The following is a 120,410-nucleotide window of genomic DNA, read 5'->3' on the forward strand; positions in this document are numbered from 1 at the left end:
TGTAGATTTCTGGATGCATACAAAAAAGGTTTTTATGGTATATTGAATATAATGTAAACCTGTAATGTTTGAAGAAATATTGAATTACTTTAGAATGTAGATGTTTTAGTATTATGTTGAATGCTTGTAGACCTTCTTGATGTGTAAAATCAAAGTGTAACTTGGTGATTCAAAGTAAAAAAATATATAAAAATGTAAACCCTGGCCTAGTCTATTTCATAAATTTTTTGTAAAAACGATTAACATGAGAGCAGCAGGTTAGTAGTTCATTATAAAATAATAACATCTTAAAACTAATTTTGAATGAAAAAGAAAGCTTTTTTGAGGGCTTGCTGGGAAAAGGGAAAACAGTACAATAACCTAGCACCTTAAACTGTGAAAGTGCATGTTTGCTGGATTTGTCCTCTTGCTGGCCTCCTGCTGGATCGGGTGTAATGTAGCAGCAGCTCCCGTTGGCTGATGGGCGGGTACGTCAGCACTTCGCTCCGCTTATGCCTGCTCTCCTGGATAGTGGCGGTCAGAAGAAATAAGTGATGTATCACAGGTTAAGCACGAGACCGATAGAACTTCTGAATCATTGTAACAACTTCCTCTCTGCACTGCGTTAAAAGGCGGGAAAAGCGGCTACTTTACAAACAGCATCACTGGAAAACGTCACTCCGAAGCTGTCATACCTTGTTTTACCTAGCGCGTTTTTTAGCTACACGGCATTCAATCGTTTGGAAGCTTTTCTTTCTTTGCAACATGACGGTTAAATATGTCTTTTTGACGCACCTGTTACTGCTTTGGGTCGGTTCCGATACTGTCGCGTCTGAAGCTGTTTGGAGAAGTGCGCGCGACAGCACGACAGGCGCGCTCGTGGCCACAGATGCGCTCTCACAGCATATGTTTAAACTGTATGAGAAGTACAACACTGAACCTAACCGACTCAAAGAGGGAAATACTGTAAGAAGTTTTAAAGCAAAACCTGGTAAGTAACATCCAAAATAAATACATGATGCATAAAAATGTACAGATACATAGGCTACTGCATTTATATTGCGTTGTAAATGTTTGATACAAATTCTACAATGATTACAATAGTAGGCTATTTATTTTTAGCATAATTTGTCTTCTGAATTACTTGGTTTTGGTTTACCTGAAAATGGCAAGTCTTTTTAAAAGATTTTGTCAGAAGCAGGCAATTTAATGAATTTTTTATTTTATTTTTATTAATTTTTATTTTTTGGACAAATTTCTGTCGGTAATTTTCAGCTCTGTTGAAGTTTGTCTTGAGCAACGCAAATGTGTTACTCCTAGGTTTTTATGGTATGTGTTTGTACTGCGTAAATATATATATAATGAATAATGTCACTATAGGCTATGTTTTGTAGATATACCGTGCAAGACTGAACGAAACTGTTGCTATGGTTACCACCGCCTGCAATTTGTGAACTTTTGTTGATGAAACTTTTAAAAACAGTTACGTATATATAAGCTAGAAATATTCTGTAAAGACATAACTATGCATATGCATGATATGCGCATTTTCAAGAGCAGGCTTATCACAATTGTTGTGGCTCTTGAGTTATTTCACAATATTATTCTCAGAGCTGTTTAAACCAGAACATTAAAAAGAACATTTGTTACACTCTCTTTTTTTACTGCAGTCTGCTAAAGCATTTAATCAGTGCCGATTAAAAGACTGACATTGTTGCAGGTTCTAACTCTTAAGGGCACCTAAATAAACATTTCCATATGTCTGCTCTAGGAGCAACATGTCTCCTCACTTCCTTGTGCTTTCTCCAAGCCCATAGACAGAACAAAAAGCCTGTTGTTTGAGGCCATATTCATAATTAATTTGTAACTCAGCAGTTTCTCTCGTATCTTTGCAGAGAATGTGGAGGAGAGGGTCTTGTATTGGTTGAATCTTACCACTCTTCAGGGGTCTGAGGTGATTCTCACGTCTACGTTTCACTTCTTTTTTGACAAACGGCCACGCCAGAGGTCCTGGTTCTGCAAGCGCTTCAAGAACCCCTCTTGTCGCATCCCGAACCTACATCTGCTACCCTCTGTCCATCTTATTTTCCGGTCTCCCTCCTTCAGCTCAGCCCTGGGATCTCTACTCGGAAACATCACCGTAGTTCCTCACAGACGTGGGACCTGGCAGAGCAAGGATGTGTCTGTCATTATAAAGGAGGCCCGAGATAAGAATCACCTTTTGATCACCGTGGAGTTTGACTACGGAGAGCAGTATCAAAGGTATCAGGACCAGCTCCCATCCTCCAGCCTTCCATACTTGCTGGTGTACGCTAATGACCTGGCAATTTCAGAGCCCAACAGCGTGGCCGTGAGCCTACAGAGATATGACCCTTTCATTGCAGACCAGCAGCCAACTCAGTCTCCAGACTCCTCACCTGACATACGTGTGAAGCGGGAACTGGATTTGGACTTCGCTGATCCCATTGAGAACAATGAGCTCCCGGAGGTGGAGTACAACAGCTTCAAACAGCACGATATGTGGGAAAGCGCTTACTTTGCGCTCAAGCCAAAGCCCTTTAAAAAAGAACGTCGGAGGAAAGGCCAGGAGCATGCTAATGGATTCGGCAAGTCTCAGGTTCTCCGGTTTGATGAGAAAACCATGAAGAAGGCTCGGAGGAGACAATGGAAAGAACCTCGCAGCTGTTCCAGGAGGTACCTGAAGGTGGACTTTGCAGATATCGGGTGGAACGAATGGATCTTGTCTCCCAAGTCTTTCGATGCCTTCTACTGTGCAGGAACGTGTGAATTCCCCATTCCAAAGGTCAGAGAACCTCATGGCGAGGATCAGCGTATGTGAATGTGAAACGTTTAGACATGTTGAAATATTTAAAAATGACTATGGTTAATACAGCTTTTCTAGCCAGAGGTTTTAAACAAAGAATCCCTTCAGAAAATGTTTCAGTTCCAGCACAACTAAAGCACACCGACTTTATGTGCAATTACAGTCAAATAATTGTACGCTTAATAGGGGTTTTAAGCACATTTTGGACACATTTTCTTTTGAAATTAGCCAGTTTTACAGTTCCTCTGTTCTGAATAATAGAAGGGTGTTGTAAGACATAATTTCCTCTGCTTCATTGAAGAAAGCAAAACAAAAGTTACATATCTAAACGCTACCCTCTCTTTTCTGCCCTTTTCAGGTGGTCCGCCCCTCCAACCATGCAACCATCCAAAGCATAGTCAAGGCCGTTGGGATAATTCCAGGTATCCCAGAGCCCTGCTGTGTCCCAGAGAAGATGAAACCCCTCAGTATACTATTTCTGGATGAGAGCAAAAACATTGTGTTGAAGATCTACCCCAACATGTCTGTGGAGACGTGCGCTTGTAGATAAGATTTGCTGGTCAGAGGAAAGAAAGACAAATGGACATTGTTGTGGTTTTGACACCCAAATTTACCTTGAAGAGGCATATTGTCTTTAGTTTGCACTTGCTAGAAAGTGCACACATTTTTAAGGACTGCATTTTATTTTTTATAAATGCTTACAAGTGAAATTTTAATTTCCTCTGTTTATCCACAACGGATCTGTCGTAGATCCGTTGTACATTTTTCATTGTACTAGTTGAGTAACATAAGCACTTACTCTTAAAAAATATCCCTTATAAATTGTCGGCTTTGCTGTGATGGTATGACGTAAATGGTTGTTGGACTCATGTTTGTAGATTACTGGATGTACGATGAGGTTTTATAGCATATTGAATATAACAAACCTTTTTTGGCAGAACTGTTTAATTACATTGGAAAGTGAATTAGAATAAAGAATTATTTTATTATTCAGATGTTGTAGTTACCGGTTAAGATAATGTCTTGGTGTTCATTAGAAATCTAAGCGTAACTTGATATTTGGGACATTTAAAAGTATAAATGATGAAGTACATGTGAAAAGTGTGAACCCTTTAATCTACATCAAACTATTAGTATGACTGCAAAGCAGTCTTGTAGTAACTAATCTGAATTTAGTTTTGAAACAGAACTTAAAAGATCCCAAAAAGTGGAGTGTTGTTAATCGCTGAAGTTACTGATGGCTAGTGCTGACTCGTTTTTCCTGTGCATTTGTTTTATTTTGAAGAGATGTTACACAAGGTTCCTTTTTTGTATTCAGATGCATTTGATGATCTCAATTTGGTGCCATAGGCAAGGAGTATTTGCGCCAAATGTGTCAGTGTGTATAAACAATTGTTCATTTGGAATCATATATTATATTTTAGAGAATGTATTTTTGTAAATGTGTATTTTAAATTATGAAAACTAGCCTTATAATAAGTAGAATAAAATAAATGTTAAACCACCAGCTTGTATTTTCTGCTGCATATTTCTGCATTGTATGTGTTTGTATTCTTCACTTAACGAAGAGAACAAATAAAGGAATAAGAATGTCTGGACAACTAGCATTGACATCAGAAACCAGCCTGGTACATTACTTCTTTACCTGGACATCAAAAACATCTCTAACCCCCAACTGCCACCTTCAACCCACTTCAAGAGCATCAGGTCTCAAAGTGCAGGAAGTTCCAACTCTTACTTCAACAGATGATGTCACCCAGCTCAAACTAATTTGATGTAAACCCTTTTAATCCCACTAGCCTGTGAATGAAAACGAGAGAAGCGTGTTCTCACAGAACAGAACCCAATTACTGTCTGCTGTGTCCTTCCTTTGTGCGAGTTTGAGTGTTGAATGGCTTCTCTGTGCAGTGTGTGAAAAGAGACACTTGAAGATGTCAACATGTTTGGTTATGTAGACTGAGGAGATGTGAATGTGTCTGCTGCTTTTATCACTACAAATGTGAATCCAAAAACTTATTTTATATTAAACCAGCCTAGTTTGTTGATTTTAACTTGTCATCCACAAACCCTCCATTAAAGCCACCTGACCAGTTTGGGAAAACCAGCAAACCTTGGATAGGTGAAACCATTTTTAAGTAGAGTTATCAACAACTGACTAATTTATTAGCATAGAAATTTGGCGCCAACCAAACCGATGAATTGATCAATGGTCTCCACAGTAATCAAAAACAGTTTTTCTCTCTCAGGCTAGTTTTGACAGTGTCAGCATGAATGAGGTTTGTTAAACTGTAGATCACTTGGTCTCCCACAGAGACCATAAAATAACAGAAGAATGTGAGAATGTAACGCCAACATCCACTAAAGCTGCCCAGAAACACTGAGGGAAACTCTCAGGTGAATCCCCTTTAGGTAATGTTTAATTTCCTGGGGAGCACTTTAATATTTAAATCAGTTGTATAGGACACCAGAGGCTTCGTCAAAATGTAAATACTCAACAGTTACTGAAAACCAAAGTCAATATTTAGTTTTCTAAATGAGGCCTGATCAATTAATGGCAGCGATGAAAGATGCTCTTTAGAGCGAACAGAGGATTTTCTGTGTGTATGAAATTACTCTCTCTTCAAGTGATTACCATCAGGAACAGACCGCTGGGCTTCTACTTGCACCAATATTATACATATCTTTTCATTCAATCTAATGTCTTCAGAAGTTCAGTATTTACTTTCTTGAATGAGCAGCATGTTTATAGCTAAATACAGATGGGCAGTAAGGTCAAAACTTTGACGTTTTGGTGAATATTCTCAGTGTTGAGTTTATTGCCTATGACTTTATGCCTATAATTAAACGGAGACTTGCATGGGGTTTCATTTTTTTTTTTTAAATCAATGTGAACAACATCATTCTCACATTACAGCTTTGTTTAGAGTCGTGAGGCTTCGAGGATTTATGAATTATTAGAGAGTGCACTCTACCGGTCACTCAGTGTATGTGAGTGTATGTGTCACGCCACTGTTTCAAAAACTTACATTTATTTAAATGATCAAAAATGGTCAACCTCATTATTTTTTAAAGAAAGTCAGTATTTTTAAATACAGAGTGACACTTTATATTCTAGACATACTTCTTAAAATTAATTTAAAATTACAATGACTAGACAAAACTACATTGAATTAGATTCATCTCAGTGTCACTGTTCTCTAAAAGAAAGTAGTATATATGTTTCATACTTCATGGCTAAAATCAGAGGCAAACACTTGGAGAATATGTTCAAAATCTTTAATGAAATACAATGACTGTACTTATCTCAAAAAAGAACAGAACAAAAAAATTTTTTTTAAATAAATACATCCTCCTCGTCTTTGTGCTGATAAAAAAAGTTAAAAAGAAGTAGACATCTGAAAAGAACATTGTAACAAAGATTTGGCATTCTGAAGGAATGGATATTTCAAATATAAAATCTCTTTAAAAAGCAATGCTATTAGTTCATAATAGTTTTACTCAGCTGTTAGCAAACCTAAATATGCTGGACCGTTTTTCAATAGCATTTACATGTACTCATCCTGACATTTATAAGGCACTGTTAAGTTGAAAATGACCAGGCAGTTCAGCAGTATTAGTCACAACTATTCAACTAACTCTAAATATACAGTTATTCACGTCTATAGCCACCTAGTGGCGATGTAGGCCTACCCTGAATTGCACTACCAAAGACCACCATTTAAAAGACCACATTGCTGAAATGACTATGACCTTTGGAGAAAAAGACAATGAATCTTTACCAAAGGTAAATGGTTGAAAGGTTCAAGTTTTTAGTCGGTCTGTAATGTATTGCTACAGTAAAATACTTCCCGTGTTTTCTAAATGTTTTAGCTGGACGTTCGTCTAACTACTTGTTTTAGAATGTTCAACCAAAAGTAACTTTCCCATAATGTTTGCAATATGATCAAATAGAACGTTCCCTTAAGGTTCGTGTAACTACTTTTTCCAAACATTTAAAAAAAAAAGTTAACATTTCGAATAGTCAGAGAACACTACGAAATAACGTTTTCATAATTCAATGGGAATGTTAGCAAAACGGTCTTAGAACAGATTTTTGACAGCTGCGTAGCTACAAGGGGCCATTACAGTGTAAATGCATAATTTATGGCATCTTAATTACTTTCATATACCTGATTAAAGTGCGTTGGAGTTTTCCTTCTTAATTATGTGATGTCATGTGACGTGAGAGGTGGTGACGCTCTCGAAAGTACTCGTGACAGATGGGACAGGTGAGTTTCTCCTCTCTTCTCCTCTTCACCAGAGCCTCTGCGGCGAACTCTTTCTTATGATGGGACCGCATGTGAAACACTAAGTCGGAGGTCATTCGGAATGAGAGGTTGCATTTGGCGCACCAGTTCTGCACTGAAACACCCAATGGTGTAAAAGTAGGGGGTAGAAGTGTCAAAGAGGATGTAGACTGCAGCTGGCCACCTATAGATTTGGTCCAATGCTCGGGCGCGTAATAAAAGGATCCTCCTGTTGCCAGAGGAGTGGACATCACTCCACCTGCATAAGCGCTTGGCAAGTCAGAGTGAAACAGGTGCGAAGCCAACACATTTCTGTATCCTTGTGAAGGTTTTGATTTGAAAGAGTCTGAGATATTATCCGAATCTGGTGGTGAAGAAATCTGAACTTCGGTGATGGTGCGTTTGTTGGGTTCACAAAACGCGCTCTTCCGTTCCGAGTGCGCGCTCTTGGGTACAACGAACGAGAAGGCGCTGCAGTTTGAGTGCAGGCCTACTTCAGACGCCATTACATCCCGTGATGACTGCTTGGGGTTTGACTGCTCTGATGGGTTTTGAACCGCGGTAAATGCGCTGCTTTTACTTATCTTTGACTCATTTGTTGATAATTTGTCTGATTCTGACAAATCCTGGAAAGGTGGACAGTCTTTGTTGACGTTGGCAGTGTTACTGTGATTAGTGATGTTGGTTTTCTCTAATAAAACATTTTTTTTGCTCCGGGGACTTAGGGAACCCTCTTGTTTTCTTATTATGCCCGAGTCTTCAGGAGAACCGTTCATTTTGTGCTCCAGATCTCTTGCAATGTTGTGAAAATCTATGATTTTGCGTTGTCGCTTGACTTCTGGTTTCTGTTCGTTGGTTGGTCGGATAATATCTACTTTTTCCTGCGCACATAAAAAACGGCAGTGGGCAAGGAAAGGGTTTTCGTTCTTGAAGGCCTGGCCGCATCTCCTACATGTGTAGCCTGTATATGAAGATACAAACGCTGTCAGACCATGTAACAACAATTGGAAACATTTAAGCAACAATACATTTACAAACAGTTCATTTATATATTACATTTGCATATTAAATACAAATTTGGTAATTTTTTAAATAATGAATAAGTTGCTGTCTTATGCATCTTATGGGCATTTTTTTGCCAAATATTCAGGGTCTAAAGGGGTCCTCTGTGTTCAGTGGTTTTCTTGTCACATGACAACAAAATGGCTTCCTGCATTTATTGGCTTTTGTATACGTTTTTTTTTACAAACCAAAAATGTACAAGAAAATTGCTTATCTGTTCATTAATAAGTACTTGTGCAAAAGTTTTGAAGAAGAGCTATTTAGACCTGTTTCATTTTTATAGATATGAAAAAAAAATTATATACACACACACACATAGCCTATATACACACACACACATATTCCATTGCATTGTTAACCAATTTGAAGGTACATTCAATTACAATTATTTAATTAACAAATTGTTTAAGCATTAAATAATGATTTTTATTCCAATAAAAAAAAACATTGAAAGCAGCCCATACTCACCATCTGTCAGGGCTTTTGTCTTTATGTCTTCGAACCCCAAAAGATGTGACAACTCCTCGTTGTACCAAACAAGTAGTTCTTCCCCTTGTTTCACATCTCGAATAGTCCGAAAGTGCAGCTGTCTTCCTTTTAAGTAGGCCTCAGTATTCTGGTCTTCTGCGCTCATTGCAGCCTGTACTAACCGTAGCCAAGGAACTACTAATGGAGAACCTTTCATCGCCTCAGGATCTACCTGTTGATAGTGGGAAATATTTGACATTAGAGGAAATTTGATAAACAGTAAAATAGTTAACAATTGATCTTTTGCCGTGTATAGTGTATTACAAATTATATGTCTGGATTACGCATGTTTCATTTACAGCACAAGACAATTTCTGTACATCTAGTCAAATTCTACAGTCTAAATCTAACATCTTACTCACCCGAAACACATATGATTTATTCCGTTTGTCAAAGGACTTCAATGCAATGAAGGCTATAGTGTCATAAAAGGTATTATGAAGAACACAAGGTCCAAATGATATTCCAGCTGGCATATCCTGTGTAACTTGTACACTGGTGAAGAAGTCCGTGACATGGTGGTGGAAAAATTTGCTGTCATTAGTCCACAAGGAGCGAGGAATAATACTACGCTCCATGTTTTATTCCTGGAAATATGAATTTAAATGCTGAAAAGTTAAAAAGAAGACAGTTTCCATGCTTAAATGGGGTTAATGGAGTAATCTGGATTTTTAATCGCCTAAATCTCTTTTCAGTATTCTTCTAAAACACCGGGACATAGGAAATATATTGCTATGCATGCAATTAGTTCGACTATTGAAAATAAATAAATCGGTCTATGTTTGCGAAATCGATTGGTAAATCAGAACTGTTCAGTTTCTTTTCTTTTACATTTGGTTTGATGTTCTTTGGACTGTAAATAGCGTTTAAATCCGTATAATCAGCAGTCATTTTATATAAAATAGAATATCTAAAAAAATCAGAATATATGCAGTAAAATTGCTACTCACGTATAACAGGTTTGGGTTGAGGATGATGCGGAGCAGGTGCACAGTCCAAGGAGACGCGATTTACAATTATCCACAGAGAGCGCACGATCTCGACCGTCTCCTGATCCTGACCGTCTCTTGACTGTCTATCGCGCTGCGCAGTCACGCACTTATCCATGCCGAGGACGCGGAGCTGATGCGCCTCATTTCTCCCCAAAGCCCCCCAGGTGGCAATTTGATTGGTGCTTCACCAGCTTTGCAGGCGTGTTAATTAGAAACGAGGGTAATCAATGACAGAAGTCAGAGACCGTTAGATTGTGATGAGTACCACAAAAGACTGTATGCTCATTCTGTATGCATATTTATAAAGTAGAAAATGTCGAATGTCGTTAGATTTTGTGACGATTCTCCAAATATGTAAACTTTTATGTAGCCTAACTTAGGTCGACTTTTAAGGGAAAAAAATTTTAATTTATAAGATTTATATTTGTTGTCTATTCAACCTGTTTCTAATTTTTAAGAGTGTTTTAGTGATTATTTTATTTCAGAAAAAAAATCTTCAAAAAATGATTCAATTTATTGTTTATTTATAATGCTTGAGTGATTTAAATAACATAATATCAAATAGAATTTAAGGAATTTCGTTGAAGCCAAAATTCTCCCTCTCCCGGAAAGAGGAAGTTTCAGTAGCTGTTGGCTGCCTGCTAGCTGTCCGGTCTGTGGTCGCTCCTCCAAACATTTCTCCCTGAGGAGGAGCTTTCAGTGTTTTGGTTGCGGACTCAGATGACTGCGGGATATAACACTGTGACCAGACATTCAGATATCTTTTTTGAGGAATAAATTTCATGGAAACGAGTTGCTTTCCTTTTCTGCAGGAATAATATGAAATGCAATTTTATCCCAGTGCTTTTGGAGAGAATAAACTGATGAAATGGCACGTTCACTGATTCACATGAGTCTTGTGGGCATTTTAGTGATTTTGATGCCCAGTCTTCATACTGGAGAAGCTGAGCCTTATTTTGAGGAAGAGAAGAGGTCTTGTCAAGGTGCTTTCGACTTGTATTTTGTCCTCGACAAGTAAGTGGCCTTCATATTTATGGCATCTTGTTCTCCTCTCACCGCGCACTGCTGCGCGACGCCTCTGACGCCCTCAGACGCGCGTGCACTGCTATTATAACAACAGTCTGATCCAAATGCTTTAACATGAAACAATTCATTAATATTTTTAAATGGATAGTCATTTCTATGTATTCTACCAGAAAACGTCTGCCGAGATATTGTGGGGAAAGTGCTTTTTATTCCCAAAGGAGACCAGACAAGGATGCATATGGCAGGATGAACTGACATGAAATTGGAGAAAAATTCCTTACCATAAACAATGAACCATTAACTGTCTCTACAGAATGAACACACAATGCTGCTTATGGTTTTTATGGCAAGCCGTTTTAGCATTTAATCTATAAATCGTACTAGTATCTATTTTCATGCTACTAGTAGCTACTTATTTTGTAGATACTAAAGTAAAGTAAGTAAAGTAAAGTCGTGACGTATTGTCAAGTATGGTGACCCATACTCGAAATTGGTGCTCTGCGTTTAACCCATCCAAGTGCACACACACAGCAGTGAGTAGTGAACAAAATGCACACACACGCACACACACACACACCGTGAACACACACCCGGAGCAGTGGGCAGCCATGCTGCGGCGCCCGGGGAGCAATTGGGGGTTCGGTGCCTTGCTCAAGGGCACCTCAGTCGTGGTATTGAGGGTGGAGAGAGCGCTGGACATTCCCTCCCCCCACCTACAATTCCTGCCAGCCGGGGGCTCGAACTCGCAACCTTTCGATTACGAGTCCGACTCTCTAACCATTAGGCCACGACTTCCCCACTAGTATCTTTTCCATTAAGTACTAGTACTTATTCATTAGGTACTAGTGTTTCTTCTTTAGCTACTAGTGCTTATTATTTAGGTATTGTTTATTCTTTGGGTACTAGTGTCTTTTTTAAAGTTACTAGTACTTATTCATTAGATACTAGTTCTTATTTATTAGACACTAGTACTTATTCCAATAGTGACTAGTATTTAATTATACTTTTCTTGTTAAGAAAAAATAGAACTAGTTCTTATTTTTTAGTTACTAGTAACTTTTTAGACCAGAGATATCCTGAACTTAATAGATACTAGTACTTTTTAAATTTGCATTTCTGCCCAGTATGCTAATAGTATGTTGAATATTAATGAACCAGCAATATATAGGAGAGAGATTAGACAAGAAACGGAAACAAGGAGATAGATGTACCATGTTTTTTGAGGAAACCACATAGAAAAGAAACAATCATTTGTACACAAGCACATAGAAAACCTATTTTGTCAGTTTTGTAAACACTGTAATTTCGTAAACATTGTAACATGTTTGTTGGTCATCGAGTGACCTCTAGTGGCAGGATGGCGATAAAACACCAATTTTATTATCTGTAATTTTCCTCCAGTAAAAACAATAAATATCATATCAGGGCTGTAAGTTAACTTTTTTGCATATAGCATTGGTGCTACAGACATTGAATGTTTTTACATTAATGTTCTGTACAGGGCACACAAAATCAGATCCTTATGGTTTTCAGACAAACATTTTCTTTATTTGGAAAAAAGGCCAAAAATTATTAATAAAAAAACAAAACGGGTATGTGTACTTGTAGGGCAGCAGGATTTGGTCAAAAATGTTGTTTATAGATATATCAATAGAACTAATAATTATTATGGCTATTATTTCTAAATAAGGAATATTACTTTTGTAATAACACTTTCTTTTCATTCATACTCTTCGCCAGAGAGCGCCTTCATGCAGAAACTCCACTAGCGAGACTCATTTCCAGGAAATCCCTTATATGGACAAAGATTTTGAGTTTTCCCTGTTTATGTAGCCTAGTAGCTGCATAACATGCAGATTGGCTTTTACTGATGAAACATGAAGAAAATAAACAATGACAATATAGGGTTTTATCTGTGTTCTTCAATCCATCTCGGGTATTTTTATAAGAATAAAGTATGTTTAAAATGCAATGCTAATCGACATAGGCTTTCTCACTATAGAATAATATAAAGTGGCATGATTTCTGCCTCATTCTGTTTAATGAAACCATGTCAGATCACAAAGGGAACTTATTTCAAACGCTCGACTGATGTAATGATCTGAATTTGGAGTAAAAATATGTCAACATACTTTTGTTAGACAACAGCTTTGTAGTCTTTTCTTTGTGTTTTTATGGTAACCAATTAGCAAGGTAGACTGACATACAAAGCCAGTTAGCCCTACTTAACAATCAAATTAATTAAGCAGCATATTAATGTATTGTATTGCCATGTGGACTCTGATTGGACGGTTGAGAGGTACTCATGTTTATGTAATGATTTGTTTTAATTAAGATATCTCTAAATACATTCTTACTAGATATCTCCAAATGAACAGTTAGTGGTAGTTGTTCTGTTTTTGATATCATCTTTTGATTTCTGACTAGTAATTATTGCAATAGTGACTAGTATCTGTTTAAATATTACTAGTAAGCATTCATTAGATACTAGTACTTATTTTTTAGATATTGGTGCTTATTCATTAGACACTAGTACCTATTTAATAGATATTAGTAGTTATTCATTAGGTACTAGTACTTATTTATTAGACATTAGTATCTTTTGTAATTACTACTAGTAACAATTCTTATCTTACTAGTCAGATCTGCTTTTTTACTCGTCTTATGTTATGACAATTCCAAATGGCTACAGTAAAGTTCAATTAAAAAATGTACTAGTAAAATAAAAATCTTACTAGTAACATTTCGAATAAGTACTAGTATCTAATGAATAAGTACTAGTACCTAATAAATAAGCATTAGTATCTTATGAATAGGTACTAGTATCTAATAAATAAGTACTAGTATCTAATAAATAAGTGCTATTGTCTATTTAATAGGTACTAGTATCTAATGAATGAGTACTAGTATCTAACAAATATGTACTAGTACCTAATGAATAACTACTAGTATGTAAATGTACCAGTCACTAGTGGAATACTTACTAGTCAAAACTGAATAGTTGATATCTCAATGACGGATCCCCATAGAAGTCAATGGCAAAAATTTAACATTTGTTACTAGTAACAATATAATAGTTACTAGTCACTATTGAAATAAGTACTAGTGCCTAATGAATAAGTACTAGTACCTAATAAATAAGCAATAGTATATAATGAAAACGTACTAGTATCTACTAATTAAGTACTAGTATCTAATGAATAAATACTAGTAACTTTACAAAAGACACTAGTGCCTAAAGAATAAGCACTAGTACCTAATGAAAAAGCACTAGTAGATAATGGATAAGTACTAGTACTTAGTGGAAAAGATACTAGTATTTAAAAAATAAGCACCAGTAACGTTAAATTAGATACTAGTGCGGCTTATAGATTAAATGTTAAAACAGCTTGCCATATGTTTTTTCTGACGGTGGATTCCTGAAGTTTGTGTCTAGTGTTAAATGGCTTTAGACGCAGCAGATAGGAGGACAGGACTCTTTGCCTCGGGCAATGCTTTAACAAGCATGATTTTCTCTCACCAGGTGCAGTCACATGCACATTTGTGCATCATTATCCCAGGGGCGTCTCAATCATAAAAGGCAAAGAGAGCTCATCACAAGAGCATGCACTATTAGTTAGTTATACAAATACTGTATACCTTGTTTTTTTCTTGCAACTTACAACTGCAGGTAGTTGTTTATATGTAATGTTAGTAGAATGCAAATAGTTGTTTATATTTAAGTGTGTAATGATATCTTAGTGAGCCTAAATGGCATCCTACTCATAATTCTTTAGCACCTTGGAGTTGTGAATACCCAAACAAGCTTAAACATGCTGGAGCATACTAGAGAACAGTTATAAATGAAGAGTTTTTGTTCAATCAGATTTTAGTCAAATATAAAATAAAGCTCAAGAGCAGCATACAGTAGCAATGCCTGTACAGTTTAGACAATAATTTTGCTCATTTAGTGAAATCTATGTTAAATCTGAGGTTAAAGATCTATTACAGAACAAAATTTGGGATTTTAGCCATAACCCTTTGTTACTGTGTTTGGAGTGCAAACGCATATTAGTTACACTTCACAGTTCACTCTTCTGTTTGAAAGTTTTCTGAATGCCTTTGGAGACCTAAGGGATTGCATGCATCATCAGGCTTTTGCCACACTTCCACACTTTTAATCAGATGAATGGTTCTTGCTGAATTTTCAAAGCCTTAAATGCCACTCAGTGACCCTACAATAATTGTAAATATCAGGCTATCGGTTCAGAGAGTTTTGGGAAGAAAAGCAGCTCCATTGCTTTTCAGAGAGAAAATACCTTTGATTATACGTGGAACGAGAACTAGTTTTATGCCACTATGTGTGACTCCTTTTAATTTACGGCTCCTTTTAGAACGTTTCTTAATATAACAATATTCTGAGTTAACGGTTTGAGAAGATTGATGTTAGTTTGTTGGATAAGAAATAAAGCCAGGATCATGCTGCATCAAAGGTAACCAGAACGGTCTTGTTATTCTAGACTGCTGCATACCAGTACAATGTATTCAAGTTAATGACTTATTTACTGTAAGTGGCCCCAAAAAGTATTTAAATACTAAACCACACTTAAAATATCTAAATGTCATTTCATTGTATAAAAAAATATCAAATGTACGTGTCAACTGCAAACACATTATGCTAGAGCTTGAATTAAGTACTTTTTGTTGCAATTTCACTTTTTAAACCAGTTGGTCTTAAGGTGATTTGGATGCATTAGGATATGAAGTCAGTTCCCCTTTTGTACAACCAAGTGCAGAGTGCAGAGTAACAAGCAGCTCTAGTTCATCCGATTAACTATGGATATTTTTCACGAACATTTGAAAGCCAGAAAGTTCCCAACTGTTTTTTTTCTTTCTTCATTTTAAACGGTATATTTATTGTTTTAAGCTGACTAACTGAAACTTTCTTTTGCAATTGGTTTCATATTCTGTAATCTAATGCAGTTACATACACCAATTTGGGGTATTTTTTATGTATTTTATTTTTATTTTATTTTTATTTTTTTGCAAATGTGGCCCAAATGTCCATTTTGGAACCACGGTATATCAATATATAAAGTTGCTAGATCAACACGTCCAGTTTTATGTTTCCTGACCCCCTGTCAGAGATAGAGCTGTGAGCCTTTTTGGATGCTGATGTAGATGCCAACTCTATTTTGGATCCCAACCTGTTACACTCACCCATTGCCATCTGTTCCCATTCAAATGGATGGCTCCAGGAGGAAGGGGTGTTTCTCTCTGCTAGCAGGAGGCAGATTCATCTGGCACAAAGGCAATTAGCCCTTGTTGGGAACGCTTTGGGGCCTGTAATTAATTAGTGGCATGTGTGCATTTTATAGAGTACTCAAGGACCTGCTACTCTCAGATAGTGTAAGAAAAGATGGTAATTGTTATGTAATTGTGTTTAAGGCAGCCATTATAATGCACAGAAGAGATTTTTTGAAGCATGCAGTTTTTCAACATGTTTGATTTTATTATAGATCAGGAAGCGTCAAAAACCACTGGATTGACATTTACTCCTTTGTGGAGCATCTTGCAGAGAAATTTATAAGGTAAAGTTCCTTTAGTTTTGATGTAATTTTGTACATACATACTGTAATACCTTTCAGAACTAATATTTGATTTTTTTTTTTTTACAGCCCAATGTTACGGATGTCCTTCATTGTCTTCTCAACTCGCGGAACAACGGTTATGAAACTCACAGAGAACAGGTATCACACACATCAGCATCCAAACAATATTAATGTTGCACAGACATACATTTATTATTTGTCTCCATTGTAATGACTTTCCTCCATCATTTGTAATTCAGAAATGAAATTACCAGTGGATTAAATATTTTGAAGAGAGAAATACCCGGCGGTGATACAAATATGAATCTTGGATTGAAACAGGTATCTTTTTCTTATTGAGTCAATTTAAATCAATCACTGAATCATCCTCTAGTTTTCTAATTCTGCTATGGTTAAAATTCCTGCGTTAATGCTATTTTAATTTGGTTTTACTCCTGTAAAATATCTGTGTATATTGAGTACTAATCACTCTAGTCTTTTGATTCTACTATGGTTAAAAGTCCTGCATTAATGCTGTGAACATCTGCTTTAACTGCAGGCAAATGAGCAGATATATCACGGAAATTATGGTAACTGTCACTCTGAATTACCATGCAATTCATTCACACTTCTGCTTTTATTCTGGGAAAATTAAGCCTCAGTGAGATGATGTTTATTTCACAGGGACAGCCAGTGTGATCATAGCACTGACGGATGGGGAGCTAAACGACTATCAGTTTGTCACAGCACAACAAGAGGCAAGTACACAAGCCAGTGATGTCGCAACGGATGTGGCATGTTCTCTGGCAGATGTGTAATTGACAGTGGCATTTGCTCGATAATAGAGCTGACTGTTTGTTGGCCATCTATGAGCAGGCGCAGAGAGCTCGGTCTTTGGGAGCTATCGTGTACTGTGTGGGTGTAAAAGACTTCAATCAGACACAGGTAACTCAGCACCACTGCACAATAAATTGCTTTAGTGCCATCTCAGATTTAACCATGATTTCTGTACTGGAGATATCTCTGTAAACCTGTATTGTATTACTTGTTTAGCTGGCCACAATTGCAGACACCATAGAGCATGTGTTCCCTGTAATTGGTGGATTCCAGGCCCTTGAAGGAATGATAGACTCTGTAAGTTCCTCTGTTTATATCTCTGTCCTTGGCTACGTATAAAGTTAAAGGTTTGTTAGCAACAGCTACATTTAAATGCAGGGCTGAGTCATTTAAATTATCCCTCCATGTGTACAAAAGACAGGAGTCACTCTCAAAATTGTGATTGTTGGCATCTTGCAGCTGTAAACAACAAACATGGATGCCATGCCAATCTTTTAACCGATTTGGAGTCTGATATATTTGTCAAAAGAAATGTAAGTGACCGGGATGGAATAGAAGAATAGAAAGTAAAAAAATAAATTGTGAAAAGTTTAAAATAAGAAATAAATTTGCTTTGCTCGGTTTATAGTCACACTAAGATATACAGTCATGTTGTGAGATAAAAAGTCACATTCAAGATATAAAGTCATATTTGAGAAATTAAGTCACATTGCGAGATATAAAGTGATATTGCAAGATAAAAAGTATTGTGAAATAAGTATTTTACTTATTGTGAGATATGTCACATTGTTATATGTAAACATATTGTAAGATAAAAAGTCAGATTGTGAGATAAAGTTTCACTGTGAGATATAAAGACACAATAGAGGATCAAATGTCGAATGTGAAATGTAAAGTCACATTGCAAGATACAGTCACACTGTGAGATATAAAGTCACATTATGAGATTTAAAGTCACATTGCAAGATGTTGCAATTGGGAGATATAGGAGATTGTGCCGGTTTTATGAAGAGATCTAAAAGCATAACAATTTAGATGAGCTGTCAGCATCCAAAAGAGAGTGACATTACTGCATTACCAGTTAAAAGTTCCGTCTGGGTGAATTTGGTTGCAGAATGTAATTGCTCCTGTAAAAAGTCTGTGTATACTGAGTACTAAGCACTCTGGCATTCCTTTTTTCCTTTGCAGATCATCAAGAAATCCTGCATTGAGATTTTAGCAGCCGAGCCGTCCAGTGTTTGCGCTGGTGGTAAGAGTCACCTCAACACAACAATGGTTATGTTTTTGTAATAATTTGAAAATTAATTTAATTAACACCATGATTTTTACATGAAGTCCGTCTGCTTTTAAAAGAATATGAAAGGTCAGTGCACACACCATAGTAAACAAAAAGCTTGTCTGTGCTAATTGTGTGAAAGCCCTGAGCGGTGTAATGGAAGCTCGTGAGTTGCGCTCTCTTGCACTCACCAGAAAATGAAAATTGATCATGTCTGGGCAGAGCTAATCCGCCTGTTCGCATCACCAAGGAGACGGCACTGTGAGTGCACTCTCGCGCAGTAAGTGCATGCTAATAAGGTCATGTCAAGCCACATCCATCCTCTCTGGCCTACACACCAGTGCTCAATGTGGCAGGCCTGTCTGCTGAGCAGCAGCCAATTAAACAAATGGGCATTTCACTGGTAAAGGCGGAGCGGAACTGCAGCACAGTTATTCTGCAGCACCTCTGCTAGACAACAGATCCGATGTGGCAAACTAGGCCAGGAAGAACCAGCCAGGCAAAAAACAGCTCTCTAATTTCACTTGAGCATTCCTAACAATAAGTTCTCTGTCAAGTTATGGGACATAAAACCCCGAAGCACATAGAGGGAGAGAGAGAGGGCACGCAGTGACCACTGCCAAACGATGGTGGTTAAAACAACAATACCCCTGCAGTTTTGACCACACACTTTTGTGTCTTGGCACCAAGTTATATTTTAGTTGAAGAGTTTCTTTAAATCAAAATGATTCACATCATTGTCATTATCTGTATTAAATTAGATTTAAAGTGATAGTTCACCCAGAAATGTAAATGATTTACTCATCCTCATATTGTTCTACACCCGTATGAGTCTCTTTTTCTGTGGAATATAAAAGAAGATATTTTGAAAATGTGTGTGTACAAAACAACAATAGACTGCACTGACTTCCATTGTCAGGACAAAAAGATACTATCTATATATATATATATATATATATATATATATATATATATATATATAATGTCTTCTTTTGTGTTCTGCAAAACAACATAAGGCTAGATCATTTACATTTTTGATAAACTATCCATTTAATCATCTTGCATTATTTCATTATTTTAAAATTACTAATCCAAAACAAAAGAGTTAATGACCCCAAACCATGATTAATGAACATGATCCTTAAAAGAAACATTGCATGACAATGAATGTCATAATTAATTAAACATAGTATTGTGTAATTAAATCAATTCTTCTAGTAATGCACTGTGAAAATTACCATCAGCCCTAAGTGTATAGTCCTCTAAATACAGTTTAGCTGAAGTTGCATTTGAAGCTTGGGGCTCATTTTTTGGTCTAATTTGAATGTGGTTAGTGGTTTGGTTTGGTGTTTCAGTTGAGTGGTTTGGTTTGGTTTAGTGTCCATTAACATAAACATCGGATGGCAATGAATGCCATAATTAATTAAATATATTGTTGTGTAATTAAATCAGTCCCTTAAGTAATACCCTCTGGAAATTAACCATACAGCAATAAGTGCATTATATTCCTCTAAATATTACAGTTTAGCCAAAGAATCGTTTAAATCTTGGGACTCATTTTTTGGTGTAATTTGATCATGGTTAGTGGTTTGGTTTGATGTTATGATTAAGTGGTTTGGTTTGGTTTAGTGTCCATTAACATGACCCTTATGAATGCCATAATTAATGACACATATTGTTACATAATTAAATCAATCCTTGAAGTAATACATTGTGGAAATTACTCACACAGCCATATGTGCATTATATTCCTCTAAATATTACAGTTTAACCAAAGATTCATTTGAAGCATGGGACAATTTGAGGTTATTTTTGGGCTAATCTGATTGTGGTTAGTGGTTTGGTGTGCTGTGACGGCAGTTCCAGTGGCTGACAGTCTCAGCGATCAAACTGATGAGAAGTGACCAGCCCGTGCAGCCTGCAAACAGGCCATCACTCTCTGTTTTGAGAGGGGGCCCAGCCATCAAACATGACAGCAATCGTTGCTTTGATTAACCCTTGTGATTCCTCTGCACCCCATCCCCCAGTTCGGGCAGTGATTGAAGTGTCCGTGCTCGGACATGGCACTTCTGCTCTAAACAGCCCAAGCCATCAAGCTCTCAGGTGTGGATGGGAAGCGTCAGCTCTCCCGTGCAGCACAACGGGCGCGAGCCGACAGCGTACCAGCCCCTGCCCACCATCTCGCTGCCAGCGCTGCCCGCTGCCTAGCCAGTATTGACCTTTTTACCCCTGCGCTGTCCTGTCAGAACCCGACACACCATGTCTGACAGTAACGAGGGAAGAAAAGGACATGGATGTTGATGCCCGGCCTCCAAAATTAAATGGAATTAGCCATTTCAGCTGTATGGACGTCACATTAAGCAGGCATGAGCAAGAGAGCTCGGCAAATTTAGACGCAGAGGTGGGGTGGAGAGGGGCTTCTGCATGGCAGACAGGATTAGTATAATTAGAGAGGAAATGACAGGTTAATTGGATCGGATGGGAGTGGAATTTGTTTTGGTAGATCCATGATGAAACGAGACATGCTGAGAGTTTATTTTGGCTCAAATTTTCCCATGATCAGCCTTTTCGTTATTCGCCAGGTCTTATGTACATATATTGGACAAAGGATCTTCAGAGTAAACATCAAAATTGATCCAGTTTACATTAATAATGCACACTTCTGGTCTTATTGTGATTGATTCATCATTGCATGTTACTATAAAGAATAAATTTGTTTTTGTAATCCTTCAAGTTTGCATGAAATGAAAATTCAAATCTTTAAAATTCAAATTTTATAAATGCGTATAAATCTTATTGCGACTGATTCATCCATGCATACATTGCTTTTTTTAAACCACATAATTTTTGACTAAAATAACTCAATCTTCCAGTGAAACAACAGACTTCTCTCGTGTAATGTATGCTGGGCCTCTCCAATCGTTTAGGTTGCTTAAAGTCTGTTAATTTCTTAACCTCTAGCTCGCATTTAGATCTGGTTTCATCCAATCGGCAACTAATGAACTGAACCAAGTCAACATTTCCCGCATATGACACAAGATGGGATACGGAATCTGTTGCTACTTCTATTACGTTGCAATTTTAGTAATAATGTAATAAATCTTCCTCTAAAATGGGTCACTTAGGCCATGAGAGTTACTGGATAATGTTAACCAGTATAAAAGAGGCATTATTTAGACATTATTTTAGCAACCTTGCCTTCAGAGTTGGCCTGGAATGCCCGCTTTTCACAATCAAACAATTCCTGATGCATAAAGTCTTGTCCCATATTTTTAGCATATTTGTTGAATATCCTTATTTCAAAAAAGTACAATTAGCTGTGAATGGAAAATTATATTGGCTTTTTTAGGTGTTTACTTATGAAAGGCAAAAGAAGAAATCTACTATATTCAGGATTTGAAGCTTCAAATGCTGGTGTGATACAGAAGAAGAGAACTGAGACTTACAGTATAGTGTTATTTCTAAGAGCAGTGATATTCTCCTGACCTTTCCATACAACTGTCTCTCCCTGATGGCACACTGCACAGGACATTTTTCATCCTGTGAACTTTACACACATAAATGTTAAAGGTTTACAACCAGAACATTTTCTGAAGGTGTAGCATTATTCAGAGATGAACGGCAGAATCAGTAGAAATCCACTCAAATCTCCCTCAAACGCACACTGGTGTGCGCAGTGCCATGAGTAAGGTCACATCCACTCTACATCCTTTGACGCCTGCTGAGACAGCTTCTAAGTGAGCGTGTTTGTCTCTCTAACATATGCTGCTTAGCAGCCGTCAGAGGGTCTACAGCATCGCCTGGGGGGTCTCAAAGGTCAGGCAGCCAGCGTTGTCGGCCACCAGCGCAGCACCTCCAGCGAGAGATTTGTGAACCTCTTCGCTTTTATTATTAGCACCACTGGAGCATATGCATTTGCCCAGTTGAGTTGAGCATTCCTGAAAGGTTAAGGGTGGAAAAAAGAAAAGCAAACATGCCCTCTGGCTAAGCACACTTTATAATTTCATAGTATGTTTTTTTTTTTTTTTTTTTTTTGGTATACATGAGACAAAGATCTAAAAAGCGGGCTTACCTTAAGTAGGTATTTTTTCTCATATTTTAAAAATATTTCAGTATAAATACTACATAAAAACAATATTTAATTACATTTTTAGTTGCATTTTTTCCTGGAAGAAAAAAACATGCTTTTCACAATGCAGTAAAAGGACTTGCTAAATGTTTGTTATTAAATATTTGGTTTGTGTTTCTTTAAGATTCTTTCCAAGTGGTTGTGAGGGGAAATGGATTTTTGCATGCCAGAAACATCAATCAGGTTCTGTGCAGCTTCAGAGTGAATGACACAGCTACACTGAGTAAGTAACATTATTTTATAAACAGTACTTTTAATATTGCATTCTTCTGAATAATGTATGCAACATTATTTTATTATGTAAATAACCATTTCTGCTATAGAAATAATGAAGTATTTACCCTAAGAGTAGGTCTAAATGATGATTATTTGTGAAAATGTATCTTTTTCATGCAATTCGTTTTCAGATGAAAGACCTGTCAGTGTTGAAGATACGCTCCTTCTTTGCCCCGCACCAGTCATAAATGAGGCTGGAAAGTAAGTGCACTTCATCCTGCCACTTTATAGCTTAATGCATTGGTACCCTTGAAAAATTAGGGTCAATGTCATTTGGAATTATTCTTATCAGTCAATCTCCACTCACCCTAACACGTCGAGACAACAGGCAAGTGGTATGAAAAACCCAAGAAGAGCGTATAATTAACCTCTCTGAGAGATTAGTCACCATGGGCTTGACCTGTGTGAAAAGTTCCTAGTGAGTGTACATGGTAGCCCAGGGTATAACCATTCTTGTGGTTTTCTGAGTTGAGAGAGAAAAGAACAGACAGTGAAATACAGAGCTGCTCGTCCACATCAGCCAGAGCACAGCCCCGGAGACTCACTACAGGTTACTTACTAGGCCTTCTATAACAAATGAGCTGCTGCTGGCGGCTCATTTGCCAGCAAGCCCTGCGTACCGCTGGCTGTAGACACCTTGAGGATTTAATCTGTCTTGTTCTTGTCAGGAAGATTCTTTTAGATGCCAATGAAGGAGCCTCTCATGGCACCTTAAGCAAAACAGGACTGTATTTCAACTTTTGGTCAGCCTACATCACTACACACTGTATTGCATTGCATTTGCTAATGTGACACAAAAACAGATGGTGTTGATATATCAATATTCAGCACTTTCCATTCATTCAAAACTTTTGATTGATTCATGTGCTCTTAGCATTATTTGTTATCGGATATAATCAACATGCACAGTTGTGGATTAATAATAATATTGCCCAAGAATATAGAATACTTCTCTTCGGAATACTCATTTCTGACTGGTCAATTGCGTCATCCAGCAGTCAGATGTTTCTTAATATTCTTTGTAAGATTTCTTAATATAATACTTTTTATCAATCAGCTCATCCAGTAACTGAAACCAGCACTATTTTCATTTCTCTCTTATCATGCCGCGGACAGTCTGATTTATTGATTAAAGTGAAAATGACCTCAAAGTACTTCAGTGTATATATATATTACTAAATATAATGAACTGTTCTTTTTATTAGTGAAAGCTTTGATAATATTCAGGTAAGATAAAAAAAAAAAAAAAAAAATAGATAAAATCAATATTTCTTGCTCATATGTATTTATTTATCTACAGTTGTGTAATAATCTGGAGTGAAACATGAAATGTGAATATGTAAATATGTGGAATATGTGGATTATGCAATGTAAATATTTGGATTATCCACTTTGGCTGGCGACCCCTAATAGGACCAGTGTTATTTTAGTATTATTTATATACTATTCTAGTATTTTTTTTTATGTTTTGAATTAGCTGTTTTTTATTTTCATTTTGATTTTGGTTGAAGTTTTAGTAATTATCTGCTTTGTCATTTTTTTAAAATATTTATTTTTATTTTTAATTTATGTTTATTAGTACATTTTAGTACAAATTAAACTTATTTTATTTCAGTTATTTAATAAGGCAATATTTCTAATATAATTTTAGGTTTTTCATCTAAAATTTATATTTTATTTTATTACAGCTTTATTTCAAAAACTGTTTTTTATATTTTTAGTTTTTAGTTATGAGTGAAAATATTTAATTATAACAGCAGAATGTGAGAAAGGGAGTCATGTAATGGGTAAGATGATGTCTATTTTGCAGTGACATGTCTGGATATGTCTTGTGGTATTAGAGTCTGATTTAGTGATTATTGAAATAGATTAGTGTCTAGGTCTCTCAAAAGTCATCCAGAATGGTATGCATTCATATAAGGGTAAAACGGAGATGAAACATTCCATCTTAATCCAGTTAGGGTGGAATGATTCCGGATAATTAGAGTCAATGGAGAGTTACTTCAAATTAAAAATGCTATCTTGTTATGCAGACTTTGATGTTGTGGTGTAGTAAGACCAACCATTAAATCAAATGATATCTGTATAATCTGATTGTAGAAGACCATGTGAGTGATTTTCATTCATTTTTGAGGGGTGAAAAAAGGCGATTTTGGGGCAAAGTCTGCCATCTCCTCCTCCTCTGTATCCACATTGTGAGACGAAGCTGTCAGTGCTGTCACCTAAACGCGTGGTGACTGATTGGCCTCCTGAAGATGTGCTCAAAAAGAGCCGGCCGCTTCCTGATTGATGGAAAATTAGATGGATCTGTCACTGGACTCCCCTCCACCCCAACCCCCTTTTATCTTGTTGTGCCCCCTTTCAGCCCATCCCCCATCCTGCCAACAGAGTGGCACTGGAAGGGGTGTGTAGGACAGACAGAGAGGAGACTGGGTAATACCCCTTCAGTAACTTATTTTCAGCTCCGTCTTCTCCCCCACCAAAGCAGAAGAAGAGGGGTCGCCTAAATCAAGAAAGCTGAGACTTTTCTGGCATACCAGTGCTCTGAATGCCCATGGTAGAGCCAAACATCATTACTGAAAATCCAATCACTATATATTTCTTAGAACTATTAACATCATCTTTTCTATATTTACACACTACCATTCAAAAGTTTGCATTAAATTGATCCAAAGTGACAGTAAATACATTTATAACATTAGAAATTATTTAGATTTCAAGTATATGCTGTTAGTTTAGAAAATTCTATTCATCAGAATCCACTGTCCAATCGCATCCAACACTGATAAATGTTTTTTTAAACACCAGATCAGCATATTAGCATAATTTTTGCAGGACACTGGAAGACTGGAGTAATGGCTACTGAATGTTCAGGCATCACAGGACTAATTTACTATATATTAAAATAGACAACAGTTATTTTAAATTGTATTACTATTACTGTTTTACTGTATTTTTGATCAAATAAATGCACCTTTGGTGAGCATGAAGATTGAATGCAGAATGTAATAAAGCAAATTCAATTCCAGTATGAAACATGTAGATCATACAAAAGATGCTCAGATCTCTTCTAACACTTTTTCAGGTCAAGGTCACAGCTCAGGATCCAACACATTTTATCGGATGAAAAACCCCAAAATAATGGGAATTAAGAAAAAGTCTGTTTTAAGCTGAATTAAGCAGAGTCTCTTTGTGACTGAAACATTTGAAATATTTAACATATTTCAGCTGAAGCCTAATCAGAAATCATTGTTTGAAAGGCTCATTGTTTACATATAAAACCAAATTTTATAAACGCATAGTAAGTATGCATAGTTCTAGCTTAGATAACACGTATCAGTCAAGTTCCTGTGCCTACATGCTTTAAGCATGCTGGTTTTTGAGGGTTGGTGTTGTTATCCATCAAAGAGGAACGCAATAGAAGTCATCAGGCTCCAGATTACAAATCATCTTAATGGCTTTAATAATAACCCATTACAAGCTCACACATGTCCATCTGAGGAATGCAATGAATATGCCTTTTCAGCAGGTGTGATTGAAGTGTGTGTGTGTGTGTGTGACAGGGTGATATTTCTGCAGGTTAGCATGAATGAGGGTTTGTCCTACATCACAAGCTCAGTGCACATCACCACTACTGAATGTGTAAGTACATCTTTGTTCCTTTGTCAAAACGTCTGCCTGTAAAAACATGAATGGTGGTTGGGCTATGATAGTGATTCTGTCTCTCTGAATGTCTATTCAACATTGTTGTTTGCTGTCTACTACTGTTTTGTTTTTTTCCCCTTTTCTCTTACTCTTTCTTTTATGAGGTTTCCTCTGCTTTCTTTCATCAGAGGAGTCTGGTTTTGTCACGTAAGTTCAAATTAGCAGTGAAAAGATTAGTTCCATTGCTTGGAGTAGCCATTTGCCCTCTCCTTCAATCTCCTTACCTGTTGATTTGTGTTATGCCAGCAAATACTCATGAAGATGTATTTGTGTGTGTGTGTGTGTCTCTGAGTGCAGTATGATGGGACCATCCTGCTCATCTCTTTACTGGCTGTTTTCCTGTTGCTGGGACTGGTGTTGATGTGGTGGTTCTGGCCTCTGTGCTGTACACTGGTATGTCCTAAACGTTGAAGTTGTACACAATTAACAAAACCTATTTAAGCAATTAAACATCACATTATTCAACCAAAAGCTTTGAAAAGTGTAATAATAATAATGATAATAATAATAAATTATCATTATTATTATTGTTGTTGCTGTTGTTGTTATAAATCATGTTTATTTGTGTCATTCACACACAATGATTTAAAAATTTCGGTAAAATAATAATAATAATAATAATAATTATTATTATTATCATATACACAAATCAACGAGGATTAAACAATGTCGGTACATAATTATTTATTAATCATGCATTTATTTGTCTAATTCAAACAATAATTTAACAATATCATAATAATAATCATGATATTTTTGTAGTTGTTATAAATTGTTTTTGTCATTCACACACTCAATGATTTAACAATGTCTGTATAATAATAATAATAATATCACCATACACAAATAAACAAGGATTATTAATGTCAATACATTATTATTATTTATAAATCATGCATTTATTATTGTTATTCACACACTTTAAAATAATTGAACAATTTTAATATAATAATAATAATAATAATAATAATAATAATGATGATGATGTTGTTATTGTAGTTGTTATAAATTGTCATTCACACACTCTCATTGATTTAACAATGTCAGTATATTATTATTATTATTATAATAAATCAAGCATTTGTGTTATTCACATACTCAAACAATAATTTAAACAATATCGGTATACAAATAATAACAATAAAAATAATTTTTGTAGTTGTTATAAATCATGTTTATTTGTGTCATTCACACACTCAATAATATAACAATGTCAGTATGATATAAAACATGTACTTATTTGTGTTGTTCTCACACTCAAACAATGATTTTTGCACCTTTTCCCAGTGCTATATGCCATTTAATGCTTTAATACTTTATACTGTACTGTTTGTAGTACTACTATATATACTATACTGCTCTTAGATTGCATTCTTTCACTGGGAATTATTTCTCTTTCAGGTCATCAAGGAAGTGCCTCCACCCCCTCCCCCTGAGCCTGTGAGTCGAACTCCCTCTAACCTCATTGTGTGCTTATGTTTGTGTATGTGTGTGTTTAGACACAACCATACACCCAAATGAACCATGGCAATTTAGAGCCGATATGAATCGGGGCACAAAGAAAACAGATTGCACACGATAAAATGAATAACTCTCAGAAGCTGAATCCAGCATGGCCCAGAGGTGGCATCATTCCTTGTAAACCACATTCCCTAATGCTGCCAATATCAGCTGCTAGCTATGATTGCAACTGCTTTGCAAAACTGTCCGTCACCATTTAAGGGCATTTTTTATGCCACGGCCGTGTAAATAAAGACAAGTGAGCAGTGAATAGCAAAATTCAAGCTAAAGGGCTCATAATGATCCTCTTGTGGTTGCTTTGTTCCCAGAGGTCAAAGGCAAGCAGTCACTGAGGCTGATGGGAAATAAAAGAGCTTTGTGGAAATGGCTTTAGAGTGTGCATCTGTGCTTCTTAACACTGAGAGCGCAAACAAGGCGCTCTGTCTCTAAAGCTTCCCTTTGATTTGGAGACACAATGTGGTTGCTACTTTTGAAGCTAACATTATTTGACCGTGTCTTTGTGTTTATTCTATCTGTGTAAACAAATGGGTATGCTACAGCAAATTGAAACAAAGTGTTGTTTTCAACATAACTTTAAAGTATAGTCATTTTATGCTAATTATTACTAGTGTGATATTAGGTTTATGTAAGTTGTGTGTGCTCAACAGGAGTCTGATGATGAAGATGGCATGCCTAAAAAGAAATGGCCTACAGTAGATGCATCCTACTATGGAGGAAGAGGAGTCGGTGGAATCAAAAGAATGGAGGTGATGCACAGTGTGTGTGTGTTTCGGCTTTAAATAGGTTGTGTTGATCATAGGTTAACACAGGCTACAGGGGGATGAAGACCACACATGACGAGTGATGTTATGAACCCTCAAGGCACTAGAACACATCACTGTGACCTTAAATGCTCCCTGTCTGCCTGGTGCCAAAACTAGATCATGTGACATCATAAAACATGCTGACGCCTGTAGATTTACTCCTGTCATTTGCAAAGGTAGCATTATTGGACATGTACTTTGTAAAATACACACCATTTTCATTCTGCCCATTACTTGTTAAGTGCGATGCGTAAAACACTAGTGTTAATACAAGCTTGTTAATGAAACGTCTTTTGCTCAAGACGCCATTGCTCAGGATCATTGAGACATGCAAGCACTAACACAGCAAACACAGCTTCTTAATGTTGTTTACATGTGGAAACAATAATTTTTCCATAGTCTGTGTGGGTTAATGGACTGTGTTCCTGTGGTCTTTAGGTCCGTTGGGGGAACAAGGGCTCCACAGAGGAAGGAGCTAAACTGGAGAAGCCAAAGAACGCTGTTGTGAAAATGCCTGAAGATGAATATGAGCCTTATGAACCCAAACTCAGAAATCCTTATGGGCGCAGACCTGCCCATCACAGAAAGTGGTACAGTCCTATTCAGGTATATGAATATATTTCCTTAGAATTAAGTATGAAATCATCTGTATTCACTAGATTAGCTCTGAAATATCATTTAGATGTAGAAAGAGACACTGTAGTCCAATATTTTTGATTTTGAAATCAAAAAAGGTTTTAATAAAACAGTTCTGTGCCTTAGGGGAAACTGGATGCTTTATGGGCCCTTTTCCGTCAAGGATACGACCAAGTGTCACTCATGAGACCTCAGCCCGGAGATCAGGTACAACCATGAGCACATTCAAGTAACAGATATTCCAAAACAGATGAATATTCCTCCTCAGAATAGAGACCTGATGCATATTTGTGCTTGAATATTATGGAGAGCATTTCCATTTTTTGTAGTGCCTTTGTTTATCTTATTAATTTTGTTTAACTTATTTATTTGAATAAGATGATTTTTTTGAAAGACTGAATCCAACACTAGTTTGTTATTCTGTAATAGGAAAAGTGTTGTGTAATATAAAGTACCTTAATATATTGTTGTATCAGTTTTTTTAAAGAAATAATACTTTTATTAATTAAGGATGCTTTAAAATAATCAAAAGTAGTTGTTAAGTTATTTACATTGTTCCAACGAATGTCTATTTCAAATTATTCTGATCTTTTGGACTTTCTATCCATTAATCCTAAAAGATTGATTTAAAATAATTAGCAGCACTGTTTTCAGCAATAATAAGAAATATTTCTTGAGCACAAAATCATCACATTGATTTCCAAATTATCATGTGAGACTGGAGTAATGGCTTCTGAAAATTCAGATTTGCCATCACAACAATAAAACACAAAAGTTGTTTTAAAATTATATTAATATTTAATATCACTGTTTTTACTGTATTTTTGATCAAATACAACAATGGTAAGCATAAGAGACTTCATTCAAAAATATCATTAAATGGTAATTAAAATGAATATTTAATCCAAAATTTGTGGGTTTTGTATAAATTTACGCTTACTGGGTCCTGCCATAGAAGGAAGCAAGGCAGCTCACTTGTTTTTGGAACACAGCTGTTGTGACATTCCCATCCTTTCTAAGCATGCTCAGTTGCGGGACAGGAAATAGCAGTCTAATTACGCTACTTTTAATTCCTCCTCTTATGGAGCAGTAGTGTGGCCGAGCACAGTCTCTCATTCTCTTGTTCCTTTTGTAAGAGACGTCCCTCAGTGTCTGAGCCCTGCTCTCTGCACTCTGCATTATTCCGTGAGCACAAGCTGTATCATGGCAACACATCTGTGTGTCTATGAAAGGCATCTTTCATGTGGGCCGCAGTGTCGTAGACTGTACAGTATGATCCCATTGACATGGGCAGGCTATAGCTCCGCTCCCACTGTAGATGGACCGATCTGATTTACTTTGGTTTTATTCTTCATGTTTCATAATGGGCCGCTTGTCTGAGGCACTGCCAGTGTCCAGCTGCTCAGTGTACTTTGCATGAGCTTTAGAAGGTGCTGGTAAAGGCAGCAGACTCTGTAAAGGACAGGGTTTAGGTGGAAACAGCTGTGCTATTCAGGGAGATTTGGGGTGTAGTTGTGTGTTTCATGCCCACCTGCAGCACAATGCCTAGACAGCAGACACAAACAACTCGATGTGCCCAAACAAGACCTCTGCTCAGCTATAGACAGTTTAATCTCTATATTAGTCCACATTTGTCTCTTTATAACTCGTCTTTCTTTGCATTTCCTAGCTTGCGTCTCCTCCATCTCTGTATCCTCTTTGTATTTTCCTCTGTTTCTATTCCTACCAAAGGGCCTCTTATGTATATGGTTCTGGTCTTGTAGAGTTCAAAGATGGACTGCAACTAAACAGACAACATTATATTGCTTGCCAAGCAGCACTGTATATTCCCCTGATTTATTTTAGACTAATAGGAGAGAGGATGTTCTGCACTCAAAGTGTAACCAACAGCAATAGTATCATCACATTATTTGCAACCTAGATTCCAATTTTTTCGGCTTTCTTACATCTATTTGCATATTCATTTGCATGTTTGTTTTTTATTTATTTATTTTATTGGTCTTGTCAAAAACGGACCTAGTTAACTCCACAGTTAAAATACCACAGTTACTACAGTTATTGTTACTACAGTAAAATTTTGTAAGGGTAATGACAACAGCAAAGCGCCTCAGATACATAATTTAACTTATGTACAACCTAACCCTGAAACCTATACTTAAAAGATCAAGAGCAATCTTTTGTCATCTACTAAACACTATTTTTCTCCAGGAGGTGCAAATCTGGTTATTATTTCAGACTTTTTTTCTATTGGCTTCAGCAGCTTCTGTCTCTCCGGACATTTTATTAGTTTAGAAATATTAGTGTTAGGGATGTACCGAAATAAAAATTCTTGGCCGAAGCCGAACAAAATGAAACACTGGGCCGAAGGCCGAATACTGAACACGGTTTTTCGCATTTCACATTAGAATATATTACAGATCCCAATCTGAACACTATGTGTGAATATAATAAATGTATTAATAGAGCTGTTGTAGGGTAATTATTATTCTCATTGTTATTGTCTTTATTTTATTCTACAGAACAACTGTAAAATTACAATACTGACATTTATCAATACAATACAAATTTTATTTCTATAGCACATTTAAAACAACTGCCGTTGACCAAAGTGCTTTCCAGCATCATTAAACACAGTCACAAAAAAAAAAGTCAACAAAAATTCAACATTAATTTAACATTACAATGTAAACCTGATCCCTCTAATCGACTCCAAAAGCTCTACTAAAAAGGTAGGATTTCAATCTAGACTTAAAAGCATCCACAAATGGGTAAGATTTAATATGCATTGGGAGAGGGTTCCATAAACGGGGAGCAGCCACTGAGAAGGCCCTATCACCCTTAGATTTTAATCTCGTTTTTGGAACATAAAGAACTTTTTTTTTGCTTTTTTTTGAGTTTAGGATGAAGTGAAGTACTGCCGAAAGAGATGAGTTTTCAGTTGTTGCTTGAAGATTGACAGGGATCCGGCATTCCGGATAGGGGTGGGAAGATCATTCCACCAGCCAGGAATGGTGAACGAGAATGTTCTGGACAGTGATTTTGAGCCTCTCTGTGATGGTACCACAAGGCGTCGCTCACTAGCAGATCTCAGACTTCTGGAGGGGATGCAGCTTGTGCATCCCCTCCAATATTGTAATGTGGATGAGTCCTGGGTCAAACTCTTTACCCATAGGCCTCAGTGCACACATTGTGATGCAGAGGTGACAGCCTTGCTTTATTGCTGACTTATAAGTGTTGTGTAAAGAAAGAAGCTCTTGTTGTTGAAAGTCTTTGTCTGGCTAGTTTACAAGCTTCACCTCCAATGCTCAGTATCTTCCCCCTCACGTCTGAGTGCCACCTACATTTCACACAAAGAAACTCTGTGGAATAGAGAGTGTTTATGTTTGACCAACAGAGATGTAAAAGTTGTGACTCTGGTTAACAGAAGGAAGTGGCTTTTTAACATAATTTACGAGTCAAGGTGAATGACATGCTCCTCTGATTGTTCTCAGGGATCTCCCTCTCTGCGCTTGAGTCTAACCCTCACGTCACCAACACTTGGTGGTCTGATTTAACATCTTATTAAACAGAGAGCCCCATAACGTGACATGGGCCCCACGGGGAGCTGAGTTTTATTGTGATGGGTTATTGTCAGGTTGGTGGGGGGTGGTGGTGATTGATTCACGTCTGTCTGGCTGTGGGGCAAAGCCATAATTTTGCCAGTCGTGTGCGGCGAAAAGGACAATTTGGAGATCAGCACAGCAACAGGCCTGCACAAGGGTGAGCATATGGGCCGAATGAGAATGGAGACTCATGAATACTGTGCAGATGTGGGTGGAGGGAGTGGGGAAGAGAAATCTGTCCATATGGTGTTTTAACTACTATGGATGGCCCCCAGAAGGCTACAACAGGCTTTACATCAGGGGTCTCAAACTCAAATTACCTGGGGGCCCTTAGCAAGGTGGTGCTTTCAATTAGGATCAATTGAACAGTTGCAACAAATACAGGTGTTTTAGCAACTATTAAAACTGTTTACAGACAACAATATTAGAAAACAGACACATTACATGTTGACCTGTCTTTACATCTGTTTCAAATTTATTGCAGATCACTCCTGCATACTCAGTGAATTGACTCCACCCTTATTACTACACAATAAAAAGTCATATCCTCTCCTACCTTCAGACCCTCGAGATAAAAGGAAGGAATCTCTCCTGTGACAATTTAGCTAGTGGCCTTTAAAATGTCCATCTGTTTGTCTGATAAGTGCGCAAACAGCATGACAGAGACTGACTCCCCCTTAACCGCTCTCCTTTCCACTCGAGTGAAAGTAATTTAAATGGAGCTCAGCAAGATCAGAGTAGGACACATATTAGTTCATGCTGTGCTTTTTTGTTGAAGGTGATAGTTACAATTGCTGTGGTGGTTCTCTAGAGACTGATTAGCCATGGCTGCCATGTTTAGCTAATATTTGACTGTTCATCATTTATTTTTTTATTATTGTTATCTATTTTTGTTAAATAAATTAGTATAATACTCCGTATTAAAATTATATACATTACCATTCAAAGGTTTGGGGGTGGTATTTTATTTTATTTTAAAGAAATTAATACTCCTATTCAGCAATGGCAGTAAAGACATTTAAAATATTGTAAAAGATTTATATTTAAAATAAATGCTGTTCCATTGAAATTTCCATTTATTGAAGAAACCTGAAAAAAATGTATCATGGTTTCCACAAAAAAATTAAGCAACACTACTATTTTCAACACTTATAATAATATAAAATGTTTCATCATATTAAAATGATTTCTGAAGGATCATGTGACACTTAAATAATGGCTGCTGAAAATTCAGCTTTGCCATCAAAGGAATAAAAAATAAAAAATAAAATAAAATAAAATAGAATTTTTATTTAAAATTTAAAATGTAGTTTTGATAAAGTAAATGCAGCCTTGGTGAGCAGGAGAATTCTTAAAAAAAAATTTTAAAACCTTACGACCCCAAACACTTGAACCCTTAATTTACCTACATTAACAGAAAATAACCAAGAGCAATATTAGTATATAAGAACAAGACTTTCTTTTGAACCTGAACGTTTGTTTTTTGAAATTATGCAATGAAATGCTGTTTAAAAGTTCAAGCAGTTTGTTTATCATTTCAATTTCTAAATGTTTTATTTTTTGTAGCCAAGTATACTGTGTTTCATGGAAAAAGATTGAGAGCTTTGCCTCCATTCAAGCACTTGCATATGAATACATTACTTTTATTAAGCCATGACAATAGTGGGTGTTGTAGTGGATTCTGAGTCATCCACAGTTTTAATTTTTTGCACTTAATGAAGCGTAAAGTGAGTTTTGAATGGCTTTGGTCAGTCCGTCCCAAAGTCTGAACCCTCTCTGACGATTCCTCCTGAACGATCAGCCTTGCTGACAACAATGAATCACGTCATCTTGAAGAATGTAAGTTTTTCTCAGAGACCAGCCCCTTGTTCCAACACTTTTCACAAATAGCTATTCTTCCTTAAGCACAGCGCTGCAACTCTTCAACCCCACCCCCATGATTTTAGGGACAGAATTGCAGTTGACAGCTGAGTTTCTGGATGTCTGAAGTGCTGTGGGTTCATCTCCTGGGCATTTCGAGCGAAAGCTAGCAAGAGAACGCAGCCTAGGATCAGCTGTATACTGAGCTTTTGTTTTTGAATCCCACGCATTTCGCAGTGAACTTGTCACCTCTGGGGTTAAAAATACAACCTGTCCATACAAAATATGTAAAGAGCATGGGTTATGTTTTATCCCCAGAAGTTATAGCTACTGATAGTTTCAGCTTTGAACTGACAGTGATCCCGCCATCTGTCCTGTTTCCACAGGGGCGATGCATCAACTTTACCCGGGTGAAAGTAGAGGAGCCAAGGTCACCGCCACGCAGCAACTGTCCACTTCCACCTCCACCGCCCCCTCCAGACCATCAGCCACTCATGCGACCTCCACCCAAAAGACCACCATACCAGGGACCCTCCATCAACCGCTCACCCCCAGGACCTCCACCAGCCCGGGCACCCCCAGGCCCTCGTGGACCCCCTCCTTCACGATCCCCACCCTGCCCTGGGAACAGGCATTGAGAACAATGGAGGGCCTTCACAGCTATACCCTAAAAACTCTGCCTTTAATTCAGATTTGTGATATTTGCCAAAGTTTCCCACAGTTTCAGATTGATGAGTTTGTTTATTTGGAGTGAATGAAATGTGATTTGTTCTTATTATAAACACAGGGACTGAAAGAGGGACTGCAGTAATGCATGAAATTATTACACATGCAAATGAATAGTTTTTAAGGCACTTTGAATGTTGACTTTGGGTATTTGTATATCTAATTTTGCATGACGTTTATGTGTCGGTAGGTTAGAGCTAAAGTAAGTATGGTATACATTATGCCCTGTTTTAATTTGTATCATAAAATTAATTGGTCACATCTTTAAAAGGAAAATCAGATGTGTTGTGACTGCAGGGCAGTACATACCACTAATTTATTAAGCCTTGGGTTCCTGGTAGGCACTTGAATATAAAATGACAGGGTGTCTACCACTGGTACAGGACACTCAGCATATTTTATGTAATATATGTTGTGTTTTGCTTTATGGATCATGGTAATTAATAGTAGTCCTATACAACAGGAAAATATTAATGTTAGAATATGTTAATGTGATGGACGGACAAAAATCTCATTGTCTAATTTGTTTTATATATTTTCTCTCTATTGATATGAGAATGAGAACAACATTATCTCCATTCTATGTAAATGTATAAAAGCAAGGAATAATAATAAAGTATTCAGTTCTAAAACTGTTTGAACTGGAGTTGACCAAGCTTTATTTCCATGTCAGTCACTGACAATGAAATGTGCACAAGCTTAGGGTTTCATCTTTATTCAACCCCATTTGCTCTGCTTTAAACATTTCAACCAGTTCCTTTAATAATATATTTCAACTTTTGAAAATCTTACGAATGCCACTAAGAAAGCAAAATGGATGCTCATGCATAAACACAAAGAATATTTTTCTTTGAAGCCGTTCTCCAAGAATTGGTCAAATTTCTTAAGATTGCATTTTCTTCAGAACCTTGCATGATTGCTGACTGTCTTTGTTGGGTATCATTGTTCAATTTTTGCTATCAGACACATTTTATTAACCTAGCGTAAAAGTAACAAAAACGCTTGATATGAATGAATATATGCATCTACACAGAAAATAATATCCTTACTAATGCTTAGCCAAATTCCATAGAAATAATAACTCATAAACTAATCTAGGAGCATGCTTTAGCTTCATCTCCATTCATGCCTCACAGTTAACCTCATTCCTCTCTGTAAGGATTTAATACTCAGCAGGAGCTCGATTCACATCATGTAACATGACATGATTCATATGGTCTGATGACTGCAGCTCCTTTGGCTGGGTGCACCGAACACTCATGAGAAACATCAGTGTTTACTGGCTACAAAACCTGGAGCCCTGTGGCAGCATTGGGGATGTTCCCATTACAGGCTCTGACAGCCACTTATGACTAATATCCCTCCGCCTGCTGTGCAGCGACAGCTTGATTGCTCTTGCACCAAAGGAGAGTCATTCAGTGACTGCATCTGTAAAATACAATCCATTTCCGATATCAGATTCAAACTTTGGACGTAAGAATGTGTATCAATCTGACCGCTGTTACAATGACGTACTCGGTAACGCTCCTTAATTTCACATCATTGACGTCTGTGTTGTGAAGTGAGACAGTGCCCTCTATTGGCCAGAATGGCCACAATTACTGCACCTCGGACAGGATTCAGAGTTGGATTAAATGATTGAGGCTCTGACATTTTAATAGCGATTGCAAACAGGGTTTGTTTGTTGTGATGGAAATACCATAACTGCCTTCAATGAGACGTCAAAGTTTCATTGTAGAAACTGAATTTGGCTAAACACTGAGCAAATCCCCAAACTATTATGTTCAAATTATCTATATAAAAATTGCAGACTGATGTACTTATGACTAAAAAGTGACTAAAAATAAGAGGTTAAAATATATTAGAAGTCCCGTGAGAATTAGTTTTTTTCCCAAAAGCCCTACAAAATGACAACCGAACAAAGAAATTCGTAAAGAAATCTTGAGAATAAGTAAATAATGACAGAACCATTTTTGGGGCGAACTATCCCTTTAATAATAGGCCTTTGTCATGCATTGTTAATGATGCAAAATCAGATAAAGCCAGCAGACACCACCATAAACTGAGTCTGTATCACTATATTATCACAGGGCCCATCAGGGAAAATCCAGTCGAGCTTATTGAGTAAGAGGACATGTCACACATGGCTGTGATCTACACTAACACCATCAATATCCTCTGCTGAAAAACTGTTGCACACGATATACATCACGAGATTTAAATGACTTTTTGATGGGCACACGGGAACCATGTTTTTATAAAGTAATTTAGAAATCATTCTAGGTATGCTTGAAGAAAGCACTACTGTTTAACTGTAGAGACATATTAGTGTTCATGTTTTTTGGGGTTCAATACAAGAATACTATGGGACTTGTAGTTTTTATGGGGTTTTCTGAATAGTTTATTTATATGTCCAACATAGCAAGTCCATAAATACATTTGGCACAAAGCTATGGTCATACTGCTATGTTCTTAAATCCAACCACAGCACACATCAACCAGGACCTCTTGAAATCATCTTTAGAAGAGATACTTCCACAGGAAATTCTCAAAGCAACAGGAAAACAATAAGACTCCAGCCTTAATTTGATTATGCCATGAGAAACGAGGGCAGATCTAGGAAGACTATAACAAAGTGAAGTGACATACTGCCAAGTATGGTGACCCATACTCGGAATCGTGCTCTGTATTTAACCCATCCAACGTGCACACACACACCGTGAACACACACCCGGACCAGTGGGCAGCCATTTATACTGCGGCGCCCGGGGAGCAGTCGGGGGTTCGGTGCCTCAAGGGCACCTCAGTCGTGGTATTGAGGGTGGAGAGAGCGCTGGACATTCATTCCCCCACCTACAATCCCTGCCGGCCCGAGACTCGAACCCGCAACCTTTGGATTGCTAGTCCGACTCTCTAACCATTAGGCCACGACTTCCCCAAAGGATTCAATACAATCTATGTATCACTGCATTTTCTGAAGAAAAGGAGTTGTGGTTCCCCATAAAATTAAAAACAGAGCAAAGCTAGTTGTTTGATTGTTCACCAGGGGAATAAACTAGCCAAAATAGCTCAAAAGTAATGTTCCCACCTTATTTTTAAAGTAAGAATGAACATGTCTGCAGCTATTTATTACTTTTAACATGCAAGGCTACCGGTCATGTGCCCATTACGCTGGTTAATATTCTAAACTGACAATTTGTCATCATATTTTAATTAATTAATGAAACAACTCTGGTTTGTAGTGCAAATAGTTATTCTTCTAGTTATTTACCTATAACAGCGAATGAACGAAGTATTGCACAAAGAAAATAGCTTACTTCTGTCTTGCAAATTAAGGTGGATAGCAGAAGTCACTCTTACCTTTATAATGGAACACTAGTCTAGTTAAAGCCAGAACAGTACAGGTGATCATTGTTACAGAGCCAGTGGCCTAATGGTTAGAGAGTCGGACTCGTAATCCAAAGGTTGCGGGTTTGAGTCTCGGGCCGGCAGGGATTGTAGGTGGGGGGAGTGAATGTCCAGCGCTCTCTCCACCCTCAATACCACGACTGAGGTGCCCTTGAGCAAGGCACCGAACCCCCAACTGCTCCCCGGGCGCCGCAGCATAAATGCCTGCCCACTGCTCCGGGTGTGTGTTCACGGTGTGTGTGTGTTCATGCTGTGTGTTATTATAAAATAAATGATTTCAGCTCATTGCTCACCAAGATACATTTTAATAATGCAAATAAATTAACTAAAAGGTTTTATTCTCACCTTTTATGTTCCCACAAAACCTCACAAATGCATTTCCGATCTCAACTAGAAGAGAGTAAGCATTTTTGCGGGCACCAATAGACATTTCCTTAGGGCAAAGAATGACCTAAACACATTAAAAAGCCCAATATTAAAACTTTCATGAAGAATAACATTCTAATTTAAGACTGATTTATTACGAGACAAACCTCAGGAAGCAGAGCTGTAATAAAATCACAGTGTTCTTCATTCAGCTGCTTCACTATGTGAATCAGACACTTGAGTCTAGGCTGAAAAAGTGTCAAAAAAGCACCACATATTAATCCATTAAAACTTGTGTGTGTAAATATGATTACCTGGTGTTTTTGATTACTTGGTGTTTTTCACAGCTCTCACTCGTTTGGAAGATGAGGCCGCTGTTGTCAGGCCGTCCATAAGCATTGTTTTCAGCTGCTCGAGATTCTGCAGAACAAAAGGGGAAAAGTATGAGGTGAAGTAAGCCAACTGAGTGTTTTTCACATGATCTCTTATGACTGGTATCAGCCAGCTACGCAGGAACTCCAGATCATCACTGCAAAGAAAGAAACATTTCACAGTGTTAATAAACAAATTTTTAATTCAAAAGACTGATATGCACCAGCAAAGTAACTCACTCTGTTCCAGTGATGAGGAGGGGCACAGCTTTCAGGACCACCTCTGGGCCCATGCTCTCCACCGCACCGCCCACAGCCAGATCCAGCTCTCCAGAGAAGGGGAACTGAGGGGTGGCCCGCAGGTCACTGAGGACCACACACACATCTGTGAATAAACTATTGATTATTTAGAAACTCACAAACTACAGAATATACTGTATTTCAGTCAACCTTTATCATTATTGGATGAGCCTAGTTTTCCTGCAGCTCGGTAGAAATAGCCCAGGATCTGCAGCACAAACGGCCAAGAGGCATGAAAATGATAGGACAATCCTTCTTCCACGATACTGAAAGAGACAGAAATTTAGCAAGACCATGCTCTAGAAAAGGGTGACATTACAAAAGATGAAAGTCTCAGGTAGCTCACTGAAACATCTTTAGAATGCAAGCCCCATTTCCAGCTGATGTGTTTGGTAAAAAGGATCCGATCTCAGCCATATGCGGAGCCACACACACTCATTTAACAGAGTCTGGATGGAGAAGGGGAAAGTAACACTTACATACAAGAACAAGAAATCAAAATTCTAACAAATAATACACTGCTGATACACAAAGTGTGACAAACCTTCAGAGTCTGAGTTGCAGCAGAGACTACTTGTGTGTGTGGAGACAGAAGACACGACATGGTGACAGAAGAGACGAGGAAGATGACCAATACTCAGAGAGCTCTCTAAACTAGAGGCCAAAAATGATGTAATGACAAAGATTCCTCACAAAGGCTGCAAACAAAATACTAAAAAAAGGCTTACCTGGAAAGATGAACATGGGCTTTTTCTATTACAGCAAGCCATGCTAGTAAAGGCTGCAGATCATTCTCACTTGGAACATAGTCATATAGAGCCTGGAAGAAAGTTGTTGGAAGATGTGTCAATCCACACATTGGGAAATTAAAATGCAGAATCACATCTTTCTGAGACCATGTACATGTGTTTCTTGATTATCATACTCACTATGATGATCTGCGCATTCAGCTCTGCAGACATGCTGGCAGGACTAGGCTTGCTGCTGAAGAGCTTGTGGAAAGCCTGCATTGCATTTGCTGTTACCAGCTTCAGAGAAACAGAGACAGGTGTTAAGAATTGATAAGTCAATGAAAACGAAAATGTATACCTTAAACTGCTCTCTTACCACATGGCTAAGGGTCATCACACGGAGAAGGGTCTCACAGCATGATTTTACAGAGCTCAGAGGAAGAGCAGACAGCAGGTCTTTTAGAAGACCAAGCACATGCAGGGTGGTAGTGTCTTCTTTGCTGCCTTGAGATGGATAGAAATATAATCACTCAATCAGTAAGCAGAAAATTATTTCAGTCTGTAAAATTGAAGAAAAAAAAAAACAAAACAGATTTGTGTCCACTAAATGTAATGGACACTAGATGGTGCTATGGGGTAATTTTTGCTGCACAACTGCCTACACAATAACTTAATGCAGCTTGATTTTCAACATTAAATTGTATGTTTTATATAAAACTAAAATGCTTTTGAAAAATACAAATTATTAATTTACACACTTAAAGGTTTAGTTCCACCAAAAATGAACAAGCAGTGAGTATTTTTAAAATTATTTTAAAATTATTTAGTGGTAGTCTCAGATGCTGGATAATTTCACCTGTTATCAAAAGCAAGTGCTATTACTCGTTTTGAGCATTCTGACAGTAAGAACATGAGTTCACTGACCTCCTGACTGCTCCAATTCTTTGCAGCAGAATTTGGCTGTGGCGGCTGCAAAGAATTGGAGCATGAGGTTTTCTCTGTCAAGGCTTGATCCTCCATGGCATCTCCTGCATCCATGGCATCACTGCTTCTCTGCAGAGATCCTGCCTGAAGCTCATTGTGGAGTTTCAAGGCATCTACAGTCAGATCACTTTTTTCTGTTTAAATATAGATAGAGGTTTGGTGAATCTCACGTTCGCATCAACCAGCCCATCTCAACACATTGTTATGACATCCTAGTCACGAATACAGTCCAAACTTGGGCAGTTCATCAACTAACTGTCAGAAATTAAAAACACGCTATGATTTAAACTGCGTTTCAATAAACCCGAAATTAAATTAGTCGTCGCCCTCCCAATCAACCAAGCATTATTTTTTTTAGCTTGTTTACGAAGTTCGACCAGCTACCCACGTGTTGTCAGACAGGCCAAAGTCTTACCAGAGGGACTGTGTTGTGAAATATTCGGTGTCTGAGATTTTCGGTGACGCTGGGCGGAGCAAACATGAATATTCATGAGTTTCGCTCATATTCTGTGTTTCGCGTTAAAGCGCCACTGAAAATATTGACTTTTCAGAATAAGAAATGATTCAGTGTAAAGTTGAGCAGGTATTTAGACTACTGTTAATTTTGGCACAATAGTTTGTAGATTGTGTCGTATGTTTAATTATTACAGCTATTAATTTGTTGATGTGCCTGAGGATACACTCCAACTTACTGAGCCAACATACATTTTTGTTTATGTACCTAATTTATTTTGACAATCTTTAAAACTGTTAATAACTGATATAAATATATCTTTGCTGTGTTGACATAAAGTTTCAGTTGTGATCATTCTGGGGTGATTCTTTTTGTTTGCTCAGTTTGTAGCTTATATAACATCAACACAGCTTTAGTAATAAATTCATGTTTTTGTAATATATTTAAATTGTAATATAAACATTCTTAACACAGTGTTTCAAATGGTGTGATGATAAAAGATAAAGTCTTTATATGGCTATTTAGCATTTATGAATACAATAAAGACAACAGGTTATTTTGGTGCTAGTCTTAATCGCAAATGTGTGTATTGAGAAGACGATATATAACCTAAGCCTTTTCTACCCCCCCATTTCTATTCTATTCTATTCTATTGACTGAATATAGATAGATGACAGAGACCAGTGATGCATGTGATTACATGTAATGACCAATTATATATAAGACTCATTTATTAGATGCACTGTTGTGTTGAAGATGGATGAGGCTAAATTCAAAGCACTGACAGACTTTAAAAGATTTGGAAAGATACCTCAGGGTCTTTCCAGACAAGACAAATTTATATTTCTAAGGGCTGAAAGCTTAATTTTTGAAAGTAATGTAAAATGTACACCTGGATTTAGTGGCTTCACTGGTTGTTTATAATGATTTTTATACTTTTTAGATGAAGCTTTGTATTATATAAAAAAAAGAAGGTACTTTGGCAAAAGTGGTCAGAACGAAAAAAAGTGCCCAAGAAATTTTTGAAGAGCTCCACAGCAGCCCAATAGGTGCTCACTGTGGCATTAAAAAACCCTGGATGCCATAAACAAGCGCTTTTATTGGCCTGGTATGTCTGTGGACATCAAAAAATGGGTGAGTTTAATATGTGAATCCTTCGTCATGTTTTCAATCAAGATTCAAGATTTTTATTCGTCACATACACAATTATACAGATTATAACCAGCAGTGAAATGTAAGTTTCATACATCTATTATTACATCAAAACTGATTTTGATAATATATTTTAGGTCAAACACTGTGCTACTTGTCAAAAAAGACAAGTGCTTCTCTGAAGAACCCAACAGAATATACCCCTATCATGGTAATTCATGTTTTTATGAAAAACACAAGGAATATTTTTGTTACAGCTAGTTTATATAGTAAACATGAATGTTTATTAGGTGACACAGCATTGGGATATTGTGGGGATGGATTTAGTGGGAAAGCTTACACCAACGAAAGAAGGCTACCAGTATATCAGTGTGATGGTAGATTACTTCACAAAGTGGTGTGAGGCTTTCCCACTGAAAACCAAAAGTGCAGAGGAGGTAACAGCCTGCATAGTAAAATTGTTCTACACATTTGGTGCCCCTAAAAGACTCCTAACAGATCAAGGCACTGAATTTGTAAATACATTTTACTTGTCCGGGATGATTTCCAGACACGTAAAATGTATTTACAATTTAAAATGATTTATTATTCATTTAAACATGTTCTCAACTTACATAAATTCCCCACATCCAATTAAAGACCATTTTGTCAACTTTTTTATTTTCCTTAATTTCAACATGGGCTGGAACTCATATAAAATATACTATACTAGTTTCAATTTGCTTCATCTTGTATATTATTAAAAGATCAAAAGATAACAAAAAGGTTTCCACTTACACATGACAGGACATATAAGCTGATATTAGGAAAATAATATGATATTAGGAAAATAAACCAGAATTTGTCAGTCAGACATATATTGTTTATTAAAATATGCTGTTAAAAATAAAGCATTCTCTGGTATTTACAGACACACATTCGGATGTGTTTTAAAATTGCTATTTAATAACATTGCATCTTTTTTTTTTTTATCCTTAAATAAATCCTCTCCGTGGTGATTGGCATTATGCCACAAATGTTGTTAACAGAATTTCTCTTGTATTCACTTAATCCAATTCGTAAATGAAGCCAGTCAACCTTTCAATCAAAAATTCAGTAAAAAAAAAAAAACACCTTTAACACAGTATAAAAACCTGTCAAATTTAATAAAAACTTGTGAAATGTTGACAGTGAGAAACTGTTAAATATTACAATATGCAGTAATTGTCCAGTTTAGATCTAGTTGCTTTGTTTCAACATTTATTACAAACCGTATTAATTTAAAATTAATTTTTATTAGAAATAATTAACCTGTCTGTCCTGCAATAAATTATAAAAGCAAAGTCTACAAACAAATGTATACAAAGAACTTCAGAATATGAACACAGGTTGTTGTTGTTTTTTTACAGATAACACAGATACGTAAACGTCTCATAACAGTCTATGATTAGTGCCCTAACAAGATTTTAAAAATCCATACGCTCTAAATTGAAAAGAGTTCTGCTCAGTAATGGACTGCTGACTGAATCAAGGATCAAGGCAAATGATACCACACAGAATATGGAAATGAATATCAACACAAAATAAGTAGGGATATTAAAGCCAAGAAGGCAAGGTATCTAATTTAATATTATACATTTAGTATGCTACAATTATGGATTGCCAAGCATACAGTAAACAGAAACTTAAGAACTGATTTTGCTAAATCTTGAGAATATACCCTCCAATTGCTGTGGAACTATATTAATGTTTTACACATGCTTATATGCATGTATATTTGGCCTTTTAAGCTCCTCATAGATTTAAGAAAATAGACATTTCTGCAAGAAATGTTTGTGTGACTCATATCAAGTTCAAGACATTGATGCTTGCATATAGAACAGCCACAGGCTCAGCACCCGCCTACTTCCACTCGCTATTACGAATCTACATCCCCTCCAGAAGTCTGAGATCCGCTAGTGAGCGGTACCATCACAGAGAGGCTCAAAATCACTTTCCAGAACATTCTCGTTCACCATTCCTGGCTGTTGGAATGATCTTCCCACCACTATCCGAAATGCTGAATCCCTGACAATTTTCAAGCGACAGCTCAAAACTCATCTCTTTCAACACTACTCGACTTCATCCTAAATTACAGAAAAAAAAAAAAAAACTTTGTCTTTCTCTTTATTTATTCCCTCCCTTTCTAGCTTATACTTATTTGAACAATGCCTGAAACTTGGTATTACAAGCACTTCCTCTGTCTGTTTGCCTCTTTAAGAAGAATCGCTTTATGTTTTCCCCAATTGTAAGTCGCTTTGGATAAAAGCGTCTGAAAAATGACTAAACGTAAACGTGCTTAATATTTGAAAAGGACAAGTGTTGAAACTCAAACCTGAATTTATATAATGGAAACATAGGTTTGAGTTCATTGAGTCCCAGTTCAAAGTTTTGTATGTTTAGTTGGGAACAATGGGCTGACTAACAATGACCTGTATTACAAAGTCCTTCTGGATCTTGGTGTCTTGTAAACGTGTTTTATCCGTGAGTAGCTTTCCAGAGAAAAACCAGCGCTGGTGGGTGGTATCAATGTCTTCCTGAATTTGTAGCTGTTTCTTCAGCAGACGAATGGAATCGGCCATCGTGGCGCTGAGGCGAAGGTCTTTTCCAGTAGAGAGACGTACCTTCAGCTGGAACTCCTTCTCCTTTTTCTCCTGTAGCTCAGAGTGTTCAGGCACATTATGATCGTTGCACTCGGACACCAGGTTAACTGGAGGAGCCAAGCAGTATGCCGGGAGCTGATAGCGGTTCCCCAGTTCATCATAGCACTCCATAAGAGACCCTGAAAGAGCAAATCAAAAGGTCCAATTCAGCTCAAATGCTATTGTCATTAAATGCAGAATGTATATTTAGTATATGTATGTATACTACTTTCTAAAAGTTTGGGGTTAGCAAGATTTTTTAAGTCTCTTATGGTCAGCAAGGTTGAATTTTTTTTACTAAAAATACCATAACAACAGTAATATTGTAAATATTATTACATATTTAATTGAACTGTTTACTATTTTAATATATTTTAAAATGTAATTTATTTCTGTGATGACAAAGCTGAATTTTCATTACTCCATTACTCCAGTCTTCAGTGTCGCATCCTTCAAAAATCATTTTATTATGCCGATTTGATGCTCAAGTAACCTTTCTTATTATTATCAATTTTAAAAATGGTTAATATTTTTGTGGAAACCGAAAAAAATCTTTGATAAACAACACTTATGGGAAAAAAAATTGGAACATTATAAATGTTTTTACTGTCACTTTTGATCAATTTAACACAATTAATAATTATTGCATTAATAATTAAATTAAAACTAATAATAAAAAAAAAGGTTGAATTACATTTATAAAATACAAAACAGAAGTATTTTCACTAGATCTGTAGATTAAAATGCTGTTTAAATGTTTACCATGAGGCAGTGTGATGCTGGCTCCATCTACAATAGCCTGCGCCAGTTCATGGTCGTTACATTCAATCGCTACAGCTGCAGTTTTCAGTGCATCCCAGATCTCTTTACGACCATCAAAAGCTGGGGCCGTGTCCCAGAATTCATCTCTTTTACTGCGCAGCTGGCCCTCTGTCATAGGATATTCACTTTTCCACTTGGGCTTATCTTTCTTCAGGGGCTCATTACGCCCTACAAGAGAAAAAGACATAAATGTAGAAATGTCACCTGAACAATCTCCTGATCATTTAGATATGCATTAAGTGGCCAGACCGATGTCTCCGGGTGATATCTGTAAAAATCCTGTTTGGCAAAAATGGTTCTCATTTCATGTTAAAGAATTAGGACAGCAAATACGACTTACATAGTGCATGTGACATCACAGCTTTTGCCCAAAGGAGATTCAGTGGATCTTTCCAAGAATCAGATTTTCCATGCTAGAAGCTTCTCATTGACATGTTGCAAAGATTTCTAAGCACATAAATGGTGGTTTAATAACTATCCTTTAAATGAACTATGAAGCTATGTGGATCAAATGTAATAATGCAGTAAAAATCAGCATCTAAACAATTGTAATAAACCTGCTTTCGAGTCAAAGCAGCTGTCACTGCGACACACTGGGGGGAAAAAACAAATTATTTATAGTGTCTGAGATTACAGACTTAATCGGGTGATGCAAAACAGGATTTAGCCTCTTTCCCATCATGCATCACTCCTAGTCAGATGAGAGTTTACAAGAGGACAATGCCACAAAACAAACACACTCCAGCACTTTCAATTTAAATTAGAAAAAATGAACCAATATCAAACCATTTAGCCTTAATGTCTAAATTTTTCCTTTTTAGTATGCATTCTTCTGATAAACAAAGACTTATAAAGTCCAAGTCCAGGATGCACTGTAATAAACAAGCACGCACATTTAAAGTAATACTGTAATTCCACACACACACAAACCAAACTGACTGTGTAAGTCATCAAACTAAACATGGCCAGTCCATCTAACATCTTGCAGACTTCCTTTTTAATTACTAAATACAGGAGATTAAAAATCTAATTTAATTTGGCTTCCAATGGCAGAGAACGTTGGTGTGACAGAGCAGCTATGAACAAAACTGTATCTGCTAGCATGACCAAAAACCTGCCAAACTATTCTTTAGATGTAGGGTCTTATACTAAAAATAAGTAGGCTACTGTACATCAACAACCTCAGCAGTAGTAGTATCTCTAATCATACACTGCTAGTAATTGTGCGCTGTACGCTACTTACTTTTCAGCACAACTGTTATCGTTGGTTGATAGTCTCTTGAGTTTGCAACTCCCATGGTCTGAGCAGTCACTTATTCCTCTAACCAGTGAAACGTTACTGGACAGTCGCTCCTATGACTTCATGCAGGGGTTTGAGAGACAATCAACTTCACATGCATGGTGCTACAAGATGTCCTGTCACAGCAAAACTCATGACACTCTGCTAGTAGCTTAGACCAGTTTCTTGCAAAATGTACACGCCCATCACGTGTTTTCTAAATCTAAAAATAACAACTGAACAAATATAAATCAAAGCAGATCACCAAGATATCTTCTAGCAGCAAGAAATAGACCTTGCTTTTACAATCCCTGGCTTGAGTTTAGATTTACAAGTGACTTTTTACAGCAAACCTATTCCAGTCAGCTCTATTTTAGACCAGGACGGATAGTCAAAAATAAACTGTAAATCCCAGGATTGTCCAGAGCAGGTGCATCCAAGCACTTCCACAAATACACCTAATCTAAAATGTCCCAATCTTAAAGGATTTCTAGGTAAAGGAAGAACATTTTAGTATTTAAGCAGAGAAGAAGTTTATATAATATCCAATATGTTAATCTTCTTTGCACTGTGCCATCAAAATAAAATAATTCAAAGAAAATTCAAGGAGACTTTCTTTTATGTTTGTTTACTTAAGCCATTTAAGCCCACCGGCAACTATAGTTGCCGCAGGTTATAGTTGTCATTTTCCTTTTGTAAGTATTTTTCTAGATCTTATCCATGTTTTATGTCTAAATGGGATTTCAAGAGAAAAATAAAAGGTATTCACTTCCTTCCTGTCATGTGAGGCTGTCAACTTCCTAACGCCACTTCGGGGAAGCATGGCGAAGGCAAACCCTCCCAAAGAAAGATCATTTTCATGTTACTAATAAATATTTTTTGTTGACATATATAAGAGAGATGGTAGTTCACTTTGTGTCATGATTATTGATTTATTACCCTCATAAAAATTCCACCCCCCTCCCATAACTGGACACCTGTTTGGACACCTGTTTGTACACCCCTAGCCCCCACCGTCTCTAAGCGGCCATTTTATTGACCTTATGGTGAACTTAAGAATTTATGACTGTGTGTGTGTGTGTGTGTGTGTGTGTGGGGCCAATGTTATGTGCTTTAAACTTTAAATGATGAATTTGTGTTAAATGGGTAAAGGGATATTTTATTAAAGTGTTTTCACATACACATCAAGAAAAAAAAACATCAAACATGTACGTAAAACGTACAAAGACTGTTTATTTCCCTACAAGTGTAGACTTAAAACAGGAAAAACGTAGAAAATAAAACCAAAAAAGCATTAGATACTATCTTAAGTCGTTTGACAAAGTTAAATAGAAGAAGTGAGCGCGTTCGTTTAAACCTATTTTGCGGTTTTAAAAAGTTGTGAGTTTATAACAGGTACAAAGTTAGATAATATAGATTCGTTTTTATCTTACGATGGTACGTGTGTTTTTCCCTTACAAGTGGACACTAGTCTTGTTAAAACAGTTTTAGGAAAAACTAAAACAAATAAAAAAGCATTAGATACGCTATTTCCTATCATTAGAATTTAAAACTAGATCGTTTGACAAAGTTAAATAAATAGAAGAGTTGCGAGCACGTTCGTTTATCTATAACAAAAAAGAATCGGATGCGTTAGTTAAAACAATAAGATATTTATCAAAAAACTATGTCTTGCTTTAAAAAAATAGTTTGACTTTATAACAGACATAAAGTTAAATAATATAGAGACGAGTTCTCTTACCGTGAAGTGAAATAAAAAATATCAGACCGTTAAAACACCAGCATAAGATAGCTGTAAAAATCTTCTCGCATTACAATTGAAAACCTAGCATTTGTCCCAACTTAGAAAAGTTAAACAAATGTCTATCTTACGCAGCGTCCGTTTACACAACCTCAAGCTTCTGTGTCAAAACTGAGAATGAGCTGCGGGCCGCTGTCAGGACACACCCACAGCACCGCCCTCTAACGCTGTAAGGAGAGTCTGAAGATTTGCATGTTAAAGAAATTAAAGTAATGTTTTAACATTAGAACAAAGTTATTTTATAAATATTTTACATTTCTCAATTAATGAAACCGTTCACCATTCATCATAAAACTTTTCACTTTAAAAGGTTACATAACCTTCTTGTAAACAAACGCCCCACAGGGGAAAAATGTTGTTTGTTTGTCTTATTTTATTTTAGTTATTCACACTTAACACCTTTTATTTATTTACTCTTTGATATTGTCAATCTTAAAACTTCTAGTGTGCTGCGTCGGTTAAAATACACGTGCGGGAAGAAACTGAAATGATAGCAAATGTTTTGGATTTTCAGTCATAATTAGAGGGGTGGTAAACTTTTTTTTTTTTTTTCTACAACATCTTACGAATGTAAATGTATGTCTCACACAGAGCGACCGAATGAGAAAGTGTGCTGCGCGTCTGGTCGCACGGGCACTGAAACGGTGTTATCTGATCAACGTTGTAAAATAGCTAAAGTTTCTGGGGATTCAACTCATTTGCAATCTAATGAGTTTTTGAGGGGATCTGGCGTCGTAAACTTTGTTAGAACGCGGTCCATTGATTAAAACAGACGGTGTTTCTAACATGTTCAGCGATCAAAGCATCTCTATGGCATCTATTTTACGATGTGCACCTATGCGCGTGTGTCTGTGCGTCTCTGTCGAAGGTTTAGACAAAACTTCCCAACCCGGTCAAAGGAAGTGTAGTTGAGAATTGAGTATTTATAATGTATTTATAATCTATTCGAATGGTGGGGTTTAAATTAACGTTCAGGAAGTGATGAGATAGAAAAAGAAGGCGATAACCACAAACTTAAATAAATACAGGTCCCCAAAGATGACGATTTTAATAAGACGGTCTATAGGAAAACATTCTTTAATTTACTTCATTTACCTATTATTTCTTTGTTTCACTCATATATTTTTCAACCGTCAACACAAACACACACACACACACACACACAAACATTCAACATATCTACACGTAAACATCCACATAAACAACCATACAGTTAAATATTTAAACTTATGATGTCTCATACAAACCTTTTTTAAAGAACGTTTAGAATCACACTGGGTATCTTTACAAGGTGATGAAAAGCAGCATGATTAAACAATGATACAACTTTTGTTTTAACAAATAAGTTTAACCTAAACTTATAACAAACCTAAAATCATGATCCTTTAGACCAGAGCAAGGATTAGAAGCAGTCAAACGATCCTCTGAGTAAAGCAAGACTCTTACAGAGATTTTTCTTTAGGAATTGGACCTATATTAGACTGAAAATTACTTAAGGTTGTCTGCAACAAAAGTATAAGGTCCCACAAATGCTTCTCAGGATCTTTACAACAGATTAGACTTTCTTTCTCACCTTAAAAACGGTATTATTAACCGCAGAGTTTAAATGTAGCATTTGTTCACAGTATAATGTTCTATTAAAATAAAAACAACTGGTCTATATAGGTTTATCTGACTAAGATTTGATCAAATAACTGATATAAGAAACATGCAAATATTTGATAAGTCCATCTTATCACACCACAACCTGACGTGTCTGATGGTTTATGATGATATCTTACTGATGCACATGTGTTAAGTGTCTGTAAAATAGTTTAAAAAGTCATATTTTTAGCTTTCACGTAGGATTTGTGTCCACGCTCAAGTGGTTTTGTGTAACAGAATCCTGAGACAAATGAAAACAGAATGCGTGAAAGGGTTTTCTCTTTAAGATATTTGTAATGACAGACTAAAAGCTTTATAAAACAATCGTGTGTATGCATTTCTCTCGTACATGTATACAGTAACCGATGAATACACAAAACAGTATTAATACATAACCTCATAAATTCAGCGTAATTCTATCATATCAATCAATAATAAAAGATTTAATTATATACCGTATCAGACTTTCTCTTCAAAACACAAACTTTCTTAAGACTTTTTTAAATGTGTTGAACAATCGGTTTTGGGGGAAAACAGTATAGTTTTGTGTTTCTATTTTAGGATGCTTGTAGTTAATCCCGTCTTTATCTAAAATATTTTTGTATTCAAACTGTCTCACGCACACACACACATGTTGGTTTTAATGTTTTCTGGGGACTCTCCATAGGCGTAATGGTTTTTATACTGAACAAACTGTGTGCGCTATTGCCCTACACCAACCCTACACCTAAACTTAGCCCTCACAGGAGACTTTGTCCATTTTTAGATTTTCAAAAGAACACCATTTAGTATGTTTTTTTTTTTTTAAGCCTTTTGAATTACGGGGACATAGGCAGTGTCCTCATAAACCACCTTCATATTGTAATACCTTTGTCATACCCACGTCATTATACAAATTTGTGTCCTCATAAACCACATAAACATGCACACAGGTACACACAGCTTTCCCGGTCAGCCGCAAATTGCCAACAATATTCTTAACTTTGTTTTATCATTCAGCTGTAGCTAAAACCTATAACGGAGTTATACTATAGATGCTGAAAGAGCTCATTAACCTGTTTAACTCTAAAAATGTTAACAATGTCGCTCACGAGTAGTTTAACAAACAAGGGTACGCTCATAAAACAAGTCTGGAAGCGATTTGAAGCATTCTAACAACAAGCACAACCGCTGCAGAAAATAGCACCGCAGTAGGCTAAACTCTGGATGTGATATCGACCGACTTATCAGATGTTCAACATATTATTACAAGGTCTTGCTTATAGTTTATGATGAAGCTAGAAAAATATAAGAACACAACCAAATCCTAACGCTATTTCACGAAATAACGCAACAACGGGTGCTCCGTTTCAACATATACACGTCAAATCTGTAGTATATCCTATTCTTCTTATATATATCTATCTATATATATATATATATAGATATATATATATTTGTTTACGCTAAATAGCTACGTTTTAACAATTCTTTTTGTTTTTACAAAGATGTTATATTGAACGCGTGTAACTAATACCTCCTTCAAACGTTGCGGCCTTTCAGGTCAGCGAACCACAATACCCAGCATACACCTCAGACTACAAACGTGGCCGTCGGGGATCCATATGCCAAAATGCTCGTGCGTGACAGCGCTCTAAACCATAGGACTTCTGATTATACGGGTGCACAGGTATAAAAAGACACGCATTTCCACACTTTTTGTGAAGTACACGCACCTTTCCGTGTTGTGATGATGTAAACCCTTTTTGTGGTCTCTGTTAGCGACGTGAAGTCCAATTCATTTCTGCGAAACGATTCTTTCCCACAGTTCGGTTCAGTGATTCGGTTCAAATAACCAATTCTTTGTCTCATTAAGTCGTCTCGCTGTAATCAAAATGGGTGTGAAAGGTGGGATAACATATTAACGTGATGTTTTGGTACGTGTCTTACACAACTGTGCGTTACTTAACGTTTTTATTAAGTTTTAATATAAAAGGTAATAGTCTGTTAACAATTTTGATGCTTTTATTATGAAATCGTACAAAGAACCACTAAAGTACGCACTGTTTGTTAACACGGAATACTCAAAATAATAACCTACTACGAGGTTTATTTACAGCATGCCGAATGTAATACAGTTAAACAGAAACATTACAACATTTCAAACTTGTTAAACAACAGCTTCAATACATTCCTCTTATGAAAACGATTAAAATCGAATGCTGTCAAACAGAATGTTGTCTGCAAGTTCCCGACGTGTAAATTACCAACAAGTTCTCAATATTCTCAATATGAAAATATGTTCAAAACGCATAAACATCCATCACGCATATAGTTTGTGCGTCGATTTAACACGTTCTGTACATACGATCAAAAACACGACCGACAGACAGACAAACCCTCAACGATAGCTGAGATGGATCAGGAGGGAGGACAAAATTATTATTATTCGTCACAATAACATACCGGGTCCGAGAAATTTGATACCCTTACTACAGATTTTGCGACATTCTTTATTCTAGTTGTTATTTTCCTCTTATTCAATCATAAACCTGCAAGAGTTAAATTAATTGATAACATTTGAACAAATTCTCTAAGTGAAAAAATGAAATCCTGTGTTTTACGTTCAGATTTGTCTGATCGTTTTGCGATATTGCATCATTCTGTAATTCGGGTTAACGGGGTTAAATTCTCAAAAGAAATACAACAACGATTAAATGACAGTCCTTCTACATGACACCGCTTAAGACTAAACAACACTAAAGGACATCTTTCTGGTCTGTCTACGATGTGTACGTTCACAAGACAAACCTCCACTTCAAATTATTTCCCTTGAGGCGTTTGTCCACTGAATCTTTTTCAACACAACGACATTAAACATTAAAGAGTGTTATCGGTCACTATCGCCATCTTCTGTGAGTCAAATAAAGCAACATCTCTGGCGTACCTAAGCATCTACAATGCGTGCATGCGGTAAACATCTTTGTTTCTCCACTTCTGTCATTTTTGTTAGATGTAATGCAAACAATATTTTGAGAACTATGATGTTCCACGCTTTGTAAAGGTTATAGAAAGAATTCAAACATAATTTTTACATAGGAATTATCTTTGCGCAAAGCCGATCGACTAAAAATCATTGAATTACAAAATGCAAAACTGTATGCACCATTTAAGAAAAATTGCTCTAATGCCTACAGAATACAGAAATCCGCCTCTTGATCTATTGCGACTGGCATTTTACTAAGTCAGACGATCGGCATTACGGATGACGCGGCTCACATTTTGTTTGCTGGACTACATATGCCATTACGCTGTACTGTAGGTGAGACCCTCCCTCTGAGAACCATCAGCATTCGGTGTTTATAGAAATAAATGAAAATTAAGAAAAATGTATTGTGAGTGTTTGACTAAGTCGGTATTTCTTTTTTAGGACAATTATACATCTATTTGATGTGAGACTTCATTAAGGCGTACTGTTTTACACTTACAGCTGCAACGTATCTCACCATCGTACTCAAAGTTACACATTCAGTAAAGTCTGAAGTTGTACGCGATCTTGAAAAGGCTACAGACACAAAATATTAAGGATTTTTTATGCTTCCTATGTAACTCAAGAGTCCGAGTCACTAAGAAAATTATCATATGAATACAGAAAACCCACTCATGATCATCTGGGTTTATTTTTGTAAATGTTGTTTTAAATTACTTTTTTCTTATAACAAACAACTAATACTGAAATCCTCTCTTCTAAATATATTGATACCACTCTATACTTTTTCATTGTTTTTTAGATGAAGACTATTCTCTGAATTCGGTCAATCATGTCGCGACTGCTTGCCGGAAAACATGAACAAATACATTATAAGATAATAAAAGAATAATCCTTGTACAAGAGTTTGTTTAAACCGAGATTGTGATGTACTGCAGATCTTTTTCTGCTCTGTCTACAAAGCGGCCATCAGACACAAGCATCCCCCGATCTTACCGTTTCTCCGTTACATGTACATCTATGTCATTTAGAACACAAAGTTGCACATTACAAATTGAAGATGGTGTGGAAACACTATTTTCTTTGTACGCGTCTCTAAACAGGTCTTTAATAAATAAATCACAGACGTCATGTAGTTGAATTCATTGAAAGGTGCGCATTTTTGGCCGTTTTAGACGGTCTGCCTCAGCACACAGACGCGTTTTAGGTATTCATCTGACCAAAAGGTTTGATCCTGGGGAAACACGCACAACAGCGGCTGTGTTTTGTCACGATTGTCTTCATAATTGATCCGCTTTTATTAAAACAATGCAGTGCGAAGTTACTGTATTCAACAGCACGGTCCCTTGAAATATTTTAGTATATTTTTTCCCCCCTTCTAAATATCTTAACATGTATTTAGCTTAAATATTTTAAGCGTTTACAAAGTTGTCATGCCTGTCGTTGAATTTTATAACATATATTTCACCAAACCTAAAGGACAGAAAATTAGGTTTAGCATAAGTCCGCGTTTCAGCTAAAACGCAAGAGAACTGAGATTTCTTCACTGAGATAATCTACAGAATGTGAAACAAACTCATTAGAGTTACATTAGAGTTTTGGATTCTAGCGCATGTCGAATATTGTTTGTTACTGTTTCACAGGTATAACACCTCATTATTTGAAGACTCATAGGCTGCTGTATAAATCACAAAGTTTTCCACTGTAGTAGGGCGACTCTGAAACCAGACCAAAAATAAATAAATTAGCTTGAGACTTAGTCGTAGCAGTATGACAATTGTTGTTTTTATCTTTCTATGATTTGTTTGTGTTGTTCCGAACCACGGTTTCATTTTACCTATTGTATCGTCATGTGTGATTGTAAAAGTTTTGTCTGTGAGTGTCTTGTTTTTTTTTTACAAACAGTACTGCTGTAATGTTAGCGAACTCTTTGCGTTCGTCAATATTTATGCAAATTTGCTTGATGAAATAAATATACCCTCTTCATTCACAATATTGTATCAGGTATAAGATACAAGATCCTTTCTTATTACATTGATAACAAACAAACAAAAAACTTACTATCTGTACCGCTTAAATAGTTACCTTTAAACGTTTTAAATAATGACATTTTTATGAAGTCAGAGAACAGAACAAGGAGTTGTGACAACCTTTTATTTCAACAATATATCGTTGAGTATACAATCATACATTGAAGTAGTGACAAATTTACAAAGAAGCGGTAGTAACGACATTATACCGGTGGTCTAGCCAGAAAAGAAAATCTCTGCAGACAAACATGTTTTGCTCAAATATAAAATCAACCAGCGATTCAACAATTTCACACGTTATAGAATCACAATTTTTTGCAGCCAACGACGTGCATAAATCTGTTATGCACGTACACAGACAGAGAACCTCGTTAATGTCCATTTCATCCTCACATTCGGACGTTACATCCAGAATTTTTCTGGTTATTAAAAAGGCAGACTCTTTGCCGGTGAGAAACATGCTACTCAAATCAGGCCATGGGTTATTTTTCAGGCTTCTTACAATATCCATTTCGTTCTTGAGATTTTTTACACGCTCTGTATCCCCCGCACAATCGTGATTCGGATCGCAAGCATGCTCGATGACCGTTTGCATCAGTTTGATCATCTGTCCTCGGTAATGCGGTTTAACAGCGGGGTCTATGACGTCTTTTACAAGACACGTTTTTCCAGTACCATAGTCGGACTCCAGTCGCACATCCGCAACATCGCCAGAACTCCGGTCACGATCCATTAGCTTTTGCACAGCCTCAGACGATTTTTCAGAATTCGATTCTTTCCAAGAGATACGTTTTGTCTCCTAACCGATATAGAACGTTGTCCCCGTTTCCTAAAATCTTGATTGACCGTTTTAATCCGCGATGGTCCTGTGGAATTTCGCTTTCAGTTTCCGGTTTATGGTTCAGATCCGCCGAGGCGTTATCAGTAGAAACATTGCGGGGGGCGTCAGGCTCAGATGAATTGGATTCTTGAAGCTGATTCTGTCGATCCATGTATATAACGTTTTGATTGTTTTTGGTAGCTCCGCCGTCTGCACTTTCAAACCTGGTAGCAACGCCGTAACTGAGTTTGTCAGGCCAGTCATCGACGGTTTTAGATTTCGGAACCGCCCTCAACCTGTTGGCTGGTGTACAGGGTGGGTGGGGTTGTCGCCAGGAATTCCTAAACATCGGTCACGGCTAAGATAAGTTTTTTGTTTGTTTGTTATCAATGTAATAAGAAAGGATCTTGTATCTTATACCTGATACAATATTGTGAATGAAGAGGGTATATTTATTTCATCAAGCAAATTTGCATAAATATTGACGAACGCAAAGAGTTCGCTAACATTACAGCAGTACTGTTTGTAAAAAAAAAACAAGACACTCACAGACAAAACTTTTACAATCACACATGACGATACAATAGGTAAAATGAAACCGTGGTTCGGAACAACACAAACAAATCATAGAAAGATAAAAACAACAATTGTCATACTGCTACGACTAAGTCTCAAGCTAATTTATTTATTTTTGGTCTGGTTTCAGAGTCGCCCTACTACAGTGGAAAACTTTGTGATTTATACAGCAGCCTATGAGTCTTCAAATAATGAGGTGTTATACCTGTGAAACAGTAACAAACAATATTCGACATGCGCTAGAATCCAAAACTCTAATGTAACTCTAATGAGTTTGTTTCACATTCTGTAGATTATCTCAGTGAAGAAATCTCAGTTCTCTTGCGTTTTAGCTGAAACGCGGACTTATGCTAAACCTAATTTTCTGTCCTTTAGGTTTGGTGAAATATATGTTATAAAATTCAACGACAGGCATGACAACTTTGTAAACGCTTAACAAACAATATTTAAGCTAAATACATGTTAAGATATTTAGAAGGGGGGAAAAAATATACTAAAATATTTCAAGGGACCGTGCTGTTGAATACAGTAACTTCGCACTGCATTGTTTTAATAAAAGCGGATCAATTATGAAGACAATCGTGACAAAACACAGCCGCTGTTGTGCGTGTTTCCCCAGGATCAAACCTTTTGGTCAGATGAATACCTAAAACGCGTCTGTGTGCTGAGGCAGACCGTCTAAAACGGCCAAAAATGCGCACCTTTCAATGAATTCAACTACATGACGTCTGTGATTTATTTATTAAAGACCTGTTTAGAGACGCGTACAAAGAAAATAGTGTTTCCACACCATCTTCAATTTGTAATGTGCAACTTTGTGTTCTAAATGACATAGATGTACATGTAACGGAGAAACGGTAAGATCGGGGGATGCTTGTGTCTGATGGCCGCTTTGTAGACAGAGCAGAAAAAGATCTGCAGTACATCACAATCTCGGTTTAAACAAACTCTTGTACAAGGATTATTCTTTTATTATCTTATAATGTATTTGTTCATGTTTTCCGGCAAGCAGTCGCGACATGATTGACCGAATTCAGAGAATAGTCTTCATCTAAAAAACAATGAAAAAGTATAGAGTGGTATCAATATATTTAGAAGAGAGGATTTCAGTATTAGTTGTTTGTTATAAGAAAAAAGTAATTTAAAACAACATTTACAAAAATAAACCCAGATGATCATGAGTGGGTTTTCTGTATTCATATGATAATTTTCTTAGTGACTCGGACTCTTGAGTTACATAGGAAGCATAAAAAATCCTTAATATTTTGTGTCTGTAGCCTTTTCAAGATCGCGTACAACTTCAGACTTTACTGAATGTGTAACTTTGAGTACGATGGTGAGATACGTTGCAGCTGTAAGTGTAAAACAGTACGCCTTAATGAAGTCTCACATCAAATAGATGTATAATTGTCCTAAAAAAGAAATACCGACTTAGTCAAACACTCACAATACATTTTTCTTAATTTTCATTTATTTCTATAAACACCGAATGCTGATGGTTCTCAGAGGGAGGGTCTCACCTACAGTACAGCGTAATGTATGGGGGGTGCACCGTGCCATGGATTACCAACCAAAGTCGGCAGTCGTGTAGTTTTTACGTGTGAGAAGGAGTACGTCGCAACACAGACGCGTGACACCAACGCCGGAGAAGGAGTGCGTTGCAACACAGACGCGTGACACCAACGCCGGAGAAGGAGTGCGTCGCAACACAGACGCGTGACACCAATGCCGGAGAAGGAGTGCGTCGCAACACAGACGCGTGACACCAACGCCGGAGAAGGAGTGCGTCGCAACACAGACGCGTGACACCAACGCCGGAGAAGGAGTACTTTGCCACCACAAATAAATTAGTATCTTACCCTCATGTGTTTTTTTCCCCAAGTTTTCTTACTTTCTTTATCAATCATTAACTTTTTTATTTTACTTGCCTGTGTTCTGATGACATTGACTATATCCTTGATACTAATTGTGTATTGCATACAAACTTGTATGTCATTGATGTCATCTCTTTTTACAAACATAATAATGAAAAAAAGACTTCATTTGCATTCTCTTGGAGATTAATGACAAATTATACACCATCAAAATCTCAATTTTATGTTATGTTCACAGCTATTTACAACAACTTCAAATATAAACACAATTAATAATTATAATCTATACACAAAATATTCTGGGATATGTCATTTTTTACTTTTGATGGTGGTAAGAATTTTAATTAACACAGCTGACTATACAATGTGTGAATAGCCTACATTAGCTGACGACTATATGCAATATTATTTTCAGGAGATTAAGTCATTTTAATAGCCTATTATTTTCAAGAAATCAACAATGGCAAAATATATGACAAAAATACTATTCTAATCACAAATTTCAAAACAATGCAGGTTCATTTTCAATTGTTTTAACTAGGGCTATCAGTAATGATTATTTTGTTAATCATCTGCTGAAGATTTTATTTATATATTTTTGGTAATTAAGATAAGTGAACAATATCTTTTAGTACCAATTAAATACATGTAATAAAGTGGCAATAATAATTGGTTGAAATAAAGTATCAAAATGTATAAACAATAAACTTACGTATTTTATGTATGATAAGAAATGCCAGCAGACGGCCTGACGATTGTTGTTAAACTTTACATCACGAGCAAACCACTGTTTATCTAATGTTTAATTGCATTTACTCTGTAATGTTTGGCCACATATTTATGATAGAAATACTACAGCCAACAGTTTAAAGTTTTATTTTGAAACCTTAAACATTTATTTATAAATATATTGATGCATTCTCATGTGTTGCTGGCTATGTTTTTAAGTTGCTACAAATCATTTCAACAGCACAAGTTTTGTCCGCATTCCCAAAAGCAAGTTATTGTAGAAAAAAGTATCAAGCATAGAATAAAATAATACAAGGACCGTAAATGGTTTTGCCTCAAACTCAACTCTGTTGAACAGAACAGTACCAGAGGGTTAAAGGGATAGGATTGTTTATATTGTCCCAAACAAGTATTTATTTTTCTTGCTTCTTTGGAAAATAAAAATTAAAAGGAGACTTATGGAAGACTTTTCCATGTCCCTCAAAAATATGATTATTGAGATTTCTTAAAATAAACAATGGTTCATTGCAGAGAAATTGTGAAAACTCTTGAAACCATTAATATTTACTGTACAGCTCAGCTGTACATATTTATGTTTTCTTGTGTTTTTTCCTATGTTTTTTCTTTTTAAATTGTAAATTGATATTCTCCTTTTGATATTGATATTCAATGTAGGCTATTAGCCTATGGAAGTTTCATCATAACCTGCAGTTTTTTCTTGAACACAGTGTACGCATTTTCCTGTCTCATGTTTTCTCATGTTTCCAAAGGTACTAAATGTATAATCAAATCTAAGTAAATATTTGAATCTTCCTTTCTATTTCTGCTTGTTACTCTATTTACCAGCATTTCTTTGGATGTTATAAAACCATTTTTTCTTTCTGCCATCTACTTTTCACATTGTTTTATTAACTTCATCTCAGTCTTACCAATTTACTTTCATGCCTATATATATATAAAACTTTCCTTTGGCTACCTTTTCACATTTACCTGCCAATGAATATATCCTTACTAACTCAAGAGAATGCATTACAGTAAAACAAAACAATTTGCTTTTAATAAAACAGTCATTAATACAATTTCTAGACAATTCTGAGCCAAACAGAACATGAAATAGATAATTAACTATTAATACTTGCATTAGGTGTTGAGGCAGTTATCAAGGTGTTCAGGGTTGCATGATAATTACAGACAGGTGTGTTGGAGCAGTGTTGGAGCTGAAGTCTGTAGTAGCTCTCCAGGTGCAGGGCCGGAGACCCCTTGTCTATACAAATTATGATATTTTTGGTTATTTCTTTCACCCACTGTTGTAGTGCAGGAGGGGTTCCATTTCATGTTTTGGAGTCTGCACATTTTGTATCTCTCCCTTATCTGACATACACCTTTCAGCACTCTCTATTTTTCCACCATCAAATATTAGTGATTCACATTTCACAAACTTACATGTAAATGGACTATATAAAACTACACTGTCAATACACAAGTTACATAAATCAATGCATTTATGTCCATTCAAAGTTAATACAAATTAATAATATTAGACTAAAACGATTCCTTATATTATAGCTCCATCTAGTGGACAAGGTTAATATCCAAGCCTTCAGGTTGCTGTTGAAATTGCTGATGATTTAGAGCAGTGGCTTTCAATCCTGGAAATAAGGGAGACTTGCAAAATGTGCAGAGCGGTGGGTCCCCAGGACCAGGATTGAAAACCACTGATTTAGAGCAGTGGTTATAATGCCAAAAATACAATTATAATAGTTCAGGAGGAGAACAGCAAATTCTAAACCAGGAGTTCTCAACTGATTAGGGCTGGAGCTAAACTCTGCAGGAAAGTGGACCTTGAAGACCATAGCTGACAACCCCTGGTTCAGAATTTGCTGTTCTCCTCCTGAGCATCAGAAATTCATACATCTATTATAACTGCTCCTCTTTTTGGTCAGAAGTTACCATGTTAGTATTCATTTGTTGTAACAAATTTAATAATAATATAATCATAAAAATCCTTTCTACCATCAACTTTTTACTGTTTCACTTTTTGTAAACTCTTATTTTCCAAAATAGATAAGCTATATACATGAAACCAAGAATGTTTTCACATAATAACTTGTTCTGCACCACATTTAATGTTGAAGATAATGTTAAAAGACTTAAAGAAAATTCAGGCAAGATCACGAAGGAACAAAAAAGAAAGAAAAATTGAGCATAGGCTCTTAGGGCCATAGCATCCAACTTAAAATAATGCCTTTAATGTTCAAAACATGTTTAATTTATTCACTTCAACACTAACATAACAGCCAATACACACACACACACATACATAATACATTAAATAAATGTAGAATTCTTATGGATTATTGCCACTTGTTAGTTAACTAATTACTGTAAAATCTGTATGTATCAGGCGTCATGGAATGCGACGTACATAGAGACGACGTATGTATCAGGCGTCATGGAATGCGACGTACATAGTTCAGACGTACCAATCACACGTCATTTTTTATGTAAATTTCTCACGTACGCCGCCGTCACGTCGCCGCCTAAGATTGGTTCTACAGTGACGTCGCCGTGACGTCGCCGCGGGACTATCGTCTGCCCTCCCTATCAATCCCATTCAAAATTTGACACGGTCTGACGGCGACGGAAGGGTAGACTGCTCCTTCTCCTTCTCCTGCTGAGCCTTAGAACGGCACGGCCTGCCCCTCATATGGGGGGTGCACCGTGCCATGGATTACCAACCAAAGTCGGCAGTCGTGTAGTTTTTACGTGTGAGAAGGAGTACGTCGCAACACAGACGCGTGACACCAACGCCGGAGAAGGAGTTCGTCGCAACACAGACGCGTGACACCAACGCCGGAGAAGGAGTACGTCGCAACACAGACGCGTGACACCAACGCCGGAGAAGGAGTACGTCGCAACACAGACGCGTGACACCAACGCCGGAGAAGGAGTACTTTGCCACCACAATAAATTAGTATCTTACCCTCATGTGTTTTTTTCCCCAAGTTTTCTTACTTTCTTTATCAATCATTAACTTTTTTATTTTACTTTCCTGTGTTCTGATGACATTGACTATATCCTTGATACTAATTGTGTATTGCATACAAACTTGTATGTCATTGATGTCATCTCTGTACTTTTTACAAACATAATAATTAAAAAAATACTTCATTTGCATTCTCTTGGAGATTAATGACAAATTATACACCATCAAAGTCGCAATTTTATGTTATGTTCACAGCTATTTACAACAACTTCAAATATAAACACAATTAATAATTATAATCTATACACAAAATATTCTGGGATATGTCATTCTGAGTTTTTACTTTTGATGGTGGTAAGAATTTTAATTAACACAACTGACTATACAATGTGTGAATAGCCTACATTAGCTCACGACTATATGCAATATTCTTTTCAGGAGATTAAGTCATTTTAATAGCCTATTATTTTCAAGAAATCAACAATGGCAAAATATATGACAAAAATACTATTCTAATCACAAATTTCAAAACAATGCAGGTTCATTTTCAATTGTTTTAACTAGGGCTATCAGTAATGATTATTTTGTTAATCATCTGCTGAAGATTTTATTTATATATTTTTGGTAATTAAGATAAGTGAACAATATCTTTTAGTACCAATTAAATACATGTAATAAAGCGGCAATAATAATTGGTTGAAATAAAGTATCAAAATGTATAAACAATAAACTTACGTATTTTATGTATTATAAGAAATGCCAGCAGACGGCCTGACGATTGTTGTTAAACTTTACATCACCAGCAAACCATTGTTTATCTAATGATTAATTGCATTTACTCTGTAATGTTTGGCCACATATTTATGATAGAAATACTACAGCAACAGTTTAAAGTTTTATTTTGAAACCTTAACCATTTATTTATAAATATATTGATGCATTCTCATGTGTTGCTGGCTATGTTTTTAAGTTGCTACAAATAATTTCAACAGCACAAGTTTTGTCCGCATTCCCAAATGCAAGTTATTGTAGAAAAAAAGTACCAAGCATAGAATAAAATAATAGAAGGACCGTAAATGGTTTTGCCTCAAACTCAACTCTGTTGAACAGAACAGTACCAGAGGGTTAAAGGGATAGGATTGTTTATATTGTCCCAAACAAGTATTTCTTTTTTTTGCTTCTTTGGAAAATAAAAATTAAAAGGAGACTTATGGAAGACTTTTCCATGTCCCTCAAAAATATGATTATTGAGATTTCTTAAAATAAACAATGGTTCATTGCAGAGAAATTGTGAAAACTCTTGAAACCATTAATATTTACTGTACAGCTCAGCTGTACATATTTATGTTTTCTTGTGTTTTTTCCTATGTTTTTTTTTTTAAATTGTAAATTGATATTCTCCTTTTGATATTGATATTCAATGTAGGCTATTAGCCTATGGAAGTTTCATCATAACCTGCAGTTTTTTCTTGAACACGGTGTACCCATTTTCCTGTCTAATGTTTTCTCATTTTTCCAAAGGTACTAAATGTATAATCAAATCTAAGTAAATAATTGAATGTTCCTTTCTATTTCTGCTTGTTACTCTATTTACCAGCATTTCTTTGGATGTTATAAAACCATTTTTTCTTTCTGCCATCTACTTTTCACATTGTTTTATTAACTTCATCTCAGTCTTACCAATTTACTTTCATGCCTATATATATATAAAACTTTCCTTTGGCTACCTTTTCACATTTACCTGCCAATGAATACGTCCTTACTAACTCAAGAGATTGCATTACAGTAAAATAAAACGATTTGCTTTTAATAAAACAGTCATTAATACAATTTCTAGACAATTCTGAGCCAAACAGAACATGAAATAGATAATTAACTATTAATACTTGAATTAGGTGTTGAGGCAGTTATCAAGGTGTTGAGGGTTGCATGATAATTACAGACAGGTGTGTTGGAGCAGTGTTGGAGCTGAAGGCTGTAGTAGCTCTTCAGGAGCAGGGCTGGAGACCCCTTGTCTATACAAATTATGATCTTTTTGGTTATTTCTTTCACCCACTGTTGTAGTGCAGGAGGGGTTCCAATTCATGTTTTGGAGTCTGCACATTTTGTATCTCTCCCTTATCTGACATACACCTTTCAGCACTCTCTATTTTTCCACCATCAAATATTAGTGATTCACATTTCACAAACTTACATGTAAATGGACTATATAAAATTACACTGTCAATACACAAGTTACATAAATCAATGCATTTATTTCCATTCAAAGTTAATACAAATTAATAATATTAGACTAAAACGATTCCTTATATTATAGCTCCATCTAGTGGACAAGGTTAATATCCAAGCCTTCAGGTTGCTGTTGAAATTGCTGATGATTTAGAGCAGTGGCTTTCAATCCTGGAAATAAGGGAGACTTGCAAAATGTGCAGAGCGGTGGGTCCCCAGGACCAGGATTGAAAACCACTGATTTAGAGCAGTGGTTATAATGCCAAAATACAATTATAATAGTTCAGGAGGAGAACAGCAAATTCTAAACCAGGAGTTCTCAACTGATTAGGGTTGGAGCTAAACTCTGCAGGAAAGTGGACCTTGAAGACCATAGCTGACAACCCCTGGTTCAGAATTTGCTGTTCTCCTCCTGAGCATCAGAAATTCATACATCTATTATAACTGCTCCTCTTTTTGGTCAGAAGTTACCATGTTAGTATTAATTTGTTGTAACAAATTTAATAATAATAATAATCATAAAAATCCTTTCTACCATCAACTTTTTACTGTTTCACTTTTTGTAAACTCTTATTTTCCAAAATAGATAAGCTATATACATGAAACCAAGAATGTTTTCCCAGAATAACTTGTTCTGCACCACATTTAATGTTGAAGAAAATGTTAAAAGACTTAAAGAAAATTCAGGCAAGATCACGAAGGAACAAAAAAGAAAGAAAAATTAGGGCCATAGCATCCAACTTAAAATAATGCCTTTAATGTTCAAAACATGTTTAATTTATTCACTTCAACACTAACATAACAGCCAATACACACACACACACATACATAATACATGAAATAAATGTAGAATTCTTATGGATTATTGTCACTTGTTAGTTAACCAATTACTGTAAAATCTGTATGTATCAGGCGTCATGGAATGCGACGTACATAGAGACGACGTATGTATCAGGCGTCATGGAATGCGACGTACATAGTTCAGACGTACCAATCACACGTCCTTTTTTATGTAAATTTCTCACGTACGCCGCCGTCACGTCGCCGCCTAAGATTGGTTCTACAGTGACGTCGCCGTGACGTCGCCGCGGGACTATCGTCTGCCCTCCCTATCAATCCCATTCAAAATTTGACACGGTCTGACGGCGACGGAAGGGTAGACTGCTCCTTCTCCTTCTCCTGCTGAGCCTTAGAACGGCACGGCCTGCCCCTCATACCCCTCATAGTAATGGCATATGTAGTCCAGCAAACAAAATGTGAGCCGCGTCATCCGTAATGCCGATCGTCTGACTTAGTAAAATGCCAGTCGCAATAGATCAAGAGGCGGATTTCTGTATTCTGTAGGCATTAGAGCAATTTTTCTTAAATGGTGTATACAGTTTTGCATTTTGTAATTCAATGATTTTTAGTCGATCGGCTTTGCGCAAAGATAATTCCTATGTAAAAATTATGTTTGAATTCTTTCTATAACCTTTACAAAGCGTGGAACATCATAGTTCTCAAAATATTGTTTGCATTACATCTAACAAAAATGACAGAAGTGGAGAAACAAAGATGTTTACCGCATGCACGCATTGTAGATGCTTAGGTACGCCAGAGATGTTGCTTTATTTGACTCACAGAAGATGGCGATAGTGACCGATAACACTCTTTAATGTTTAATGTCGTTGTGTTGAAAAAGATTCAGTGGACAAACGCCTCAAGGGAAATAATTTGAAGTGGAGGTTTGTCTTGTGAACGTACACATCGTAGACAGACCAGAAAGATGTCCTTTAGTGTTGTTTAGTCTTAAGCGGTGTCATGTAGAAGGACTGTCATTTAATCGTTGTTGTATTTCTTTTGAGAATTTAACCCCGTTAACCCGAATTACAGAATGATGCAATATCGCAAAACGATCAGACAAATCTGAACGTAAAACACAGGATTTCATTTTTTCACTTAGAGAATTTGTTCAAATGTTATCAATTAATTTAACTCTTGCAGGTTTATGATTGAATAAGAGGAAAATAACAACTAGAATAAAGAATGTCGCAAAATCTGTAGTAAGGGTATCAAATTTCTCGGACCCGGTATGTTATTGTGACGAATAATAATAATTTTGTCCTCCCTCCTGATCCATCTCAGCTATCGTTGAGGGTTTGTCTGTCTGTCGGTCGTGTTTTTGATCGTATGTACAGAACGTGTTAAATCGACGCACAAACTATATGCGTGATGGATGTTTATGCGTTTTGAACATATTTTCATATTGAGAATATTGAGAACTTGTTGGTAATTTACACGTCGGGAACTTGCAGACAACATTCTGTTTGACAGCATTCGATTTTAATCGTTTTCATAAGAGGAATGTATTGAAGCTGTTGTTTAACAAGTTTGAAATGTTGTAATGTTTCTGTTTAACTGTATTACATTCGGCATGCTGTAAATAAACCTCGTAGTAGGTTATTATTTTGAGTATTCCGTGTTAACAAACAGTGCGTACTTTAGTGGTTCTTTGTACGATTTCATAATAAAAGCATCAAAATTGTTAACAGACTATTACCTTTTATATTAAAACTTAATAAAAACGTTAAGTAACGCACAGTTGTGTAAGACACGTACCAAAACATCACGTTAATATGTTATCCCACCTTTCACACCCATTTTGATTACAGCGAGACGACTTAATGAGACAAAGAATTGGTTATTTGAACCGAATCACTGAACCGAACTGTGGGAAAGAATCGTTTCGCAGAAATGAATTGGACTTCACGTCGCTAACAGAGACCACAAAAAGGGTTTACATCATCACAACACGGAAAGGTGCGTGTACTTCACAAAAAGTGTGGAAATGCGTGTCTTTTTATACCTGTGCACCCGTATAATCAGAAGTCCTATGGTTTAGAGCGCTGTCACGCACGAGCATTTTGGCATATGGATCCCCGACGGCCACGTTTGTAGTCTGAGGTGTATGCTGGGTATTGTGGTTCGCTGACCTGAAAGGCCGCAACGTTTGAAGGAGGTATTAGTTACACGCGTTCAATATAACATCTTTGTAAAAACAAAAAGAATTGTTAAAACGTAGCTATTTAGCGTAAACAAATATATATATATCTATATATATATATATATAGATAGATATATATAAGAAGAATAGGATATACTTAGGGTAAAACAGATTTGACGTGTATATGTTGAAACGGAGCACCCGTTGTTGCGTTATTTCGTGAAATAGCGTTAGGATTTGGTTGTGTTCTTATATTTTTCTAGCTTCATCATAAACTATAAGCAAGACCTTGTAATAATATGTTGAACATCTGATAAGTCGGTCGATATCACATCCAGAGTTTAGCCTACTGCGGTGCTATTTTCTGCAGCGGTTGTGCTTGTTGTTAGAATGCTTCAAATCGCTTCCAGACTTGTTTTATGAGCGTACCCTTGTTTGTTAAACTACTCGTGAGCGACATTGTTAACATTTTTAGAGTTAAACAGGTTAATGAGCTCTTTCAGCATCTATAGTATAACTCCGTTATAGGTTTTAGCTACAGCTGAATGATAAAACAAAGTTAAGAATATTGTTGGCAATTTGCGGCTGACCGGGAAAGCTGTGTGTACCTGTGTGCATGTTTATGTGGTTTATGAGGACACAAATTTGTATAATGACGTGGGTATGACAAAGGTATTACAATATGAAGGTGGTTTATGAGGACACTGCCTATGTCCCCGTAATTCAAAAGGCTTAAAAAAAAAAAAACATACTAAATGGTGTTCTTTTGAAAATCTAAAAATGGACAAAGTCTCCTGTGAGGGCTAAGTTTAGGTGTAGGGTTGGTGTAGGGCAATAGCGCACACAGTTTGTTCAGTATAAAAACCATTACGCCTATGGAGAGTCCCCAGAAAACATTAAAACCAACATGTGTGTGTGTGCGTGAGACAGTTTGAATACAAAAATATTTTAGATAAAGACGGGATTAACTACAAGCATCCTAAAATAGAAACACAAAACTATACTGTTTTCCCCCAAAACCGATTGTTCAACACATTTAAAAAAGTCTTAAGAAAGTTTGTGTTTTGAAGAGAAAGTCTGATACGGTATATAATTAAATCTTTTATTATTGATTGATATGATAGAATTACGCTGAATTTATGAGGTTATGTATTAATACTGTTTTGTGTATTCATCGGTTACTGTATACATGTACGAGAGAAATGCATACACACGATTGTTTTATAAAGCTTTTAGTCTGTCATTACAAATATCTTAAAGAGAAAACCCTTTCACGCATTCTGTTTTCATTTGTCTCAGGATTCTGTTACACAAAACCACTTGAGCGTGGACACAAATCCTACGTGAAAGCTAAAAATATGACTTTTTAAACTATTTTACAGACACTTAACACATGTGCATCAGTAAGATATCATCATAAACCATCAGACACGTCAGGTTGTGGTGTGATAAGATGGACTTATCAAATATTTGCATGTTTCTTATATCAGTTATTTGATCAAATCTTAGTCAGATAAACCTATATAGACCAGTTGTTTTTATTTTAATAGAACATTATACTGTGAACAAATGCTACATTTAAACTCTGCGGTTAATAATACCGTTTTTAAGGTGAGAAAGAAAGTCTAATCTGTTGTAAAGATCCTGAGAAGCATTTGTGGGACCTTATACTTTTGTTGCAGACAACCTTAAGTAATTTTCAGTCTAATATAGGTCCAATTCCTAAAGAAAAATCTCTGTAAGAGTCTTGCTTTACTCAGAGGATCGTTTGACTGCTTCTAATCCTTGCTCTGGTCTAAAGGATCATGATTTTAGGTTTGTTATAAGTTTAGGTTAAACTTATTTGTTAAAACAAAAGTTGTATCATTGTTTAATCATGCTGCTTTTCATCACCTTGTAAAGATACCCAGTGTGATTCTAAACGTTCTTTAAAAAAGGTTTGTATGAGACATCATAAGTTTAAATATTTAACTGTATGGTTGTTTATGTGGATGTTTACGTGTAGATATGTTGAATGTTTGTGTGTGTGTGTGTGTGTGTGTTTGTGTTGACGGTTGAAAAATATATGAGTGAAACAAAGAAATAATAGGTAAATGAAGTAAATTAAAGAATGTTTTCCTATAGACCGTCTTATTAAAATCGTCATCTTTGGGGACCTGTATTTATTTAAGTTTGTGGTTATCGCCTTCTTTTTCTATCTCATCACTTCCTGAACGTTAATTTAAACCCCACCATTCGAATAGATTATAAATACATTATAAATACTCAATTCTCAACTACACTTCCTTTGACCGGGTTGGGAAGTTTTGTCTAAACCTTCGACAGAGACGCACAGACACACGCGCATAGGTGCACATCGTAAAATAGATGCCATAGAGATGCTTTGATCGCTGAACATGTTAGAAACACCGTCTGTTTTAATCAATGGACCGCGTTCTAACAAAGTTTACGACGCCAGATCCCCTCAAAAACTCATTAGATTGCAAATGAGTTGAATCCCCAGAAACTTTAGCTATTTTACAACGTTGATCAGATAACACCGTTTCAGTGCCCGTGCGACCAGACGCGCAGCACACTTTCTCATTCGGTCGCTCTGTGTGAGACATACATTTACATTCGTAAGATGTTGTAGAAAAAAAAAAAAAAAGTTTACCACCCCTCTAATTATGACTGAAAATCCAAAACATTTGCTATCATTTCAGTTTCTTCCCGCACGTGTATTTTAACCGACGCAGCACACTAGAAGTTTTAAGATTGACAATATCAAAGAGTAAATAAATAAAAGGTGTTAAGTGTGAATAACTAAAATAAAATAAGACAAACAAACAACATTTTTCCCCTGTGGGGCGTTTGTTTACAAGAAGGTTATGTAACCTTTTAAAGTGAAAAGTTTTATGATGAATGGTGAACGGTTTCATTAATTGAGAAATGTAAAATATTTATAAAATAACTTTGTTCTAATGTTAAAACATTACTTTAATTTCTTTAACATGCAAATCTTCAGACTCTCCTTACAGCGTTAGAGGGCGGTGCTGTGGGTGTGTCCTGACAGCGGCCCGCAGCTCATTCTCAGTTTTGACACAGAAGCTTGAGGTTGTGTAAACGGACGCTGCGTAAGATAGACATTTGTTTAACTTTTCTAAGTTGGGACAAATGCTAGGTTTTCAATTGTAATGCGAGAAGATTTTTACAGCTATCTTATGCTGGTGTTTTAACGGTCTGATATTTTTTATTTCACTTCACGGTAAGAGAACTCGTCTCTATATTATTTAACTTTATGTCTGTTATAAAGTCAAACTATTTTTTTAAAGCAAGACATAGTTTTTTGATAAATATCTTATTGTTTTAACTAACGCATCCGATTCTTTTTTGTTATAGATAAACGAACGTGCTCGCAACTCTTCTATTTATTTAACTTTGTCAAACGATCTAGTTTTAAATTCTAATGATAGGAAATAGCGTATCTAATGCTTTTTTATTTGTTTTAGTTTTTCCTAAAACTGTTTTAACAAGACTAGTGTCCACTTGTAAGGGAAAAACACACGTACCATCGTAAGATAAAAACGAATCTATATTATCTAACTTTGTACCTGTTATAAACTCACAACTTTTTAAAACCGCAAAATAGGTTTAAACGAACGCGCTCACTTCTTCTATTTAACTTTGTCAAACGACTTAAGATAGTATCTAATGCTTTTTTGGTTTTATTTTCTACGTTTTTCCTGTTTTAAGTCTACACTTGTAGGGAAATAAACAGTCTTTGTACGTTTTACGTACATGTTTGATGTTTTTTTTTCTTGATGTGTATGTGAAAACACTTTAATAAAATATCCCTTTACCCATTTAACACAAATTCATCATTTAAAGTTTAAAGCACATAACATTGGCCCCACACACACACACACACACACACACACAGTCATAAATTCTTAAGTTCACCATAAGGTCAATAAAATGGCCACTTAGAGACGGTGGGGGCTAGGGGTGTACAAACAGGTGTCCAAACAGGTGTCCAGTTATGGGAGGGGGGTGGAATTTTTATGAGGGTAATAAATCAATAATCATGACACAAAGTGAACTACCATCTCTTTTATATATATATCTACATAATCATGAAGGTCTCAAGAATCATCCAAACAAAACAAATCTTAAAAGAAATCTATAGTTTTTTGTATACTTAGTCAAAAGTCCAAGCGGCAGCTATTTGCTGGTGGGAAAATTACTTGTAAGTACATATAACATAGATAATACGGTTGCTAGCATCATGCTACTCATGTTACCTTCTTGTTAAAAACATGTTAGCATCATGCTAACAACATGTTAATCGTGTTAGTATGTTGTTAGCATCATGCTAATAGCTTCACATTAACAGCTTGTTTAAAACATGTTAACATCACGCTAGCAATGTGCTAATCATGCTAATTTAGTTTTACTTGTGTTAACGTTGTTAGCATAATGCATAGCATAACACAATTAACATGTTGTTAGCATGTTGTTAACATGATGCTAACATGATTAGGGTTACTGTTATAGTTAGTATTAGGTAGGGTAGAGTGGGGGAAACGTCCCCCCAAGGACTGTGTAATTTTTTTTTCTGTGAAACAAAAGTTAAATGTGTTCAGAAAAGTGATCATAGTTTTAGTGACAATGACATATTATAAACAAAGAATGAAAAATGTCCAGAGTTTTCATGTTATTAGAATTTTAACAAAAATTTAATTTTTACGTTTTACCACCTATGGGGCACAACGCCGTCATGGGTGGGGTAAAATGCACCCCAGTCTGACAAAGCAATTTGCTTTAAACATTTAGCCAACAGCAAAATCAGAGTACAGGCAGTTTTAGCTTAAAATTAAAAAGATTTTAATCAATAATTATGAATTATAAAATTATAATAGCCTATTTGAAACATTTTATTAGCTGATGCTAACTGGCAAGCTAACTAGCTACCTGATGCTAACTTGAGGTAATTTTTAAAGTCCGCGTGAAACGGAAGTTGCTGCCAACTTTATTTCAGTGCAGTGATGTATTTCCAGCAGAAACAGAATATTGAACAGAGGGCAGGGTTTTATTTTAGCGCTCCTCCTCTCTGTCTCTCACTCATAGCAACCGAACGGTCGGAGGCGTGTTTAAGGATATTCTGCCCAAGCCGTCAAACTGACGTCATCAGAGAAGGAATGCCATTCCAGAGCGGAAGTAAATGTTCAGATTTTGATTAAAGATTACACGACAAACTATTTTTTTCAGCGGATTAACCTGCATGGATGTATTGTTCACATCAAGACTAGCAATGTGCGCCAGTAAAGTATATAAAGTCAATTTTGATTTCATGCAGACTTTAAATATAAAATCCAAATATTTTTATTCAACCAACAAGTTTTTTTATTTTATTCAAGTTTTATCAAAAGAATTACATTTGATGGAAAAATAAAGGATTTGATGTTCAGAACAGAATAACAGTAATAACCCATTGCCCCATGGGGGCATTTTACCCCACAGACTATAAGATAGATGCAGCTTTTTTGGGTTTGCATCGAATGTTCTTCGACTTTTATATGTAATATATTTATGAATTGTTTATGAATAAAGATTGGTCTTTTGAAAGCAGTTATTTTGAGTTAGATTCCAAATGTTCTCCTCCTATTCAAATTTGACATTGAGGGGTTCATACAACATATTTGCCCACCGGCAACTATAGTGGCCGCACATTCAAATACAATTTAAGAAAAAGAAAAAAAAACCTGGGGAAAATAAATGCAGAACATGTTCACATAAGACACTTTTAACACAACTATATGCATGAAACCATTCAGAAAAATTTGGGCACAAATGGGTTAAGAAATCAATAACATTCTTTAGAGTTCCTGCATTCCTTATTGTCACGGTGCACACAGCAGGGAGGAACGAGGAACACGCAGACGAGGATGTAACTCAAATAATAACAGTCTTTAATGAAGACATCAAGGCAGGGCAATACAAGGCAGGGCTGACACAGACAGGAACACGGACAGGAGTAACGAGTAGACCAGACCAAATCAAACTGAACAGACAGGACTATAAATACACAGGTAAATCATAGATAATTAGACGTACACGGCTGGACAAGAATGAACTAATTACATTTAACAAGGACAGGAAACAAACCAAATATGGACACATGAGGCAGGAACACGTCACACATGACAGAGGACTGACACTTATGGGTTCCATAGTGTAAGATCTGCCCTTATAAAGAAAGAAAATTTACCCTAACTGCCCATTTTGAAATGGTGCATAGAGGTTTTTAAGAGGATTTTGGTGATCTAAGCCAGAACCAAAACCCAAGGGGCCTAAAAAGGAAGTACATTGAAAAGTTTAGATAAATAGGAGTAGAAAATTTTAAAATAAATCAATTAAAATAAATCAATTAGTTAATAAATAATTTAACAGTACAGTACTAAAAATGTAATTTATAAATATTTTTCAAATAATCAAGACACATTAATATTAATATATAATGCTAGAAATTATATAGATTCCTTTGAAATTTTAGTATTGGAGGTGTCATGCATGACGTCATATATAGGACGTCATATATAGGGGTCCAATAATAATATTTAAAAAACCTATTATAATCAAAAAAAGTTACCCATTTCTTGCCTTTTTACAGTGATACATTCTCTGAAATATCAGAAAATATCTAAATATCAGAAATACCGAAAAAAAAAAATCAGAGTAGGACAAATACCTTTCCTCATTCAAGGAACACCACAGCCTACGCATTCACACTATTTGCAAACAGGATTCCTCGACAGATAAAGCCTTACCTCCTCCTTTGGTTCTGTATCTGGATGCATTCCTGGAAGACAGGTGAGACCTTTGACGTATCACTCCAAAACAACTTCCCATCACTCAAACTCACATCAGGACCAAGATTTAGATGCCTGGACGCCCGAATAAATGCATTTCTACAGGATCCAAAATGTAAAAAGTCCTAGTCAATGACGTTAATAAATGATGTTTTGTTTTTGCATCAGAAAGATTGTGTCTAGTTGACTGTTATTTTAGGTTATCAGATGTGTGATTGTCCGAGGTTCAGACACAAGCCCGTTGTATTCCGCTGAGTCGACATTTGTCTAAAACCTAAGCTGATCAGTAACCTTCCAGGAAGACAAAGTTATTAAACTAATGCAGTCAGTTAATACAGATCTAAACTTGATATTTAATTATCCTGAGTTCGACAACACACACACACACACACATACTTGCCGATGTAGTCCACGCTCAATTCCCTAAAGAATACATCAGTGTACAGGTTAGACGATTAAATCTGCGATTATCATTATCGTTCATTATCGTGAACAAGCGCTGCATGGTGAAACAGTAGAAATACAGCAGGGCAGTAGCGGCTCCTGGCCGTGAATTTAGATGGGGCAGATGCCAGATTATTTTGTAAACTTTATATTCTAATCTCTGAACACAACATTTTGGCAGAGATGTCCTTGCGTTATCATGTGGGTACTCCACATAGAAAAAACAAAACAAAAAAACAGACATGCCAACTAGTTACTGACCTGATGCAGACAAATAGCTGAAGCGGAATGATATCATCTTGGTGGAGCGAGGTTTCAAGAAAAGTAACGTGAAAAAATGCGGCGCAGTCTCAAATCTGCCCCAATGGCTCTCAATTAGAGCGCGCTGCAGTTCCCTTTATCACCACAGCTGTACGTTGCATAATTGTGGGGCGCTGTTGAGCTCGGGAGGGCTCAGGCACGGTCTGCCCCACTAGTATCATGTATACATGCCAAAGCCATGCGCGGGATTTTAATATATACTGCTTACTTTTAAAATAGTATAGAAATTCCGAAAAATATTTATTGCAGAATGCTGAACACATTTACAATTTATTATTGATTCAGTTTATAAAGAGGTCTATGTTTTGGATGAATATTTTGGTGGGGCTCTGCCCAATTTACAAGAGTCGCGCCTGCAGCAGGGGTAACAAATCTCAAATATACATTAAAAATTTATATTAAATAAAATACATATTCATACATATTTTCCCAAGCGCTACTCCAGTTACTGTTACAACAATAAACCTGTAGCTAGTTGCTATTAATCACCACTGACCTGGTGAAAAAAAAAAAAAAAAGGTTAAGTGATGGTACACTGCCATCTAAAGGCAGCAATACATTTATGGAAATTGATGCATTTATAGATGTTAACAAAAGTCTGAACTGTAAGATGATGAAACGAGAAATGCTGTTTTAAAAACATTTATTTAACATATAATAAAATTCTAGGCAAGTTTCTTCAGATGTGGTTGACTTTGGAAATGAAGTATTGGATTTCAGTGCAATAATGATACTGTAAGTTATATAAATAAAGAGTTAAAAATCATATTTACATAATCAAACATTAAGCCCCACATGGCTACAAACCCTGCTTTAAAGGAATAGTTCACCCAAAAATGAAAATACTGTCATCATTTACTCAGCTTCTTTCTTCTGTTGAACACCAAAGCAGATACCTTTTTGGTAACAGTTATCAGTAGCCATTGAATTTCAAAGTATTTTTTTCCATACTGTGGAAGTCAATGGCAACCCTTAACTGTTTGGTTACCAACATTCTTCAAAATACCTGTTTTTGTGTTCAACAGAAGAAAGAAACTCTTACAGGTTTGGAACAAGTGGAGCTTGAGTAAATGGTGAGTTTTTTCGTTTTTGGGTGAACTATCCCTTTAAGCACAATATCTTCCATAGATCACAAAAGACAACCGTCATGATTTCATTATAAAATATTGATAGAAACATCCAAAATATGCATGGTATTTTTGGAGGGCATCTCTTTCATTTGGCCAGAAAGAGCAAATGTCATCCAGTGAGATCACTGTCTAAATCTGGGCTCTGCAGACTCCTGTGTTCCCAGGACTCTGGTTCTGCATTCGGCCTTGGCACAGCGGGTGAGACTTGTTGGTCATCGCCAATTAAGACAGTCAAGTCTTTAATGTCTCAGACTGGCATCATGTCTTTTTTAAGAGGGTAAATGTCCCATGTCAGTCCGTCACCATATGGGGTATGTCCAGAGGGTAGGAGAATTCGTGTCAGCCAATGACTGTGAAGACGATTATAATAATTTAATTTACAGTAATAATTTACAGACTGCAGAATTTGACTAAGAGCATGTAAAATGTGTCATTTTACCTTCTCTTTTCTACTCCGAAGAACACCTTCCAGTTGTTTAGTTTACCATAATTAAAAGGGTTACGATAGACCTTTAAAAAGAGAGAAAACGTTTAATAAATAAATAATCACAAAATTTGACGGTTGCCAGAGATCAAATAATAGAAAGAAACTAAATTCCAATCAGTTATAAAAGTTTAGACATTTATAACTTACCTTTCCACGTTTTGCCAAATGTTTGGCCTGTTTGTTGTTTATATGGCGTTCAATGCTGGTTTCTCCGTGGGTGATAAGTACAGCATGCCACAGTGTGAGACCTCCTAAGGCGACTGACACTGTGCTGATGGAAAAAACAGCAAACATAACATAAAAGATGTGAGTCTATGGAAATAGTAAAACAACTATAGGTGCCGCAGTGTAAGAATAGACTACCTTGTAAGGACCCACATGTAGATAACACTCTTGTGAAACATCCTGTCTTTGTAGGTGTATGGAGGTTGCGAAATCTCCTGTGTCCATTGAAGCATCGGAAAAGCAAAAAATATTTTATATTATTCGAAATACAATGCATAATAATAAATATTATTTACATTCATAAAATATAGCAATATAGTTAGATTATTTTATAATATAAATATTTAAAATATTATATGAATACTGATTTATATGAGTGCAACTATGTTATTTATGCATATATACTAATGTTCAAATATTTGAGGTTAAAATACAGTAAAAACAATAATATTGTGAAATGATTTCTATTTACAACAATTGATCTATTTTAATATATTTCAAACAATTTATTCCGCTGATAGCAAAGCTGAATTTTCAGCAGCCATTACTCAAGTCTTCAGTGTCACACGATCCTTCAGAACTTATTCTAATATGCTGATTCGGTGCTCAAGAAACATTTTCTGTTATCATCTAATTAAAAACTATACATGTTTCTGATTCGTTGCCCCAAATGGAAATTGTAACGCACCAGATCGTACCAAGCAGAGCTTAAAAAGTCTAAAGTTCACCAGTAAATCCCCCTCATTCAATTGTGACAAAAGCACAGTCAGTAAGAAATACTCATTTAAATATGCGCTGTTAGCAATGGGATAGCGAAGGTCAGAAATAATTTGTTGGTTTTCATAGCATGCCGTTTGTTTAAGAGTGTTGAATAATGAACCGTGATACAGAAAACAAATATTACAGCTCTAAAGCCAAATCAAACGCAGGAAAAACGACTTGAGCCACCTGTACTCCCTTCCCAGTCATGCCTTCTGACGGTACAATGCCGATGAGCAACCCAATCCCTGTCACCGGGACACCCTGTTTCTCCGCTTCCAAGTGTCTGAATTGCTATGGAATGGCAGAGAGACAGCTGGCAGTTAAGAAATGCCCACTACACCAGACTTTGAGAACAGAAAGAGAAAAGGAGAGACACAACCATTCAGAAAGAGAGGAGTTAAACACCTTATTCATTAGAATATGTAAAGGAAAAAACAATGTCCACTGAGGTGTTTTTCAAGCTTCAAAATGTTATGATACAAAGAGCGAGTTATACTAAACGGAAAAGAGCAAAGACAAAACAACAAATGTATTAAAAAAAACAAAGCCTTACATCTATGGCATTGTATGCATCGATAAACAGATTGCGCCCACTGATGCTACAATACATGCAGCCCAAAGTCAAATAGAGACAAAAGGAGAAGAAGTAACGATGATTGTAATGGCCAACACAGTTGTTAAGCCAAGCTGAATATATATAATCAAGGACTTAACTACAAAAAAGTGGAAACAGATGAAATGCATCTAGGCTGTTAAAGGAATAATTCACCAAATTTAATTTCAATTCTATCTAAATTAAATGTAATGTCAAATTAATTGTTACTTACATTTGTGTCATTCTAAACCTTTACAACTTTTTTTCCTGTGGAACCCAAAAGGGAAACTGCAAGGCAACAATGCCTGTTTATCTTCTCAGCTGCCTTTTCAGTATTTTTCCCATTAGGATTTTTTATTAAGTCTTTGTTAAAAAGTTATAAGTTATGAACAAAACCAACCAGCTACAAGGTGATTCATATTGATTCACATTCATACATCAAATTTTGATTTGAAGCAAAAAAAGTGTTTGCAAATCGGACAAAAGTTCAAAGGTACAAGTACTTAGAGGAATAGTTCTGTTAAACATAAAAGAAGATATTTTGAAAAATGTGGTTAACCTAACAATTTCTCTCCCCATTGACTTCAATAGTAAAGGGGAAATCAGAAAAGGTCCACGATCTGGGGCTCAAACTCAGGACGCCCAAAGTGCAACGACACTACATGTCAGTGCACTGCCCATGAGGCTATAGGCGCCAACGTTTGAACTATACTTTTAAAGGTTTTAATAAGGAAATAACTTGTACTTGTACCATCTGTACACCCCTTCTAGAACACTGAGATCCAGTGATCTCGGTCTACTCATCGTGCCTAGATCTAGACTTAAAAAAACAAGGTGATCGTGCTTTTGCAACTGCAGGTCTGAAACTCTGGAACGGTCTTCACATGTACCTCTTCACATTAGATTAGCCCTCTCTGTTTCTGCTTTTAAATACTTATAAATCTACTTATTTAAAGATGTTGAATATGCATATAGAAATAATATATTTAATGTTTATTGCAAAATTATAATATATATATATATATATATATATATATATATATATATATATATATATATATATACACTGAACAAAATTATAAACGCAACACTTTTGTTTTTGCCCCCATTTTCCATGAGCTGAACTCTTTTTCCATGTACACATAAGGCCTATTTCTCTCAAATATTGTTCACAAATCTGTCTAAATCTGTGTTAGTGAGTACTTCTCCTTTGCCGAGATAATCCATCCACCTCACAGGTGTGGCATATCAAGATACTGATTAGACAGCGTGATTATTGCACAGATGTGCCTTAGGCTGGCCACAATAAAAGGCCATTCTAAAATGTGCAGTTTTATCACACAGCACATTGCCACAGATGTCGCAAGTTTTGAAGGAGCCTGCAATTGGCATGCTGACTGCAGGAATGTCTACCAGAGCTGTTGCCTGTAAATTGAATGTTTATTTCTCTACCATAAGCCGTCTCCAAAGGTGTTTCAGAGAATTTGGCAGTACATCCAGCCGGCCTCACAACCGCAGACCACGTGTAACCTCCACATCCAGCATCTTCACCTTCAACATCGTCTGAGACCAGCCACCCAGACAGCTGCTGCAACAGTCGGTTTGCATAACCAAAGAATTTCAGCACAAACTGTCAGAAACCGTCTCAGGGAAGCTAATCTGCATGCTCGTCGTCCTCATCGGGGTCTCGACCTGACTGCAGTTCGTTGTCGTATTCGAGTGGGCAAATGGCAGACAGTGTGTAGGGCGTTGTGTGGGTGAGCGGTTTGCTGACGTCAACGTTGTGGATCGAGTGGCCCATGGTGGCGGTGGGGTTATTTTATGGGTAGGCGTATGTTATGGATAACGAACACAGGTGCATTTTATTGATGGCATTTTGAATGCACAGAGATACCGTGACGAGATCCTGAGGCCCATTGTTGTGCCATTCATCCACAACCATCACCTCATGTTGCAGCATGATAATACATTGCCCCATGTTGCAAGGATCTGTACACAATTCCTGAAAGCTGAAAACATCCCAGTTCTTGCATTGCCAGCATACTCACCGGACATGTCACCCATTGAGCATGTTTGGGATGCTCTGGATCGGCGTATACGACAGCGTGTTCCAGTTCCTGCCAATATCCAGCAACTTTGCACAGCCATTGAAGAGGAGTGGACAACCTGATCAACTCTATGCGAAGGAGATGTGTTGCACTGCGTGAGGAAAATGGTGGTCAGACCAGATACTGACTGGTTTTCGGACCCCCCGGACCCCCCAATACAGTAAAACTGCACATTTTAGAGTGGCCTTTTATTGTGGCCAGCCTAAGGAACATCTGTGCAATAATCATGCTGTCAAATCAGCATCTTGATATGCCACACCTGTGAGGTGAATGGATTATCTCGGCAAAGGAGAAGTGCTCACTAACACAGATTTAGACAGATTTGTGAACAATATTTGAGAGAAATAGGGCTTTTGTGTACAAAGAAAAAGTCTTAGAGCTTTGAGTTCAGCTCATGAAAAATGGGGGCAAAAACAAAAGTGTTGCGTTTATAATTTGGTTCAGTGTATATATATATATATATATATATATATATATATATATATATATATATATATATATATATATATATATATATATATATTTTTTTTTTTTTTTTTTTTCAGAATCATGGGTAAAGTAGATTTTCCACAGGAAATTTTGATATTAACCATGATTATTTAATAACTTTTGTTGAAATAATGTGAGCTGATGGCTTCAACAAAAGCATATGCCATCAGTAAACAACCATTTCATTTTTGGATGAACTATTCCTTTAAGCTGAATGTTTTACTAAAAAACATAGTTAGTATATACACAGTTAAAAAGAAAATAGTTGTTTCAACTTAAAATAATTTGTTACCCTGCTGACTTAAAAATGTTTAGTTTAGTTTTTTTACGGTGTAAGAATCTTATAGTAAAATAAGACCAAATGGGTGCACTTTTTACAAAATGTATGGTGATTTTAAAAAGGATACGGCAATGATGATCCATTTTTAGAATACATCTGTAGAGAAAGATACAGGGATATTGATACATGGGAGTTTCTTACAATAATATTATACAATGCAGCTGACACTGAGTCACCAGTCAGATATTATAAGCCTGCTGGGACAGAGAAAACTGTGTGTCTCTTACGTTTTACAGATGCCACAGTGATGACTTCGAGCTGGTTTAGGAACGACACACTTTTTACAGAACGACACAAATGGGACCTCATTTTTCATCTGAAACACAATGTGAAGAAAGAAAGAGGAACTGTCAGGTCATGAATGACATTGAACACACACATCAGCTACTGGATTGTGGCATGTCTAAGTGTGCCAAACCTTTGGAGGGTATCCAGGAGGAGTGTTTGTGGCTTTGTAGTAATGGAAGACTATCATGACCAAGTTCCAATTCCCATAACAAATGTGCCACATCATCCAGCCAGGAGAGTACGTATAGAGGACCAACGGTAGAAGGCAGAAGTATGCGATGAAAACCACAGAACTGGTAAGAGCTACTATTAAAAACACAAAAACCTTAAGAGAACAGAAAAAATGCAGGGTGTAAGAGAAATAGACATTGCAACAAAATAACATGATGGTAATTATAAGATTTACCATTCCAAACCATCGTGTGACAACCTCCACCATCCAAAACACTGGTTCAAGGATGCAGTCCAGTACCACTTCAGAGTTAGTGAGCGAGTTAAAATAAAGGGATTTGAAGATCAGTTTGATGTAGCTCACTGGCTGCCTCAGTCTTCTGGGCATGCGACTGCGACTGTGTCTGCCACATCCGCGCATGCATCGCAGCAGCAGGTGCATGACAGTAGAGCAGGGACGCATGTTCAGCTCCTGTAAAGACAAGATCTTATCTTTTAATTAGGGCTGGGTATCGTTCAAAAATGTTCGATATCGATACCGATACCTTGAGTTCGATACCGGTTCCTGAACGATACTTTTTTCGATACCAATTTTATGAAAACAGTTTTAACAAGATTACATTATCTCAAAAAACGTTAGTTTTATTTTTTCAGCTTGTTGACATGTATACAGACTCAAAGACTCATCTCCTGAGCCACTGCACAAAGGAACGAAATATAGCCAACACAATAATTCAGTACAAATAATTTTAATAAAGCTCAAATAGTTTTCAGTTTACACTAGTGCTTGCTCGTTTTAAAACGAATAGCTCAGACAGAATCATCATTTCTATTAATTTATTCTAGGTTGTTAAAGACTTCAAGAAATTTAAAATCTTTATCCACTTTCATAAGTGGATGTTTTATTTTCTTTCACAATATGTTTTATTGTTATTAAATTCTATGTTGTAGTATGTCAAATGTATTCTTAAAACAGCCTTATGAAATGTTTTCTTTTTCCTCAGAAATTCTGTGTTCTGTATCTGGTTTTCAAATGAAGGCATGAAACATTAATTTCATTTTTCTTTAAAATTATTGAAAATAAAACTTTATTTATTTATTTTGGCAAACAAAATTGTACTATTAAAATTAAAACATGGAAGAAATGTTGTGTGATCATTAATTTAAAAAATAAGAGTTTTAATCATTTTAATAGTAGCCTAGTAGTAGCAGTATGTACACTCTGCTGAACAATATTAATTTATTTCTGCCGCAGTGTCTTCCCAGTTAAACCGAACTTGAATACCTTTACAGTTCTGTGAGTATATGATATGACGCAAGTTTTACTCAAATCAAATGGTAAAATGCTCATGAAGTGACTCTCAGAGCAGTTCTAGAGCTGTTGTTCATGTGTTTATGTCCTCATTTAGTGAGACGGCAGACGCTGAAATGTCACGCGAGCTTCAGTCTGTGTCAAGTAAGCGAAACTTCGCTCTCGCGGATGTCAAACACTGATCTATCAGCGCCGCGCCGCTTCTAGTCAAACACACCTAGTGCTGCAGGTTTATTGGCTCACTGACGTTAATTAGATTAACCCCTTAGGTATCGAAATTTGGTACCGAACGACAAGACGTTTTTCGATACTCGGTGGTATCGAGGCAACTCGGTCGGTGCCTAAAAAGTATCGAACTCGATACCCAGCCCTACTTTTAATAACCTGAATATCGGCACAAGCAAGTTCCTCTGCCTACGGCCTGCAGTTTGCTCACTGACAATTGCCCTCTTGCTGAACCTGTAAAACAATTAGATTAACCAAGTATCCTTCTCAGCAGATGGTGTGGATTGATATAAACCAATAATGCAAGCATGGTTTCGTTTTCTGATACCCCTGAATTATCTAACATAATACAAATATACGAAAGGTTGATGACTTATTTTGTTCAGTCTTTAGAAAGGAGCATACTTTACACGATTGCACTGATAACAATGCACCTAAAGTGTCAGGCCAGTTTCAAGGCGATACATTTATTAATCACATAGGTGTGTCCCCAGTTAAAATTCAAAACATTTTAATGTTAGCACCGCATGCCCAGACGTTGTCAAATTCAGACATGTGAGCGACATATCTGGTCAGTCTACATTCCGGTCACACCAGTGAATGTAGGGAGAGCACCACCACCCATATGATATAACACTGTAATAGTGACAGATGGAAGCAGAAAGAGATGTAATAGTTGTTGTGGACAGTAGATACTGTAAGATTTGTGTTAAAATGGTCAACATCATACACCATCCCCCATGTAATAAACAAACTATAATCTCAGGGACTAATATCTCTAAAATTATCATTAAGCGAAAATACTCAATGATATTGTAAAATGAGTACACTGATTAAATGAAAATGAAATATCTACAATATATAGTTACATAACTATAGTCCCTGTCTGTCTGTCTAATACACACTCATAGATAGATACATAAATATACGTAAAAATATTTCTTTGTATACCGCACAACAGTGATGAAACAAGGGATAACAGTGATGTTTAGTACCTCGACTTGACTGAATCAAACAGCAAGAGCTAAACATCAAAGAGCACAGCATGGCAGAAATTTGTACAATCGGTTGTCTTACCTGCCCAAGATAAACTGCGATAAAATCAACTCATGATACCGTTGAATGTTTATATATATATATACACATATATATTTCAGAACAGACAGAGATAAATAATTGGAAGCAGCAGTTAATACTATCCCTTCGATTTCATCTGCTGTCTTTCTGTCTGCCTCTCAGGGACGTGAACTCAGCTGTCACGCTGGGAATTCTGGGAATTGTAGTTTAAGGCGTGGAAAGCGGAAATATTATCTGGGAATATTTTTATAACGTATATTTTTATATTATTAATAATCAAAATTACGTTATATTGTGCGGTACTTAATGAATTAATCGCATTTTGGTTCGATTTACATTAGATTTAAGACCAACTGCAGCAGGGAATTGTGGGAATTGCAGTTTGATTCATGTCCAATTCATTTCAACGAATCGGTTCTATCGAACACTTCCTTTCAAAGAACACTTCAGTGATTCTTTTACGTCCGAGCGTAATTGCTGCATGCGTGGGCGCCTGGGCGGTGGGCTCTAAAATCAGAGATGCTGCATTGCTAAGATCTGCACTAAAGCGGCCCAATATAGGCAAGGCATATTACGTGTTTACGTATTACGTGTTCTTTTTTCTATAACGTTGTACTATTTCCAAATTTGTCCATAAACCAGTCCATAAAATCTAACTCACAATAACCATGAACTTATTTAAAACACGATTATAATTTACATTTACGTTGCTAAAATAATTCACACCTATTTGCTGAAAATGCTGTTTAAATAACTCGGACCTATTTCTGAACCAGTTCTGTTCAACCAATACATAGAAGATCCGACTCAAAAGAACAATTCGTTGAGGACTCCGATAACGACAGTAGATGTTCACACGTGCTAAAGGCACTGCGTGGGTCAAAATAGTACAAGAGATGGCATTCAGTTTCAACTTCGATATTCCTTTACAGACAGACGAAACAAACGATAAAGAAAACAAAGACGACAAAGCAAAAGCTGTGGATCTTAAGTGTTCGGTAAGGGAATTTATTATTAGCTTGTTAAACCAGGCTAAGTTATATCTTGGCTAATGCTGCAAGACAGCTGACTGTAAAATCTAAAAATCATGCTTGAAATGTACAGAGGACTGGATGATATTCCATATTAACAGTTAATGTGAAAGCGTAAATCAACAATATGTGGGGTAATTACTCAAGCTACACCCCATGTTGTGATTGCATCTGTCAAGATCATTATGCACATTGTATTTTTTCCCATAGGAAGTTAGTGCAGCCGTCCCAAAGAAGATTAAGGATGCTGTGGAACACCAACCTTTGTTGGATCCTCTGTCCCAAATTGAGAACTGGGTGCCCGAAACCATCACCATAGGTGCCCTGCCTCCCCTGCTCTGTCTCAATGAATCAGTGTTTGAGAAGACTGCTCCTGAACGAGAGGACAGTGAGGAGATACTGGCCAAAACACTGACTCAAAACTCAGACCTCATCTCTGGAGTCTATGAGGGTGGACTTAAGATATGGGAATGCACTTATGATCTACTTGAGTACATTGATGATGAAGGAGAGACCTTGGCTGGGAAAAGAGTGTTAGACTTAGGCTGTGGAGCAGGTCTACTTGGCATACTTGCACTTAAGAGAGGAGCCAGCAAAGTTGACTTCCAGGATTATAACAGCACTGTGATAGAGCAGTTAACAGTGCCAAATGTTTTTCTCAATTGCGAAGATGAAGAAAATGAAGAGACAAATAGCAGCCCACCTTGTAAGAGAAAAGCTCTGAATGCAACAGAGAAATTACTAGATCGTTGTGGTTTCTTCTCAGGCGACTGGAACTCTTTTCTCACACTTATGCAAAATAAAACCCCATCACAAAAATATGACATTATCTTCACATCAGAAACCATATATAGCACGGACTACTACTCTTCGCTTCATAATGTGTTTTGTGACCTGCTTGATGAGAATGGTATTGTTTATTTGGCAACCAAATCTCACTATTTTGGAGTAGGAGGTGGCCTTCATCTGTTTGAGAAGTTTGTGGAGCAGAATAACGTCTTTCAGATCAGATATTTGAAGGATGTGGAACAAGGCCTTAAGAGACATGTTGTATCATTGACATTCAAAAAGTGACATTCAAATTGTATTGATAAGTATTAATGTACCTATGCAATTATGGTGCAAGTTAACATAAAATAATGGATGCATACTCTTTTTAGGCCAAATGGATGGTTATGAGATCCTAAATTGTGGTTGGTGTAAATAACTAATGTTAAAACAGCAAGAGCATCATTACTGAAACTGGAGTTTGGTGAAACACTGAAGATTTGTTAAAGTCAGCGTTCAATCTGCAATAAAGCTCTGCAAAACCATCATCAAATAAACAACAACTGACAAGTTTACATATATCTCTACAATTTATCAAGCAGAATCACGCGGGCCAACAGACAGTCTCAACACTGGTTTAATGTGAAAAGAAATGTACTTGGACATGCCACATTGACAACACTTATACATATTCTTCAAAGTAAAGTGGGGATAAAGTAAATTATGGAATGAATTACATAGACAAATCCAAACAAATATGTGTGGTCTTTTTAAAGTGTTTAACTAATAAATATTCACAACCATTCCAAAATTCTAACATTTCAAACTTGTTACGTACAGGTCCTATATATTTTTTTTAACTTGTATATACTTTTTCTATAGAGCTCGGTCTCATTGATGTTAAAAATGGGAGTCTTGTTTAAAGTAAGTCAGTGCTGATGTATAATTAAAAAATGTATACTCTATTTCTTGGCTTTGCCCTGTGCTGCCACAGCCTCCATGGCTTTGCGAACAGTTTCCTCGTCTCCGAGAAACTGCATGGGCTTGATGGGCTTCAGGTTCTTGTCCAGCTCATAAAGAATAGGGATGCCTGTGGGCAGATTCAGCTCCATGATGGCCTCCTCAGACATACCTGTAAATGTGTGGAAACAAAACTATGAGACTACGGAAGTAATACAATCTAAATAATTTGTCATTTTTACTTTTATATTATCCATTTTAATTTTAGTTTTTGTCATTTTTAGTCGCTTTTTTAAATATGTCTAAATAGTTTTGATTAATTGTTTCTGTTTTAATTTTACTTGCTTTAGTACATCAAGTTTAACTACATGAAAATGAGAAATGCCTTGAGAACTAGCTAAAAAAAGCTTCAGTTAACGTTTCTTAAAAATAAATATTCTATTAATTTCCATGACTTTTCCAGACATGGAAATCGTATTTAAAGGATTTCAATAATGGTGGGAACCTTGAACAAGGGATTGAAATTATACTGTGGAATAATTACCTTCTAAGTGCTTCACAATGCCTCTCAAACTGTTCCCATGAGCAGCAATCAACACTCTCTTTCCCTCCTTGATTTGAGGCACGATCTCCTCATTCCAGAAGGGTAGGGCCCGTGCAATAGTGTCCTTCAAACTCTCACAAGAAGGCAGCTGGTCCTCGGTCAAATCAGCATAACGTCTGTCCTATAGAAAGACAAGTCATCCCACAAGACAAAATTGGTGCAATAATCAAATGTTCTATAAACATATCACCACTTAATAGTTCTGCCCTTTTAATCTAACAGAAATGCTTGACTTGTTAGTTTGTTCTAGGTCATAGGAAAACCAGAGTGTTTGAATGTTATCAACATTTGTAAGCTGTTTCCTACACAAATAAGGTTTGAACTTTGTTTTCTGAGTCTTTGCTCTGATTAACTACTAGGATGTCAATTTCAACGTGTAACATCAACATGCAACAAATTTGGTTTTCAGACTCATGAGTTGGTAATGCATGTTAAAATGATGTATGAACTCTGTGGTTTTCGTTGTACGGGATGCAAGAATGCAGATTATAAAAAAAGTTGATAGGCATGCTGTCATTACACAATATCATCCATTCAGAAAGCTAAAAACTAAGTACATCCTCACCATGTGCATTTACACCAGGGGTGGGGAACGTTGATCCTGGAGGGCCGGTATCCCTGCAGAGTTTAGCTCCAACCCTAATTAAACACACCTGAAGCAGCTAATCAAGGTCTTCAGTATGCAGTTAGGTATTTTTTTTCCCAGGGTTTTTCAGGGTTGCAGCTAAACTCTGCAGGAGTGGCCCTCCAGGATCAATGTTCCCCACCCCTGATTTACACACTAATGAGTCGTTTCTTATTTTGAGAATATAATATGGAATCTGAAAAGGGGAAGTGACTAATTATGATGACAAATACATCCAAAATGTGCATTTGAGTGCAACAGATTAAGAGTTTAAAGTACCATAATGAATGAAAGATGCTGAAGACCCCACCTTGCTGATGATGCTGTAAAAGTCATGATCTGCATCCATAGTTGGTGGAGGGATGTCATAGGAGCGCCTCCAAATCTTAACCTGGGCTTCACCGTGCTTGGCCGCAGTCTCAGCCTTGTTTAACCCAGTGAGACCACCATAATGGCGTTCGTTCAGGCGCCAGGTCCTGTGCACAGGCAGCCACATCTGATCAATACTGTCCAAAACAATCCATAACGTCCGGATGGCCCTCTTCAGTACCGAGGTATAACAAATGTCAAACTCGAACCCTGCATCTGCAAAGACACAATATAGGCTTAATATGGAACACAGAATTCAACATAATACAACTTAATATAATGTGATTGTCATTTATTTTTCTTCTTATTAAAATATTATTTAATACAACATAGCCCTAACAGCCCTAACACGGATTTAACACTATCCAAATTAATATTACAATATTTTTTAATATATATGTATATTAAATGTAGATCATATTTTTGTATTTAGAATATTATAACATTATAATTATTACAATTATTATTATTTATAAGCATTAAATGCATAACTGTAATGGCGTCATTGAGAAATTCAGCACGTGAACAAAATCACGTCCTGTGTTGCACGTTCACATCAGGTAGGCCCCGCCCTCAACCCGTCAGTAAAAGGAAAACCGACAGCTAATTGGTTCTGAGCGTACACGCGTCATGTCGGGGGCGGGGCTGTGCTGGGGATGCAAAGTCTTCTGAAAGTCATTTGAATTTTCCGGTTTGCTTTTTCTCATTTAAAAACGCAAAAATCTCAATACAAACAATAATAACATAAAGCGGGCAAAATGATACTCAATTTAGACAATGTACACGTTCTTTCAAAAACTAATCTAACGTTATAGCTAATCTGCTGATATACCTAGGACAGCAGATTTACAACGCTCATTCACAATACTATACAAACCTTTTAAAGCTTGACCGCCTTTCTTTGCCTCCTGAGCCCCTGTCTCGCTCAGGTCCGCGTCGAACCAGCCACAGAAGCGATTCTCCTGGTTCCAGCAGCTCTCGCCATGGCGAATGAGGACCAGCTTGTAAGCAGCCATTTGAGACAAATAATAAAGGTGGCAGATAAAGGCAGCACAGTGAGCTCTGATCGAACAGGCTGTTTTAAGCCCTGTAAAGAGTACTGTCAAAAAGACCCTCCTCTCGTCTCAGTCCGTAATGAATGACGTCCCGACCTCCCCATCTCAAAGCTCAACCAATCAAAGCCTCGGAACGATGCGCAACCATGTGAAACTGCAAACACGACATGGAAAAAAACTGTGAATATTTTATAGTGAACCTACTGTAGCATTCTGCGGTTCATAATGTTTTAGCAAGAATAAAAAGGAGTAAAATATATTTAATCGTTCATGGTTCATCGTCCCTACTACAGATATGCAGTATTACAAATCATTAAACTAAGGGAGGACTGTAACTTCCCTTTAATTGGGCGTATCTTGGAGATAAGGTTTTGGAGAGCCAATCAAAAGTTACTTTTTAGGTGTGGGCGGAATTTATCCCGGTAGCTTGTCTGAACCAGGGCCATAGAGAGAATATTGTCTGCTGAACCAAGCATGTTTTTCTTCTACACGAGAGAATGCTGCTGCTGGTATATGAATGAAACATAAAATATAGTAACTACTAATGTTGAGTATCTTGATAGTTACTATTGATCTTTACTAACTATAAATCTTGGGTGTACACTGCAGATCTGACTATAATGTGATCACTCATTATGAGTAGATGGAAACTGCATTTTTCCACACCTTTTATTCCAGTGGGTTCTTTTTGAAAATCAGCCTACTAAAAGCATTGAACATTTCCACTGTTGCCCAGGAATAAAAACAATCTTGTCACTGTGGAGGCTTCCATTAAAGACCTTGCCTTGCTTACTTTAGTCTACTCTGCATACTTAATATTTTTTGTTTGCAATTATACTCCAGTCTTCAGTGTTATATGATCCTTCAGAAATTTTCAATATGCTGATTTGCTGCTCAAGAAACATTTCTTATGTTGAAAACAGTTGTGCTGCTGCTTAACATTTTTGTGGAAACTGATACATTTTACAGGATTCTTTGATGAATAGAAAGTTCAAAATAACAGCATTTATTTGAAATAGACATTTTGTAACAATGTAAAAAAAAACTTAATGCATCTTTGCTGAATAATTAATTTCTTTAAAAAAAATAAAAAAATCTCACTGATTCTAAACTTTTGAGCGATAGCATACATTTATAGAAACAGTATGTACACTCATCAGGCTAGTGATATTCACAATACCAAAAGTTCAGTACTTGGAATTATGCCATACTGGTAAAAATGTAATGATACCAATGTAAATATGCCAGTGAAACAAATATGCTAATATGAAAAAGTAAAATTGTAAAATAAATATTAATTTAAATGAACGCAATGGCATGTCGATTTTTTTTTTTTGTTTATTTCAACCTGATTCAGGTCCATGAGAGAACCGAAGAGCTTGACTTCCTATTGCTGGTTGTCAGAAAACTGCTGTGGACCGATTCCAGATATGTCAAGGTTTGTTCAGCACACATTTTAATTCACACAATGGGATTTTACACTTTAATTCTTACCTCTTCTCTATTTACCTCATTTACATTTATGCATTTAGCAGACGCTTTCATCCATAACGACTTACATTGCATTCAAGTTACAGTTTATACATTTTTATCAGCTCTTGCTTTCCCTGGGAATCGAACCCATGATCTTAGAGTCGCTAGTGCCATGCTCTACTATTTGAGCTACAGGAAAGCTCACCTCTGGTACTCCGATCCGCAATCAGATGAATCCAGCATACGTGTTTGAGGTGGAGGGAGCCCCATACGCCATTGAAGATTTCTACCTGGATGAGCTCAAAACCTTGCTACCTCTTGGAGTCAATGTATAGGAAGCATAAAAAATGCTATGTTTTTACATGTTCTATTTAAACTCCTTATATACCTGTTTGTGTATGTGTCAGGTGGACCTAACCTTCCCATTAGACCCTTGTATCACAGAGGAAATGTATAATGTTGCCGTCTCTCTCATCCAGAGCTTTGATGAGATGGAGGCTAAAGGTCAAAGGTCAGGAATCACAATGAGACATGCATACACTACCATTCAAAAAAAATTTCAAATGTTTTTGAAAGAAGCCTTTCCAAGACTACCTGTATTATCAAAAAACAGTAAAATGATAATAAATATTACTACAATTAAAGTTACTTTTCTATTAATATTTTTAAAAAAGTAATTTATTCCAGTGATGGCAAAGCCGAATTTTCAGCAGCCATTATTCCAGTCTTTGGCATTGCATTGATTCTTCAGAAAAAAATTCTAATATGCTGATTTGCTGCTAAAGAAACAGTTTTTTAATCAATGTTAAAAAATTGTTCTGCTTAATGTTTTTGTGCAAACTGATACATTTTTTCAGGATTCTTTAATTGAATGGGAAAAAAATAGCATTATAGTATTAATTTATTTCTTTAAAAAAACTGACCCCAAACGTTTGACCGTCACTGAATATTTAATATTTTATAATTTTGTGAGATCAGCAAAACATGAAATACTTGATATCTTTGTTTGTTGTATGTTTAAGAATTACAAATCATATTTTAAGTAATTAAAACTTCATAAAGTGTGTGTTTGTGTGGAGCAGGTGCTCAGAGCAAACTGGAAGTGCTACTCATCCAGAGAGAGGTAGTGTGCTTGTCCTTCTGCCTGGGCTGGCGGAAATGCAATACATGGTACATCTGTGTGTAGTGTGTTTAAACAAGCGCGCTTGTGTATAAATGTGTTAACGTGTTTGATTACTCGCAGGTTGCAGGTATACCCTCTTCAATCATCTGTCACTTTAGAGGAGCAAAATGCAGTGTTCCTGGTTTCTGTACCTGGATACCGGAAGGTAAAATTTACCCTGAAGCATACTTGTATGTTTAGAGTGTTTGAAGTATGTAATGGCATAAATTCTTGCTCTGTTTATACTTACAGATTATTCTCTCCACAAACATTGCTGAGAGTTCTGTCACTGTTCCTGACGTTAAATACGGTGGGTGTTTATTTTCACACCTTCTGTGAGTTCTTAAGGTCATCCTACAGTAGTTGGTATAACTTGTGCATTATTTTGTGTGTGTTATGCAGTGATTGACTTCTGCCTTGCACGTCAGTTGGTTTGCGATAAGGAGACCAATTACAGATGTCTTCGAATCACCTGGGCATCTAAGACCAGCTGCAACCAGCGTCGAGGTGCTGCATATGTGGGCTGGTGTTCAACAGCACAGATTTACTGTAATGACGCACTTGGTTCTTGGGTTTCTATAATGCACTCTATTTGCATCTCTTCCTGTACATCCTCCTAGGTCGTGCTGGACGGGTGTCTAAAGGCTTCTGTTACAGATTGGTGAGCAGACATTTCTGGGAGCATGAGATTCCGGATTTCACAATCCCAGAGATGCTGATAGGGGAGCAATTGCATCAATCAGTGGCAGCAAGACTTAGAAGATCTTCAAAAATAATATTTTTTTTAATTATAAAGTCTTTCTAAGTTGGTTATGGCAGTGTGTGTATTGATTTGCAGCGATCACCATTGGCCAGTATTGTTGAAGGTGAAATTGTTGGATATGGGAGATCCCCGCTCGGTTCTCTCCACGGCCCTCACACCACCCAACCTAAATGACATCGAAAGAACTTTCCTGCAGCTCAAACAGGTCAATGAAGCTTAGTGGTTGTTGGTTACTGCTTGGTAGTTGGTTGCAAATTTGAACAGTTTTGAACTCCCAACCTGACATTAAAATTACATGTATTAAGGCAAACACACAGCATTTTTGTGTAAGTTTTAAATGTACAGGTACATCTCAAAAAATTAGAATATCGTGAAAAAGTTCATTTTTTCTTGTAGCTTATTTCAAAAAGTGAAACTTTTATAAATTGTAGATTCATTACATGTAAAATAAAACATTTCAAAAGTTTTTTTTTGTTGTTTTAATTTTGATGATAAGAGCTTACAGCTCATGAAAGTCAAAAATCAGTATCTCAAAATATTAGAATATTTACATTTGAGTTTCAATTAATGACCATCCCTACAGTATAACTTCCGGGTATCTCTTGTTCTTTGAAACCACAATAATGGGGAAGACTGCTGACTTGGCAATGATCCAGAAGAGGAACATTGACGTCCTCCACAAAGAGGGTAAGTGACAGGGGGTCATTACTGAAAGTTGTGGCTGTTTACAGAGTGCTGTATCAAAGCATATTAAATGCAAAGTTGACTGGAAGGAAGAATTTGGGTAGGAAAAGGTGCACAAGCAACAGGGATGACTGCAAACTTGAGAATACTGTCAAGCAAATCTGATTCAAACACTTGGGAGAGCTTCACAAGGAGTGGACTGAAGCTGGAGTCTGTGTATCAAGAGTCACCACGCTCAGACGTCTTCAGGAAAAGGGCTACCAAGCCACTTCTGAACCAGAGACAATGTCAGAAGCGTCTTACCTGGGCTGTGGAGAAAAAGAACTGGACTGTTGCTCAGTGGTTCAAAGCCCTCTTTTCAGATGAAAGTAAATTTTGTATTTCATTTGGAAATCAAGGTCCCAGAGTCTGGAGGAAGAGTGGAGAGGGCCGAGAGGCACAGAATCCATGTTGCTTGAAGTCCAGTGTGAAGTTTCCACAGTCAGTGATGATTTGGGCTGCCATGTCATCTGCTGGTGTTGGTCCACTGTGTTTTCTGAAGTCCACAGTCAACGCAGCCGTCTACCAGGAAATTTTAGACCACGTCATGCTTCCTTCTGCTGACAAGCTTTATGGAGATGCTGATTTAATTTTCCAGCAGGACTTGGCACCTGCCCACACTGCCAAAGGTACCAAAAGCTGGTTCAATGACTATGGTGTTACTGTGCTTGATTGGCCAGCAAACTCACCTGACCTGAACCCCATTGAGAAGCTATGGGGTATTGTCAAGAGGAAGATGAGAGACACCAGACCCAACAATGCAGATGACCTGAAGGCCGCTATCAAAGCAACCTGGGCTTCCATTACACCTCAGCATTGCCTCCATGCCACGCCGCATTGATGCAGTAATTCATGCAAAAGGAGGCCCAACCAGTATTGAATGCATAGAAATGAACATACTTTTCAGAAGCCTGATATTTCTGTTTAAAATATCCTTTTTTTTTATTGATCTTATGTAATAATCAAATTGTCTGAGACACTGAATTTTGGGTTTTCATTATCTGAAAGCCATAATCATCAAAATTTCAAGAAATAAAGGCTTGAAATATTTCACTCTGTGTAATGAATGCTCTTTGTGATTATTGGATGCGAGGCGTGCTACAAATGTTTGGTGTTGAGAAAAAGTACCGATACCGATTGTTGGCCGATACATCGGTGCATCTCTAATATTGATCATATATATGAAGATGGGAAAGGAAACATTTGGTATTAAAAACAAATGATACAAGGTTCTTGCCCTCAAAAACCGCTAGATGGAGCCCTACTCAAGATATGTTTTGATATTTACCTTGACAACTGTCTTAAAGGCATTCAGGCTGCAATATGCTTAAAAACAATGCAGTGTGTACATATCAACGGTTAAAATATGAGACCGTTAAAATGTCTTCTGTGCACACTCTAACACCTTTGTTTTTTCCAAATATCAGGATGAACTGGAATGGGGCAAAGAGAACTGCATTCAGATCAAACTTATCAGAGAGGTAAATACAGTGTGCGCACATACAAAACATGCTAATTTTATACAAAATCAACAATAATAAAAACAATATTATAAAAACAATAAATAGAACCAAGTCTAACTCTGTCCCATAACGACCTTCTCTTAGTTCATTTTGCTATGAATGACAAAACGCAAACCCTCCTACATTAAGGAACATTTATTTTTCCCATTCGTTAATTAAATACAGAGTGCAAATAGTTAAAGACTTTTAAAATAACCGAACACTGAACATCGTACAAAGTTGGACCGAGTTTAGTACAGCTGGAGCTCTGCAGTCTGACAATCAGGTGCCCTAGAGAAGGACCACAAAGCTTGTCTTTAAACACCTACACGTATCCCTACAGTTCTGCAAAAATTACAGTTACACATTTAGTAGTAACATCTTCAAATTATCATTGTGCTTGAATACACAGAAAAGAACTAAAAAAATCCACAATTCAACTTGACATTAATAAGTATGTCTGTACACAGAGCCACTCAACCAGTGACGGTGAATTGAAGCGATTAATTGACATGGCAGCAGGAGATTATATGACAGGCATGATTTTCATTTTCGTGTCACATTTTATAGCAGGAAATATGCACTGCAAAATAAAGCAAAGAGAGGAAGAGCACTGCAGAGATAGCAAATATTTACTCAAGACTGGACTTCATGCACTTAAATCAGAAGCAATGGAAGAGAGAAGCACTGTGTGTGTCCCTCTGGTATATCTATAGCTCTACAATCGCCCACAAGGTGTCACTTATGTGTTAGTTACTTATGCAGGGCTTCACCTGTGACTTGCAACAGGGTGTGGGGGTTTATTGGTGCCATTAACTAATGTGATCTTTTTTTTTTGTTGTTGATGCTTTTTTTTTTTTTTTTTTTCTTTGAGGTGACATTGGCCTCCTGTGTAGTTGGGGTCCTTCAGTGCTGGCAAAGTTGTAGATTTTACTGGCTATAGTGTTTACTTGTACAGAAGCGAAGAGTTTATTCCTTCTTTTTGGCCCCAGGAACCTTTTCTCTAATCCTAAAAAGCAAACAGAAAATTAGGCAGGTTAATTATATGTATATTTAAAAATTATTATAATTTTTTTAAAGAATTTTAATATTTATACAGAACTCACTTTCCCATAATCGAGTTAACCTGGGTGCGCACCAGTCCTAAGTACTGATCAATCTGTGTCTGAAAGGGAGAAAAAGAGTGTGAGGATTAACCATACACAATATGGATGTCAAAAGAATCAATACTAAAACAAAAACAATTATACCAAAATAAGTTTCTGCCATGGGGTAGAATAAAGAAAGAATTACAAGATATTAACTCAGAATTCTGAGAAAAGCTCAAAATTCTGAGTTTCTATTTCACAATTCTATTTTTCTCACAATTCTAAATTGTGAGAATTTTTTTATTTTTTTTAAACGAAATTCATTTTTAAATGAATTATGGAAACAAGCTTCCATAATTCATTATTCTCTCTCTTTTTTTTTTTTACTAACTGTACTTGAATATTTTATGGGATTGTATACTTAATTCTGAATTATAGGACTAACTTCATTAATTAAAGTTTAATTTATTGTAGCTTTTTTTAAAATTAAGTTGCATGTTTAATAGCATATTATCACTCAGAATTGATATCGAGTATTATGAAATTTCACTGGTATAGGAATCAATATCCTAAGTTCTGATATTGTGGCAAAACATGGACCCTAAAAAAAGATAGTTGAGAGGGATTGGGAAAACATTACCTGGTACTTCTCGTAAACCAGTGGCACGGTAAACATGGAAACCACAGCTAAAGAGAGAAAGACCAAGGAGAGATACAGTCAGGACAACTGAGCTGCGCTCCCAGAATGCTGTGTAATGTCACTTGATTACAGTTGTTTGAAGTTATAACACCCTGACCTACAGCTGTGTGTGTGTGAGACATGGAATTTTGAGTATGTACTTAAGATTTGGATAGCAGACACAGCACAATAAAAACTGTTGAACATTTCTTAGAAAATCATTGCTGATTCTTAATTAAATGATATAGGAGAAAGGTTATCAACTTTTTCATTTAAAATTCCAAGCAGCTGACTCCACCCACTGGTTTAAAGCAGGAAAAATGTGTACCGTGTATACTAACTAATAATATTTCCCAATATTACTGTTTTTTCTGTATATTTGATCAAATAAATGCGGCCTTGGAAAGCCTAAGCGACTTTTTTATAAAACATTTTAAAATCTTTTGGATGGTAGTGTGTGTTTGGCTGTTTTCTTACCCAGAATAAACAGGGTCAGGCCATTAAACAGAGCTCCAACATAGGTCAACAACCACATCAACACTGCAAACTAAACACATATATATAATGTCAGCTTATCTTTTAAAGTAGCACTCAGTAACTCTTCCCACTGTCTAACAAAATTAACAGCACTTACATATGTTTAAAATGATGTAAACCTATATGTACATGAGATGAAGACTGCAGTCATATTACTGGCCTAAAACTGCCGTTTTATTCTACATTGGGTGGGCGCCACTCATGGTTTAAAATCACATGAGCCGAATGCAAAATTGTCCACTTTTGGTTCCAAAATATGCCTGCAAATAGTTATTTCCTGTAACTGAAATCTTTTGTGTAATACACCATGCCAATAGGTTTCAAGACCACTGTTCCAACGAGTGAAACAAAATTAGTGAGTGCACCTTTTATACTAAAGCTTATCACGAGTTTGGCTTTCACATTGAAACTGCAATAGTATCACAGAAAATAAGGGAAAGAAATATTCAGGAATGTAAATTTATAAGCTAGCATATTTTTACCTTTATGGAATCGACCAAATCCTGAACCAGGAACAGCCTGCGAAGCTCCTTCATGGTGGAGTTGATGTACAGCTGAGTCTTATCCACATACTTACTGATCTGATCTGCAGACAGAGCGATCTCCACCTCCAGATAGGCCCTGAAAAGAGAGAAGCCGCGAGAGTGAATGAACAGATTCATTGCTCAATACTTACAGAGGATAAAGACACAAACTGAGTGTTGGACTAACTTGAAGGGGTGGCCCTCGTCGGTTTTTTGCACTGCCTGCAGGACTGATTTGTAGACTCGGAAACAGATGGTGGCGGAGAGGACAGCCAGAGCGAGATAGGCTATGACACTCACAACGCTGAACTGGGTTAAAGAGAACAGCAGCAGCAACACGCTGCCGAACACCAGTCCGGACTGCTTAACATCCCGCCAATGTAACAGATCTACCACTGAAGAGGGGGAGAAAAACAAGTAGAAGTGTGATCAAAACAAGAACCATGTCAGTTCTTATGTACATTTGTGTACAAATTTTACAGTGAGAAATTACAGCATGAACCTGATTGGTCAGCATCATATCTGCACAATCACAGGGTGCAAGATTCTCTTCACTTGTTCTGTTTTAGTTCAGTAATTCTGCTCTGTAAAACATTTACGTAGCCATCACAAATTAGAAGCTGTATAGTATTTGTGTTACACTTATGTACTAGGCAGCATTGGCCATTTACTCATCACTACTAAAAGAAGGTCTCATCCCCTATATGTTTACATGAAATATGATATTCCTGAAGAATCAACCTTTATTTCTATAGCACTTTATATAATATAGATTGTGCCAAAGTGGCTTCAAAGAGATAACAAGCAATTACGAAAACTAAAGGAGATTTAGATTCTGTAGTAAAGCAGCTCTCAAAGACAACAGTGTCATTGTTTAGCTTAAGTTAGTTCAGGGAAGTTGATTTTTAATGAATATTTTACTTTCTTTTATGTAAAGCACTTTGAATTACCACTGTGTATGAAATGTGCTATATAAATAAACTTGCCTTGCCTAATTCAGTTCAAGTTTTTGCAGGCAGTGTGGTCATATAGGTAAATTACTTAAAAGTTAAAGTAATGTCTCAAGCCAGAAGGAGACAGTGGAACCCTATCAGAAATTTCAATTAGTTTTACTCATTTTAATAATTGTGACTTTTACAGGTCTGGAAATCAATTTTAAAATTCTCTTTTGAAGTTTTTTCTTGACTGTATTCATCATGCATTTTCCATGAAGAGAAAATGTGTAACCTTGAGGCTATCAGTTCACACCTGTCTACCTCTCACAGCACCTGTTGTCAACTTATCTATCCCTAACCATCTGTGTGCACAGTATACTGGGTTAATTATTGCTGTTGGGTAAGACGGTACAAATAGTCGTGTTATCAGAAGTGCTGTAATATAATGACCACACACAAAGTGAGCTATGAGCCTTCACCATACTTAAACTTTTAGAAATATAGCAGTAGAATGGAAAGGTGCATGAGGGTTAAAACTTTCATATTACAGGTTTGGTTTTGGCAAGTGCTAAAATAATAAAAGACAAAGCCTTGTCAATGGTGAAATTATCGTCACTCTACATAGAGGAGATACATTTATTTCTACAGCGTCACTATAGACGTGTACCATCTTAAGTTACAGTGGTAATCCCCCTTGGCGCAACCTAATGTTAAGTGTCTTGCTCAAGGGTCACCCCTTGCAGGGTTCAAAGCGTTTGGTTACTGGCCCCAACATGCATCTCACAATCATTTAGATACAAAACTGTACAACTACCATTCAAACCTACAAATTAGTCCCACTGTTTTCAAGGAGCAAGTCATTTACCAAGTACTGAGAGCATGCAGTATATGCATTAAACAAATTAATACCAATCACACTCAATGAACAAAATTAATTTTCAAAACACAATGCTCTGTTCTGCTCTAACAGCTAATCCTTCCACAGAAACTCAAAACCTTCTGGAGCTTGTATTTGCTATTGATGTGAATCTGACTGATGATGAAGAAATAGCATCTTGTACTACTTATCTGACATGCTGCTCTCCATATAATACTTAGCTGGCAAATATCAATGCGGTAATCGTTACAGTCCCGGATGCTGATTGGTCAATAGAGTTCTAGCCACGCTTAGGTACACATAAACTACTGTTCAAATGTTTTGGATCTGTAAGAATTTTTAAGGTTTTTAAAAAAGCCTCTTAACTCATCAAAGCTGCATTTATTTGATCAAAAACAAAGTAAAAATACCTTCTTTTTTTTTATGGATTTCCAAAACGTAACTTATTCCTGAGATGGCAAAGCTGAATTTTCAGCAGCCATAACTTCAATATTCAGTGTCACATGAGCCTTCAGAAATCATTCTAATATGTTGATTCACTGCTTTGCTGCTCAAGCAGCATTATTATCAATGTTTAAAGAAGTTACTGTTTTATATGTTTTGTGGAAACCGTGACTTTTTTTTTTTTTTTTTTTTCAGAATTCTTTGATGAATAGCAAGTTTTAAACAGAAAACTTTTGTAACATTGTTTTTTATTGCCACTTTTGATCAATTGAATGCATCTTGCTAATTAAAACGACCCATTTCTTAAATCTTACTGACCCCAAACGTTTGAACAGTAGTGTATATAGTAACAGCTATGACCCATCTGTTTGGTCAGCGTTGACTCAATTATTTTTTGACCTATCCATTTGGTCACCCAAAGAGAATTTCTTTGCATTCTTGTAAGCAAGTTCTTTCTAATTATTATGATACTTCACAACCAAGCAAGTGTGTGAGATGGTGGACAGGTTTCAAGCACTGTAAACTAGCCTAGGTTTTTCTTCTCTAACTGCTGGAGGAAAACACATTCCACCTTCATCCATCACCTTTCCAGCCAAATATCACATAGACAACACAAGTAGAACTTGTTGCCATGAGAATCAGCAGATTGAGATCTCTGAATCATCTCTTCAGTCTCTGCGGCAAGCGAGAGCTCCCTGTAACTTCTGTATGTTTTCATTTTTAGCACCTGTATTTTTACACCTTTTGCTGCTGCTTCAGAAGAAACCATTACACACTCACGGAAGCTGGTCTGTCACACTCTAGCGTGTGCATGACATCTGTAGTCTCCTGTGTGATTCTCCCATCAGTCCCGCCGGGCTAAATTTAGCCTGGCAGAGCTCAGAGGAGGGCAGAAATATCAGCCATTTTTATCTCAAGATTTTTGAGTCCATTTGACTGATCGTTGAACACAACACAATTCTTAATTAATTCTGATGGTTTCTAATCAATAATAATGTAAAACAAAAAATACAAAAAACATAACTATTAAACTATAACCTTTGATGATGATACTTGCCTGCTGTGACAAATCTTTCAGTTAACTGACTCTCTAAATAGAATAAGACTAAAAATAGCAACGTTTTTTTCCTATCACACACCTTTAAGTGTTTACTTAACTAAAGCAGACTGATTTATAACGTGGGCTCTAAAATCACATATGGACACTAAAGCGCCACTAAATTCCCTTCCATCCATCAAAACCAGTGACATCCGTAATTAATTCCATCACTATAAACAATAGTCTCAGAGATCCCTGATTTTTATTCTAAAACGCCAAAGCTAGCAGAAGATAGAGAGAGAGAGCTACTGACCTGAAGCACCCATGACTGCAGACAGCAAGAAAAAGAGAGGGAGACAGTGAGTGGGAACGCACACAAAAGGAGAGAGAGAAAGGCAGAGAATTAGAGGGAAGGGGACCAGCTTATACTACCATTGGCTAATAATGGACACACACACACACACACACACATTCATACAGCATACAGGGTGACAAATAGCCCAGACTGAAGCACAAACACAGTCAAAAAAAATCACAATTATGTGTGACCCTTTCGCAGAACCTAATTAATCCACCTTGTTTCATACGTCCTATGAGGCAAATGTGTGTGAGAAGAGAAAGAAAGGGGGCACCAGCGGTTGCTATAGATACAGTGTTCCAGTTTCCTTTACACACATTGCTTAGGGGGCCAGCTTAAAATAAGAAGGCGGTGGGGGGTAATTGTGTGCGTGTGTGCTGGTGTTTAAATGTCGGAGTGTAATTATAGCATCAGAGATGCACATCCAGCTTGACAACCAGGCTAACATTATATCCAACCATTTACTTCCTGAATGAAAGGTCATTGCCACGGGCAAAGGCTTATATGAAGTATGTTGAATTCTGGAAGTAAAAATCACATTAATTTTTTTCCATAGGGGTTTTGATTTTTAAGGATAACTTATAAAGCTTAAAAAAACAGACCTACTGTGTGTATGAGAATGCAGTAATCAATGGCATATGCCACTAGATTGCATTATTTCAACTTTTATTTAAATAATTGTGTTCAACAGCACAAATCCTGGTGAAAAACTACATTACCCATGGTTCTGCAAAAAAAACGGCATCAACTCAGAAAATCAAAACAAGCTGCAAAACTTAAAGCACTGTAAATTATCTAGCTATTCTCACTACTTAAATTTTTATTTTTATTTTAGTGACATACTGCCAAGTATGGTGACCCATACTCGTAATTCGTGCTCTGCATTTAACCCATCTAACGTGCACACACACAGCAGTGAACACACACACACCGTGAACACACACCCGGAGCAGTGGGCAGCCATTTATGCTGCGGCGCCCGGGGAGCAGTTGGGGGTTCGGTGCCTTGCTCAAGGGCACTTCAGTCGTGGTATTGAGGGTGGAGAGAGCGCTGGACATTCACTCCCCCCACCTACACCGAGACTCGGACTCGTAATCCAAAGGTTGCGGGTTCGACAAGGGTGATATTTTGGATCTGGGCCCCTACGCTCTCAAACTACTTAAATGTGTATGCATCGTTTGCAACAGTTGTAAAATATGTTGTTTCTATATACGCAATCGACATCTTTAAATCAATATTTCTCCATATTTTGTGTTCACATTCACAATTTGTATTTCTTTTAATCATATTTGCAATGCTCCATAGGATTGTAGTTCATTTTCTCATTAAAGTTAAGTACACAGTCTTGTACCTTTGTCTTTGTATATTAAAATAGTTTTTTCCTTCAAATCAAATTTTGTAATATTGTGATTCACCTTGTAGCTGTTTGGTTTGATTTATGGCTTATAACTTTTAAGCAAAGACTTTTTTAAAATCCCTAAGGAAAAATTAATGGGAACCAAGGCAGCTGAAAAAGTTTGGGACTGAAAGCCTGAATGTTCAATCAAAATGGTTGAATAACGTAATATACTGTTGTAATGCATCATAAAAAGATTGTCTTAATCAGCTAGCAAAATGCTAAGCTAGTACACGAAGCTATGAAATGCATCCTAGACTAGAAAGGGACTTCTGACCTTCACAATGCCCAAGCATGGTGAGTTACTGCACTTACTGTCTGTCTTTGTTTACCTTGCCACCACAATTAAAAATGAAAATGAAATTTCATCACTTTTATGACTTAATTTATTCTGCAAAACACAAAATAAGATATTTTGAAGTTTGCTGGAAACCAACATTTTGGTTAACATGGACTTCCACAGTATTGACAAAAAAATATCTTATTTTGTGCTCCAAAGTAAGAATGTCATGCAGGTTTATACTATACAACACAAGGGTGAGTAAATGATGTCAGAATTTTCTGTTTTTGGTTGAATCTCTTTAAAACAAGTTAACAGTGCCTTAGTCTTCCCTGAATCAACACGAATGCTGTTTTTGTCACATTTTGTGCCAGTTTAAGTTTTAATTAGGGTTGGTAGTAGCTTATTGGTTAATGATCTGGGCTGCTGACACAAAAATCGCAAAAATAGGTGACCCAGGCGCCAGAGTTACTGCGATCACAATCCTTGCACTTATACATTGTGCTCATAATCAAGACCCCATACAACACACACAAGCCTGGAAATTCAGAGCTAAACAGGAAATGGAATCCAGCCCCACCAAACAATACAAATTTAATTGAAATCTGGAGGGAATATATGTTCCAAATGTTTCACTGATTGGTTATGCATAACGGAAGGGGTGTGTCAAGCTGATTTGAGGCAGAAAAACAGAGATGTTAAGAGATATTAATAAACCCAAAATAACTAAACTCTGATACTGTACCATTGAATTGAAAATACACATTTCCATTCAAAAGTCTACTAAACTAAACTCCAGTATCCCAGATCTTGCATATTTCAGGTAAATCTACCACTTCATATTTTATTTTTATTTATAGCAATTATTTTATTTACTTACTTAATTTCCTAATAATGTATGTAGATGAGTTCAAATAAAACACCATCTTCATGCCTGTGAGTGGTTTAAAAATACAGGACTGAATGTTTTAATTATGTGTTGCTTTATGCATGTCTCTGTGTGTATGAGAATGCAGTAAGATGGGTCTACTCTAGACCCTAGAGAGTATGTTATGAATCATCAAAAAAAACAAGTAATTATTTCACAGTGATGTCATACGAGAATGCAGGGAAAATGTGATGCCATACAAATAGCATAAATATAGATACAAACTGAGTAGAGTAACAATGTTTGTGTTTGTATGTTTGTATGTATAACAATGTATGTCTGTGCTGTTAAATGTTAATTGTTAGAATTTCTAAATTGTTTAAACAATGCTAGGAATGAATTCAAGATATATCCACTATGCATTAGTTTAAAAGGCCCTACACATATCTAGGCACCAGAATATAATAGAAATCCGTATGTGGACTCCTTTTTCACACTCCTTTTTTTACATACAACCCATATGACCCAGCGGTTGGGTTACTGCCCAGAAGGCTGGGTTAACCATTTAACCCAACTGTTAGTTGAAAACAACCCAGTCGCTGGGTTGTATATTTAACCCAGCATTTTTTAGAGTGCACTTATATGCCAAAACAACCACACAGAATACTCAAGCAACGTCCTAGAAACCATTAAGAACACCTTATACAGAGAACATCGCCAGGCCAATTATAATGTGAATTTTGCATCTAGTTACAGCCAGTAGTTTCAGCAAACACAACCATACACAAATACTGTAGCTTTACAAACACAGACTGCCAACACTCACACAATGCAGTCCCCATAAATGGAGTGCATGCACTCCCTCCCAACACCATTTATCTAGGTGGACATTTAAAATGTGCCTGTCAATGTACTGTTTGTTTTTCTTTTAAAAATATCCTAGCTCACAATTTCTTAGTCTTGCATGCCCTCCCTCTTTCGTTCTCCAGGTATCATGGATGCCTGTTGAAGAGAATGATGTAATCAGGATGGGTGTGACCTGGTTGCTATAGCGACAGCCTCATCCAGCGCTGCTGTAACCGCGAATGAAGATAAAAAAACAGCCTGAACTCTGTTCCGTGGCAAACGAAGCCTAATCTAACGACACAGCGGGGTTACCATATCAGCATAACTATGAAGCAGGCAGATCACCAGCCATCCCTCATCCCAAAACAGATGCCTCTACCCTCTTCCCTTTGTCCCACCGGCGCAGAGGCTTCATGTAAAACGCAAAACCTAATACATGCTCAAATATACAGCAGCATAAAACACACAAGGCGTTGTAAAATTAATACCATAAAACAAGGATGTATACAGACAAACACGAAATCTGTACCCTGCCCTCTCCAGCTGCTCCAGGTGCACTCTTTCTTCCCTTTATCCATGTCTGTCGTTTCTCTCGCAGCTGTCGTCTTTCTCTTTTTCCTTTCGCAGATATTAAATCTTCCCGAGACCCACTATCTCACGCGTCCGAACGGCATGAATGGCCAGAAAGGAGAGAAGAGAGCAGAGGAGAGACAAGCTACTGCTATTTAGAGAGGAAACGGACAGAGAGTAGGAGAGGGAGAGGCGCTGCTCTGCTGGATGAAACCGTAAACACTGCAGCCTCCACCGTATGCAACGCCCGGGGCGTGATGGGGGGAGGGGGGATACAGATCAAAGAGGCCCCACCCTAACAAACCTAATACATAAACATTAGCGAGGTCACGTGGGGTTTTTTTTTTTATTGCTTTTTGTATTTTATTGCATTCAGGCTTTAAAAGAATAGAAGGCTAACATTTGTGAAAGCAAATATCTTAACAAACTGAGTAACAAATATTAATTCAAAATTATAGTCAAATATTATTAATATTCGCATTGCAGAGAAACAAAGACTAAACAAACAGAGAAACATAGAAACAAAAAGCAAAACAAAGCAAAATAAAAAAATAAAAATCTTTTATTTTTAATGGAATTGTTTTTCTTTTTTGCCTTTTGTTTCTGTTGTAATTAGTATTAAATTAATAATATACTCATGCATATATATATATATATATATATATATATATACACACACACACACATACATGAGTGTTATTAGTAATTAATATTATTTTAATAATTAGTATATATATATATATAATATTAAGTTAATTATATTATATATGGGATAAATAGGGATAGCTCAATTTAAACATTTCATAGTTTTTGGAAAGTTCACAGTTTTGTGTAAATTAATGAATTAATGTAGATTTTTTTTATGTTGTTAAGTAATAATAATGGTGATGATGATGAATTTGCACAATAATATTTCTGAATCAATAAACACACTGCTCTAAGATATTTCAACAGCAAGAACCGACACAAACTTGTGCATGCGTTCATGCGTCGGTACGTGTGAGTAGGTCTGGTATTCGATGATTTCAGTCTTGGCTTATTAATTTTCATCATCTTCTGTCTCCCTCTGCATCTTCTCTCCTCTCTAAAGGCTCTCCACGCGCCCTCGCTCTCGTGTTACTATGGCAACAGGCTGATCTGTGCTGATCCAGATTGTCTCAGAATTGCAGGGTAATGTAGAGCGTTGTTGTTTTAATGTTTTAATATCACCACATTAAAAACACTAACCTGTTCACACGAAGACATACTTTAGCACTACTGTGATCTGTTGGTAATGTTCTTACGAAGTTTTTCAATATAAAAACCCAAAGCTGTGTTACATAAACCGGCGGTCTCTCTCGCCCTCTGCAGGTGATTTACGGCAGCGCTGCCGTAAAGGCGTTGACCTCTTTTCTAACATTCCAGAACCTTCAGTTTCAATCACCAGACAATGAATGGAACACGTGTTAAAATGCAATTCACAACATTAGAGTTACATATTGCCTATCTATTATAAAACATCTTTGTCAGTTTATCTGTAGCTGCCTGCAATTTTGTAATATAAGAAATGAATGAATGTTTACAACAAGAGAGTCTGCTTCTCTAGAACGAACCACTTGATCCAAAACAGTTCATAATATGTTCTAATGTTCATTCCTCCCACTGTTGTCACGAATTCATGTCAGTCAGGTTCACGTAAACACTGAGAGACAGATTAACTCCTGAGATGAGCATGTCAAGAGCTGTGTTCTGGTTCTGGAGTTTCATCAATACAACAGAATATCTTCTCACTCCTGCTATGAATGTGCAAATCAAGAATTACAGCTTTATTTATGGACCTACAGAAGATTTACGAGCAACAGCAGTGTTTCGATTTAAATGTTGTTTATATGTGCAACCTTAAAGGGTTTTTAAAAAAATGCCCTGCACAGTTCAGATCTGCGATATCTTTTGGGTCACCATTGCTTGAGCTTTTTTGCTTTTTCTTTGTTATTTTGAAGTTATGTAAATAAACCACAGAGCAGTTGTTTAAACCTACCACTAGAGGGATATTATTCCCTTAATTCAGCCTCAGTCGACCCCAGAACAAGAGTGGATTTGAATGTGGCTTCACAAGCAGCATGTTTGTATGAAGGTACTTCACAATGAAACTGATTTCAAACCAGCTTTCAAGGGATCATGATGCACTTTCAGAAAAAAAAGATCCAAAAGATGTCACTGGGACAGTACCCTTTCAAAAGGTACAACAATGCACCGTTTAAGTACTTATATGTACACTTTAGAAACAAATATGTACCTTTAAAGGTCTAAAATGCAACTTTTTGGGGCAAATAAGATACAAAGGTGTACCTTTTGAAAGGGTACTATTCCAAGTGACAGATTTTGTGCTTTTTTTTTTGAAGAGTGTGTAATGATACTTAATGATCTCAAATAAATTATTGTGAGCTTTTGTGATAAAAAAGCATTTAATGACTAAATGGTGAATGTATTGCCAGAAATTTTAACATTTATGAATTCATTTACTCCATCGAATCATAAACCTATGCTGCTTTCAAAATAATAACAAATGAAGGCATTTTAGGATGTTACACAAATACTGGATATTCCTTAATGCCTTCCATAAAGGCTGTTGTTTGTGCTTTTGAACATAGTCATTGTCTCTCAGACTCTCACCATTAAATCAAATAAGTCCTTGCAACATAAGCAGGCTTTTCTAATTAAACTTATATGGAAAACACCAGCTGTGACAATAATCTGCTCAGCACTGCTTCCTCTGAGCATTGTAGAATTACGAATAGGCATGACTACGCATTCAAAGAGCAGATGATAAAGAATGAGATCAGTGAGCTGAGTTACAAAGCAAATCCAGGGAACTTGTGATTTAAAGGAATATTTTGGATTCAATACAATACAAATGAAGGTTTGTTTTGATTATATATTATAGAAACGGTCTCTTGTAAATCATACCATGTTTCTGAAATGTTTTGATATATAAGTCATACTGTATGTGTTTAATTCACTATAAAAAAACGACTCATAAGTGTGAATCTGAACTAGTATAAAACCCAACAGAAATACATTTCTTGCCATTATTTTGTGGTTCATGTTTTTTATTGCATCACATTCAAAACATTCAACACTCAAGTGAAATATGACTTTTTCCTTTTGACTTTTGCAAAAGGAAAAAGATTATGCTAATTAAATTGGACAATTAATACATATATTCTGAATGATCTACATAAGTAAACTACTGATTAAGTCAGCTTGAGTTGCTTTAAAGCTGCTATGATCATAACATCTATTTAAAATTGTTTTTGTTTTGAATGTGTTTTGAGATGCCATTTGGTGATAAACAGGAGATGAGCTGGTACTCCCACATCATCACATCATCACTTCATGACACTCACCACCTCTCATCACAGCTGTCAGGCAGTGGATGTTCTCAGCATCACAGTGCTAATGTTAGCTTGCTTCCAAACCTGCAATCTAGAAAAGTGGTTCTCAAGCATTTTGACTTCAAGGCCCCCACTAAAAGAAATATGATGTCAGTTTGCATCTGGATTTTTTTGTGTTTTCAGCATTTTCATTAAGTTAAATTGGACGTTTGCTGAGCCTTGGTTGAGAACCACTGTCCTGAACTCTCTGGCTGTTAGTCTAAAAGCAGCCTTAGGATCTAAAATTAATTTTGTGTACTGACTAATTGAAAAAAGTTACTGTCCGTAAATATTTCTTAAAAACAGTATTATGCATTATTTTCATTTTAAAATGGCTTATTTAAAAAAAATAATTCTATGATAGTAAACTTAGCTAATCACTAAAAGTATACCCATAGTGATTTTTCACTTGAATTTTCATTTTGATGTCTTAATATGAGAAAACTCTAATAAATGATGCCAAAAAACAAAACAAAAAAAACCTTAGGCATCCTGGATAAATTTCAAAGGGTAAATATTTTTTTACAATTTGATCTAAACCATTATGTTATAGTAAATATATTTAATTTACTCTCCACAGGCAATTTTGACTCACATTAATGAGTGAGTTTCTCTTAGAAAAACTGTTATTGTAGTAGTATTTACAATTATATTACTTATTAATTTTTAATTATCTTTTATTTTAATCTTTTCATTTTTCATATTAAGTTTCAGTCATTTTAATATGCTTTTGTCATTTTTATTTTTTCGTTTTTGTTCTAATTAGCTAAAGTTATTTTTTTCATCTAATGTTTTATATTTTCTTTCTGTTATTTCAGCATTATTTCAATTGACAAATGTTTTTTAATTAGTTATAGTCATCAATAACAGTGCTACTTGTAGGAAGAATAACACAATGCCTCTTACCTTTCTGTCTGTTGATGCTTTGGAGGAGCGGGGACAGATCAGCCTCTTTCTCTGTGGTGGAACTCACAATACTGCTTTTGCTTTTATTTTCCTTCTCCTGACTGGAATGCTGCTCTGGAGTCGCTGTAGACGTTCCCATTACTGCAGGCCTGGGTTTGGTGGACCAGCTGTCCTCTGGTTGCGGCTTGGGCTTCTCAACAGGTACGACTTTCTCTTTTTCCTTCTCTTTTTCTTTCTCTGTTTCTCTCAAGGTGCTAGCTGGGGGGTCGGTGAAGGGAGAGGCTCTAGCGCAGGAAGTCGTAATGGGCTTAGAGGACGTGATGTCTGTGGTCAGGGGAGAAGATATTTCTGGAGGTTTTGGGGCAGAATATTCCTGCTCCCTTTTGGGACTTTCCTCAGAAGCTGATTCGATTAGAAGGTCGCTGTCGAGCTCCGCCTCCCTTTCCTCTCTTAACAGACTGTAGAGTGGTGGGTTGCTGGATTGACCAAAGCCCCCCTTGGAACCCCCAGAGAGATCAAATGGGTTACTAGTACTGACCTTGTTGGTTTGTGGTTTGTCAAATTGGTTACTAGCTTTATCAGTAGCAGATGTGTAGCTGGTCTGCTCAAATGGGTTGCTTGCTTGACTGAATCCGCCTTTTGCGGGCGGGGTCTTAGATGTAAGGTCATATATTGGAGAATCAGGTTCTTCAGCCACTTGCTCAATTTCTGAATCTCCAGACTCATCTCCACTGCCTTGAAGGTCTTGAGCCCATGGGGACGAGGGTTTGGCTGAGCTCTTGATGTCCTGGGCTTCAGGAAGTTTGGGATGCGAGCTGATGCTGCTGGAATCTTGGGTGGAGCTCACAGACCTCATTCCTGCAGGCTGGAACAGCACATCAGATGGAGACTCTCGACCTGGAAAAGAGAAAAGTGACAGAAATGTCAGAATTCAAGAACTAAAATATGAGAGAAAGATTATAATACATACGTATTTATTATATACTGAAATAAATGGCAAAATTTGAAATGATTAGGTGGTATTAGAGGCAACATAATATCACGACTATAGATCAGTATTTATTCTGCCTGCAATAATCAGTTTACTTAACTAAACAAATAAAATAAAAATATTGATATAAAAATGTTGATTAGTTGATATTAGAGTATTAGATCTATCTGTCTGTCTGTCTGTTAGATGTTAGAGGCAAGACAATAACCCTACAGATCAGTGTCTTTTCTATCTATCTATCTGTCTGTCTGTCTGTTAGAAGTTATTAGAGACAAGGAAATAACAATACAGATCAGTGTTATTCTGCTTCTAAAACTCAGATTACTTAATTAAATAAATAAATCTAAATAAATAAATATCTATATGAATAAATATCTGAAATATAAAATTCAGAATTGAAGAAACATTTCCTTTGTTACTCATGACTGTGCATTTAAAGATTAAATCTATCTATCTGTCTGTCTATTTATCTATCTATCTATCTATCTATCTATCTATCTATCTATCTATCTATCTATCTATCTATCTATCTATCTATCTATCTATCTATCTGTCTGTCTATCTGTCTATCTGTCTGATGATATTAGAGGCAAGACATCTATCAATTCATCTATCTTTAACTACCATTACATTTTGACACTTTTTAAGCTTTTTTTAACTTTCAAACTAGGCTTGACAACTTTGCTTTTCTAATTAGAAAATAGTTACATTCATTTCAATTAAATTCAAATACAAAAATGTATTTGGAAAATAAAAGGCGTTCTCAATTCAATTTTGAATGGTGCAGCCAGTGTATCACAAGGGGGAGGGATCTACCTGTAGGGGAGTGGTTAGGGGAGTGATTAGCTGAGGAGGCTGCACTGTCATCCTCTGGTTCTGACAGCGTTACTGTGGGAAGACCCTGTTGACCGAAACTGAGCACGCTCTCTCTCTCAGACATGCCCCCTTGTGGAGACACTCTCACCGGCTGGGACTCTGTCGTAACCGTGATCTTTACAGGACTGGCACTCTGTGGCGTTTCCATCCTATGGTAAGATCGGTAATCTGCAACCTCTTCATCCGAAGGATCCTCCACGTACGGGAATGAGTGCTGCCCACCGGCCGACCCCTGACTCTTCACCTCTGTATCCTCAGATCCAAGGGGGCTCTTCTCCAAATAGCGACCCAGATCAAAGGGGTCATGGCTGGATTCTTTATTTTCCTTTTCATGAATCTTAGGTTTGAAATCCTGAATGTCATCTTCGTCTTCTTCATCATCATCTTCGTCATCTCCATAGCCAGACATGAGAGGCTGCTGCTTGTTCTTGGCATTGCCCACACTACCAAAATCACAGAGGTCATCCCCCATGTCCATGTAGCTGTAATGGTCAGTCTTGTGTGAGCCCTGCAGGGTCTTCTGATGGTCTGAGGGGTCACCTGGCGTCATGCCGATGCCGGAGTCGGTCCCGGTGGGAGCAGGTGGAGAACGGTTGCCCTCAGTGGAGAAGAGAGAGGCACCATCATTAAAAGGATTAGAGGAGGACTTTGAGGAAAGGAGAAAGGTGTAAAGATCACCCTCTCCTGATGATGACTTCATAAACATGTCAGACAGAGAGTCACCTAGAGAGAAAGAGAAAGAGAGAGAGACACTGTTTATTTAAGTTTATATTGCTATAATGTTTTTATTCTATATTTTCATATATTGTTATTATATTTCTATATATATATATTTCAAGCTTTGGCAATATTGCATTTTTTACAGTCATGCCAATAAAGCAATATTGAATTGAAATTGAGAGAGAACATAATTTTTTTTTATTAGTAATGGAAATCAATGATGGGGGGAAAAAAATTAAAAACTGTTTTTTATTGAATTATTTATTTTTGTTTTTAGTAAAAAAAAGATTGGATGTAAAAATTATTTGCATGGTGTTTGTTTCCATTATTGGCTCTTGAATGTGTGTATTTTTGTGCTGATGCACATACAACAACATAATAAAATAATAATGTTTATTCATATGATAATATGCATTCAAAGATTAAAAAAAATTGTTTTGTCAAAAATCAAAAATGCATGGTATGGTACTCATGGATTGATTTTTAATCTAGTAATCTCTTGTGATATTTGGTTGGGTGTGGGGTATGAATGCAGGGTCTGAGTCTGAATGGGTTAATCATAATTTAATATATTTGTTTAGTTTAAAGTTTATCTGCATAGAATTCACTAATGGCAATAATATATAAAACATGTTAGAAGAGCTCTTCATATAACACTTTAAAGCACATAGATGCGTAAAGCCTCTCAATTTTGCCTATACAGGCAGTCGACTCCCTGCTGAGCCCTGTGCCGGAACCAGAAGTCAGATTTACTACATTTAGATATGTAGATGCTCATGGACTTTTAGAGTAGATTTAGAGTATATTTGGGCATCTGCATATGAAGTGAAGAAAAGACAATAGACAAAGACATACACAGAGAAAAGACACAAAATAAAAGAGCTGAACAAGAATCTATGCAGAGAATCAACATGAAAGTCGATTGTTTTTTTACAGAAGTGATGTAAATCTGATTCCCACTGGACTAAGAGGAAAAGCAGATAGTAAGTTTGAACATGTGGTGATATTCAGATTGGTTGGATACTGTGAACACTACACAGCTCCCGAAGACAGCTGGAAACATCTGCCCTGTCTCTGTGAAATCAGTAGAGTCTTAAGAGGATTAATGAAAGTTGGACAACGAACCCTGTGACTGTTACATCTCCAATAACATGTGCACATCAGCCTGTGCTAAAATTATGGAAAGAACTAACACCATAATGGACCGATGGCCGACTGCAGTTTTGGGAAAGGAATGATGTGATTCCAAAATCTATCATGCCATCTTGCTGTCCGCAGCTTATACAGACAGCTGTCTTCTAAGGCAGCATAGCAGTGTTGTTATTGTTGACTAAAATAAAACTGAAAATATTACAAGTCATCTTCAGCAATTGAAATAAAGCTGAGATCAAATATAAATATCAGATAAAAAATTAAAAAAACTTAAATGAAAAATAATGCTGTAAATAATAAGATCATGATGACCCAGTACTAAAATATAAAATAACATCTCGCATACAGATATTGTGAAAAACAGTCACTTTTTAATCAGATCAAACTGTTTTCATAAATCCTTTTCCGTACCGAATTAAGTACGACTACATTTATTATTATCAATATATATCTCTCTTCCTCCACCAACTGAAAAGTGCATTATGGAATTGCCTTCTCAATTTTTGTTTGTGCACTAAATGTGGGAATATCAGACAAATGTGTATGTATCTGTATTCAGTGACAGCCTGTTTTTTCAGCAAACCTTGGTTCTGGTATTCTTCACATTCATTTCAACCATAGACATTTCAAAAATTCAGAATACAGAATTCTAAGCTACAGACCAAAACGGCCACAAAGTGAAAAAGTTATTTGACAAAGAAAATTTGTTTTATGGGTGTGGCTGAATTCGATATAGCATCCTAAATGTACCATTTTAGCCATATCTTTATATAGTTAGAGTAGTATGCTATTCTGAATTCAGCCAATGACTCGATCACGTCATTTGCAAAGCTTGCTGGGAGTAGGCGGACACTGCTGAGCTCTTTTGGCAAGACTCACATTTCCATGGTAACAGTGACATCTCTAATTGTTGGAGGATTATGGGTAGTGTAGTTCTTTGCCAGAAATTAAGGGGACAGGAGGCTCAAAAATATAAATTTTGTGCAGACGATTATACCATTCCAAACCTGCATGACTTCCATTCTTCTGTGGAATGGAAAACATTGTGAAAAATTACTGTTTTGTGGTCCATACAATGAAAGTAATTGGGGACCAATGTTGTTTGGACTTCTTTTGTGTTCTGTAGAATAAATAAAGTCATACAGGTTTAGAATGACACGAAGTTGAGTAAATTATAGAGTATTGATAGAAAAAACATTATTTTACAATTAAGCTGAAAGCTGACTTGTCTGCCACCATTTTACAGCCTCAAAATTCTAGGTAGGTCTGTCTTGAAAGGTTTATACAATCAATTTCTCTACAGTGTTGCACTCTATTCGAGTTGTCCTTGTATGCTGACTGCCTTTGGCTGAAAGTGACAGAAGGAATGGTCTTTTCACAATCACCCCGAACTGTTTGTTGATCTCGATCGGCCTCTCTCTCTCATGCCCGAGTGACTTTGTGAATGCAGACAGACAGTACACACCAGCATTCCTCCTCGTCTAGGCCTTTCCCCTCAGCGTATTAGACAGCCAGACAGAGAGAGAGACAACTAGGGAGAGACAGACAGTCAGAAGTGGATTATGGTGGACATATTGACATGCATGAGCGATGTTACTGATGGTACGATCAAAGTTACGGGATTTCTGTAGTGTTGAGCTGCTCACCACGTGGACAGATCTTTTTCCAGCCCGTCTTTTTTTGAGCTCACTGGCTTGGCTACTGTAAAAAGACTGTGCGATGTCTCACTCAGCCTATAAATAGACCTCCTTCTGTTTATTTAAAAAGGGAGAATGCTAAAGACGGAGCCAACTACAGCCCAAACAGACATTGTATGAAAGACAGGAAGAGAGAGACAGAGAGAGAGAGAGAGAGAGAGAGAGAGAGAGGGAGGGAGAGGAAGGGAAGAAACAAGAACCTTACCATAGCCAGAGTGTGAAAGAGAGAGAAAGAATCTTTGTGTGAGTGCATTTGAATGTGTTTAAGAAAATATGCGTATTTGGGCTTGTGTCCATGAGAGAAGGAATGACTTTGTGTGTGTTTTTGTGTATGTGCAAGAGTGTGTGTTAAAGATGTACGGGGGAGCTGAGGGATTTCAGGCCCTGGCTCATGAATATTTGAGCATGTGAGAGAAACTGTGCATGGGCGTATGTGTGCATGCAGTTTCCCCATTGCTAATAGCACTCTGAGCCATAATGGCGGTTCAATCACTCTTAATGGACCAAAGAGCACCTGCAGAAGCAGAAACTGACAATTAGCAATAGGAAAAAGCCATGAAAGCGAACTGCGATGGCTTTCCGTATGAAAGTTTGAAAGCATGCGTGTGTATTTCACCTTATGTATTTTACATGCTATATGTGTGATAGGCTGTAGTCACATGTATCCACTCTGAAAGGGTTTCTATAGATACATCGCTACTTTATCTGTCACATTGATTCATAGAAACACTAAAAGCACATTAAACACTGCAGCATGTGGTACAATTAAAGTAACACTATGAGTGCTTGGATGTCTATCTCTGAACCTCTGATCATGTACACTTCCTTTTTGATAAGGTTCTATGTTTTATAATTGTCCGGTATCAAATCCACATTATTGTCTGAGGTTTAGGAATCAGGCTTTAAGATGCCAGACCATCTCATCTAATAAACTCCATGTTATTTTTTGTTACGGTCAGTTAGGATTTAGCTTAGCAGCTTAGAAATACTCAGAAAGAAAAAGTTCAAAGAAAAAAAGAGAAAAAAAATACGGTTAAAGCAAAATCATTTATGCAATAACACAAACTTGACCCAACATGCTTCCATAAATATTGACATCCTGAACTAATATAAGTCTGGCTGGGATATACCCTTCTTCCACTCCTCTTTGTTTAATTAACCACGCCATACTCAAGAAAACTCTAATAAACTCTCTAATATCTATAATACTCCCTATACTCATCTCTAAAATAGTGGTACACTCAGTCATTTTTGTTTATGCAGTAGGACCAGCCAATATGGTGGTCATGTTTGAAATGTAAGCTTGCCTTGAAGAAATGTGAAGTTCACAGTCAGCCATAATTAATTTATTCAGTATGCAAATGTGTCCAATAACAGGGGTTTACCCAGACAAAATGAGCACTATTTGGCTGGTCATGTGATCTCAACATGGTGGCCCCCCTGAGATGGTGCTCCATGTAAAATAGATTAGGCTACTAATGTTACTGGGGTCGTCATTTCAGAGGATATCATTTTCAAGTACTAATCCTTTATTTCTTTGTGCACTTTTAAGGTCAGTGTCAACAAACCAGATGTAAATGACAACATTACAGTTTATATTGAAATACATTTAATTGAATGTGAATGTCTTTTTTTTAAGTTTATTGAAGTACAGAAGGTTGAATCAGCAGGGCTGACAACACACTCTTATTGCATTTTTTTAAATAGTTGTATGTTTTCATGATTTCTTATGATTTCATTCATATGTCTTCACACGATCTGCTTACACCTGCACTGACAGGTTAGGTTTGGGACCTTTCCTTACAAAACACATTGTACGGGTTCATACAAAACTGCCACCATGCATAGTTTACATTTTCTTATTAGACTGGGTTGGGAATTTGAAGGTTGTACTGCTGTTGTCAATACTGTCATATTGAGAAGTTTTAATAGTCTGGCTATGTGCTGCATGAAAAGGTTTATTAGAGGGGTGGACAATGCCCAATTATTGAGCCATACCCTGTGATTTAGAACAGTGAGACAGGCTGAGGAGAAAGAGGGCAGAGAGACAGACAGTGAGCACAAAGACAAAGAAATGATGATTACGTTATTGTGGCTTTATGAACACACATCATGATCCTAAGAGTTCAGTCATCATGATTGCTTACTTCCAAACGCATCAGAGAGCAACATAAGAATGTTTTGTTTGTTTGATCGTGTTATTTGAACTACCACAGTTGCCTGGAGCGCACTGTGCGTCTGTGTATGCAGAGACATCCAGGCGCTGTCACACCCATGGCCTGGCCTGTCTCTCTATTCATCTCCAATTCATCATCAGCAGCAGCTTTTGCTTCTGCTTTTCGTTAATCGCCGGCACGGGTGTCACCGCTAAAACACAATGCGTAATTATAAAAAGCCCAAATTTACCTGTAGATGCAGTTTCCATGGCAACGCCGCTTCCTTCAAAGGGATGGAATTGTTGCTTGGGCGCGTGCAGATCGTCCCGCATCTCGTCGAAACGGGGCCCTGCGCTCCCAAACATCCCGTTCTTCTCCTCCTCCTCCTCCTCGAACCATTTCGCATCCAAACCCGGCCCCTCGCTCGAATTGGCGGACATGCTTGCAGTAATCGCGCGCAGAGAGTTTGTTCAGAAGCGAGAACGATTGCGTGAGATCTCAGAAGAAACTGAAAGATGCGACGCTTAATATGGCCGATCCTGACCGATGCTTCCCGTCTCGCAGCAGCGGAGCCAGTGGCTTGATGTGTTTGGTTCAGTGTCTCGGAGCTGACGTCACTGTATCTGTGCTGCTCGCGGTTGTCACGGATTTAGGACGGAGAGCGATATTCCGGTTAGAGGACGGTCCGTGTGCCACGGGCGTGGTTCTAGCTACCTCACAGTTCACATAATACGCACGCTAAGCTACATTTACACTTTCTTTTAATACACTTCAGCGCAAAAATACATTCAGCGATGAATGGAACCGTCTTCATATGACTATTATTGCGGAGAAATGACTGAATTCGCAGTTGTTGTTCCCAAAAATATTTTGATTAGCCATTAGTACATTTATTTTTATATTATGATTTATTTTAATATTTAATATTTGTAATGAGCTGTTTGTCAATATTTATCCTCTACCCAGTTTACATTTAGTCATTTAGCAGACGCTTTTATCCCAAGCGACTTACAAATGAGGAAGCAATCAAAAAAAACAACAAAAGAGCAACAATGTGCAAGCGCTATGACAAGTCTTGATTAGCCTAAAGCAGTACACGTAGCAAGGTCGTTGTTTTTTTTAAATAGAAAAAAATTATTACTACTACCCAGTTTTTTTTTTGTTTTTTTTTTGCTGAAATGGGATAAAATTGGTTAAATTTAGATTTATTTTATTTCTTCAAAATGATTAGTTCCTTTATTTCTAAATGCTCCACCCTCACCATTGGCTGTCGTTGTGTTGTGTTCTATAGGGTTTGGGGTGAGACGAGAGATGTTTTCTGTTTTCTCTGTTTTAATTTCCAATTTAATTTCGGTTGGGTAACGTTAGCCTATACGATTATGATGCAATTATATGC

At 36.7% G+C, this 120,410-nt stretch overlaps 9 protein-coding genes across 17 annotated transcripts; 3 read left to right on the forward strand and 6 right to left on the reverse strand.

The window, feature by feature from the left end:
- Window positions 1–461: 461 nt before the first annotated feature.
- Window positions 462–4,852, forward strand: LOC306882252 (growth/differentiation factor 10-like). Its single transcript, XM_079436765.1, has 3 exons — window positions 462–970; window positions 1,875–2,782; window positions 3,162–4,852. Exons 1-3 carry the CDS (start codon window positions 745–747, stop codon window positions 3,351–3,353), a joined length of 1,326 nt encoding a protein of 441 aa, XP_079292891.1. The 5' UTR covers window positions 462–744; the 3' UTR covers window positions 3,354–4,852.
- Window positions 4,853–6,065: 1,213 nt separating this feature from the next.
- LOC306882641 (zinc finger protein 488-like) lies at window positions 6,066–9,752 on the reverse strand. Its single transcript, XM_079437432.1, has 4 exons — window positions 9,630–9,752; window positions 9,042–9,266; window positions 8,620–8,851; window positions 6,066–8,050 (listed from the first exon to the last, which is right to left on the reverse strand). The coding sequence occupies exons 2-4, from the start codon at window positions 9,255–9,257 to the stop codon at window positions 7,002–7,004; spliced, it is 1,497 nt and encodes a 498-aa protein (XP_079293558.1). The 5' UTR covers window positions 9,258–9,266; window positions 9,630–9,752; the 3' UTR covers window positions 6,066–7,001.
- Window positions 9,753–10,368: 616 nt separating this feature from the next.
- Window positions 10,369–36,277, forward strand: LOC306881973 (anthrax toxin receptor 1-like). Its single transcript, XM_079436375.1, has 18 exons — window positions 10,369–10,685; window positions 16,196–16,267; window positions 16,355–16,426; window positions 16,528–16,609; window positions 16,827–16,857; window positions 16,952–17,025; window positions 17,144–17,212; window positions 17,321–17,401; window positions 18,293–18,353; window positions 22,634–22,732; window positions 22,917–22,986; window positions 26,349–26,427; window positions 26,788–26,883; window positions 27,892–27,930; window positions 28,659–28,757; window positions 29,253–29,420; window positions 29,577–29,657; window positions 35,299–36,277. The coding sequence occupies exons 1-18, from the start codon at window positions 10,540–10,542 to the stop codon at window positions 35,548–35,550; spliced, it is 1,671 nt and encodes a 556-aa protein (XP_079292501.1). The 5' UTR covers window positions 10,369–10,539; the 3' UTR covers window positions 35,551–36,277.
- Window positions 36,278–39,278: 3,001 nt separating this feature from the next.
- Window positions 39,279–41,927, reverse strand: LOC306882204 (RRP12-like protein). 2 transcript variants are annotated; one of them, XM_079436686.1, is made up of 10 exons: window positions 41,739–41,927; window positions 41,191–41,318; window positions 41,013–41,111; window positions 40,812–40,903; window positions 40,628–40,737; window positions 40,430–40,532; window positions 40,234–40,349; window positions 40,024–40,149; window positions 39,580–39,941; window positions 39,279–39,497 (listed from the first exon to the last, which is right to left on the reverse strand). In XM_079436686.1, the coding sequence occupies exons 1-6, from the start codon at window positions 41,800–41,802 to the stop codon at window positions 40,519–40,521; spliced, it is 507 nt and encodes a 168-aa protein (XP_079292812.1). In that variant the 5' UTR covers window positions 41,803–41,927; the 3' UTR covers window positions 39,279–39,497; window positions 39,580–39,941; window positions 40,024–40,149; window positions 40,234–40,349; window positions 40,430–40,518. The 2 variants fall into 2 exon arrangements, with proteins under 2 accessions (XP_079292812.1, XP_079292813.1); XM_079436687.1 differs by lacking the exon at window positions 39,279–39,497 and having other exon boundaries at window positions 39,707–39,832.
- A 1,493-nt stretch (window positions 41,928–43,420) lies between these two features.
- LOC306882553 (ubiquitin domain-containing protein 1-like) lies at window positions 43,421–76,470 on the reverse strand. Of its 4 annotated transcripts, none has more exons than XM_079437274.1 (4): window positions 76,359–76,470; window positions 75,612–75,752; window positions 46,827–47,054; window positions 43,421–46,204 (listed from the first exon to the last, which is right to left on the reverse strand). In XM_079437274.1, the coding sequence occupies exons 2-4, from the start codon at window positions 75,691–75,693 to the stop codon at window positions 45,822–45,824; spliced, it is 693 nt and encodes a 230-aa protein (XP_079293400.1). In that variant the 5' UTR covers window positions 75,694–75,752; window positions 76,359–76,470; the 3' UTR covers window positions 43,421–45,821. The 4 variants fall into 4 exon arrangements, with proteins under 4 accessions (XP_079293400.1, XP_079293401.1, XP_079293402.1 ...); XM_079437273.1 differs by lacking the exon at window positions 76,359–76,470 and adding an exon at window positions 76,050–76,147 and having other exon boundaries at window positions 44,043–46,204; XM_079437275.1 differs by lacking the exons at window positions 75,612–75,752; window positions 76,359–76,470 and adding an exon at window positions 48,130–48,329 and having other exon boundaries at window positions 43,425–46,204.
- A 575-nt stretch (window positions 76,471–77,045) lies between these two features.
- On the reverse strand, window positions 77,046–85,812 carry LOC306882329 (palmitoyltransferase ZDHHC16A-like). 2 transcript variants are annotated; one of them, XM_079436877.1, is made up of 11 exons: window positions 85,628–85,812; window positions 83,249–83,485; window positions 82,973–83,167; window positions 82,782–82,870; window positions 82,622–82,650; window positions 79,576–79,709; window positions 79,209–79,313; window positions 78,399–78,475; window positions 78,183–78,306; window positions 77,988–78,058; window positions 77,046–77,898 (listed from the first exon to the last, which is right to left on the reverse strand). In XM_079436877.1, exons 2-11 carry the CDS (start codon window positions 83,474–83,476, stop codon window positions 77,796–77,798), a joined length of 1,155 nt encoding a protein of 384 aa, XP_079293003.1. In that variant the 5' UTR covers window positions 83,477–83,485; window positions 85,628–85,812; the 3' UTR covers window positions 77,046–77,795. The 2 variants fall into 2 exon arrangements, with proteins under 2 accessions (XP_079293003.1, XP_079293004.1); XM_079436878.1 differs by lacking the exon at window positions 79,209–79,313.
- Window positions 85,813–86,087: 275 nt separating this feature from the next.
- Window positions 86,088–88,390, forward strand: LOC306882118 (histidine protein methyltransferase 1 homolog). Its single transcript, XM_079436598.1, has 2 exons — window positions 86,088–86,625; window positions 86,869–88,390. Exons 1-2 carry the CDS (start codon window positions 86,476–86,478, stop codon window positions 87,730–87,732), a joined length of 1,014 nt encoding a protein of 337 aa, XP_079292724.1. The 5' UTR covers window positions 86,088–86,475; the 3' UTR covers window positions 87,733–88,390.
- Window positions 87,995–91,370, reverse strand: LOC306882119 (phosphoglycerate mutase 1-like). The gene is made up of 4 exons (XM_079436599.1): window positions 90,862–91,370; window positions 89,926–90,200; window positions 88,931–89,111; window positions 87,995–88,558 (listed from the first exon to the last, which is right to left on the reverse strand). Exons 1-4 carry the CDS (start codon window positions 90,998–91,000, stop codon window positions 88,389–88,391), a joined length of 765 nt encoding a protein of 254 aa, XP_079292725.1. The 5' UTR covers window positions 91,001–91,370; the 3' UTR covers window positions 87,995–88,388.
- Window positions 91,371–96,802: 5,432 nt separating this feature from the next.
- Window positions 96,803–119,754, reverse strand: LOC306882452 (reticulon-1-A-like). 4 transcript variants are annotated; one of them, XM_079437069.1, is made up of 9 exons: window positions 119,265–119,754; window positions 113,230–114,012; window positions 111,423–112,319; window positions 99,678–99,885; window positions 99,449–99,587; window positions 98,907–98,976; window positions 98,391–98,437; window positions 97,769–97,827; window positions 96,803–97,671 (listed from the first exon to the last, which is right to left on the reverse strand). In XM_079437069.1, exons 1-9 carry the CDS (start codon window positions 119,452–119,454, stop codon window positions 97,632–97,634), a joined length of 2,433 nt encoding a protein of 810 aa, XP_079293195.1. In that variant the 5' UTR covers window positions 119,455–119,754; the 3' UTR covers window positions 96,803–97,631. The 4 variants fall into 4 exon arrangements, with proteins under 4 accessions (XP_079293195.1, XP_079293194.1, XP_079293196.1 ...); XM_079437068.1 differs by having other exon boundaries at window positions 111,411–112,319; XM_079437070.1 differs by lacking the exons at window positions 111,423–112,319; window positions 113,230–114,012; window positions 119,265–119,754 and adding an exon at window positions 107,063–107,368.
- Between the last annotated feature and the right edge of the window lie 656 nt (window positions 119,755–120,410).

This window comes from Barbus barbus, assembly GCF_936440315.1.
Source record: "Barbus barbus genome assembly, chromosome: 16".
In the NCBI taxonomy this organism is placed as follows: domain Eukaryota; kingdom Metazoa; phylum Chordata; class Actinopteri; order Cypriniformes; family Cyprinidae; genus Barbus; species Barbus barbus.

Coding starts and splice junctions, on each gene's coding strand:
- LOC306882204 (XM_079436686.1), bottom strand. CDS start 41,802: ATGCTCCAATTCTTTGCAGCCGCCACAGCCAAATTCTGCTGCAAAGAA. Junction 41,112..41,190: donor TGATGACCCTTAGCCATGTG/GTAAGAGAGCAG, acceptor GTTTCTCTGAAG/CTGGTAACAGCAAATGCAAT. Junction 40,904..41,012: donor TGAATGCGCAGATCATCATA/GTGAGTATGATA, acceptor ACTTTCTTCCAG/GCTCTATATGACTATGTTCC.
- LOC306881973 (XM_079436375.1), top strand. CDS start 10,540: ATGGCACGTTCACTGATTCACATGAGTCTTGTGGGCATTTTAGTGATT. Junction 16,268..16,354: donor CTTGCAGAGAAATTTATAAG/GTAAAGTTCCTT, acceptor TTTTTTTTACAG/CCCAATGTTACGGATGTCCT. Junction 17,026..17,143: donor TTGTCACAGCACAACAAGAG/GCAAGTACACAA, acceptor ATCTATGAGCAG/GCGCAGAGAGCTCGGTCTTT.
- LOC306882641 (XM_079437432.1), bottom strand. CDS start 9,257: ATGGAGCGTAGTATTATTCCTCGCTCCTTGTGGACTAATGACAGCAAA. Junction 8,852..9,041: donor ATAAATCATATGTGTTTCGG/GTGAGTAAGATG, acceptor CACTATCAACAG/GTAGATCCTGAGGCGATGAA. Junction 8,051..8,619: donor GACAAAAGCCCTGACAGATG/GTGAGTATGGGC, acceptor CTTCATATACAG/GCTACACATGTAGGAGATGC.
- LOC306882118 (XM_079436598.1), top strand. CDS start 86,476: ATGTTCACACGTGCTAAAGGCACTGCGTGGGTCAAAATAGTACAAGAG. Junction 86,626..86,868: donor CTGTGGATCTTAAGTGTTCG/GTAAGGGAATTT, acceptor TTTTTCCCATAG/GAAGTTAGTGCAGCCGTCCC.
- LOC306882329 (XM_079436877.1), bottom strand. CDS start 83,476: ATGCGTCCCTGCTCTACTGTCATGCACCTGCTGCTGCGATGCATGCGC. Junction 79,314..79,575: donor ATGCATACAATGCCATAGAT/GTAAGGCTTTGT, acceptor GCCATTCCATAG/CAATTCAGACACTTGGAAGC. Junction 78,307..78,398: donor TACATGTGGGTCCTTACAAG/GTAGTCTATTCT, acceptor TTTTTCCATCAG/CACAGTGTCAGTCGCCTTAG.
- LOC306882252 (XM_079436765.1), top strand. CDS start 745: ATGACGGTTAAATATGTCTTTTTGACGCACCTGTTACTGCTTTGGGTC. Junction 971..1,874: donor AAGTTTTAAAGCAAAACCTG/GTAAGTAACATC, acceptor GTATCTTTGCAG/AGAATGTGGAGGAGAGGGTC. Junction 2,783..3,161: donor GTGAATTCCCCATTCCAAAG/GTCAGAGAACCT, acceptor TGCCCTTTTCAG/GTGGTCCGCCCCTCCAACCA.
- LOC306882119 (XM_079436599.1), bottom strand. CDS start 91,000: ATGGCTGCTTACAAGCTGGTCCTCATTCGCCATGGCGAGAGCTGCTGG. Junction 90,201..90,861: donor AGGCGGTCAAGCTTTAAAAG/GTTTGTATAGTA, acceptor GTGTCTTTGCAG/ATGCAGGGTTCGAGTTTGAC. Junction 88,559..88,930: donor CATTGTGAAGCACTTAGAAG/GTAATTATTCCA, acceptor ACACATTTACAG/GTATGTCTGAGGAGGCCATC.
- LOC306882553 (XM_079437274.1), bottom strand. CDS start 75,693: ATGGGAAGTTGTTTTGGAGTGATACGTCAAAGGTCTCACCTGTCTTCC. Junction 47,055..75,611: donor ATACAGAACCAAAGGAGGAG/GTAAGGCTTTAT, acceptor TTTCTCTTGTAG/GGCGTAATGAGCCCCTGAAG. Junction 46,205..46,826: donor CAGCATCACACTGCCTCATG/GTAAACATTTAA, acceptor TTGCTCTTTCAG/GGTCTCTTATGGAGTGCTAT.
- LOC306882452 (XM_079437068.1), bottom strand. CDS start 119,454: ATGTCCGCCAATTCGAGCGAGGGGCCGGGTTTGGATGCGAAATGGTTC. Junction 99,588..99,677: donor GACGAGGGCCACCCCTTCAA/GTTAGTCCAACA, acceptor CTCTCTTTTCAG/GGCCTATCTGGAGGTGGAGA. Junction 97,828..98,390: donor TGGTTTACGAGAAGTACCAG/GTAATGTTTTCC, acceptor TCTCCCTTTCAG/ACACAGATTGATCAGTACTT.